General features: G+C 35.2%; 1 long non-coding RNA gene across 2 annotated transcripts; it reads left to right on the forward strand.

Moving 5' to 3' along the window:
• Positions 1–26,328: 26,328 nt before the first annotated feature.
• On the forward strand, positions 26,329–90,118 carry LOC125184185 (uncharacterized). 2 transcript variants are annotated; one of them, XR_007167778.2, is made up of 5 exons: positions 26,329–26,473; positions 42,096–42,156; positions 59,893–59,967; positions 84,525–84,713; positions 85,717–90,118. It is a non-coding gene; the product is annotated as an uncharacterized lncRNA (long non-coding RNA). The 2 variants fall into 2 exon arrangements; XR_010829139.1 differs by lacking the exons at positions 26,329–26,473; positions 42,096–42,156 and adding an exon at positions 42,830–43,105.
• Positions 90,119–144,179: the final 54,061 nt, after the last annotated feature.

A 144,179-nucleotide genomic window follows, 5' to 3' on the forward strand; every position in this document is an offset into this window, starting at 1 on the left:
GGTCCCACTATTGTTGGAGGCAGGGTGGCTTTCAAACTTTGCTATATGGAAAGCTGCCTAGTCCTGGCTGAAATTCACCAAAGCAGTTCTTACATTTGAGATAAGCTGTGGATGCAAATCAAGTGAAATGCCACAACCTTTCCACGTGTCAGGCACCTCCTCTAAAAAACAGCTTTCCCATCTAATGCTACTTCCCAAATTTTGGGGGGCATAGCAATATTGCTCAGTCTTACACCTATATTAGAAGTGTATTATGCTGAAAAGGGATTCATACATGGAAGAGGGTCTGCACATTTTGTACGTATAAAGCAAATTCTTCTCAAGTGCTAAATCCTGTTTCAAATAACTCTCAGGGAAGCTTTAATTTTGGCCCTGTGTTGATGCCAAGAGGGAACTGACTTACTACTCTTCTGAAAGCAAACAAACAAATAAAGAACCCGTAGTGCTGAGTCTATATTGATAAATTATTCTGAAAACAGAAACGGCAGAAAATACTAGTGTAGGTTTTTGTTTTGTTTTGTTTGTTTGCTTGCTTTGGAAGGTGTGGAAGAGGTTTGGTATTTACATCTATTGTTCTTAAGTCTACTTTTGACTTTAACATTTTTTTTTAATGGATTTCTTAGGTTTAAATGAAGGAAGCATCCTTTTGCCTGCATCAGCTGAAATTTAAGCAGGATTTACATCTCCAGCTTTTCAATAGCATCATACTGGGGATCATGTCCTTGCTCTCATGAATGCTTTCAGCCACTGGGTGGAGAACTTGTCTAACAAACTGTCTCGCTATGACAGAGTGAAAATCAATCCAACTATACTTTGCTGGCTGGGCAAATTTGTTTAATACAGGTCATATATTAGGCTTTTCTTTTCCAGTGGTCAACGTGGTTCAATTTCCAGCTAGGACATAATTTGCACAATAACCTGAAGTTGAAATTAATACTAAGAAACAAGCTGTACTGTGCGTAAGAAAAATCCATTAACCCATCTGCATTAGAGGAAGAAGCTGACCAATGGAATTGAAGCACATTTGTTATACTCTAAGAAGAAAGTTTCAGACAAATATCACAGGAACCAGGATGACACTCCAATAAGATAACTTTAGGTTTAATCTTAGCTGCAAATAAGAATATTATTATGATGATTTATTTGTAGTACTATCTTGTCTAAAGGACTCAGATAAAATCAGAGCCACAATGTGCTAAGCACTGTGCAATCATATCCAGCAGAAGTTGTTACCTTCCAAGTGGAGCTTGTTTTTTAAGTAGATAAAGGTAAGGATCCATTTCAAGACAGAAGAACAAAACAGAGCTGTCCAAAGTGATGGAGTTGGTCAATAACAGAGCTAAGGATAGAATCCAAGTTTCTGATACTTGATCATGTCTCCTTGTTACCTGGTAGCCCCCGTGATACTAATGCTTACATGTATCAATCTGGTAAGTGCTATTTCAAAACAGAGCAGGCACGTCAGAATCTGGGGCTCTACTAAATAAAGATTTTGAATGGTGACATAAAATATGGGTAAAAACACTTTAAAGGGATGGCTTCCCAATAGTAGTTTAGTAGGGGGGGGAAGGTGTATTTATTTATTTATTTTTTAAACAGAAGTCAGCTCTACTCAGAAAGAAGAAAATGTTTCTCCTTTATGAAATCAAACTTCCTTTCCTATGTATGTTCTGCAAAAAGTTTAAAATTCAAAGGAAACATTTTCATCAGTGTATTGTGTGGTGTAACATAATGTCTAGTATGAAGCCAAAACTTTTGTGAAACAGAGGAGATGTCTGTTCTTCTAGCAGACCCTGCTAAGAACTAAATAATTTACAAGGTATAGCTTTTGCCTTTTAAAATATGTGTGAGGTGACAGCTCTCTGGATATTACTTATGATGATCTCCTTTATATCAAGTTGGAATATTTCTATCATAAAAAAGTTTATCACAAACAAGTGTCAGACTAAATTAGTAATACAGGATGTTCTTACATATATACTTGTATTTGGTTTAGAAAGATGGAAATTATTCTGGGATGGATTACATCAGCTTTACTCTTATTAAATAGTAACTTCTGCTGCAAGTCATCTCAGTGGTCAGTAAGAGTAAAGTAGTATGGAAAAAAATATGGGTCTAGCAAGATTAGTGACAAAAAACTTTGAATGGAATTTGAAGAGTGGCAAAATCCATCATTTGTTATAGATAATATGAACTGGCCTTCTGTGGGTGCCTCTGCCCTCTGTCTTTGCTTCCTTATATATGTGTATGCTTTAAAGATAGCATTGCCCAATTAATCATTTGCTTGCTATCCATCTAGCTGGAAAAAATATCTTATTGGTAATGGTTGTTGAAACTACAAGTTTGTGTAAGTAGCAAATTGGTTGAATATTCAAATTATTTTTGTGGCTGAACAAATCAACAAAAATCATCATTGGATCAGAACAAATAAAAGTTTGTTTGTTCTTCCTCTTTAGAGTCAGAAACAAAATTAATTCAGGTTGTGCTAACCATGGCATTTGCATTGGGATATGGAAAGAGAAAAACATAGTTACAGATATGCCATGTCACTGGTGCAGATAATTTGCCTAACATTTGCCTAACAGGCAATGCAGGTAATTTTGCTCTTCCTGAGTGAAGTAGATATCCTATGTCTATAGGAAAACTGCTCCATTCATTGACCTATGGAGCAAGTTCAGGAAAATTCATGACATGACATTTAAAGCTTTGTTCTGTGGCAAGAGTATTTAAATCTGGAGTTTCCCTGAGAAAGTGGGGTTTGATGAGGGCTTCCTTGGAGAAGCAAGATAGAGATAAGTTTATTCCAGCTGTCATCCTGATATTCCATAAGACTTTAAGTTATACAGTTTCACAGAGAAAGACAGAAATCTTTTCATCTGCTGAAAGATAGAACAGTCATAAGCTTTCATTACAGAACAATAAAAGAGGATAGGGCAGGAGTCAGCCATAGTTGTGTGACTAAGATTTGTGAGTTACAGCATTCTAGTATATTCTTTTAACAGTACCTCACAAAGAAAACATAAGTAAACTCCCAGATTTACCTTACTGGACTTCAGTTAGCATATCCTGTATGACATGCACAGCCCTATTTTAATACAGCTAGTCCAGATTCCTCCTTCCAGTATTGAAGGAGAACACTGGAGCTCAGGAGGTCATCTATATGTGTCAGTTTATTCTGCATACTGTGAATCATAAAACTTGTCCCAACAAGAGCATAAACATCCCAAGTACAGAGATTATTTTTAAACTCTGTGTTTAGGTAGCTACTTTCTAGATGCACAGGGACCTTTGTTTCAAGTTTCCTGACATAAATTAGTATGCAGTAAGAAAGAGGCTTTTATTGTTGATGTCCTGAAAGGAATTTTGGAGGAATTTACCTTTTTTCTGCTGACTACAAGGAAGAGACTCGAGTTTAGTGTTCAAAGCTGGACAGTAGGAAGGGTACTGTACTCACACATGACTTCAGTGCTCAATTACAGTTAATGACCAGATGCCTTTGGCCCCTTTAAAATCTGTATATGTGTTATTATCTGCACTGGGGACAGAAACTCTCTCTAACTTGTACATTTGGGCTGTGCAGAAGTAAGAAATGTAATCAACTTCTGACTTTCTGTGCATGTTCAAACACACTCCCCCTTATTGCCCCCGATGTATAGTTGTCACAGTGTAAACATTCTGCTAAATGCTTCCTCCACCTGCTTCAAAGAATTAAAGAATCATCTCTTCACAGGAAAAATAAATGTACCAAATGTCACAATGCCTCAGGGGGATCGAAAATGATAAAACAAATGTTGTAACATTCTATTTTTGATCCAAAGGTAAACAAATGAAATGATGTGTGTACGTGTGTATACACATACATTCACTCTTTCGGTCATGTAATCCATCACTGAGGCTATTGGTTAAGGGAGAAATTGCAGTTCCAACGTATTTTCTAAACATTTAAACCTTTCTCATAAAATTATTTTGGGCTGAAAAATGTCTCCTGCTCATTTTCAAGCCAGGTCTCGGAAGTGAATTTTCTTGGAAGGTTTCATAAAAAAAAAAAAAAGTTCAGGATTTTTTTTTCATGTAATAACTTTGAAATACATTAGTTGACATTTTCCAGATGCACTTGCAGTGCTCAGCAGCTCAAAGAAAGCCCTCATTCAGGAGATGGACTAGATGGCAAAAAGCAAAGACAAATGTTCACCTTTAACCTTTCTGATTGCTATATGAGAAAAAAATATCATTTGATACTGGTAGAAACACTCCTGTTTTATGAGACATTAATCTGCTAGTTTTTCTTGTCTGCTTCTGATGGAGCTAGGTTCTTAGAAAAGGTGTACATCTGTAGTTTGCAGTGAAGTTAAATATACACTTTTTTGGGTACGAAATTAGGTCTAGATTTCACATTTCACTGGTGCAACCAATAGAAGGAGGTGGTTCAGAAAAGAAGGAAAGAGAAAGGAAATGCCTCACTGTTTTCCCTTCAAAGTTTCCAGGAAATGATCTTTTGAATTTCAGATGGAAGAAGAGGATTGCAGACAGCTTAGGCTCCAGATCATGTGTGTGGATCTCAAAGGAATGCAGATTAATATTAGAGATTTTGTGATCTCCTGGAGGCCAAGAATGGCTGATTCTTAGGAGTGCCCAGAACTATGCTTATAAAATATATTTATTACTTTACCTTGTTATAGTCAACCCTCTCATTTATATTAGATGCATATGCTCTTTGTAATATTAAGCTGTTAACTGTTTAGAGGGGAGCCTGTATATGTTCTTACTGCTCTTAGTGCCTATTTTTGTGAGTCCAAACTCCACACTTTTAGCTATTCCTGGCACAGAAAGAAATAATCAATAACAAACTCTGTGAAAGTCTGAAGCTAATCACAGCATGAAAGAACTAACAAATCATTTGACCTGGAGGCTGTGGTTTAGTGCTATCTCCAGTGTAATTTTTGTCAGGCAACTTAGGATATACTTGAATTAGCTTTACAAGAGTTAATGCAAGCACTTGAAGCATCTTATGTCCTTCCTTCTCCTAAGGGCATATTGACCTGCACCAAGTTCCATGCTGCTGCAGCTACACTGCTGCTCATGGTGCCAAAGCAGCAGAAGCTAGCTCAGGCGTCTCTGTACTCCACTGCAGTCTGCATCTTAGACATGTGTTGCCTGCTTCTAGAATAAAGGTAGGAAGAACAACAGAGTTTTTTGTGAGGACAAATGTATGGTTGATTATGAGATCCACATTTATGCTGAGCCCCAAGCCTGCTTAGACAGAATAGGAAATTCAGTATCGCATAGCAGTAGTATTCGTGCAGCTGCCTTCTCTTGTGCTGCTGCTTCTAGCTGATAGCATTTAAGCTGCTGACGTTTGAATCAATAACTAGTTATCCTTTTTCAGAATGGAGATCATTCAATAATGGAAATGACAACAAAAGCTAAGGTGGACTCATCTGGCAAAATGAAAGCATTCATGTCAGTGGTATTAGCAGAGATTTTAGAACTCCTTTCTCAGCTGTCAAAATTTCTCCTATTCTCAAAAGGCAGCTAGCCTTTTTACAGGGGCTCTGCTTAAATTCTGACAGGATTTTTAGCTGTTTTGCTTGATTATCTTACTTCTTCAGAGCACTTTATCAATCTGTCTGATTTGAAAAAGATAAATCAAAACCTACTAACGTGGACTTTGCTATCAAATAGAATGTCCCTGATGCCATGTACTGGACTCTGACACCTGATGATTTCAAATCTGTTTGCTTTACGTTGAAAGTAAGGAAAGAAAAAAATTACAACTGGATTAAAAAATGTCTGGCTGAAAGTTCACATTTCCCCAGCACCATTTAGTAAGGTCTCACTGAAATCTGTGGAAAGTCTCCCTCTGGCTTCATGGAACTTGAATAGAGTCCGTATGGATCACATTATCATTCCTGTATTTACAGCTTGAGTTAAAGCTATGGCCATAGTAATTTTCAAAGGGCAGGAAGAGACTGTTGATATTGTAAGCAAGAGTGCAAATATTTGTTGCAACTGAAGGCTTTTTTCCACGGAAGCCAGTTAGAACAGGGAGCAGAACAATGCAGTGAAGTAATCGAAGATTTCATTGTGGACTGCAGTGCATACAGTATCAGGTTGCAGAAGCAGTTAAAATACTTTTGCCAGGTATCATTGGCAGAGCATCAGATTTTTTATACAGAATGCTGAAGAGGATGGAAAAATCTTTCGTATCTTGATGTTTTCAGATGCATTATTACACACTCTTCAGCTTTTTCCTCACAAGTTTGGCTCATTTTTCTGAGGCTTTAAATAGCTAAAAAATGGCTTTCCTAAGTTGTCCTGTTATTCTGTTATATTCTGTTATTTCTTTCTGGCATGTATGATATTGTGGAATGACATCATAGCCATTAAATCTGTCTGTCTTGCTTTAACAAACTTGTTTAAGGTTAACTGAGGCACAGGGGTTCTATTTCATGTATCTGATGCTATTCAAACTGCAGAGCACTAATTCATAATCTCTTTAAAACAATGAAAGAATAATGAGTAAGTGGGTCACTGAAGTTGTTTCAAGGCTTCTGCACTACCAATACTCTAATTCATATGTTATATATGATTGAAGCACTTTTCATTTCCTGAACTCTTCATATTGCCAGGGAATACAATCCATACTTTTTTCTTGCTATTTTAGTAAAGGCTGCTGATTCGGCAGTAAGTAAGTAAATTAGATTTAATATTAATACCCATGTTAACTGCCTGAGTAATGACACCTACAGTACTTCCCATCATTAATCTTTTCTTAAGCAGATTATGAACTAGGGTAAACATTACACATATATATATATGTCTATATATACATACATACACGCACACATATTTACACATAATCCCAAGAGATATAACAGTATGAGAAGACTGATAAAGTGTAATACTGCCGTAAAACTACTGAGTATAACTCATTACATTTCTCTACATATCCATTTGTGTGTGTGAAATAGATTAGCCAAAAATTTGAAAAATACAGCATTGTCCAGCTGAAAGCTCCACAGAGAACAGACTAGCTTTTAAATTACATATTTTATAATAGGCTATTATATGTACTAAAACAAATTTGAAACTGCGATTTAGAGATCATATCTTTTATGAGCTTCAGACAGGTAATTAAACTGTTTATAAGAGACTGAGATGATTCCTTTCCAAATTGTTGTCTAGGATTTGTTGTAGTCAAGTATCAGATGTTATACCCCACTAGCTCAAAACCAGCTGTGTTCCAAATATGATTACTTTGGGCAACCTGATCTAGTGAAAGATGTCCCTGTCCATGGCAGGGGAAGTGAACTAGATGATCTTTTAAGGCTCCTTCCAACCCAAACCATTCCATGATTCTATGATTGTTGTGGTTTCACACAGGTGTGTAGCTAAGTTCCACCATGCTGCCCTTCTCTCTTTCCTCAAAAGAACAGAGGGAGAAAATGTGATGAAAAAAGGCTCATGTGTTGAGGTAAAGGCAGGGCGATCACTCACCGGTTACTATCACGGACAAACTCTTCTACCTTATCCCTTGTTTGAACTTAGCTGAGCCTGCTTTGAGCAGGAGGCTGGATAAGAGGCCTCCAGAGTTCTCCATTTTCCAACAGCCTCAGTTATCCTGTAATCCTAAAGGTATAACTGGATACCTACAGAGATTACTGTGCCGTACTGGAGAATATGTTTGTTACCTTCCAGTGTTGCTTTGTTGTTGTTGTTTTGGGGTAGTTGATTTTTTTTTCTTCTTTCTTCCAGAAACAAGTAAGAAAGTAAATTTCTACCAAAAGTTTACATTATAACTTTTTGAGGGGCTTTGAGCAACCTGATCTAGTGGAAGGTGTCCCTGTCCACGGTGGTTGGAATTAAATAATCTTTAAGGTCCAACTGAAACCATTCTATGATCCTATGGTTAAATAAAAATAATAGCATGTGCAGTAGAAATGATATTGAAATTTAAAATAATTTATATTTAAAAAGCTTTTAAATTTCCCCAAATTCATAGGAAAAAACATAATTTAATGAAAAATGTATGCTTTTTTTTTTTCCTCTAGCTATCTTTTTTCTTCAGAAATGGGTATGAATCATGGTAAGTTTTTTAATAGTAGTAATCAAAAGGCTTTGCAACTGAAACCCGTCAAATTATGGCTTCTAAATGTAGACTTTTTTTTTTTTGTTAAATGTTTAGTATAGTCATTCAGGGAAACATAATGTTGTTTTATGCTAACTAGCACAGATTGAAAGTATTTTTCAGTCTCAATGTTGAGTTCTCTAAGAACCTTTGTTTATATTGTATCCTATTTATGTGAGAAAATGAACTTCATTTTAAAGCTGGTATCTTTGAAATAGAAGATAATTTGCACTGCGTGGATTCTGTCTGCATGGATTCTGTCTGCAATATCAGTAAAGTTTGCAAGGCAAAAGAGTGGTAAAAACAGTAATGTTTTAAGCAGTGATCTCTAATTTCTGTACTGATATAACTCTTTGAATTAGAGGTGTGACAATTTACCTAAATATCATACCAGTGTAAATCTTAATAACTTTTTGTGGAATTATATCAATTAAGAGTTAAATAGCCAAATATTGCATATGTCACTGAGGACTGCTTGCTGGCTTTCCTTTTATGCTAAAAATCAGGGTGCAATCATCACATTCAGGAAATCACTCCTAAAATTCCATTAAAAAATCTTTCTTGGGCCATTTCCAGAGAGACTGAATTCCTGGCAGTCCTAACAAATGGGATTTGCTCTGTTTCTTGAAATGAACCATAGTTTGAAGACAAGATTATGAAGGGATTGGCTGATCCACTATGAAATTTTAGATATTTGAAAGGTACATCACTTTTCCCAAAGAAAACAAAATTTATCAGCCTGGGAATGGCTATGTCATATATAATTGTGGGCTTTTGTGCTTTGGGGTGCAAAACACATGTATCAATATCAGGCTCACATCTAACCATCTACATTGATAACGTCATATAACATTGCTCCATGTCTTTAAAGCAGAACTCATGATTAGAAATGCAGAATCTAAGAGAAGTTTAAAGGTCTTGTACTTCATGGGTACATGGCTACATCACTGATATTTTCTTTATTTTACAGAAAGAATTTATTATCATAGAATCATATCATAGAACAGCTTGGGTTGGAAGGGACTTATTATACTCACAGTGTTCCCTTCACCATACTGTTGAGTATCACACAATAAAAAGTACTCTTTCTTGTATTTCATTCTCAATGGATATAACTACAGTAGTAGATTAAATAGAAAAGAGGTACAAAATTAGAAAATGGCATCTAATTGCCCAGAAAGTTTAACTGTTATTATCATGCTCCTGGGCATAATTTTCAGTTGAATCGTCTAAAACTTTCCCAGGCAACTGTTAAGCATCGTTTGGAAGATAGTTTGGACCAAGGACTGTCACCAGTAAGCATTTTTTATTGACCAGCATAGAATCTGATACCTGTGCCTGAAATCACTTGCTGAAAGTTTATGGCTAGATAAAAACATATACCCAAGCCTTCTAAGTCTTTTGCTAATGTCCTAGCTGCTAGGCCATTATCTCTTTTGCATGTGGTGGCAAACAGGAGCTTAGACAGCATGGTGGCTTAGACAGCAACCATACCTTTCCTTTGGTCTCTGAGTGTCCCTGCATATCCCGTTTTTCTCTGTTTTTAGAGGCCTAAATCTACAGTCATTTACTCCTGAAACTAGCCCTTCAGTCTCTGAATAATCGTATTATATTCACTGCGTATATAAGGTTCTGCTTAGACAGCACTTGGAGGATTTAATGAATAGATTGTGAAGTCTTTGGGACACAGCTTTTCTTATTTTTATGTTTGCAATTTATAGGGTCAATTTTCTTATGATTTCATCTAGTCCCCAAGGATACAGGTGCTCTGTAAGCCTGAAATACATTCCTCACCAGTCGCTCTTATTCTTGAGTACTTCCGATGCAACCAGACTGAAATGTGCCTCTCATATTCTGAGTGGCCTGGCTTCCTAACATTTTTTAAAGGGTCATTCGTTTCAGTGAGAGTTTGCAACTGCATGAAAAATTCACTATGTTTGATTTTAAATTCTTAAATTTTAAAAGGAGAACAATATACAAAATTATCTCTAAGAACTTAAAAATTACCACACCAAGATTGAATTATAGACATGATGAAGAGTTACATCTTACCCATATGAAATATTATTAATATATATTAGTCAATATTAGTATACCAGTATGAGGCCAGGAAGATTTTCAGAAGTCCTTAGCATCTAGATCTGGATGAGATTCAATGCGTAGTTATCGGCAGTCTAACACTGTAACTGAACTAGATTTCCAAATGTTTTTTTTTGTCAGTATCATCCACTTTTAATGGGAGCAGGTGGATGAACACATTTGGAAATCTAATCCACTGCTATACTGGGAGATCAGGTGTTTTCAAACACAGATATATTTGTTAGTGCCCTGAAATTACACAAAGCTGTCTAGTTATTTGTATGTATTTCAAACATTTGTGTAGCAGTAAGATTGTGCTGCTCCCAAAAGGCCAAGTATCAGTCCCAAAACTAAAGGTGAAAAACAGTGATTCTTTTAGCTATCATCAGTTGTCTCATTTGCCACCAATTACTTTTTAACTTCATAAATCTCTGGGGATTTTAAGAGTAAAGCTTCTAAGCTTATGCAGCTTTGAAACTTTTTTTTTTATCTGATTATTCACAGCTTGCTAATTCGTAATTGGACTTTTACAACTCAAAAACCTCCAGATTTCAGAAAAACTAATTTATTTTTTCTTGGTTTAATTGTGGTATTCACACTCAAAACTGTGGAGTGAAATTGCTTCTAGTAGGTTGTATGCAGTGTTCTGGAACTAATAAAATATATTATTGATTGCTTAATGAAAATCACTGCATTCACACAGATTTACTGTGGCTAAGGATGGTTACAACAGCTACTTCTTATTCTGTTTTGAGGATCACCTGCCATTTTACTTGGGTATATTGCTGCATATCAAGTGTGCTTTTAAATTAAGTTATGGTTGCCTACAGGGCACTATGTTGGGTAGTACCATTAAGGTACCCTTATACCTTTCCTTCCATGCAGTGCTACCCACTGCTTTTAATTTAGCTTAAGACCATCAAAATTAATTATGATAGAGTGTATTAAAAATTGAAATAGCAAATCAAAGAGTTTTATTAAGTACTCTTTAGATTTTCTTATGTGTTTAGTGGCTTTAGCTTTTTATTTGTTCATCATTGTCTAATTCATTGTGATTGCTATGACAAGGATTGGTAAAGTAGAATAGAAATGTCTAACTATGGTGGAAGGAACTATGACTCTCTCAGTTCCTACCTGGGCTTGAATCAGTTATATCATCCTCACATAATCTCACTGGATACCCCTTCTGGGAGAACTAAATGCACAACCTTTCCGTCAGTGATGGTGGCCTTTTGTACTTGTTGCCCTTGCCCTGTCAAGGTGTTTGGTCTGTGCACCAAGTAAAGGACTGATTGTACCTCAGGCATATGAACATGCTGCTGGTCCTCCTCCACAGTCCTGATGGCAAAAATTCAAGAGCCTTAAGGCACATCCTGACAACCATCATTGCACTGTGCTGAGTGTTGTAATGGGGGCTGACCTCCCACACTACCTACGGGAGGGACATGGTGTGCCCACTGAACCAAGTGGTTGGAGCTGGATTTATTGGGATCTTTTGTTTCATAGTTGGTAGGGGCTGGTAAAGCCCCATCCAGTGGTCCCCCTGGGTGGCCTGCTTCTGTATTATGTTGGTTGATGTCCAAGGGCACAGACCCTGTGAGGTCCCTCATGCAGAAAATTGTGCTGGGAGTTGGACTGTTAACTGGACCGTTAACCCTGTGGTTCTAGCACATAAACCTTTAACCTCTTGCTAAAACAGAGCAAACTTTTTCACACAGATGCCTGAGCTTGCTCAGCTCTCTGCATCTTCTGCATCTCTATGTCTTGCCACCTGGCTTCTGTGGCTGGAGAGACTCAGGACAGTGGGATGCATCTCCATCTGGAGAATAAGATCTGTCATTCTTTGGTGACATCAGATGTACAAAGCTCCACCCATGAGGCATAGTAACATCCATAGCATTTTGCAAACTATTCACCTAGTGACTTCATGATCAGTATGGTCTTTGGTGGATGGGCTAACTATCAAATCTAACTTGCAAAAGGTGCCACGCATATGGTTCAGCAAGTAACTATTATGCTTTCATCTCATATTGCAAAGTCAGAGATTTGTAAAGGAAAAGACATAATCACCTATAACCACATTCAATCTCCTGCCTATTACAGGACAAAGAACTTAATCCTTTAATTTCTTTAACATGCCACAGTTCTTTTGGCATAAAACATAACCAAAAAGAAAAAACAAAAAACACCCAAACAAATCTTACATAAGTGACATAGTGCTGGATAATAGTCATATCCTTTTTGTTCCAAAGTTAGGTCTCTGCTTCAAATCTTGTCTTTGCTTCTAGTTAAATTTTGTCTAGATTCACTTTGGATCTTGTTGCACTTTTCCCTGCCAGATTAAACCCTTACTTACTATCAGAAATATGTTTTCCATGCAACCAATGTGCAAGTTATCTCCCGGTGATCTGACAGATCAACCAAATTTGTGCTTTTTCCACCTCTCACAGTAAATAACGTTTTGAAGGCTGCATCTTTCCAGAATCACTTCCAATACTTCATTATCCTTTTAGAACGATAAACATTAATTCTGGACACAGAATTCCATTATCAATTCCAATGTCATTAATACCATTTTACCACTTTTATCAAATATTCCCTTGCCTGTAAATCAATTAAAGATCATATAAACTCACTGAAGGAGACCAGTGTCAGCTGGTCATCTACCATGACAATAATTTTTCTTAATCTGGAGACAGAATCATTACTGTCAACAATAGGTTTCCTCATCTTACAAAAGCTTTTTGTTTCTAGATAGATGACTTTGCATTTGGCTGCATTAAAACGTATGTTTGCATCTGAACTGACCTCTCCAAGTGATCCAAGTCATATTCTTACAACTGACCTGTTCTCTGTATTATTTACTATTCCACCAATAGGTCACACCCAGTCCTCTGATTAATTGAAAGTAAAAGGAAATAGATTTTTTTTTTTAATATAAATTAGTTTAATGCATGAGGCCATGACCCAAAGCCCATTAAAGTCACTGAAAGAATTTCTATTGAATTCAGGGAAGTTTAGATTGGTTTCTGAGTAAGTTGCAGTTCTGTTATTTTAGAAATTGTCCTGACTCCAGGGCTGAGCAAAATACATTATAGACTTTCCTTGCAGCTACAAATACATTTTTCATTTTACTTAGTTTGCTCTTTTTTTTTTTTTTTTTTTTCCCTTGCCAGGTACACCTGAAACATCCTGTGTTCAGCAGGACAAAAGCTGTCCTCAGAGAACACATTCAAATTCAAAATAATTTTCAATAGCTTAGCCAACTAATAGACTGTACACACTGTTTCTGGAACTATCTATATCCATGGTCTTTAATGTGTTCTGTATTTTCTTAAAAAGTTAATTTATTTATTCAATTATTTGCCCAAAATCATACTAATGAAAGATATATATAGATATATATAGATATATATAGATATATTGATAATCCTGAGTTGAAATTCACCCAGGTTTTGAATTTTGTGGTAAACTACAAAATTTCAGATTTTCATTCAAATTTGACATGCATTTTTTAAAACACTGGCTAATCTTATAGAACAGCTGTCCTTGTTGTAAGTAACTCTGTATAACTGATAATCCTTAATAGATGGCAAGTCTTTTGATAAAGAATAGAATAAAGATTTTAATTCAAGTTTCCTGAACCTCACATTCCAAAGGGAAGGGGAATGTATTTCATTTGAATCTCTTTTACCTATATGAGTTATGAATTAATTTTTTTCTATGACTATTCCTTAGTGTTTTTATGGGTAACATCTAATGTAGTAAGTCCCCGATCTCAGTTTAGATTAAGACACCAGTATAATAACTAATAATAATTTTTCAATTGAAAATAGGCTGCTACAGAAATAAGGAGGGGTTACTTTAAGGTGAACATTCTTCAGCATTGGCCAAAAGCCATCTTCAACAGTCAACTACATAAAGATTTATTGGTCAGATGACTTTTGTATACAAAGCACAAATTAAAATCCCAATCTTGGAAATTTGTGTAACAATAAACCTCTAGACCGTGACTACATCTAGATTGTTGTAGAGGACATTAAGAATTTTTCCTCAAAATCAAAAGGGAGGGTGGGAGGGCCAAGGACCTTTTCTGTGTTCTTTTCTTAATATTGAAGATAGTACCTACAAGTTTCTCTCTATCAGTAGTTAGAGATAGAAAATCTGCTAATTGTTGCCTATGTGCTTTGGCACACAAGGCTATGTCTTAATATACCAAAATAGTTGAGTAAGCTAATTACACTGATCCTAAAAGATTCAGTGCCTGTAGGCTTTCCTTGGTGCATTGTGTATTTATATCAGAAATTAAGCTTGTCTTGTCTGCTTGCTGTGCTGTGCGTGGGTTCTTAGCCTCCTGCTAAGATCCTAGCTATTGATTTGGGTTGGCTCTCTCTGTAGGTGCCTGGCATGATTCATGATCCTTTATTTCTCAGAAAGCATTAAATACCTGCTTCTGAAAATTGGGACTTTTGCTAGTATTTTAAGATAGATACCAAAATCTTAACCATCTTTGCTAATTATGTAATAGTACTTCCTTAATATAGGGACCTAAAATCTGAACATTGCTGATGGCATGGAGTAACTTGAGCAATGGCAGTGGATGTCCTGCCTGTTGTTGCACTGGATGGATGGCATCCTGGCATGCAGTTGACTAGTTGGTTCTTTTGCAGCTTGTTGTATTTCATTTTTTCCCCTTAAATGCTTCTTAATTTCTGTCAGTAAAAAGATTCACATACCAGGGGATAGCTAAGTTTTGCCTGTATATATAGTTAGAACTGTGTAATCTGTTCTTCCATTGCACTGATAATTTGCAGTTCAGCAGGTGTATTTTTATTTGTTCATTCCCTGAGTCTGTTGTGAAAATGGGAGGGGAGAGAGACTGTACCATTCTCTGTGGTTTGTGGAATTGTTCAAAAGTAACAAAGGGGAAGTTCTGAAAACCTGTAATGACAACACTGGGTGCTGTTCAAAAGCTTCACCGGGCAGTTTCAACAGGTGAAATGTGATGGCAGAGATAGCAAGCTATGCAGTAGAACTGAGGAAGGAAAACCAGGCAGATTGTCAGAAATGTGGTCCTGGCTGAGTGACACAGACCCACTCTAACCAGCGTGCAAATGTTTGTAACTACTTGTGTGAGCAGTGTTGCTGAATTAAGGGAATGTCCAAAAAGGAAAGATATTACTACAAATATATATATATATATGTACACATATATATATATTTCAGGCTTTCAGCCTTCAATCTTTAGAAAAGCTTGGATTTTATTGATCAGCTTTACAAAATACTTTGAAAAGTATTGATAGAGGCAAGTATCTGGGTAATCAAAACAGACTAACATCTCACATTGATATTACTCAGATTCAGAGTATGAAAAGTATGGAAAGCTTTAGTACAAGTAATGCAGAACATATTTGTTTCAGTTTAATAACCAATATGTTTAGGTGGCAAAATATTTACCCATTTCATTCTATATTTTAAGGATAAAAAGTTTCATCTTCCTTCCTCTGCTTAGCAAAGACTGGACAAACAGAAAAACCTGGTCTGCATTTTGTTGTAGGTTGCAAGTAACCACTAGGAGGAGCTGACTGCCTTAAAGAAAAGGTAGTGGATTGATTTACTAACAATTCCAATAAAAAGTGTTAATAAAATGAGTTCAGTACTAAAAGTAGTGCTAAGCTAAGATAAAGTTGAAGTATTTATATATTATTTACAATTGTTACACAATAACTTATGGGATAAACACTGTTTAATACTAATGTACTTCCAGGCAGCAAAGATATTCAAAGGCCTGACTTAAAAGCAAAGCTCAGAACTGTTCTGTCCTGAATGAGAGGATCTGATTCATATCACTTCCTTAGAATATATCCTGTATTTTATTCACCAGTGGGCTACACAGATAAAGTATCTGATTGAATAAAATAAAGAAAATATATGTATATTATTGAATATCAATGTATTAAGCCAGGTGGTTATGTTCACAAGCATAGTTCTTGGACAAAACAGCTTCTGTTGTCCATGATAGTTTTTTTTTTTTTTTCTCCTGCATTATAATCTCTTTATATATTTAATACCATAAATAAAATAGTGGCATAGAAGAGAACTATAAATAAAACATCAGCATAGAGGGGATATGCCAAAAATGATCTCTCAGCTTGTTTCTTAATATCAGTGCTGTAACTAAAAGAAAACTCTGTTCGGTGCCAAGGGATGAGGGAGCAACTGTTGCAAACGATCCCAGACAGACAAACACAAACAGTTACATCAGGAAAGTTACAAATGGGATTGCTTTTACAGATTACTATCAATTGAGGCTTTATTTTTCCCCTCCTTCGGGTAGAACTTATTTGTCATGCAAGGTGCCGGAATGATGATGCTGACCTCTCATTAAGAGGTGCTTTGGAAAACGTTGCATATCTCAACCAGAGGATAAGCACTATGAACAAAGTATGTGGTATTGCTCTTCTCTCCCAAATTTACAACGCTGGGAATGAAGAAGTGTGTTTGGCCCATGGCTGTAATGACTTGTACTACTTGTTCTGGTGAAGTGTACTTCAGGGCAAATGCATCCTGGAAATAATGTCTTTTTTTTTTTTTTTTTTTTTTTTTTTTTTTTTTTTTTAAGGAAGGAGAAAATTTAATTTAGGAAGATAAATGTGAAATATAAACATTTTTATTTTCTTTCCGTAATTTTATGAGAGTCTTGAAATTAGAAATATAGCAGCTGCCAAACCGTAGCCCAAGAAGCTTGGTGAAATAAGGTTAATTTTAGAGATCTGGAGAAAGAAGGAAGGAAGGAAGAGAATGGTAGATTCTCTAAAGGCAAATTTCAGTGCAGATGGAGATGTTTGCTATGAAAAATTGGCCAAGAATATTCTTCTTTGGACAGAGGGTAATGATCAGGATAAAAAGGGACGTGAGCTGACCATCTACATTGAACAGAAAGATATTTTCTTCCATATTCAAAAGTATGTTTTTGTGAGTTAAAATCATTTCTACACAAAAGCAATTAGTATCAGTACAGGAAACATGTTTGTTTATAAGCGAGGAAAAAAACAACAAACAGTAATAACAAAACTAGGGCATGGTTTCAAAGCATCCCTTTGCTCTATGAGAAGGCAAGTCTCTGCCAATCAGCAGAGCAGTGCTTGTAAGCAGGAAAAAGCTCCTGTTCCCTCTCAGTTCATGTAGAAGATGAGCATCTACCTAGTACATGTTGTCCCGTGCCTTCAGTGCTGACTTTGGAGTAGTTTAACCCTGGCAGGCAGCTCAGTACCACACTGCCGCTTGCTCACTCTCCCTAGGTGTGATGGGGGAGAGAATTGGAAAGGTAAAAGTGTGAGATCTCATGGGCTGAGATAAAGACAATTCACTAGGTAAAGCAAAAGCTATGCGCACAAGCAAAGCAAAGCAAGGAATTCATTCACTGCCTCCCATCAGCAGGCAGGTGTTCAGCCACCCCCAGGAAAGCAGGGCTCATCATGTGTAATGTTTTCTTGGGAAGAAAAATGCCATCACTTTGAATGTCCTCCCTTCCTCCTTTACTCCAGCTTTTATTGCTGAACATGACACCATATGGTATGGGATATCCCTTTGGTCAGCCTGGGTCAGCCATCCCCTCTGAGCTCCTTGTGCACCCCCACCCTTCCAGCCTTCTCCCTGGCAGGGCAGCACAAGAAGCAGAAAAGTGCTTGGCTCTGTGTAAGCTCTGTTCAGCAACAACTAAGAACAGAACTAAGAACAGTGATGTGTTATCATCGCTTTTTACATCAGAAAATCAGAAACACAGCATTGTGTGAGCCTCTATGAAGAAAATTAACTCTATCCCAGCCAAAACCATGACAGGAATAGACTGAGGAGAGTTGGAAACTACTACTTTCACACAAAAAAAAATACTTTCACAGAGGCAAGCTCTTGGTTGGGTGTGGGGGCAGAAACAACTCCTGATGTCAGTGAGTTCAGAATATCAGGTGAACAAGGGTCTAGGCTTTGCGAAAAGGAATTCAAAACTTGGTAGGAGCTTCCTTAATGAAGTGTTTTACCTTTTAGATTTAAACAGAAGGGAACTACCAGATCCTGCTTCATTGTCAGTTCAGCTGAGGTGCTGTCTCTCAATGATCTTGCAGTGCCTAGACCTTGCCAAACCCAGGCTGGGTTAATCAAGGAAAGTAGCATTTCAGAAGAGGAAGGGTGGTGATACAGTATACTGTCCCACATCAACTATTTCATATAAAAATGTTTGGAAGAGTTCTTTATACATACACTCCACTGAAAAATAAAAGACTCAATCTAAATATCCTGATTAAACATTTTTGAAATTAAAAAAGGAACAAAATGCTTTTCTAGTGTTGTTTCTCAGAAAGTAGACTATTCAGTCCTGCATGGTGGAGCTGTATACTCACACTAAATTGGTTAAGCTAACAGATACTTTATGGGCAAAAGTAATGGCTGGCCTGGCACCAAAATTATTTCATTATGAGAGCTGAGAAGAGCTGTCCTTGATATAACTTAGTGCATGACAATGTTAACCAGTACACCAAGATTCCCACCCACCCTGTCACCTGACTTAATACAGGGATACAGATTTAAGATACTTAAATGTCGCTGACATTCTCTCTCTCTCTTCTACCAAATCTTGTATTGTATCTGCCATCATCATCGGGAAGCATCAAAACCCCTAGACTGTCTAAAATGGCACTCAGCTTCTGTGGAGTCTCCCATAATTAGAATACCAGTAAGGTGCTCTATTGGACCAACTGGTGAGTTGTTGGCAGGTGAATATGGAAATCATTGAATGGCTTGGGTTGGAAGGGACCTCAAAGAACATCTAGTTCCAACCCCCAAGTCCTTGCATGGAGAGCATCTTTTTATTATTATCCTGAATTTACTGTAATTTAGCCAATTAATAAAGAACAGAAAGTCCCCATTAGAGACCCAAACTTATCCATTTGGGTTTAATTTGCCCAGCTTCTTAATACGTCACCAATGCAGCCTGTAGGCAGCAAAGATAATATATATACTACTTTGGTTATACTAACCAAAAAGCTTGAAGAAAATCAGAGATTTGTAACTGTAACAGCAGTAAGTCATGAAAACTCTATCTTCCTTTTGAGTAAGGTTTAGTGTTTAGAATATGGTTACCCTAATTTTACTTAGAAAATCTCTTATTCTGCTTATCTACGTTTTTATGCAAAAGATTTTCAAAATGAATCCCTCACACTCCAGTACAGGAATTTTTCTTTTCTCTTTCCTTTGCCTTGTGGGAAATTGCCGTGCAACTCAACAGGATCTTATTTTACCAGAGAAAATAAGGTAATTGTGATAAAATCAGGTAATAAAATATGCGAAAGTCCAGTGTTAACTTATGTGACTTCAGTCACTAACTTTTTTTTTTTTTTCTATTATAAAGGTTTGTTTTGCATCTGTTCAGGTTTTTATAGACAAAAACAAAACAAAACAAAAAACTTGCAAACATTCATGAGTTAAAACATTTCTGGCTTATCAACTTTTACTTGAAGAAATAAAACTTTTAAATCAAATGCAACCTTTCTTGCGTGAAGGCTACATTTTATAGTTAATGAAGTGAATTCTAAATTCTTTGTGGGCCTTAGTTAAAGCTTTTTCTGATGTCAGTGAAGCTGAATTACTGGCTCATGAGTATTAGTAATAGCAGTCCTAACCACTGTTTAAGAAACCAATACAAACTCCCTGACAAATTCACCATGTAAGCACATCAAGCTGATGGTTTGATGGATTGGGAAGTGCCAACCTTTTCTGTAAATGATCCTTGGTGCCACAGCCACTATTATATTTGAGAAGAGACCTTTTAAGAAGATGGGTAAACTTGATGCATCCAAAATCATTAAACACCTGATCCATTAATGACATGGAATTTGTCCTGTGTACAATTGTAGCAGCTTCCATCTGGCAGTTCATCTGAGAGAATTGGGCCTAATAAGGAGGGCAGAGGTTCTCAGCTAATGAGCAAGTCAAGGTTCTGATCTATTAGGTTAGATATAAACTACCTGCCTTTGAGACTTAAAATAAGACCGGGTCTTTGGCCTTGTTTTCAAACATTTATTAATCATCAGTGGCTTAATACTGAAGGACTATTCACCTGAAATCAGTGGAACTATTCACATGAGTAAAAACTGCACTACTGGGCCACAGAAGTACAGCACCTTCCCTGTGACTTCATTAAATCTTCTTCAACCTTTCAGCCTCTCTTCCTCAACATGCTGGCTCATCATCCAGAGAGGATGAGTTCAGTCTTCATTCTTTTTCACTGCTCAATCCCCTCTTTAAGCCTGTGAGAAATGTAATAATTGGAAGAGTGATTCCTTATAATCAGAATTCTTGACTAGTAGAAAAGCAAGTGGATTTTTTATTTTTTCACACACCAAAAAGTTCTGTTCTTAATAAAGTGATAGTTCATCATGCTTATTTTTTATTTTCTTTTCCAAAAAGTTAATATGATTGAGATTATAATTTCTATTTCTGGAAAGTATTGATAAAAATGTCTTTTTTTTTTTTTTTTTTTTGTATATTGGAGTTTTCAGTCACCACATAAATGAAAATAGTAGTTAATTATTTGTGAAATAGCAATTAACAGAGTTTGAGTATATTTCTGCAGTGATGTCATCCTGGAGCTGCTTTGGTCAGAGCTATCTTGTCCTCCGTGTCACAACTCATTTTATATTGCAGACGGGCTATGCTAACTATGCTAAAATCTTACAGGGACTTATCTCCACTTGAGTTCTCTGAAACACAGTCCCCAAAAGAATACTGAGCACCAGACTTTTATGCTAATAGTATTTTGAATAAGACTTGGTGATTTATTTTTGTAACCAAGTATTCTGCTAGAGGTGGTTGAAGCACAATATAGTTGAAATGTTGCAATACTTTGAAACCTTGTAGAAGGAAAACTGGAAAGAGGAAAATGAGCTGAAGCTGCTCACCTGAGTGATAGTCCCTAACCAACTTATTGTGGTTGGTAGGCCCACAATAATGAGACTGTTGAACTGAAGATAAAGGCAGTTTGATTAGAAAAGACTCAAAAGATCTTTTAGGAATCAAGTGTGAGAGGCCTGGCGTGACATATAGTGTTTGGTAGGTCATGTGTGATGCTTGCCGTTATTGAACAATGCCTAAACCCCCACCAATTTCACAATTACAATGAGTTCTCCAGCTAAGGGAGTACATTACAGTTTTGCCACAGGTGGCAGATGTTCCCCATAAGAAATTGCAGCAATACGATGCTTTTAAAAATTGGATATAAACAAATATACATATATATATATTTATGTATTTCTCACTAATTCTCATACATCTGCATGTACTAGTGCCCTTAGTATATACAGCCCTGTGCAAAAACTGTTAAACTGCATTGCCTTCCATTGCCAGCAGTGATCTTCAAGGTGTTTTGGGCATCTATCCTTTGCCCTTAATCTAAGACCTAGTTGGTTGGTAGCTATACAGGTTTGGCTGGTAGAATAGTACAGGTATAGTTTGTTAACATCAGTATAATTTCTATCTTCAGAAAACATTTTATCTATATGGTTCATGCTGATGAAATAAGGTATACCACAGACACTATGGCATGTTTTGCCAGTGTAACCATCTAGAGTATTTGCTAGATAAAAACATTATTACAGAATTAACCTTTAAATAACATTAAAAGTTTTGAATGTTGGTCTAGATTGAGAATTGTTTGCTGTTGGTCTGACTTAACATTTATCATCAATAAATACTGTGTTAAGTTAGCCTGTAAGTAGTGGCACCAACTCCTGTATTCCTTGGATGACTCAAGCAGAAGACTAGCCCACCTTACAAATATATACTCAGGCCAAATAAAGACTGCTAATATAGTGGCAAAAGATTGGTTTTATTCTCTATTGCACAGCTTGAATTCTTCCCTGTTCAGTGTGTGACAAAAGAAATCCTATCTTGTGGCTTCTAAATCTACGCAGCACAAATTCTGTTTTCACTTAGTCTATTAAGCAAGTCTGGTCTCACAGTGTAAGACAGCAATACTCCAGATTGTGCTAATATATATAGCTTTGTTGCTACTCTATATAAAGTACTATGTATTTTTCTTCTTTTCGTCTTTAGAAAAGTGTAAGAAATGATTTGAGATCCTGGACCATATAGAGCCTGCTTTAAAAACCTGCTGACTGGTGCTTCTCTGACATCAACGGCAGCTTTGCTAAGGCAAAGTAAATGTCATAAAATGTTTTGTTCTATAGCAGATACTGGCAAATAATTGGCATCTGTTTTCTGTTGTCTAGCTGCTAGTCTGTTTTCTGAAGCAGAAGCTTCAATTCTCATCTAATTCCTTGTTGAATTCAGTCTCATAATGGATTGAAAAAAAATGTTAAGGAAAAAATGTGAAGCATTCTGTTAAAGGAAACATAAAAAGTTTCATAGTGATTTCCATCCAATTAATTGTTCAGACTACTTGGTATTTCTTAAAATAATCCAAATAAATTCTCAAGAAATGTTTATCTTGACAACTGAAAAATTCTTCAGCTAAATATAATTCCTTTTGCTCTTGTCTGAATATTCTTGATAAATTCCAGTGGAATACAGATATTTTTCTCATCAGCTTTACTATTTTACCAAAATGCAACATAAGATTTGTGTGTACAGTAAGTAGATTTTTCAGTTGTATCCAACTATTGGCTAACAGGGTCTAGTATGCTTATCAAAATACGTCTGTATTCAGCTCCTTACTGCTAATGTTTTAAAGCAGAAAAAATAGCACTCTGACTTCAGAAATTCTTTTGGCTAAACATAAGACATTAATACTCATTAACATGCTTTCAAATATATTGCCAGAGTGGTAATAACATCAACACCTTCTAATTTTTATGTTGAAACTAAGCCAAAGTGTATTTGGTCTTGTCACTACATAGCAGTGTGCATGACACTTAAGATATCAGCATAAACACTGAATAAAAACATAATTTCTTTATTAAGTGAAGACATGTTGCAATTTTATCATAAACAGATATTGTTTGACTGCATAAGCAAAATGCATTGTAAAGGACCAAGTGGCAGGCAATAGGATAAGAGATGAGATTAGCTTTTGTTTTCACACCAAAATGTTTTCATAGTTTGTTATGGTTAGATACCAAATAACCAGAAAGCTAATTCTATTTTTTATACTTACTGCTTACCAAGTAGATAAAGCCTCAAATAGTCACTTAAGTTTATGGGCAATATTTGCCTAGAGTAATGCATAGTCAGATACATTTTCCACATTATTTCAGATCAGACCAAGATACATACATTAACTGTGGAATCTGTTCACAGCACTGTTAGTTTCAGTAAAATTCAAATTCTGCATTCTTATAAAACATGCTGGAAATCATTACTGCTGTGAAATGAAGATACAGCTTTAGATAATGTGAACCTCTGCTTATTTACGAGCAGTATCATTAAATAATTTGAAGATATAAATACATAAATGTAGACATACATTTGCTTCAAAAGCCCTGAATCTTCAAGATTATCTTGGATGAGCTACAATTTCTTGTGGGATCATTCTCTTGTCATGTATAGTACATTTGAGACATTTCTGCCTCAATCCTAATAAATGGCCCATGAGAATTATTGTTTTTTGTTTGTTTGTTTTCTGTCTAGTCCCTAGCAGATTTAGAACCCGAATCACCTCAGAACTTTACCAGATAGTTTACTGCAATATCACAACTGTGACCTAGGACTGATAGGCCAATGACACAAAGGATAAAAACACAGTTACTTTCTGAGTCAGAAAGGCTTGGTACTAGCAGAATAATATTGAGAAGATTTGTTTTGTAGAGTCCTTGTATTTGTACCAGTTTTGTGACAAAATTGCAATAATTTCATTTCAGGAACTACAAGTCTGTATCAATGAAATAATGAGGTCTCACTAAAGTAATTATTTCTCCCAAACCATACTGTTTTATTTTTGGTCAAGAACAGTTGGCTGAAACTTCATTTTAGCTTTAGCATTAGTTACCCAGCATCCTGATATTTCTCCTTTTCCATCAGTCTTAGTTACTGTTCCTAGTTTTCTGTATGCTATTCACCTCTCTTCTATTTCGCCTCTTCCTACTTTAAAACTTCCATTACAAAGTCGTTATGATGTGTCAAGTAAATTTTTGGTAAAATGTCTCTATAATGCTTTCAGCTCTCTTAATATCAGAATATGTACTGCAGTTTTGAACTGATTTAGCATTTTCAGAATTTTTCCTACATTTAATTATTCTGGTTCAAGACCGAGAAGACCAAAGACAAAAAAGAACAAAACCTGTGTTATGAAAGAAGAACAAGTGCTTCTTCATTTAAAAAAAAAAGTATTTTTTTTTAGCATATCACACTTTGTTGTTTCTTTTGACACCTGAAGAAGAGGTCCTCAAAGTAGGTCCTCAAAGCTTTTATATATATATATATATACACACACACACAATATATATATATTTCAACTTTACCAGTTTATCTAATACAAACAAGGTCTAAGAATCCTTGCTTTTAGATCCTAATGACAGCAGCAGCACTATCACTGTGTTAAAAGTATTCTCCTTTCTACTGCAATTTACAGAAAATAGTTCTTGAACTCTTATCATAGCATAAACATATTGTTACTATTCTCTGCATCACAGAAATAACTACAACCAGGTATCATACAATAGTTTTCCCTGTAGCAGGAGGAAACACTGTGGTCTATTGAAGTTTGCACATTTTTCTATGACGTGCAAATCATATAAGCAAACAGTTTCTGTCCTGTGACTCAATAACTATTAAGGTGCAGCATACATATAAAGACATATACGCATGCAGTATACACACAGAGATATATAGTATAATTCAATGAAAAGCGAGAAGGCAGAGTAGTTAGGATTTCTCCAGTTTATTGCAGCAGAATTGTCTCTAATTATAAATTTTGAGATGTTGACACCTGAGTTACACTTTATAAACAGTTTTAGCAAAGTTTTTTTCATAATATATATAGAAAGTAGAACTTCTTGCTTCTATTCTGTTGGAATGTTATTCAGATATATATTGCAGTTTTTCTAGAATTCATATTTTTTTTCCCACTGAAAATGTTATAATCCTACATTATCAAATAAATTATTTTATTTCTCCTAAAATTTCCTCTTTTTTTTTTCTTCTTTTTTTTTTTTAAACGATTTCAATAAAACTTTTATATATTGTGGTATATTATATTAGAAGCGTCAGTTTATTTATCCACCTTTACTCCTTTTGGGATAGAGTCCCTGCCATCTAAATCTCTCATAAGGCTTATAGTCTTACTTCTTCCTAACAGAGCTGGAGGTTTGTTCATGGGAATCATATGAATAAAGGAGTTGTAACTCGGCAAAGTGTCTATTGCATTAAACATAATAAGTTCATTACGATCAAGAGACAGGATTTCCACAATAGGTGTTCTGTTATGTACCTAATGTACCTTTAATGTACAAATAATTGAAGGCAAAACATTTTCAGTGATTTTGACCCATCTAAAAATAAACCCAGAAAATTCTCAATATTTTGCTCTGATTTAAAATAGCAGAATGAATTGTTTCTTTGTGAAAAAATGCAGATTTTGAAATTAGAGCTTCTAATCATGATTTCAACCAAGACAGATATTGAAATAATAAGACATTGTCAGTGTGCATTTTGAAACTGACCCTTTTATTAAGATCAGTGGGGCAGAGCTTAATGACGGAAAAAATCTGGGAAAGCAAAGAAATGTTTTATGGCAGAATTGATTTAATGAGAAGTTTCAGTGAAAACATGTTTTTCTGCCAGCTATCTTACTTCACTTCTAGGCTGGCCAGCTTCAATCTTCTAGTATGTTCAGGAATTTTAAAAATCTTTTCCAAAACTGGTATTTTTCCAGTTTCTTTTCATGGAACTAAAAAGGATTCAATATATTCTTCACTTTCACTCCCACAAATTAGAGTGAACTGTTTTATTTTTGAGGCTTATCCACTACATTTTTGTTGTTTTGATTTATTGTTATTGTATTATTTGACATATTATTTCCTGCTACCATCTGAAATGAATGAGTGAAGATGTAACTTCATTTCTGTCCCCAAGTAAATTGCTTCCTTTTCTGATGTCTGCCTTTTTCTTGTAGATCAGAGTTCCAATATGGCCATGCTGTTGAAAGGGAAGCACTGAATACACAGCTCATTTATCAAGGCAAAAGTGTTTAACTATGACCTTAAGCACATGCTGCTGCTTGTTAGTTTAACTGAAGCTACACAAACATGATAAAAGGTAACTGACCTTTATTCTGTGCTCTAGGTGTCTGTTTGATGATGATCTCACTTTGTCCAGAGGTTTAGCAAGTGTTTATTTTTTAACTAACTCTCTGATTACATGATTCTCTTTTCCTGACTGTCTTCCTTCATCATATGATACAGCTTTTTCTTAAGTCTCTGACATTTCAAGTGAGGGTCACTGTATTTATGCAGTGCCAAGAACTAGGAACAGTCTTATGTGCTGAGTGTGCTCTTCTCCATTGTTCTGCAAATTAGTCAACATGAAACCAGATAGCGATAATGTGTTGTTATGATTAAGGTTAATAAGCTACTGATTATCTCCATAGACTACAGTTTCAGACACATTATTTAAATGGATTGTTTTGTTGGAGTAGTTGATAAAAGATCAAATTTTTCCCTTGTTGTGTTAAAAGATGTTATAAATCTGTAGAGGTATAAGGAAACATTACACAACAAGAACAGTTTACTCTGTCCAGTATATTATACATTTATTTTAGGATCAGTACACTATAGCTCCAGGAAATATTGTTGAGTAACAGAAAGATGCTCTTCTATGTCTTAAAGTTTAAACCACCCACCAAAAAGCCTGTCTTAAGTAAACTATTGTTACATTTCTGATGCATGCAAGAAGTTTAAGAAACTATGTCATTCATTTAACCTCAGTTTCTAAACTTGTTCAACTTGCAAGGCTACTAGTTGAATGTAAATTTTTTTTTTCCCTAGGGGAAAAAAAAAAAAGTATTTTCCATCATTTTGTCTCCATTAATAAATTTAAAATGAAAAACAATCAAACAAACAAACTAGAATTTGATTAATATAAGAAAAAAATACAGAACTTTATCTAAAGGAAAAAAAAAAAAAGAAACACCACACAACACCACAACTCTAGCTGAGTCCCTGGCAAAATTACCAGCTTGGAAAAACACTTCATAAACCCTTAAGATTAAATAAAGCTTTAAAGAACAGGTTATGGGGGTAAAACAAACCAACAAAGAAACAAAACCTTACATGTGTTTATACCACAAACATAAACCATATACCAAGAACATAAATCTCAGATCAGAGTTCTTGGGTTGGTAGCATTTTAAAAGTTGGTATTTTGGCCCAATAGGAGTTTCACAACTTATTTTAAATTATTTACCAATGTTGAAAATACCGATAAGAATACCAATTTCTTCTCTAGACCTGCAAGAACATAATTTCCTTTGAAAATCACAGCCAAATCTAGATTTCTTCTAATGGCCATGCCTCATGCTATGTTTTTCAGTAGTCCTGAGGAAAAAGGAAAAAAAAAAAGAAAGGAAAAGAAAAACTTGGAAGAGCTATCTCTCACTTTTTAGCCAAGGGTTCTGAGTACCACCAACTGGGTCATTACTGAGAAGCTTGTGTATTTACACTTTATCACGCTAGTTGTCAGTCACATACCCCAAAGAAAAGGACCTGAATATAGAGTTGAGAAAGGGCGCTTGTTCTGCCAACAAAGCAAGGTGCATTGTGCAAAAGTACTTAGACAATCAATTATTAAGTATACAGAGATGACAACTCATATACATGTATATAAATCGATAACCTTTGGGCACTTAATCCCCAGGGATCACAGCAGACAGTGACGGAAAGTATCAAGGTCAGTTATAATGAAGTCAAAGTGATGAAGAACAGATGCAACCTGCTTTAGCCCTTAGAAAGGACACCTTAAAGACGTTGTGAAAATTTTATTTTTCTTTAGTAAAATTGCAATATAATATCTCACTATGAGTATCTGAAAGTAAAGTTCATATTCAAGAGCTGGTGCTACAAATATTCAATTTTGCATGTGTAAGATGGGCGCTTGAATTAATAGCTTTATATCAACACTGTATGTGTCTCAGCATGTCTCCCTTACTTATGAAATGTATTAAATCTATGTATATCTACCTATATAAGATCATTAGTCCAACAACACACCATGATCAATTAAATGATCACTATTATAGTTAGGATCAAGAAACAGTCTTTCTAAAATACTAATTCAAAATTCATAGGAGAAAATTAGGGCTACAAAATTCATCTGCTGACAAAAATTGTGGAAATTATATACTGTACACAAGATGTATTTTTATTTGCTGTACTTTAAAAAAATGTAGCTCATTACAATTTTGCTAGCTAGATTGGGAGTAAAAACAGGTCCTAAACTGTATCAGATATATGCAAAAAATCTCTTTTTCATTAACATAATTCTCTCTGTCATTTCATCTGAAGATTTCTTTAAAACCTCATATGAAAAGGAGGGAGAGGTTCTGTCTCTTCTGTCATTTAGAAAATACAAAGAAACCATACTGTTTAGAAAGAGTCAATAAGTGGGGTACCACTGTGATGAGGTAAAAGAGAACATCCTGTGTGTGTGTGTGTTCCATGCTGTTGTAGGAATGGGATATTCTATCACTACAGAGAAGTCATGAATACTCTGTATATATACAGTATATCATGAGATATTAAATATATAGACATGAACTGTAAATCAGAAATTATACATTGATGTGGTCTGAGAGAATAATTTGGAGAAATATTTTGTGCTTTTAATGTTTTTACACTTTTTCTAATAGGCCTCATTATTATCCTCTGTCAAAGTTGTGATATTAGGCTCTGTGGGTGCCTCTGAGTTCCTGTTGACTACAGCCTGTTTTCAGGACTGATCTTGTCAGAGGCCTTAGTACAAATGGGAACTAGAGACACCGAGGCACCACGTTTGTTTGCCTTGGCAGATTTTGAGTGTATTTGTGGTGGAAATAGTAGTGGAAAGAAAATGGGAAAAGATGAGCCTACTGCTTGGGCACACCAGGGATATAAACTTTCTCCTAAAGTATTTCAGAGTACTCCCTGGAACAAAAGGGGAGCAGGGAAAGGATGTCTCCTGGGAGTCATAATTCATGTTCCAGTCTGCTTATTGAATGGGGCAGCTACTTGAAAGATTCATAGATTTTAAGGTCATTTATGATTGTCTTGCCTGGCTTGTGTGACACAAGCCATAGAATTTCATCCCTTCAGTGTTGCCTTCCAGCCCATTAGGATTATATATTACCCCAAGTATATATGTACTTAATGATTCTCCAGTACTAAAAGAAATAAAAAATTAATGGCCATAAACACAGCAGCTTGTCTAGTACTGCTGAAGAGCAGAGTGCTCTTGGTGCTGCTTGTCAAGTTTTAAGTCATGTGAGAAGAAAAATAAATACCTAAAAACACGCTGAATGCTCCTGATAGCTTTTCTTTGTGTAAATTGAAGGTGGTGAAGAGAAACAGAGCAATTTGTCCTGTTATATCTCTATTTGGAGGAACAGTATCTATTCCCCTATCTGTGCTGGCAGTGCCCTTTGCTGAGTTAGTGCCACAGATGTAAGCAAAGGGGCACAGAGATGAAGCAAAAGTGGCAGTATTATCATTGTAGAAGATGAATGTAGTGGCACTTCTAATTTATTTAGTATGCAGGATTTTGACTTTAATTAGGATTCTTTTGTCACATCATTCATCAAATACACTTGAAAGAAATGGAAATTAACACCAAAGTTTCTGTTGCCTCAGGCATGCTTTTAGTACTTTTACTCATTTTGGTTTACTGTTGTTCAGTTCAGTGAAATAGTTTACTTGTGATAGTTCACTTGGCTGTAACTGAATTTCAGAAAGTGTAGAATGAATACGTGCTCTTTAAAAGAGCTCTTTTGTGTAACATCTAACATGTCTTTTATTAAAAACAAAACAAAACAAAACAAAAAGCCACCTTTTGTTTTGTTTTAGGATGATTGACTGTGTTGTATAATGTAACATAGTATGCCAGCTTTTGCCCTAAATAGTCATTATCAAACTAGCTAGCAGACAAAGACCTTGTGACTGCTGGAATGCTTGTAAGTCATAGACTATCTATAACTTATAAAGTACACTTGTGTTTAGAGAAAATAACATAAGTTATTTGCTGAAAATATTCCTATTTGAAGTGAAGCTCAGTTTATCTACAATAGCACTGTTTGCACGGGAAAAGTTTCTACATTAATTACCACTCCAGCTCTATTCCTGTTATTGTAAAATTTACATTATCCTGGCATAACAGCAGCTGTGTTAATAAATGATTCTTCTTATATCCAGAGCTTCCATCTCATATAGCAGAGGCCCAGTCAGACGTTTGAATAAAAAGAAAGTGAACCAATATTAGTCTGAGACTATGCACCGTGCCAGCTACTGACTCTCAGCACAAAAATCATTAGTTGGTCTTAAAAATTCATGGTTAGTTTAAAATCAAAAGTTTTATTAAATAATTAGTTCTCAGAGCTCTGTGATTGATGACGCCTGATTTGTGGTGCTTATGGATATGAACTGCAACATCTAAGCAACTGCATGTTCTATCAATTTTTCTGCAGTTTGGAACACTGAAGTTTTCTTCCTCGTGAATTCTCTAGTGTCTGATAATATGTAGTTTTTCCATAAGAAGGATCTCTTTCTCTCTCCCCCCCCAATAGTGAAGTTCAAAGAAACTTTGTCGTTTTTTCAGCCATCTTCTCATATGCAGCTGAAAATGAAATGGAAGAAGAAGAAATATTTCTACAGACATACTCCCATATAGTATTTTCATAGGGAATATTCCTAGTTCCCAAAGGTAATATTTTGGGGGTATTTAAAAATTGCATTCTCATTACTAAAACTTTTTAATAGGTCGGGAATCTCTCTCCAGCTTTTTCTTCAGCTTAGAAGAGCTAGAAATTACACTTCAAAAAGGCAGACATTCTCTTAGAAAACATATGGTGATGGAAGTTGGATGCATACTGAAAAGTAAGGACTATAAAGTCTACAACACTGCCAGTGTTTGAAATTGGAGATAGGCTTCTGCTTTACAAAGTGTTTAGCACATTTTTTGGTGGTGCTATAAGATAATAAATAAGAAACATCTGAGACAACCAGAATTGCCTATAAACTCATCTAGCTCCTGGTGGAATCAATTAAACATTTCAACTAACATAAGTGGGAATGAGACCCAACTCCTCATAGGTTTTAGAGCATTATCAAAAAGATAGGACACCATCAATCAAATACAGGAAACTAATGTTTCAGACCGTTCCTTTGCACTGAGTGACTTCTGCAGTGTATCAGCTCTGAAGTAGAATACAATATTTCTAAGAACTCAAATGAAAAAAAACCACATTATTAGTATAATGCAAATAAAAATCATGGAGTCTATATGTTTTTAAAGTTTGAACAATTTTAGCTAATTATAAAGGATTATTTCAAATAATTGGTATATTGGAACATATGTATATTGGTGAAATTATTATGGAGATCAATTTAGTCTTAAGGACAAACCCTGTCAGCAGATACTGCAGTGGTGGCTATAAGATCTCTTTTAGAATAGGACATCATGAACACAGATATTGTGGGTGCCTAAAGCCAGTTCTGAGTATAAATAAATTGTAGCTCTGAGAATATTATCTATGCCTTGTACTTCAGAGCTGTCAGTCAGTATTTTTGATCATTAGCCATCTGTGATTATTTTAATTTTTGCCAGCAGGAGAAGGAACTCTTTTCCACCAGGGAGCTCTGTTATTACAATATAATTTATATGTAAAGAGCTCATTTCATTAGAGAAAAAAAAAAAAAAAACTTTAACATTTTTCCCCAAAGTTTAAAAGAAACTTGTAGCATGAAATATTTGTTTTGCATTTCCTTTTATATTGATGTACATGGTATGATCTATGTAAAAGTAATATTTTACTGGAAGAGTTAACAATAATTCCATGTCTTTAGCTTAGGTTTCGTTTAACACATCATACTAGAGAACAAGAAAGTGAGGCAGTTGTAGATCTGAAATATTTAACTAGATAAAGTACTATTTTTCAGCTCCACTTGAAATTACTGCATTTTAGACACTACCTATGTCTTTACCACATGCTAGTTAAAATCCTTACAGGGTCATTTTAGATTTACCTCCCGTCAGTCTGTTGAAAGAATGACTTTATAATGACCTTGTTTTTACTAGAAATGACTTGCTGAAATGAAAATGTGGCATCTCCTTGATTTACTGAAATGAAACTCTGCCCAACATTATAGTATAAAGCTATATTTTTATTGACATAGTAAATGCTGACATTATAAACTGAGTTAAATTGGTTCATAAGAACACTAACATAAAATAAATTAGTTTATGAAATTTACTTAGCTAATTCTGTCTTTTTTTCCAAACAATCCTCGTTTGTCAATGATGACAAGTACCTGTTGCCACTATTTTCAGCCTGACTTTGAGGTATTAAACTTTGTAAGTATTTAGGTGAACTTGAAAATAAAATCTGCATCAGTATGGCATGAATTGCTGTCTGCACAAGATGCCTGTGTTTAACTTCCTCAAAAGGGAATGGAGTTCTGTGTATGCCAAGAATAGTTCCTATGCTTTTAAACAAGTACTCTCAAGTCTTCTGTTTCACGTGTCATAACTGTGGTACAGATATTGTCTGTACATTTAGCTCTTCTCTCACAGATCTTCAAGAAGCCAGACATAAAAACAATGAAAATTGACTACTGCAGTTGAATTGCCTTTTAACTAAGCTTTGAAGCTTTAATTATGTTGTTCTTAAAGTAACTTACGCTATGTATTTGACTTTCGAATTTGAATCAATTCAATGATCTACTATATAAGGCCAGATGAATAGTGTCTGTCAGTTTTACACATACTTCAGCATTTACAGAACATTTCTGTTTTACCCCATCGGATTGTCTGGTGTTATGACATACAGATATGTTTCACGTAACAGCTTTTCCAACATCTTTGATCAGAAAGATAACGTGAATTTTAATAAGCAGTGAGACGATTATAAAAGACTATCTAATTAAAAAACAAATAAACAAAGCCTGACATTATAAGGACATTCAATTGTCCTCTATAATCTCTATAATTAAAATATAAAGCAAAGAATAAGAAGAGAGATATATTTAAATAGAAATCTTTGATGTACTAACTAGCTACTTGTACTAACAGTTTTAATTGGACTCAGTGTTCAAATCTTGTACTCCCAGGCTCCTTAGGCTTGCCCAAGGTGTGTATCACCTTGTTATACCTTCTGATAATTCACAAGGAGATCCGTAAGCAAGGGAAAAAATATAAAATGATTTCTGTTCTTTTTTTCTGTCCTCACTCTCCTTTACAATGTCTAGTGAGGGATGTGCTTTTTAACATTTTCAATGCTAGGCAATACAAGGTTCTCTGTTCCTTTCTCAAAAGTATAGTAGCATATGCTATTAGTGCAATTCAGCAAGACTAAATATATAAGGCAAAAGAGCTGTCTTGAGAATATACACTACAAATGATGGAGGGGTGGATACCTCTGATTATTTCAAACCGTGAATTGAAACTTTCTCTGGGATCTCGTCTGTGTCATATTTGCTGAAATCGGCCAGGAGATCTGTTGGTATAAGGATATAAATAGGTCTTGCCCAATTACATCACAAACATATATAAACCATTTTTTTCCTTACTAATAATCTCCAAAATGACAAAAAGTTTAATGAAGATAACATTCTATAAGCTTGTCTGAATGTATGATAAGTTTTGGATTAAAAAAAAAAAAAAGCTTGGAAAATTGTAAAAACTTACAATTTGTATAGTAAACAATGTAATGGAAGAATCAACCAGTAAAGATTTTCTGTATTTTTAACAAAACTGCCTTCATATACTATCCTGGTTCTGTTAAACAAAAATATCCTTGGGACAACCTGAAAGTAATTCACTTTTTACCTCGGTATTGCTAAATTTGAGTTGATTTGATTGAATCTATATTTATCCTCATGTGGCTCCCAGAGCACTCACGAACTTTCATAATTCCAGTCTATCAGGACAAATCTGCAAGTAAAAAAACTCACTTTTACCAGCAGGTATTCAATGAATGGCAGGTGGCAAATAAAGCACTTAGTGAATTGTTTTAATTGCATTTCTCTTGTATCTCTCAGAACTTGAAAAAGTTTCAGAAAGCAGAAGAGGAGCAGGAAGGATATATTTGCTGCTTTCATTTTGTTCCAACACTGCTTGCTTTCAGAAAAGACATGCTGATATAATTTCACTGCCTTTCTGCCTTTCATGTATGGATGATATTTAAACAGATACAACAAAGGGTATATTGTAGTGCAGTAGAGAAGTACATCCTAACAAATATGAAAGCAAAGAACTAAATTTACTGCACCTACTCAAGAATATAGTTTTTAACCTAAAAGTTAAAAACTTAAAAACTAAAAACCTAAAAACTTTAACCCAAAGTTTTTAACCTAAGCCTGCTGACATGGAGTGCAGAACGAAATCCTTTTTTTTTCTTAGGAATTAAATAGAACTGAAGGTTAGCAGGTTTAGCTGTAGTTACAATTTCTGTCACTGGTTCATTTCATAGAATTGCTTATGTAATTTCAGGTACAGCCCACTGAAGTTAATATAGTGGTACAAAAAACATTTACTGGAAAGCTCAGACTGCCAGTGTTCAGATCAAAAGTTTTCACTTATATAATACTTTTAAAAACTATTTTCCCTTACTTCAAGCAACAAAGAGAGCACAGAGTATAATGCATATGCTGTATTAATGAGGATTTCAGGTTGGGCTGGAGATTCTTAAACACAGCTCAGTCAATGAAGCTGTTGAAGGTCCTTACATATAATCTTTGTCTATGGATGGAGTGATTAAACAAACAAACAAAAAGAACTTACCACAACTTAATTTCACAATGATCATGTTTAATTTCTTTATTTTCAAGGCTTTTTATTGGGATCCATCTAGGACTGTTAAATTTAGCCTTTGAAATATTAACTGTATGCACTGGAAAAATGTGAAGGAATCTTTTGGCATATAAATATGGCAAGAAGCTTTATCCTGTAATAATTCATATTGCTGAAGTAGCTCCATAAAATCATGGAGAGTTAGTGTAGTCTGGAGATATAAGCAGACTGAGGATCAAGGGATGGTAATTATGATCCATTTTTCTTTGATCTTCTCAGCAAAGTAAGATGAGTGATACCTGCTTGTTCCTAAGAAAACTATGTGAAACCTTAGGCAGTAAGATTAATTGTGATAAAAGATAATTAAAGGAAAATATAGGAATAAAGGGATCAATTAAAACAAGACAAAACTATAACTTGACTTCTTTTTGTTGTTCAGAATTAGCATGGATTCAGCGCATCTGAGGGCTGTTTCATTTTTTGAGTTTCAGTTGTCCAATATTTCATGGCATGAACTTCTGCAACTTGCAGTTGCATCTAGATGGCATTTGAGAGAGCTTAAATGGGTAATTAAGTGCCACCTGCGAAACGCACAGTCCTATAATATATATTTTAAAAAAAATTGAGTTGAGAATGTTCTTTTTCTAAAATCAGGGCTGAAACAATGTTTCAGGACCAAGTCAACAAACAGTTTGGGGTAGTTGCCTCAGCTTGGAGATTTTCTGTGAAGTATGGTGTCAGTTCTACTTTTTTTCCTTTCCCTGCCCCACCTTTGCAGTTTTTCTCCATGTCTTGTATTATATTGAATATGCAGTCACACTGCTTTCTATCAGGGACAAGTACCACATCTGAGTTTTTATGAACTGATGATAATGCTTTATTCAATTGTCTGAGATCTGTTACATTTTCTAGCTTTTAGAATTTAAAATGAAATAAAAATGCTTGGAAAAAAACTTCAGTACAACTTAGTTTATCCACTCAATGTTCTTTTGCTTCACAGATCTGTGTTAACTGTCAGGTACCTAGAGACACCTAGAATTCCACAGCCTGTAGCAAAGTCACAAGAGAGAATTTCTCTTGTAGAAGTCCTCTTGCGTAGATTCTGAGAGAGGTGGATGGTGTGTGAAAAGTCAAGGATTAATCTTTTCCTTTCCATTTATGATTAAATGTGTAACTTACTGATGTTGGTGGCATGCTACTCCTATGATTCAAGTGCTAACGTAGGACTCGGAATATGAGAATTCAGTATCCTACTTTGCTACAGACTCATTAAACAAGCAATCTAGTGTTTTATTTTCCGATCTCTAAAAAAGGCATCTATTCACCTATACTCTAGGGATCTTATTCAGGTAATTAGGCATTATTATTCTTATGAGGATTACATTTAACATATACATAGAATCACAGAATCTCAGAATTCTTTGGATTGGAAGGGACCTTAAAGATCCTCTTGTTATAAATAAATAAGGATTTGTCAAGATGTTTCTACAGCTTAATTCCTTTAGCTGGAGACTGTAGTCTATATTCAAATCTGAATTTATACTGTTGACTATATTAGGAATTTTGCTTGAGTAACAATGAAAATATGTTTTATTACTCTGAAAGTTAACAAGACAGTTTTATTCCACCTTTATAGTAAAGTGGGAAGTTTAGTTGCAAGGCCAGTAGCAACCAAATACAGTCTGCTAGGCATTCATTTGCTTAAAAGAGTTCTTTGTTTTCACAGTTCTGGAGAAAAAAAAAATCCTTATAAAACATTCAGTTAATACTTTAAAGATTACAACATTCCTGCTCACTGAAGAGAGGCACCAGAGTGATTACTCAAAGAAAAACTGAAACAAGCAATAGTAAGAGTTAGTGGGGAAAATTCCAGCCATTGTGGTTCAAGAGGACAGACAATTACCTTCAAAAGATAATTAAGAACGTTATGGGGTTGAAATCAACTTCAAGAGACACCCTGGGACATTCAGTTTCTGATTTTTTGTATCTCAGTTTAGTATTTAAAGTTAGATGGTTAAGAGTCTGTCCATTGTTTTATTCTACTACTTCAAAAAATTATCCAGACTGCAGTAATTTCATTAGCCAGGATTTTCCTTTATCCCATAAAAGTCATCATGTTTTCTTCCTCCATATTTGTTATTGATAGTTTCACTGATGAGTTGCTGTGAAATCTTATCATTCTGAAATGCTCAGGGTACTCAAGAACAGGAGAATATGTTTCATGGCATTGTGGGAAATTTTTAAATGTTTTAAAATTATTTCTGAATTTTGTCTTTTCATTATCCTAATGAGTAAAACAAAACAAAACAAACAAACAAAAAACCACACACACACGCGCAAACAAAAACACAAAACTTCAACAACAAAAACACCAAGCAAAGCAAAACAAACAACAACAACAAAACACCTCCCCACCTCTTTCCCCCATTCCGCTTTCCCCCTTTCAGTGTTTCCTCAGCAAGACTACAATTCTCTGGAGTCAGTTTTCCTCATAGAGTCCTCCCTGACTATATTGGACAAATGTCATGTCCCTTGGCTCTCTCCATCTTGTAATGAAAATAGACCTATTGCCAGCTACACCTTGCTGATTGCTTCCTACCTGCTGCTAAGGATAATTTGTGCATTGTAAATGAAGACTTCAGCAGTTGCTGAACGAAAAAAAGGTACAAGAAGGGACTGTTGTTTAGCATTTACGTAAGTCAGCCCACGATGAAACAGCTCTATTTAGATGAAAATATTTAAAGTGTATAAAAAATCCTTAAGTTTTCACAATCGTAATTATAATAGACATCATAAATAACTTTTTCACCTGAAAAATGAATTACACATGCTTTCAGCTTTTCATTTCCTTAATCCCATACCAAGGATTTGTGTGTATTTGTTTCCTTATTTATTCTGGCAAACTCATATTACTCAATGTGATTGCTTTTGATCATTTGAAAGTAAGCAATGAAGAAATTTCTAGTTGTTACTCTGCAGAAGATTGTGCCCATCCAGAATGTTAGTGTTCATATTTGTTAATTGTTCCCAAATATTCTTTCAGGTAACTTCTTGTCCCTGAAAGGAAAAAGGAGACAATGGTGTTACAATGGGGAGGTACAGTGAGGAGGTGAATAGGAATGTGACACTGAAATACCAGCAGTTCCAGACAGCAAACCTCTCTGCTTTGTATGGTCTGGCTTGCCCCGTCCCTGCTATGTAACAGGTCATACTGCCTCTGTTTGTCCTGTGCTATGAGAACAATCGACACATGTGGGAGCAGGAGCATTTACTTTTCCTCATTCACCATGTTTAGAGAAAGGGAAGCGTATTATTTCTAGCTATTGAAGGACTGCTGTTGCATTTTACATCCATTTTCTTGGCACAGCCTAGAATTTAATTGGGAGTTACTGGGAGTAGAGGTGGAAACAGGCAAATCTACCTCTAAGAAAGTGCATTATCTTTGTACTGAAGAGCCAGCTGACAAATGCTAGATGAGACATTCAGTACATTCTCTAGAGTAGCAATTCAGATTTGTTTGGATAATTATCTAACCTTTTACATGCTGACTCTACATACAACTTTCACCTCTGTCTTCTATAAGGAGACAGAAGAACTGCATCAATAATCAGCATATTTTATATACCTTACCACTCTCTCTTTCTTACTCTCATGGGCTAGGGTCCTATCTACACATATACACACACACACTTTTCCTATTTTTTTTGTTCTAAGTAATGTTTGAGGCATCGGCTAACAGTAGATTGAAATACTTTCTGCAATTTGACAGCTTGTATCTCATCTTGATCCTTTCTGCTTATCCTTCCAAATTTGTGTCTCTTTTCGCACTTTTTATCAGCCTCCTCAAAAAATTGTTTAGACATTATAAAGTTCTGATCCTGATTCCTAGTGATACTGTTTTTTCAACATGCCTAGACACTCTTTTCTTCAATTGCTTTATCTCTTTTCACCTCTAAAGACACAGTAATCTAATTCACAGTGCTTTTTCTGAGACTCAAAAGCAAAAGAACAACATCAAAAAAAAAAACACAACAACCACCTTTTACATATACTACAGATCCAACTGGAAACATCTGATTTACCTGAGTGCTTGGACAGCAACAGCAGATCACTAAAATGAATAGTAGATTTACACACTGGTCTGAAGTGCCTAAAGCCTTAAAACACACAACCTGCAGTCTGCAGTAAGAAAAATGAAACAAGTAGTTTGGCTTATAACCACTGAAGATTATACTGAACTCCCAGAGGACCTGAAAGATCTTGAAAGACCTCAGCCTTCATTGGGAATTGGTGGACTTCCTCTCTTTTCAGGCTTCAGCCCATTCAGATGATAGGACTGACAGACTTGAAAGACAATAAGACTCTCAGCTGCATCTGTTATCCACACTGCAGTGAGTCGTTGGGTTTTAGGGGTTTACCAGTTAAATATTGACTTTTCTACACACCAGAATTCATCACAAGTTACTGAAGGATTTTGTTTTATAAAAATAGGGCCAATTTCTACATTTGTTTTTCAGTGTTTGCTAAGTTCTGGAACTTAGAACTCAGAACATTTTGATTTGTTTAATTTTTCTTCGAATGAGCAGTGCCTGTGAAGGATTTCACTTCCAATCAGAGCTACTGGTAGCATCATTCCTTCCCTGAATATTGGAGCTGGTTTACCACTGTTTCTGAAAATCTTTTGAGGTTCCCATGGGCCAAAAGGCTTGAGGTGTCATTTGAGTGCATTGGATGTCATTTCTGTTCAGCCGTAATGACATTTCAGGGTAGCTCTGGACCCCAGAAGAGAGGAATTATGCTCTTGTCCAAAGTCATCTTTTCCAATAACCAGATCATTGATCTGCTGGTGGTGGGTGGTAGACTGAAACAAACTCCAACACTACAAAACATTTACTGTTTTTCTTTTGGTTTTTATCTATCTCTTGAAGATGATGTTAGATGACACCCCCCGCCCCTTTTTTTTTTCCCACTTTTAATAATAACAATAATGCCGAAACCAAATCAGTGAGTTTTGCATGCATTGAGAGAAAAAGGACAGCAGCTGTCACTACTAAGAATAATTTATACATTGTCTGATTTACCCTTCTGAGGTTACAAATGTTGACAAGTTAACATCAGGGCAAAGGTAGATCAGTCTGTCAAGTTTCTGTTTTCTGCTTCTTGCTCTTCCACAAAGTGCTGCAGTGATTGATTGATTTGATTTTAAGGAGTTCAGTTACATCATGATGACACACTCCTCAATATGAATTTAAAGAGTAAAATTGTTTGTTTAACTTGTTTTCATGTTGACAGGATCTTTGCACTCCAGGCAATCACTTTGTTTTTCTTACAGCTTTGCTCTTTAGCCACCCAAATGTTGAATGTCACTCAACCTTGTCATATGTTTTTCTTGATGTTCTCTATTAGTCCCAACCACACTTTTCAGGGCTCTAACAAATGTGGATACCCTTTTGCCAGTCAGTAGTCTGATTGTTTGCCATTTTAGGCTTTCTGTCCCTTTGCTATACTAAGGGAATTTCTTAATGAACATCATTTCCCTCTGTAAGATTTCAGCTAAGCATTTGAGAGAGAAGTTACCGCAGGTATGATCATTTAATTAAATCAGTATAAATGTCCAGAATGAAAATTACACTTTTGAACTGTCACCCACAGTTTAATTTTGACTCACCTCCAAACATCACAAGGGAATAAAGAAGTGATAATTCCATTAAGTGTCTCACTGTATTTGAGGTCTTTCTGAAAATGAGATTTAAATTTCTTCAAAATAAAACTTAGGTAATCCAAAATTCTGACCATTTTTTACAAAAAGGACTGTCCCATTGAACCTTATCCATCTCATATCTTGTACATACACTTTTAATTTGTCTTACTCCATCTTATGAACTCATTTTAGTATGACATTCTAATTCACATATGCATCACTGTTATTTTTATACATATAGAGAACTGAGATGAAATTATCAAAAGGAATACACGAGTAAAAGAATATGAGGCATATTATGTATAATACAGGGGGGAAAAAGAAAAAAGAAAAAGCAACCAACCAACCAAAAACAAAACAAAACAACAACAACAAAAAAAACACGCACTCTTGATCTTAATGGTTCTTCATATGTAAAAGTTTGAAAATGGACTGTGAAGTCATCACAACGAAAAAGAAAAACAACAAACAACTGTTGTTTATGTATGAGCCCTTATTTGTGATATCATTTACAAGTGTTTAAATCCCAATGATCTGAGTGGGGTTTAGCATCCACTTAAGTGTTAAAAAAACATGGGCTGGTAAGTAGTAGAAATACAGAGTTCATTGTTATCTTTTTTTTTTTTTTTTTTTTTCCCTCAAAAATGAGAACTTAAATGTGGGGTTCTTTCAAAACCACAGAGTTGGAAAGAAATTTTCATCCTAGCAAGCTTCTGCTCTTTGCAGCTGCAGTTTTGCTGATTCTCTGAAGTCAGAGTTAATTGATAGACAATTTGGCCTGTGGACTTTAAATAACATACTGAAAATCTCTGTTTTGGGGAGAGGCGGGTTTAAAGTTGATTATTCCCCAAAATGACTTTTTCAAACTGAGTACTAGAGCTGGCAAAAAAATATTACTGTTGAATAAGACTTCATTTCTGTAGATTTTTTTTTGTCTGTCATCTAAGACACAAAGTTAGAACTCTTTTCCTGAGATAGGATAAAGTTGTTGAGCACAATGAAATACATTTGTCTACCTGAGCTTCTCCACTTCACTTTTGAAAGACAGATTAGAAACCTGAGTTAAGTAGGCACAACTCCTAAATAGTAATAGCTAATTGTATGTTTCCAGTTTTGATCCCAGACTTTCTGGGCTCTTTATTTCTGAACTAATCTTTTATCCTTGAAAGCAAACAGGATTTTTTTATTTTTTTTTTTATCCTTCAGGTATGAGACTCTCCTTTCCTGACTTTAAACAAAGCTCTTCCCGCTCTTCCTGACCTTGAAGGTAGGTTTCACTGAACATTTTAGAACCTTCGCTCTTGTTGTGGAGGGTTGTGTTTACTTAGCGTTCTTCTAATGGCTTTTCCCCACAGTGTCAGCATTTATCTCTGACAGCTTGTTTTACTGCCCATTTATATTGTTTATATTGTTTATATTTTTTCTTTAAAAAAATCAGTAATATCATGAACCAGATTAGAATCTATTTTCTTCATGCATTTGCCTCTTATGGTAAATAGTTTCCATATTTCTCAGTAACAGCTGCTTAGTGCTTCAAGGCAAGATTCAGTTTCTATGGCAAATACCATGGCTTCCTGGAATGTTTGGGGCTTTTTTTTTTTTTTTTTTTTTCTCCTTTCTTTCATTGAGCTTAAATTGAAAATCCAAATCAGTTATTAGACATGCCCTGAAAATATATCTCTGTAGCTTTTCTTCCAGTTTATCTAAGGTTCTTGTTTTTACTTCTTGACTATCTGTTCAGCAGAGAATAAATTCTGGAACACTCATAGAGATATGCCTTTTCTGCATTGGCTAAAATGCTAGTTTCTTTGAGGTTTTGCCATTTATTTTCTCTATGAAGTTATACTGGTGATCCATTTGTTTTAAAATTAAGAGGCAATTTACAAATAGATGTAAATAGATGTTTCATATAACTGTATTAAATGAAGGGCAGTGGTTAAGCCTACATGTGTCAAGATGTTTTAACATGAGTTAAATATTAATTATCTAGTCTCTAATTTAGTTTGGTAATGATATAGCTCTAAATTTAAAAGATGCACCCAATGAAATATGCATGGACCTACTGAAATGTTTATCATTATAGCATAAAATGGGAACAATTAATTAAATAATTCACATCAGAAGTTTAAGGGTAACAGTTGTCTACAATACTTTACTTATCTATCATAATTTTGTTCTAATCGGAATGACAAATAATGTTATCTCTTGCAGAAAAGGTATGTTATTATTTTCTGTTCCTTTTATGTTATTGTTGTCTTTAGATAGACAGATACTTTATACATTAGAAAACATGTATATTCATTTTTGGCCACTGACTGACTGGTTGCATTAAATTACAGCTTTTCAAAAGGGAGTACTTGTCATAAAATGACCAACTGTTTGCTTTTACTTATATTCATAGGAAACAAACAAAGAAAACCACACTCAGTAGCATTATCAATAGTTTCCAAAGATGTCGTCATTATTTCTTTCAAATTCAATAATCCATATTTCCTTTGTGCACTCATATCTGAAAATATGGGGAAAGTCCTACGTACTTGCCCAGAGGAGTTTGGATTTTAATATTTAGAAACTGAGAATATGTTTGGAGTGTGTTTATCAATGGAATTCATGGAAACAAGGAGTTCAATATTTCATATTTGGACATCCTCAAATTTTTATAGCTTTTGAGCCAGTATAGATAACATGAAGCCTGACCTGTGAGCCCCCATTTCTTAGTGAGTTAGAGTTTTCCATATCAGGTCTGTGTTTGGTAGAAAAACACACATTTCGTTGTTCTTGTTTGCATTCATTTGCATTATATTTACAATTTGTAATTAATTTTGTAGTCTATTTTTTCCTGAAGTACTTCTCAGTTTATTATTATTATTATTATTTAATATAGCCTGTGGAACACTGAGCACTGATTAAGTGTTGTATGCTTTCTGTTATCTCTGAAGCATAACCGATGAAGTATTGTGAATTTGGCACTGTGTAATGTAGCATTTTGCTTGCTGTGCAGCACTAACAAACAACACATCAGTAGTCATGCCTGTCTCTCATTTAAATGCAACCTCAGAGTTGCGCTGCATGTTACAAATATCTGGGAGCTGTGTGATTAGTTAACATCTTGTGCATAACCCTTAAAATTATAGCAAGTTCTCAGGAGATAATTAGCTTTCTGGATACCTCTAGTGAAATGAACTATGGCTTAGCAAGCGTATTTACTACGTGTGCTAAGACTTCAAGGAATGGTGGCATGAAAATGCCTTTAAAGCATAGCTTAAGTGTCTTAAAGAGAGAGAGAAACAGACAGAAAGAAGTCCTTACTTATTTATTCCATGTTATCAAGATTACATTTGTTTTCCATCTTTTAATTTTATGTTCTTTCATCTATCAGCAGTTCTTGTAGTGTAAATATAGGTTGTTCACCAGGCACCAGCCTCCCTCAATGTAGTCAGCTTACCTTTGCCCTAGAGTCCATGTCTCATATGCTATGTGTGAGTAAATAGACAAAATACATCACAACTAAATAATCAGGACACTATGATACAGTGTTTTTCCTTAGCAAATGCTTGAGACTTCAGTTCTTTGTATAGATCTAGCAAAAACAATTTTTTCCATACTTTGTTTCATGAAAGAATTTCCCAGCTATATCCATGTGCAAAATGGATTTTAAAGCTTTTAATCTTAATTTGAAAAGACTATTCTAAGCTTTCAGTGTTCACAATATTCTATTCTAGAACTGGAATTTTCTGTATAACAACTTCACAATTAAAATGTTTTGGAAGCTTCTAAATATAAGTTATAGCTGCAGCTGTCAGGAAACAGCATTTTGACAAAATTGAACTTTTTAAAGGAAAGTATCAATTTGATTAAATTTGCTTGAAAGGTGTTTTTAACTTGACACAGCATTTCAATGTTCTCACAGCATTCTCTACATTTATTAGAGTATGATGTTGCCATTTGTTTCAAAATTACTTTTCATTATGAGGTGCATTGAATAATGTGATATATAATCAAGAGTTGAAGTATTTTTGAAACATTTCTATATTATTAAAATAAAAGTTTTATTGATCATTAAATGATTTTTCCCTCCTCAAATATTTGTTTTATAATAAACTTCAAATTTTATTTTCATTTTATTTGGTCAAAAATCTATTTTAAATGGCCAAAATTTCTTATGAAATTCCACATTTAATCAATTTTTGTTATATTTTCCCCACTGAAACAAAACCAATTGGTCTGGTTGAACTGATTGTGCAAAGATATAAGCCTGCATATATCTGTAACCATATTGATCAAATTGAAGTGCTCAAAATAATTCAGTGGGTTTTCATCACTAGATCTTTTCCAATGGTCATATTGCCCATGTAATTTGGTCATCAAATTTTAGCTTTATTATTCATCACCTGTTGAAATGAAGGCTTGGTGTGCTTTTCTGAGAGTGTTAGTGATGAAAAACGTAGCTGTACAGACAAGACTGAAGAGCATCAAAGGCTCAAGATACATCATGGAAGGAGGCCTGAAGTCAGCCTGTGAGTAACGATGGGAAAGGAGAAATTATGTATAATCAATTTCTTACCTAGAGAGGGGGAGTCATAAGCCATAGTCCAATGGGTGTTCTACAATTTTTTAAAAAAAAAAAACAAAACAAAAAAAACAGGAAGGTGTTAAGGAGTTGCTGTTTAATATCCAGATGTTTCACTGAGGATCCCACTGGCATTCCAAGGATCACTCTGTTGATGCAGCCATTTTTCTCATGGAATTCATTCTTTCAACGTCTCTTCCTCTCTATAAATAACTATAAAGCAGGCAACTAAAATTTCTTAGGAAGCAAAAGAGTGAGGATTTCGTCTAGTATTGGCTTTGTAACATACTGATGACATCTAGTATGGCATGAAGCCAAATATGCTTGCTGGCCCTTGCCTTCCAGATGGAAGAATCCCTGGTTAGGCAATGAGGCTCCTTCCCCAGGGTACTATCAGAGTTAGGCACATTTCTTGAAAATCGAAATAAAATCTAAGATGTGTGAGGCTAACTGTACAGCTCCAGACTTAACAAATGCATAGGACAAGTCTCCAAGCTGTACAAAGCTTCAGGACAACACATCTGTTGTGTTCTTCTGAGGCTTAAAATTCGCTCTTACAGACAAGGTAAGGCCTATTTTGATGTTCCTGATACGTGCTTGCTTATACCTGTTCAAATGTAACAAGGGGGAAAGGTCAGTATTTCCTTCTGTTTATGTAATTCTCAAGAGCATAGTTAATTGCATTGTGAGTAGAAACAGAGTGTCCAAGATCATCTCACCAGATCCTAGATTGATACTCCAGTCTCTGTCTTCTTCAAAGCACTTCAAATGCTCCTCATAAAGTTCAAATACCATTCAGAAGACCATTGAAGATTTGCTGAGCCGTATGGAAAGGGAAGAAGAGGGAGGCTTAACTCTGTAGCTGAGCACTAGCTCATAAAGAGAAAGATGTGGTTTCAAGACTTCCCTCAAGACAGTTTCTGTGTTGTTCTGTAGGAAAGTGAGATAGTTTTGTTAACAGGAACTGAAATCCTAGTCTTTCCTCTGTCATTACCACTCCCTTTCTGCTTTTCTTTCTTGTATCCACAGGACACAAATTATGTGTTCATCTATATATAAGAAATCCTTGCTGTTTACCCATACTTTGAATTAGATTGAACCAGCTGGCATGCATTAGACTTGTTAAATCATTACCTATAGCACCTAGGAACTGCAAACAAGCAGTAAGACAGGTGGAGACAGAATAGTTTGATGCTCTTCTTCAGGATTGTATGGGAGTTTCCAGCTTAATAATTTTTCACTGAAGTAGATAAATTCTACGTAGATCTTATTTTTTAATGTTTAACTCTACTGGATCTGAACCTGAAGGTCAGACATCTAAAGTTTCCTGATTCCCATCAAAATCACTAGGTTGGGTATTTTTCCCTTTTAGAAATGCAATTATTTGTCTCTTCTGCCTTACCTCCTTGTGTATAAAGTGGGAATAAAGGACTATCTTTTCCTTTTTAGAGAGCTGGAATTTGTTAACTGTGGTAACAGAAAGTACCTAAAATCACTTTACTCAAATTCTTCACAGAGGTCAATAGACAAGTGCTATGTGGCAAAATAATTCTCTGCTCTCCAACCTGGAGCTTAATTGCTAAACTGAAGGACACGCACTCTACTCCATTACCCAATCCTCCATATTTTACATTTTTGTCAATAAAAAATAAGGTACAGATAGAGTGTGAAATTTTATTCTGTATGGAGGGCCAACAAAAGGCCCATGCCTCACCAGCCTTCCAGAAGAGAATGACACTTCAGCAGGCCAGTCAGTGTTAATGGTTAAAAAATGAGACATTCAGAGCTTATATGTCAAATATTTGGGGGCAAATTCTTGACCCTCACTACCTGGATGAAAAGGGCACATGGGACAGAAAGCTGCCTTTGGCTGAAGTAGGTGATCATAAATTGACTTGAGAGAAAGGGCAGATTTTCTTTTTCCTTTCTTTCCTTTCTTTCCTTTCTTGATATCTTCCTTTGTATGTACAGCATGCTTTCACATTCTCTTTAATAGAAGTTAAGGCATTCAGTGTCTTGACCATAAAATAGGTCCCAGTGTCTCACTATATAAATCAGACACACACAAGACTGGTTTGCATTCCATGGAATGCTCCATGACACGTTTACAAGGACAAATTATTTTTTTCAAACAGTTGCCTAATTTATAAGAAAGAGGATTGCAAAATAGTGTAGTTCTTCATTTTTCCCTCTTCATTATTTAAGGTCACGTTTTTAACCCTTTTTGGTAAAATGGAAACAGAAAAATTCTTACACTGAGGAGATAGCACTAATATAGGACAATTCAGCCTGACATTGGAGAAGTAAAGGCTATTCATACAATTTCTTCCACCCTTTTTCTTAAGATGCAAGAGAAAAAAAATAATCAGTAAAAATAGATGTTCTACCTTAATACTCGGAGTCCCCTAACATTCCCTCAGGCAGCTGTTACAGTTTAGTTTCCTTGTTACTTGAACTGGATTTGGGCTTGGAAAATAGAGTTAGCCAGTAGTTAAGTTTCATGGTTTTGCCTTTGTGAGTTGACATGTAAGTAAGTTTTCTCAGCAATATTAAAATAGCTGTTCCTTCTTCATCTTAAGTTTGTTTAAATTCTGTAGCTGGTATTAACAGGCAGTATTTATATCTGGATGAGTCAGGTCTTTAACTGAAGGGAAAAGGGAAAGGAAAAGAAGAGAGTGAGTAGTATATTCAAAGTTTAGCAATACTGTGCTTTAACCTGGAGTTGACTGCAACAGGGTGTTTTGTCTTGCTGCAAAAATAGTAGCGTCCCATGTATTCTAACATGGTCACCAACTGCTCTTCCTGAATAGCACTTCTGCTATTGCAATGAAGATGTTGTTTTGGCCACTTGTGGAGGAGATGATTCACTGCAAAACGCCATTTGTGGCTAATGATCACCTGCAGTGTTACAGGGTTTCAAGAAAGGTAAAGCAAAGAGGAAAGAGCCACTGTTGAATTAAAATCACACAAATTTTTACTATAAAATCTGTATTTCTACTGTTTGTTTGTTTGTTTTGAAATGATCTGTCAGTTCAAAAAAGTCACACAGAATAAAAAGAACTGTAATAATTGACACAGTTCAGCATGCTGAGGGAGCTTTTTAATGGAACATTTTGGGTTTTATAACTAATCTTCCCCTTGCAGACCTCAGCTGTTTGAGAATTGAGTTCTTAGTTGTCTTTTCACAATGATTTTGTTTTTGTAAATTAATGATCTAAGTGATTTGTTATTCAGTTCTTCCACTGCTGCTTTATTTCTGTTGATCTTTGTTTTTCTGCTTAATTTCTATAAATTACTGTACAGTTTCCCATAAGGTATAATTAAGCAGAATTGCTAAAGTTTTAATTATTGTGTATTATAGATGTTGAAAGCAACATTAGCACTTAGCTTTTAAAAATGTGATAGTATATTTATAAGAGAGCATTTATAAACACATTTACATATAGTTAAGATGAAAAAGGTATTTGAATTGTAGTCATTAGCATTTCTTCAAACATATGGCATACCAGCAGAGGCCATGGGCCATGCCTTCATTAACTGAACACTGTTTCATCAGTATCTCAGCTTCCTGCTGTGCCACCCTGTGGCGTACCCTTCTGTCCCTGAGGTTTCAGTGACAAGGGACAATATGTCCCCAAGGTGAAAATCTGGGAAATAACGCAGATTAGCCCTTAGAGGAGTTCTTATGATTATTTAATCATGCTTAGGAAAGAAATACGCAGTACCACTAAATAAAAGCATTAAAAATCCTACTGGCCTACTATTTCCATTGTTGCAGGGTATGATGGTCTCTTCAGTGAACCATCAACGTAACTACACGGGAACATGACAGTTTTATGCTGCCCATTATAATGCTGGCCTGTTTCAAATTTGCTTGTATAATGGGCAAAACCTACACTGGTACTAATAGGTATCATGGGTCACTTATCATTCATTGGTTATAATGTTCAGGTGATGGATCAAGATTTGACTTCTCTTAACCATGGAACATGCAACCATTTAATTTTATTTCCTAATAAAAACTGGAAAAGGAATAAAAATACTCATATAAATGTCACGGTCATATTTTATTTATGCATTTCTCAGGTATATAAAGATAGGTCAATATGACAGGCATAGCCATTTATCTTAAGTCATTAAGTTCTCTCATGCTTTACCTGTCATAATCATATTATATTCTTTGTTAAATGTATATATAATATGCACATATATTTTTTGAAAAGCTCTTAGTAGGAATTTAAAAACAACTTACACAGTTTATTTAACAATATGACTCTGAAAATAAGGTTAGTTAGTTTGCTTATTTTGTTATTATTTTTTTTTGTAAGATGTGTCTTTCCAGTATCTCCCAGCCTAACTTTTTCTTCTCATTGTGATAACTGAGAGTAGGAAATAACATTGAAGTGGGAAATCAATATCAAAATTGTTTATTCAGTTTGCTATGGATATGGGTCTTCTCTCTTGCATTTATATCTATTTTCTTTAAGAAGAGTTAGAGAATCATAGAATACCCGGAGTTGGAAGGGACCTACAAGTGTCCAGTTCCTGGCTTCACATAGGACCATTCAAAAATCAAGCCGTATGTCTGAGAACATTAGAGCTTTATGGATGTCAGTGAATGCACCCCCTCTTTGGAATCCAGACAGTAAAACCTGTTCTTGGATTAAGGGGTGGCAAATATCAACTAGCATTGATATATTTAAACTATAATTGTAAAATCAGCTATTGCAAAAACTTTTTCTATTATTAAAACACATATTATGGTATAATACTCCTATCCTTGCACCTATAAAAAAAGCTATTTTTGAATATTCATTTAAGTAAAGGAATATAAAGTCTATTACAAGTTAGCCTAGTGTAGATAAAGTATGGATTTGTAAAGCAAGATTTACTTCAAATCATTACAATTATCTGATGTAATTTATATATTTTTAAATATTTTCCCACAGGCTTGGTCAGGCCTGGATGTAGTGATGACTGAAGATTTAGGAACATTTTGGTAGCTAATCAGAGTATTTAAACTGGCATCAGTCCATTTTTACCTTCATTCTTTTTACAAAAGAGGAATCTGAAAATCTCTTGCTACAGTATCCACCATTAATCAGTGGTGCAATGGAAAGCTCTCATTAACTTTAACCCTCCGACCCTGACATTAGTCTACTCATCACTGCAATCATTAGCAAAATGAAAAACAATCAGGCAGGGTATCTACATTTTAATAATATTAATGCTTTCACTCTATTACACACAAATGTCAAATGTGACAAAAATCACTGAACTTCAAATATATACATAACAGATTTTGATATATATAAAGCAGCAGTTTTTGTTATTCTCACTCAACAGCAAAATTAAAGATACAGTGCCAAGGGGGCCCATACCATTTGCAATCTGTAGCATTTCCAATGTATTTTCAACAATATTGTAAATATTTATGGAGTTTTATAAAGACTCTATGCTTCCTTCTGTTTGTGATGCATCAACAAGACTCAGTAGGATATCATAGGCAGATATTTACTTCTGGGAATTCCCTTTTGGACTCTTTTTGGTTGAAAACCGCTTCATGACTTACAGTACAGCAAATCCCCAGAAATGTACCATGCTATTATTGCCAGCTGAGTTCTTCCAAGTAAAGATGACATCAGCCATCTGTCATGTTATACTAATCCTAGGAAAGAAAGCCAAGTGAAGAGAAAATAAATACCTTTCATATCTATTAGCCAAATATTTGTATTAAAAAAATGAAATGATTAAAATCTTGCTAGTGAAGCTAATTCTTGTAAGTGAACAATCCTTTCTGAGTAAACTACATACCTAAAATGTATTTGTCTTTTTACCTACTTAAAGCAAATTATGCCATGAACATATGTTTGAAATGCTGGTCTCCTGCTACATATTGGTAGATAAGGAAATGCACCACCAAGCAGTGATTTTCCTCTGGTCCTTCTTGCTAAGTCCTGCCAAGTACCGTGTAGCTGTATGACTGTTCTGTACTATTCTGCTGAGGTAAATGGAAGTTTCCCAGGATCTAGCAGAGAATAAATTACTTTCCCCATCACGAACAATGCTGCCAATCAATAAGGAGTGTGTCTAAATTAGCAGTAACATCGTAATGAAATGTTTTAAAAGCCTGAACGGTGTCAGGTACCTGCTTCCCCAGAGAGCGGGGGAGGTGTCAGTAAGGAAAACTTTTGGATAAGCTGTATGACTAATTTATACAGAGACTAATTCTGTGAGCTTTTGCCTTGTTTCTCTGTCATGGACAGTTACTCAAAAACATACTTCCAGTAGTTCAAATATTAATAGTAGTGTCTAAAAGAACTGTTTGTGAGAAGTCATCACAATATAATTAGGGCTAGAACAATAAATGTCAAGAAATAAAAAACTAAACAGCCAGCTAGGCTATTCCCTGATAACAGTGTAGTATGGTATTGCAATAGAAAGGGATCCTAAAGCACATTTATGCTTAGTTAGCAGTATGGATGTTAACACTTTTAGCACTGTAAAGGTTATTTTCTCTCATTTAGAGCTGTAGAAGCAGAAGCACAGAACTAAGCATTGACACACATAACTACAAAAATGATTAAATGTATACTATACCATCTCCCCACACTCCCCACCCTCTTTCTTTGTGCTGTATTTTCCACCTAAGGCTTGAAGGAACAGGCTTTCTTTCTAATCCAAAAAAAAACATTTTGGGATGTAGATTCATTACAAAATGGAAAATGGTGACAATGGAAGTTTCATAACTACAGTTATGTTTCTTGGATTGTATACTCGTTTGACTGATTTCTGATAATATAGAGCAATGAGGTAGATGGAATGAAATCTTTTGTTAGCTAATTCATTTCTACAGAGGTAAGAATCAGTAAACAGAGGATTTCCTTACAAGTTCTTCCTGAGCTACTCAGCTGGTCTTCTAATGGTTCCAGTAGGTTTCTAATACTTCTGTTTGAGGGCCTTGAAAACTGATGGGGAAATATGAATCCTTTGTCATCATCACTCATTTGATTTTTGGTTTGGAAAATTCTTTTGATGTAATTCCTTCAACCACAGATTTACCTCTAGTCATGCATATATGATTCTTAGAATTTGTAAAGGATAATCAAGCCTAGTAGAAATACTCCCTTTTATGTATATACTACTTGCTCTCACAACTTAAAACATCTTATCCATTCTGGAAGCTGATAGTGTATTTAAGTAACTATTATTGCTTTTACACATGCTCAAAAATATTCATAGAAAACTGTTTATGCTAAGCTAGACAGCTTTAAACATTACAAACTATGCAAACCCATCATCAACTCAGAATTAAAATTGACTGAGACACTTCTGATGAAGAATCTTTCTTCAACTAGTATTTATTTGTTGAAATCAATACTTTTAATTGAGTGTAGTAATATGCTGGAGAAGGCTGTTCAGTGTCAAGATAACATTTTTAATGGAGAGTAGGAGAATCATAAAAAGTCATACACAGTAGTTTGGCAGCTAATGTCATCTCTCAGAAATCTGTGTTCAAAATTGCTTTTCTCATATTGCCAAAACAATCCTGGACCACAAGTGTCCAGACTAATTTGAATAATACTTTTTTTTTTTTTTTGAGAAAGTTTAATATTTCAAAGAAGAGGACAGTCTGGATCACTTAGTCTGGGAAACCTTAGTCATCAGTTAACCTTTTCTTCACCTGTTTTAATACCCTTTTTTTCATGTGCATAGCATATTGCTTCCCTCTCACACAAATAAAACAAAAAAATCCAAGTGCACTTATGATATGTGTAAATAACATACAGCCAAATTTACAAAACAGAGCTTGTTCTCACTGTGGAGCTAAGGTTGCATGCAGCCACCTGAAGCAATTATGCACCATAGCATAATTGATAGTTTCATAGTAAGAGAAACCTTGAAGCTGGATGAGAGAGAAAAATTTTAGGTGTGCTTGATAATGTGAGTTAATGACTCCAGAATCCCAGTCAGGAATTATTTCCTCAAGTTCTCTAAAGATGTGATTACCTGAAAGCTTTTTTTCAAGAAACAGTAGTTTGGAGTGGATACTGAGAAGTTTTTATATGTGAAAATAAGTAGTTGTTTCAGGGTGTTTTTTTGTTGTTGTTTTGTTTTGTTTGTTTGTTGAACTATGCAAAATGAAGGTTTCCTCAAGAGAGATGTAACTTGCAAACTTCTTTTTCCTATGCTTCCTATGTATAACTTAGATAGAAAAGCTAGAGATCTAAGTCAGAACTCCAAGATAGAGAAATATCTTGAATCAGAATCTACTTTTACCAACTCCTAATTACTCCAGATTATTCCATGTCTTGCTTATTTATTTTTATGATTTATACTTCAAGAAGCTTTAGGTTTGTCTTGATACAAAAACTGAAATTTTTGAATCTGTGGCTGCATATATAAAATTGATGCAGTTAAATTTTGCTTTCCACCAGTAAATAAATTCTAAAATTCCAATTACCCAATCAGATATTTAAACACTTCTATGTCTCTAGAAGAACTTAGATTTCTACTTTTCAACAAATTCTAGTACCATTTCTAATACTGTCAGACAGCACTTTCTTCAAAGAGCAATTAGCACTATAAAGTTCAATTTAATGTGTTCTGACTATGTATCTCTAACAAAAGATTCTCTCATGTTTGTGTGCCTGTAATACCAGTGCTGAGAGAACAAATGATACTAATATAAAATATTGAAACTCTAGATTTATCATCCTTTTGTAGCAAGTGAGCCCTTTCTTGGGCAGGGTTCCAAATACATTTCTCCTGAATGGGGTGCCTGAAAACTGTTATGTAATAATATGTGGTTGAGATTTTGTAGCTCTATGGATTTTGTCCCATGAGGGTTTCTCTCCCTCTGTTCATCTTGAAACTAAGCCTAAAATAATTTCCATTTGCTTCTACGACTATAGAAAACCTCACCTTCCCGTAGTTTTTAATAAAAAGGACTTCTGAGAGTATCAAAGTGTGATTTTTCTGCTCACCTTATTTGGAGGAAGGGAGGGGAGGCTAGGGGAAAATACTCACTAAGACATGCATTCTGAAGGCACCTGATTGAATTTGAATGCCCATTTTTTTTTCTAGTTTGCACTTTTTTATGTCTTAGTTAAAAAAAAAAAAAAACAAACTATTGTTATTGAAAATAATTTCTAGAAAAACATGACTCGGTGTCAGTCTGCAGCAAAACATGCATGGCCATATGGCTTTGCAGAAGCAATCAGAGATGCTTACTGTCTCATGAAACCCTAACATGATTGCTGATGATACGTCTGCAAAATACACATGCAGATTCTGTAGGACTGAAGATAAAAATTATAGTGAGCCATACCCAGTCCGTTCTTCCAATGAAATACATATTATCTGCAGGAGGAGTGTGGAAGTACACACCTGCTGACAATGCAATTTGATTTTCCCCCAGAAGCAGGAAATGTGTAGAAATGGAAACTAACTGCACTGCCACCTCTTTCCCCTTCATCTTCTGTTCCAAGAGTATGCAGGAGAAGTATATATACAGAGCCTCTGATTACATTAAGGGATGAATTTCTTGCCTTTCCCAGGTTAAATTTTTACTTAATAAACAATAACAGCATGACTGCATTTTGATTTCTTTATTCTTTCTAAAATATTGGACTGGAAGAAGCAGAGGCAGGAACTGACTGGAGTTACTTTGTTCTGAATAGTTACTTAAGATCTTAAAATCAGAAAAAATATCATCTGAACTTGAAAGGCAAGAGGTGTTTCAGAAAAAAAAAAAAAGAATACACATATTGCATATACGCCATTCTGTATGTCAGTCATAGTAAAAAAAAATTACGCTTATTTATTTTGGAGTGATTTCTTCAACTCATCTTTGTCAACCTGTATTGTTACCATTCTTTCACCATTGAAAATCCTATTGAAAAACAAGATGTGATTTTTAAGATATCATTTTTGTGCCTTCAGCTTATTTACAGAGTTAGGAACTCTGAATTTATTAGCCATCACCTATCTCAATAAGAATATACCTATTTGCTTTGCAACCCCATAAGAGCTGGAAAAAAAAAAAAAGTTTTATCATCTTGCACGGTAAGACTTTATTCACAATATGCCATTTCTGAACCCAGAAAAACTTTAAAATTATCACCTGCAATATAATATCTCTTTATTGAGTACAGAAGCTGAGGAAGAAATTTGAACTCTTATTAAAGATAAATCAGAAGAAATAATATTTTTAAACCTTTGTTTTGCAAACAAAATTAATTCGATATTTTAAGTAATAGATTTCATATTAAAAGAAATTATATTTTGTTTAAATTTTTATTTCAGTTGTCTCTATTTACTAAAGAAGAAAAATATAAAAGTTGGAGATTTCATGCCTCCCTTTTTCATTCTGAGATATTAAAAAAAAATAAAAAATAAAAGGATTGGCTTAGAATTTAAGCAGAGTTAAAAAAAATCTGAAACAAAAAAGAGAAAATAGATTTATTTTTTTTTTCATTCAAATTTCAATCAAATTAAACCTTGATATAAAAATGCCAGGTCACTAGTTGTACAGTGATCCATCTCCATTTTGAAGTACTTCCAGCTCTGTCTATGGTACTTGTGTATATTTTTGTATTGGGTATATTTGTGCTTCTTCAAGAACATGAAATTACCTCTGAAGACTATGTTGGATGAATTATTCCAGTCATTTAAAAAAACCAACCAAACAAAAACAAACAAACAAACAAACAAGCCACTGTACTGGAACACTGTAAGGCTTGGGTTGCTCCTTTTTAAATCATCACGGTGAGGTCTCAAGTAACTTTAGGAGGCTGCATCCTGAGAATTGTTGCCCCAGCCTTGCACCCTGTGAAAACCCCTACTTTCATCTGGTGCAAACACTTCTCATGGAATAAGTCGGTACCTCTCTGAGATTAATGTCTGGGTGAAGACAGCTGCTGAACTTTGTCTTGAAAAAGATAAATTGAGATATGCATGGAAAGACTGACATATTTTGATCTTTTTTTTCTTTTTTTTTTTTCTTTAAATGTTTTCTCCCCTTAGTTCCATGCAGTGATTTAGGCCCTGAGTCTGCCTGGATTCTATGCTACTGCTGCTACATGTTCAAATGGATATGAGAAATGAATTAGCTAATGGTCTTCTATGACTGACTAGAAGACTGGTGTCAGACTGTTCATATAACCCATTCAGCGAACATGGGAATGTTCTTTACCTTTCTAAATTCCAGTTGGACTGTTAAATTTTCATCTATTTCAGTAGAAAAATGAAGAAATCTTGTTAATGTAGAGAGCAAAAAACTATTCCAAGAAGCCTATTGGAATAGGAAATTTAACCCATCATAGATAAGACTGTTGTCAAAAGGGAAGAAAAAGTTCATTTCTGATTTATTTTTTACAGTTGTCTATAAAGTATCTAAAATTAAGAATGAAGCGATAAGAAGCTTAAGTGATTCAGAGGGTTGAGAAGAAGAGTCAATGGGTTGTGTAGGTTAAATCAACTGAGAGAAAGTAGAAGGAAAAATATACCACCACCGTAGTGGGATTTTGGCTATTTACTCATTAGGAGGCACTCATACTCTAAAAAGTCTCACTGGACAGATAAATAGCAATGTGCAAATATATACTGCTGCATACATTTAAGAGGAAAAAAAGACATTACTGAAACCTGAATTTCTTTATTGAATAATTTACTTTGTCATCATAAATGTAATGCTATATTGCCTTGCAGTAAAACTACTGGAGAGATGTGTTGGTAAAGCCCAGTCCCAAGAGGGATAGCAGAAGAATGATCAAAAGCTTGGATTAAACTTATTTATTTATTTATGTATTTATTTTTGCTTAGGTTGTTATTATCATTTTGTTTTGGTTCCCTGGATTTCTTATTAATTTTGCAAGGACTGTCATAGACTGGTTTGGGGACTTCCTGTTCATTTAGTTTAATGGATGAATATTTTTTTTCCACAAAAATTATAATCATAGGAAAAGTTTGTAAGATCATAAGCAGCAGACTGAGAAGAAAAAAAAAAAAAAAAAAGGAAAGAAAAGAAAAAGAAGATATTTATTCCTGTAATGGGTCAGTGATTAATTTTGATATCTGTGGGTCTTTGAATGCAGAAGTCATCTGACACTCTTATTTTGTACTGAGAGTGTTTAATGTATGTAGCTCTTGACTACAAGGGCTTTGATGGTGTTGAACTTCTGTGCACTTATTTACAAAAGTATGCAAAGTTGGTGAAAAGGAGTCTGGGGGAAGAACTGTCTCCTTCTTCGTGTTCAAATTTGATGAGCTTCCAAAACAGTGTTGCACATGGCCAGCTCTTCCTGCTTGCTGTGTCATTATTCAGTTCATAAAAACCCAGAAATTTTGTTTACTGTCTTTCCTAAGTGGTAAGACTTCAGTGCTGACTGTGGTCTACTTCTAGTTTAAGAAAAATGAATAAGACCATCCTCATTTCCCACACTCCAGAGAAAAAAAAGTATAAGAATGCTAGAATGTTCTTGGTAACTAATCTGTGTTTCAGCAAACTGAGGATGACCTTTATTTAGTAATGTGGTGATGGCACATGCCTCATGTTGCAAACATATAATATGAAAGGATCAAGTTAAAAAAGCTGTAACTTTGGTCCAAAGTTTTCCCACAATTATCCTGGTATAAATTGATCATAATTGAGGTCAGGCTAAAGCACATATTACGAACAAGTTTTGGAGTATTTTGTCTCAATTTGGCTGAAATGAAGATGGCTGGCTCACAGAAAATCTGGGATTTAAGCCTAAATATACTTCCTAGCCCTAATCTGAATACCAGTCCCTTTGCTAACATGGGTAATTGAATAACCACATGATCTCTCTTTTGTTTGCCAATGTGAATGGATTATTTTATAGTCCCATGTTAGTATATACAAATAAAATAAAAACATTGTCTCTGAGTTTCAGAAAGAATAAATTTCTCTCCAAATAGAAATGACAGTCTACTAAAACTTGCCAAAACACAAGCACAATGTGCCCCATTTGTGCAAACTGGTTGTGTAGATGATCTGCAAGAAACTAATAGGGATTTAGGATTTTTTGCGTTAGTAAGAAATCACATTGTGATTCCTTTTCCTGTCTTTTTGATGCCAGTTACTACTTTCTTGTGTGTGTGGATTGATTTGCAGATATCTAGTATTTCATCATATATGAAAGTAGAATCTGATCAAATACCTCACATTTCTGGGATGTTTGGATGAAAACTGCAGGGCTATCTTGTTTGAGTTGACAGACAAGATTTAATTTCATTCTCAGAGTACTTTCCTTGGTTGCAAACAAAGCACTATACTTCCTCTAAGTATGAAAGGAGCCATTTTTCAAAACCTTCCCCAAAAGCTGGCACCCATTGATTTCCCTCAGTTGAAATCGTGTTAGATATAATAATATTGCACAGCTAGCTGTAAAGTATATGTTTTAATTTTCCCAAATGAAAGAAAAAGTGGCGAGGATTACTTTTGATAAATGCAGCATATATATATATATTATAAAATGGAATACACTTCTTTGTATGTATTCATGTAACAGTGTATATTAAAAAGTGTATTTCTTGAGAACAGAGAAAAAAATTAAATTTATCTGCGCATTTTGATAAAGAGAGTTGTTCCATTTTCTTTCAGCATCTGAGGGATCTACCTTCATGAAGGTCATTCTGCTGTATGAATTAAAAACAAACAACAACAACAAAAAACCTATCCTTTTACATTTTGCATACATGAACAGCAGGATTTAAATATTTAATTCAGTTTTAAGGTAGGGAATCACATGGGTGGATTTGTAATTGGGTGCTGTAGGACAGCACAACTGTTACAGATAACATTTCAAAAGTGTTTTCATTCTAACCTTCAGGTGTCACTCCTAATTTTCTTTATTTTTTTTGGGGGGGATGTTTTTAGATGCAATCTCCCTACATCCTTGCTGTTTACTTTCTCCTTAGAATTTCATTTTAATTTTGCTATTGTATATGTTAAATTTAACTAATTTTTGGTATGGAGAGGTAGGGGGAAAAAATCACTGTCTTTAAAGCTAGAAAATAATCATGTAGCTTTGTTTTTTCTAAACATTGAAAACTGCAAGTGATACAAATTGAGATGTGCTTTGTTATTGCAAAGAGAAACACTTTGGAGTGGTCTGATGAGAACCGATGTTGATTTGACAGAGTTATCAGCCATTCAAAGCTGCCTTCCTCATCTGAACACCGTGCTTTTATACAAGAGTGTTCAGCTTTGTTCATACTTTCTTTGCAATGGAAATTTAATTGCTGCTATTTCAGTAGAAATAACACTGGGTTAGTAGTGAGCATTTTGGAAAGAATTGCATGATGAGAGGAGGTTATAGAGATACATACTGCATGGGTGCCTGGTGTTATTAGCAAGCAGTGCCTTTTGGTTGTTAATGATGTGCCTTTCCTTTGTGTTCATGCCAGGAGATGTTGATTCTGTGAAAAATGGATTTCTGCTCCAAGATCCAGGTGAATACTTTCATGGCTGACTTATCATAGGTAAGATTGCTTGAGAGAGAGCAAACTGAAAGCGTTTATATTTGATAGGTATTCCCAATGAATGTGGTAGAGTAAAAATAAGCTGACCAGGAGCATTGCAATAGAGGTTGTAATTAAGACTAACCTTTCCATAGAATTAGACTCTTCAACTTGGTGGGAAAATAGAGAGAAGACAGAACTTAACTCAAGGACTAAAATTGTAAGCATTTTAGCAAAAGGATCCGAGGAAGAGTCTAGCGCCATTTTATGTTACTTTGGTTATATAACGGGATATACTAACTAAATTGTTGGTGAGGCTTCTCATGGTTCTCCCTTTCATGCTTATGGAACCATCAAACCCTGCTAAGAATCTGAGTCAGGCAGTGCAAAATTAGTAAGCAGACTTTTAGGATCTCTTGCCCACTCCCAGTTGGTTTGCTCTCTAGAGACTGGAAGGCAGAGCAACCAAAAATCCTGTTCCTTTTATTTGCTTGTGTATAAGCAGTTTTAAACAAAAACTGTCAGAACTGAGAAGTGTGGTATGAAAAATTGGCAAGCATTTTGCTTGGAACATTCTCTATATCCTGTTTCTGAAGAAAATCACATCTTTGTACATATCTCTTGTAAGCAGATTATCAACAGAAGGACATTGATTCAAAGCAACAATGTAGTGTCAATTATTTTTAAAAATAAAAAAAGCTAGGCTTTTATTTCTACATATCTTTCTTTGTAAAAAACAGTTGCATACACTACGTAAAATTGTGTTGCAGTTTTAAGTATGATCATTGATCATGACATTTTTGCTACAGCTTACCAGATACTTCAAGTAATTATATATCTAACACAGACAAGTTACACTGATAAACGGGTGATCCTATCTCTCTTTGACTCTAAAGGGCAGTCAGACATTGGTTGATAGATCAGAGCTGAATTAAAAAAAAATAATAATAATAAAAAAGACAACTGTCCTGTGTAATTTATAAACCAGGACATTTAGGATTAATCTGCCTTCTGCAGAATGTACCAATCCTAACATTTGGGAAGAAGTCCACATTAAACAGAGACATATCTGTGGGAGCCACAATACAGTTACAGCCAAGTTGGGTTCAAGTCCAAATGCTAAAATGTTCTTTATCCAGCTAAAAGGGGGACTTTTAAATAAATTCTGGAACATTTTCCTGTAATAATCTCCACATGTACTTTTTATAAATGTAAACATTAGCTGTTGCTATGCCCCGATTTTATTTTAACCTGAACTGTATTTACTATACCTAAGGATAATTCACATGGAGCAAAGAACCCTAATATTTGTATTTTAGAATAAATATTAAGAATATCTCTCTCAGGGGAAGAAAATGTTTAGATAACCTGCCTTTCACACAGAAAAGCTGGCTGCTGAACCTTCAAGCCAGCAGTTCTTCCTTGTCTTTCCCACTGAAAGACAGTACTACATATGAAAATACAGTGCCTCCTGGCCATACTTAAGAAACCCTATTTCTTTGTGATAGGAGAACGTATGGAAGCTGTAAATAAATTATGATTGCCAAAGATCAGAGGAATTTTTGCACAGGACCAAAGCAACTTAAACTCATTCTTTGATACAAAACTTTAATAATTTAACACAGTGGTAATTTTGGTATTGCTAGAATTCCTAACAATTGCACTGGTCTCCAGGTTGTTAGTGGATGATTAACAATTGTTCTAAGTAATTAGCAGCTGATCTCTGCAAAAGTCATAATTTGCAATGTTTCATTTAAGCAATTGGCATGCTTTCCTTTCTAAGAGGCCTTGGAAATCTCTGCGAAAACACCACAATGTTCATTTGATGAGGACATACTATTTATTTCTTTAATAAGTATTTTGTACTCAGATGTCAAAGGTAAGCACTCTGAAATGCTCTTACTCAAGTTATTCTGAAACATGAATTAAAAAATGATGCCTTAATGTAGTAGCATGGTGGCTATCAGAGAGAAGAATCAGCAAATCTTCTGCCTCCTATCTTTTCCAACAAGAATAACTAGAGTAAGTATACACACTGAGGAAGGCTCATCCACTTTATAAGCACTAAAATTTTACTCATATGTTAGTAGAGACTCACACCGAGTCCCTCTTCAAACAAATATAGGTTATAGAACTGGGACACTCCTATGCAGGAAGATATTTTTTTTCTTTTACTCCAATCAGTCAAGTCCCAGGCATTGAGTTTGATGTGTTGGAGAGGATCTTTCTTGTGCTGGCATGCCTGCACCTCACACATGTGCAGGGCAGCACCCTACAGCCCAGTACTACCTATGCCAGCGCACAGAGCATAGCTGACCCCCTGCACTGAAGCAGGAGGGAGCACACAGAATTTCACAAAACCAGTATTGACTGCTTCCTAATGAGGTGCACAGACCAGGCAGCATTCTTCATCCCACCCTTCTGCTCTCAGTGTTTTAACACCCCATTGCTTTCCTCTGTGATGGGACTCAGATAAACCTCAACACTCTTTTTAAAGTCAATCAAACTGCCATGTGTCCTTTTCTTCAGACCAGTCAAGGGGTGACTTGCACATTCAGAAGCCAAAAACTCTGACAGGCCCATTTATTGAGGAGGCTAAACAATTTGAAGTGATCAAGCTTTCACACAGGAATATAACAACAATAGTCAATTCAGAGTATTATTAAGGCAAAATATTAAACCAGGCAACACAGCAAAACTATGATCAATTCCACTTAGCAATCTGATCTTGCTTAGATACAGTTATTTTAGTTTGTTTTTGTTGTTGTTGGCTGGTTGGTTGCTGATTTTTTTATTTATTTTTTTTCCTCGGTTGATGTTAACACTGTAATTCTATTGGAGCCAGTAGAGAAACCTGACTGGCATTGGCTGAAGTTCTGGACCTACATTTATAAGCTCACTTCTCTTCTAAAACACCTTTTTGTTTTTCTTTTATTTACCTAATGATAATAACAGTCTGTATTTTTTTAATAACTAGCATGTAGACAGGTGCACTTTTAATAACAGATGAAAGATTCAAATTCTAATTGAATTTGAAAAAGAGAAAAAGAAATAAAGAAAGAGAGAGAGAAGGAAAGGAAGAAAGAAAGCATAAACAGTAGCGAGCTGGCAAAACAGTGAACTTCCAGATGTGCATTAGTTTATTATCAGGCAGGGTCAGTTAGCATATTTCTGTTCTGGCATGTGCATTCATCTTCAGAACAGGGTGGAAATTCAACATAATGAGCACCTGATCATCCATTACTAATGAGCCAGATATGCCCTGTTATTTAATTTGCTCTTTCATAATTTCATACACTATATATTGTGCTTAACACTATACCAGTCAGTCTAATGGAGAAAGCTTGTCTTCATCCCTTTCTCTGTCCCTGCTAGTAAATGGATTTAGAAAAAGAAATGCAGTCTATTATTCAAAGATGGTTTCTAAGATGGTTCACAACAGGTTAATGAATGATATCTCATATTAGACCAATCATATTAATAACAGAGAAGAGTACATGAGGGTCATAGTGCTAATTGCATAGGAGGTCCAGCCAGAAAGCATCTTTATCTTAAGATTCAAGACGCACCAAGTTTGACTAATCACCCACAGTGTGTTTGCAATTAAAATAACACTGTATTAACCCTGCCAATATGAGGTATCAATATTTTATGTGTGGCTTGACAGTTCTAAGCTGAACATTTGTGGTGCTTGTTATCATGCTCATATAGAAAGCATGCAGCTCTTGCTCTGCTTTAGACTGCAACTGAGGAAGTTACAAAGGGGGAAATTTAAGGGAGATTTTTTTTTTTTTTCCCAGAAATGTAATTTGCTTCTATTATTTTCAAGGAAGGTATTAACATCTTCAAAAAGAAAGATTTTTGCAACTTAGTTTGCTTTATCCACCACAACACAAAATTCAGGTGGTTTTGAATGTGTTGAATGAAATCGTATTGAAATCAATGGTAAGACTTCTCTGACTTAAATAGTCTTTAGCTCCACTCTGAATTGAGGGAGAGTAATATTTTTATTTACTATGACCCGAACTGTCGGACAAACATTTTCAAGGTAGGCATAAGATGTGTTGAATTTACAATAGCTCCTTGTGTGACACAGATCTTCACCCAGTTTAAATTGGTTTGGGGCTCATGGCATATATATTCTGTCGATCACGTAAACCTCTGGTTTGCACAAGTAAAATCTATGAAGCAGTTTAACTTGCAGACTGAACTCCATTTCCCAAATCTGGTTTTCAAAGAGGAAAACATTGGCTGTTCCTCCTTAGCCCACATCCCAAACACTCTGCTCAACTGTCTTCTTGTAGGTCTGGTTTCTATTGGCTCCACTGCTGTTATATTTGTGATAGCTCATCAGTAGCAAACACAGCCACCATTGTCTGAAAACCCACTCAACCTTCATCGTTTATGACTTAAGAAAATAAACACACACACACACACCCTTCTTCCCCAAATTTTGATGAGTGTTGAGGGTACTCCAGATGCCCAGAATCATTGCATAACTTTTTATATTTTCTTTAAAAGAAGCATTATATCTGAGAACCAGGTGCTTTTTTTGAATTCCACTAAGCTTGTTACCCAACAAAATAAAAACTGCAAGACTCTTGAAAACGTCTGTTCACAATGAACCAGCTCTTGCTTCTTTGTTAGTTCTCATATGTTTTATATGTTTTTGTGTCAATAGATTTTTTTTTTTTTATTATTTCATTCTTGTTGGTAGTCTGAACACTTTCAAATGTTTGTCAATTGATGGTCTATACATAACGGGTACAATCTATATCTGGGTCAGACCTTCTAGTTCAGATACAATAGCTTCACTCCCTAGAGCAGTGATTTTTTTATTTTTTATTTTTCATGTAATAGATTTGTAAAGAACTGAAATGATGCCAAGTAGACTTAAATGCTTTTCCTCAACTTTTGCAAATGGTTGTGCTTCTGCTTGTGCTTGGATCTTCTGCAGACAAAATTATATAAAATTATTTCAAGTTTTAAAGAGAGGCCTGTGAGATATAAAACTAGTAATAGATTTTCTTGTTATGCCCCTGTGTCATTGTATCTGTATCTATCTTATTCAGAAATGCCTGATTTCTGCTCATATAAATGTAATCTAGGTTTTTAAACCACAGACAACAAACCATAATGTAAAATTTGTAGTAAGTTTAATAAGAAAAAAATTATTTCATTTTTTCATGGACATTTTGAAAACCACATTTTTTTCCTGCCCCAACTACAAACCCTTCCAAAATGAAAGTTGGAACTATGAATCTTCAGCTTTCAAAGGACTATGACAGTATGTGTTTTTTTAATTCAGACATCTGCGACTGATTAGAGAATTTCATTCCTTAGATTTGAGGGTAACTTTCAACAAAGATACCAATTAAATCTTCATGCCCCCACAAGAGATTCAGATAGTGAAAGACAGGCTTTGCTCAATGAGCAGAAAAAACGTGCTGGCCACATTGGGCACCCAGACCCCAAACTAGTCTCAGTGTAATTTCTGAGAGTGCAGTGAGCATCTGTGCTCATGTTATCCATCTTCAGAAACCTAACTTAGAGAAGCACCATACCAGTGGGATCTGGTTCTCTGTCACACTGGTCTGTGTGTGTGTGCTTTAGCAATCTAGAAACTCTAGAAATTATTATAGTAGCAGAAGGGCGTTAAGGAAATTTCATACAGAAAGATTTATATAGCTCATATATGTACATATGTGTGCATATATGTATGTATATACACACACGCTATAATCTTATATAAGCAGAGAGTTTCAAAACTCCATGTCCATCTGAGGAGAAGCACTTCCATCTCAGATCCCCTCTTGCATCAGGAGAGGGGCAGTAAGCTGATATCCATGTTAAACAGCCAAAGTATGAACACCAGAGGTGGTGAAAGAAGTGTGTATCCTAAAGTTCCTCCTCCAAAGGGTTGCTGCCCTGCTATGCTTGGCAATAAAGCAACAAAGCAATACAAACAACCACAACAGCAACAAAAGGATATATATTAATCTACTCAGGTGTATGAGCATCTCAAGAAAAGCTGAAAATCCAGTACTGTATGCAATTCATACAGGTAAATTCAGACAGACATTGCCTTGTGAGGATTGGTGAGTTTTGTTTGTTTGCTTTTGCTTTTGGGGAGTAGGAGGGCAGGGTTATTATTTTATAAGATTTGGTCTAGGTTTATTTTCTTTATTGTTTTGATAGATGTTTTGCTGAATTCCAAAAGCTAAAGGTAAATGCAAAGTTTCTTATTGTATTTCAAAGAGGCATTGGAGAGTCTACAGGTCACACAACTAGGATAGTTTTTGTTTCTGTTTGTAGGCAGGCATTGTTTTTTCTGCTAACCAGATTAGCTTCCTAATAGTTTCACAGATTACCCATTTGTACCTTAATGTCCTTCCCCCCCCCCCCCCCCCCCCCCCCCCCCCCCCCCCGAATGATTTCTGAAGTTTGCTAATCATGACAGGAAAGACACTGAGTTAAGAAATGGAATGTTAAAGTCTCCAAAATTCCATGTGAAGACTCAAGGGCTGCTACAGTAACATGCAAGATCTATAGTCAGTAATAGAAGAAAATCTGATGTCAAATTCATTCTCTTATTGTGGGTATGTGTGCGTGTGTATCTGCATTTTGGTGGTACCTTCAGCCTGATGCTGTGGTTGAGAGTCTCTTGCGAAAGAGTCTCAGAAAGTTAGATCATAACAGAGCAAACTGACAGGTACTGGGTAGCAACAGGAACACAGCAGACAAGAGGGAGAGCACATATGTAATCACAATGGTAGAGTACTAAAAACACTTTTCCAAGAACCAAGAAAGCATTCAGGAAACATCTCTACCTCAAATGCATTGAAACATGTATGCTAGGACAGGTTATTGTCTCAATATGCCTGCTTATCAGGGCACTGAACTATTTAAATTCTCTCTCTCTCTCTCTCTCTCTCTCTCTCTCTCTCCCTCTTTCTTTCTTGTTCTTTTATATTATCAGGGGACAAAAAGTCCCTCAGGAAGCAGGGGAAAAAAGAGTACATCGGGCAGTAGGGCAGTGAGCTAAAGTGTTGTTAACATTTCATTTATCAATATGTACTTGGTCTACTCAGTCTCTCTAACCACAGTTGTGCACAGAAAAGAGAGCATACGCCAGCCTTGAGCTAAAAAATTCAGTGTGTGGCTGTTGATGAGTTGATCGCCCTCTAAAGTGCCTGATGAATTAGGCATAAAGATCCGTATGATGAGGAGGGTTCATTAGCATGAGCTCTCTCTCACCATTGTAAATCATACATCCCCAGACTGCAGGATGACTAAGGGGAGAGGGAGGGCAGCCAGCCAATTCCTTGCCAAATCAATGGCAAAGGCAGGGAGCAGAGTTGTGCTCCCACTGTGACCTTTCACAGGGTGGCAGGCGGTTCGAGCCTTTTGTCATTAACCCTACAAGGGACTGAGTACGGTAATTATATAAAGAAAATCACAGAAATTGTTTATCATTAAAAGTTCACTTTTTTTTGCTTCAAAGTATTTTTTTTTTGAAAGCTTATTTAAAATTTTGTGGTCTGGAAACACATCCATATGTGAATTTGGTTATTTCCTGGTTTCTTCCAGGAAAGAAATCATGCAAGGCTTTGGCCTTGATTCACCCTTATAAATATTGGGCCTATGTTCTCTGCACCAGCACTAGAGGACCCTGCAGGACCTCATCCTCTGTGATCTCCACCAGTGGTCTTATGTGGAAGTGACTCATGATAAGGGCATCCCCGGTCATACTGGCTAAACACACTTTCTGTTACTGCGATACAGCCTCAGCCCTCCTGGAAAAAGGATACTGCTGGGGGTCTTGCATCTGAGGATAAAGTAGAAGCAAGCCCTGTATTGCTTACATCGTACTACTAACTAATAACATGTTTCCTATAAGAGATACGTTACAATCTTGTTAGCAGTGTATATACTATAGTGTTTAATTACAATTAAATTTTATTCCCAGTCTTTAGTAAAAAAAAAATTTAAAACCATCAGGCAAATTATAACAAAGTAACCTGTATCTGAGCTTCATCTATGGTATATGAAAGAGAATTTGGGATTTAAATTTAGGCAGAGCAGAGATGCTGAAACAGCAGATACTTCAAATGCACATATTTTCTTCAGGGAATGAAGAAAATTATAACCATTTATTTTATTAAGAAAACTTCATAAAGTTTAGTTAGCTTTTTAGAACTGAGCTGTTATTGATTGAAAGCAGTTTGAAATACTATATTCTATGCAAAGGACCTTAGACTGAAGTTATATTGGAAAACAGATCATTCTTTTGCCCTGGTGAGCTTGCAGATTCAAGTGGGAAGGGGGCAGGAGTCAAAGTGTTGTTTGAGGTTAAATAAAGCATTTTGTTTTGATATGTCTATGTGTTGTTTTTTGTTGTTTGTTTTTGTTTGGTTTTGTTTTGTTTATTTAGTTTTTTTCTTTAAAAAGGCATTTAAAATAGTATGGAAGGAACTAAAATTTAGGTCAATTTTAAATGAAAATTAATATGTTTATTTTGAAAATGGTGAGGAGAAATATTTCATTTGCTTTATGAGAAGAGAGATGTCTTGTAAGGCAATGATAAAACTGAGTATTGTCGTTTCTTGCAGAATAAGGTAAAAATCAAAAGGAAAAAATGTTGAACTGCTACTGTTGTTTTAAGAAAGATTATAAAGATCAGTTTTAAAAGGTATCACACTTGAAAATGGAAATAGGCATTTTGGAGAAATTTTCACTCTACCTCAGAATTGAAGATAGACACACAAACAGTTTGGAATTTCTCATTAGGTACCTATCCACATTTTAGATCCTTCTTATTCCCCTCCCCTTTTTATGTGACTTAGAAATCATGTTACCTGTGAATTTTAGCAAATGCCTAAATCAACATTGAGAATCTTGATTTCTAAGGATTAAATTCAACATATGTATGTAACAGTGTCCACATTGTCTTGAATACCTAGAAAGCTTCAAAAATATCTAATATACATTTAATATGCATGCAACCTAATTAGGATACCTAATACATACTTAATAGCACCTCTGAAAAACTAGCTAGTTCCAAGAATCATAGGAAAATTTGAGCTCCAAAAGTAAGCAGTCACCAGCAATGTGCAACTATTTCTTTGTTTTCTTCAACTGTAGAAGTACCTTGGAAGGTCATAGCACTCCTACCTTCCTTCATGCATGTCCCTAAAAACTAAGTGAAAAATAACCCTGCAAAATCTTTTGCATTTTGCTTAGTTCCAGCACAGGAAAAATACAACAAAATATATGGCCATGGGGTAGTGTGAAGTTGTGAATAGCCTTTTTGGCAGAAGAACAATCTTAAATTGTCTTACATAGGTTACAAAACCACATTTAGATACCATCAGTTGAATTCTGCCTCTCCCTTTTTATAGGCTTTCGGAATCTTCCCAGGGTAGCTAAGAAAGCTCTTAAAATATCATCTCAGGTGTTCACTTCTGGATTAAGACATCTAACTGTTGTGGCTTTGAAAAGAGTTCCCTTTTATTTTAGCCTAAACTTAAAACAGACTCAGTAGAAAACTCCAGAATCCAGGGGTGCTTTTTGTCATGATGACACAGTTTATAAGTCCTGTATGAGACTCAAGTTTCCAAGAGTGATTAGAATGGTCTGAGTTATATCAATCTGTGTTTACAGTTGGATATTTTTGTTCATGTATTTATTTTAATATTGTACTCTGCAAAACATAATTGGCCTTTTTCCACCCAATTTAAATTCGTTGGATGAATATGTAAACTTAGCAACCAAGGTTTTTTAAAGCTATCTTTTGGATTTTGACCCCATGGGGAATATTTGTGCAATCTAATGTAGTTGTTCTGAATATCATCCTATTTAGGAGCCTAAAGTAGGATAACGTTAGGCATCTACACTAAGCAGAAGGACATAGGCATTTCACACAGAGGGTGGTGAGGCACTGGAACAGGTTGCCCAGAGAGGTTGTGGATGCCCCATCCCTGGAGGCATTCAAGGCCAGGCTGGATGTGGCTCTGGGCAGCCTGCTCTAGTGGTTGGCAACCCTGCCCAGAGCAGGAGGTTTGAAACCAGATGATCTTTAAGGTCCTTTTCAACCCAGACCATTCTGTGATTCTATGATTTCTGGAATATTATTCCAACAAACTAAGTTAGATTCCTGAAAATAGACAGCATAAATATTTCCTCATAATTTGGCATTTCTGTTCACTTTGAAAGTTCACATTTCTAAGTAAGTAAATTTGGCCAAAAACATCGCAAAATGTTGTTTCATTTCTCAGGTTCAGAGGAGCTGCAGTGTAAGTCTACCTTACATTTCCCAATCACTGTGCTTTTACCTAGGGAAGATATTGTATCTAGCAGGAATTTACATGTGTTTTACTGTGCCCCTGGAATTCAGTCCACTGTGTAAGAACACTATGTTGCTGAAATGGCTTGCTTATATAACACTCTGGCTCTGCTATAGCCAAATGCAGTGGTAGTTTTAGCATCAGGGTATTGGTTGCTCCACTATCTGGAGAAAATTTGTGGCTGTTAGAGATGCTGAATTGAAAGAGGAAGGGTCCTTTCCAGAGTAATGATTGCTTTCTCTTTTGCCTTTGGGCCACAAAAAGTGCATTTGATGAACCCATAGGACAGATATAGGTTATAAACTATGTCCTGCTCTGTTCTCCAGCCACATGAAAAGCATGTCAAAACCTATTCAAGGAAGCCTTACAGTCCTTACCAACCAAAACCCAACCCCCTTATTTCGTTTTGCTAATTATTTGTATTACTACTTAAGAATCACATAGCAAGCCTTTGGATGGAAACAAAATGAACACAATAATGAATTCTGAACTGAAGGCAAAGTAACATTACTTTTCAGATCCTTTATCCCTCAAAAAGTCTGTAAGTCATTGTTTCAAACAGTGATTTTTTTAATAAAGATTTACAGTACTTGCCTTCTAAGAAGCAACATTAAGAGGTACTTGAATGGTTAATGCTGTTTCAATGAAATCCTAAAATCTCATAAATCTATATTCATATTTTTACTGACAAAATATACAGTGTTTTAATTGCCTGGATGAGATTTTTGCATTCTTCTCAAAAGAGACATGCTTACAGGATTGTAAAGGTGAGTCTTTGTGGCAGTAGAACATCTTAAGCTTATTTTTAAGATAACAAAAATATCATACATGAGGATCTAGAAATAGAAAAGTAAGTGAAAATTAGCAGTTTTCCTTTAAAAGCTAAAACAGTTCAATAGTTAAATTATTTATCTTTCAGGTGAGATGAAGGAAGGAGGAGTAATAATGCCACTTTTTATTTGTATAGAAACAAGACTCTGGACCCAGTTTTTGGAAGGGAATATTTCAAGATAGTTCTCTCTCAGTCTCTTGTATTGAAATAGTTTTATGAAGGATTCAAATATTCCTGGATATAGGAGCTAGAATTTAAGTTTACACTTCTAGGGGACTGCCCAGAGTGCTGAGACAGAGTCACTCTACCTCTTTTTCTTTGTTTGAGCTGAAACAAATTATCTGTTTCACTACAAAAGCTTTTTTTTTTTTTTTTTTAATTTTTTAGGTCTGATAATCAAAATGAAAATGCAATTACTTACGCTGTCCCAATCAACCTAAAAAAGAAAAATCTGTCACACCATAACTGTATTAAAACAGTAGAATTTATATGCTGCTTCATAATATGTGTATAAAAATAAAGAACTCTTCAACTCTTCCAAAAATAAGTGGAAATATTACCACAAATTCTTTTTTATGTGTAAAGATTTTACATTAGTCTGTATCTGAAAAATAAGAAAGGGAATAGGAAACTCTGATTACAGAAGATATCTCAACTAGTATATTAAATCGTGCAAAGAATGTTTCATTTTTATTGTGTCTAACACTCATCTGAGAGAAAGAGCATGATACCTTTATTAAACTAACGTAAAGCAGAGCTCATCCATAATTCTGAGCTTAATACAATGATTTCAAAGTGCCACAAAGAGTATCGTAAGTATTATTTTCAGCTGTCTTCTAAAGCACAATGTTAGAGTAATGTTTCTGACTCCATCATCTTAACAAGAGTAGCTGCCTGCTATGATATCTGATAACTCTGCACTGTCAAAACACCCTCAGCAGGCACTTCTTCCCAACACAACTCACAACACATTATTATCACAGCATTTCTTCCTAGTATTTTCTCTTTCTGTCCTTTTTGAAAAATAAAGTAGGACAATATTTTTCTTCAGTTGTCCAGTACAAAAAATAAATAAATAATGATAATAAACATATATATATAGTTGGTACCAGTACAATGGTGATTCAGTAACCTTCTTAACAGCTGTTGTTGAACAGAAACAGTTGGGAATTTTCTTATGAAATATTCCTTTGGAATATGCAGTTTGCTGAAAGTGAAACTTTTAAACTTTTTTCCAAGATCATATGTACCTATTACAATAAGGCAAGAATTTCTGATCAGGGAGAAGACAAGTGCACTGGAGTAAGACCCATTATTCACCTGGCTCATTTAGAATATTTAAATCTGTGAACTGAGTAAATTTGAACTGAGTAAATTTGAAGTGTCTTTATGTCACTAAATATTATAGAACCACTTCAACAGGTAATTCAGGGGTTGTTGCACAAAGAGGCCACGACTGCGTGTCTACATGTAGAATGGAGAATTATATTGCTAGCCTACAGAGTAGGCATGGACTAACCAAAATCTGGAAGCAGTATGGTTGTGTCAGCCAGTCTTCTGCTGGACCTACACAATTTGCCTGTGCTAAGGATTTCAGTATACTAGTTCAAAATCATGCTGTTTTCTTTTTTCTGCCTATTTGTGGTAGTGTGGTAGGTTTCTGGTAGTATCACTGTACCTTGTGCCACATTGATTAAGTCAGCTGTAGCTCAGGGTCTCTTCACTAGTATTAATATATATATATATATATATACACACTGTTGTGGAATGTGCTTTACTCTTCTGAATTTCTTTTCCTACTCCCCATCCCACCTTTTTTCCCCTTTGTTTCCTTTTTATTTGATTTGTTTTTGTTGTTCTCCTGGTTCAAAAGAAGAAAATTTACAGAATCTTGTAAAAACTTCCATTGATTGAGAAAACAGCTTCCCAGCCAGTTCTAAACACTGCAGTATCTGGACAGAGAGTAGGGAGGAGGTGGAAAGTAAGGAGGCTGCAATGTATATTTATAGCTCTGTCTGTTAACCATAGCTAGAAGTTTGAATGAAAGCATGGTTTAAGCACGAAAACTGCAGAGTGAAATCCTTAAAGTAATATATTCTTGTCTTCTATATGCTGATGTAAATATATGGTTCCTATAAACATTACTGCTTTTGCATCTGAAGTATACAGTAGTTACTAAGGACAGAAAATACCAATTGATAACAAGTAGTGAGTGGTATATTTTGTCTGTCCTCTACAGAACCCAAAAGCTAACAGAAAGTCTTAACACCTAAGCTTTAGGCTGATGCTGAGATGTCGTTTGCTTCTGAGACTATGTTTCCTTTACTAGACTGCAGTCCAGTGGCATCTTCCTTTGAAGAAATACATGACAAATGCTTAAACTAAGCCCCAGGGTAAAAAGGTGTAAAATACAATGAAACTGCTAATACCCCAAATGTACTGTCAACTCTTCCAAGCATTAAAAATAAAATAAAATAAAATAAAATAAAATAAAATAAAATAAAATAAAATAAAATAAAATAAAATAAAATATTTGGTTCCTTCTATCCTCTCTGGCAGGGCCAAAACCTCTGTTGCTTTCACTTTAAGTTTTAAAGCAACTTTTAAACAGAATATTTCCTAATTATGATCAACTTTGTATATACTGCTGTTTTTAAAGAATTACTGTTTTATTAATTTGTTAGATGAAACATATGCAAGCTATGTGCTTTGTTTAAGGACATATAATATATTTGTAACACAACTAGAAAGGCAATCTGAATCACTTGATTCTCAGAATTAATCTCTAAGCAAGAAATAAATTCTTAACATCTAAGTTATAATCCAAAGTTTCATGCTTTTGTCCCCGGGTATTTTCAAGTGATACTATATATTGTTAAATTTTCTCTAACTTGATTGCTGGCTGTCCTTTTTAGGCAGGCCACAAGCAGTATTATTTCTGTCTTGCAACTAAGTTTAAACCTAAAGAATACTTGTCAGGATTATTATTTTTTTCACTTGTCACATCCCTGTATCTAATAGCAGAATAGTGTTCTATTTATAGGACTGTTGGTTTTTAGTTCTGAGCTATCCTATCATTAGTATTTGTCTATTTCTCCATACCTTGCTAGAGGGTCAAGTCCCAAGAACATCCTTGGATCACTGCTTGACTGTTTTTCTCTTTTGTAAAATCTGGCCTTCTTATGCCAAGATAAAACTCTCTTCACAGGCATTCACAGACTTCAAATTTTCCCCTTTTTCTCAAAAACATGCTCTTTTCTGAAACTTACATGTGTCTGCCAAAGAGGCAAGCTCTTTAAAATGAGATGAGGAGGCGGGGGAACCCACCACCAACAAAACACTGACTTGTTTTCTCCAGCTTTTAGCTACAAGTTGAGACCCTTGCTTTGTTTTCCTCTAATCGGATGCTTTGGCATGAAGCATCCAAAATGTAGATTGTTGGACTTGTTCATGGTATTTCAAAGAGAGCATCATTTGGGACATATATTAGCAAGCAGGCGAATAATTAATAACAACACACGTGGAAGCAAATGAATGTTTTGCTTGTTGAAAGAGAATGAGAAAGTCAGACAAAGGCCTAGGCTCTATGTCCTTGCCCTCCACAGCAGCAGAAGAAATAATGTTATGAATAGCATTTAACTTGAATTTGTAGCAAACTGCTGCTTTTATCATAAACAATTGCCAGATGGTATACATTATCTTCCTTTTTTCTCCTTTCACAAAAGCAGCATTAATTGCAGAGCAGCCCAGGGCTCCACTCAGCTCATCAGTGTGATAACACTTCATGACCCTGATTAGCCGTCAGTCTACTCAATTAAAAAGATCATTTAGACATTCACCCAATCATTTGCCTATCGAGCCACCTGGGCCTCAACCAGGGGCTCCATTTTTAACATTCTCCTGCCCTCTCTCATCTTGCCTAGCTTTTTTACATATCTCCAAAAGACGTAATTGAATTAAATAAAGCGTCTCAGGGGCAGCTGCAACATCTGCTGTTTGTGGTATGTCAAGCCTTCAGCATTAAAAACAGTTACATATGCTCCAAATTAGCAGGTCGCAGAGATGAAACAGTCGATGATAGTGTTTTTGTGCCAGCGTGAGAAGCAGCTCACAGCTGTGTGCAATTTACAATTAAAGGCTTTATCAGAGCTCAATTGTACTAGTGAATCAAGTGGTGAGAGGTCAGTTAGTGAATTAGACCAATTAGAGCTTGTACAGTTAAATTATCTGTCTTATTACCTACTGATAAACAGCCTTGTCATATCTTTACTCAGACGATGAAGCTTGGAAGTATTTTATGAGGTGATATTGTACTTTTGTGCATGTGTAATGGAACTCAGTACATCAGCAAAGTTAGTCTAATGCAACAAGCATAGAGCAAACAACTTTTTAAAATGTAGAGAGAAAAAAAAAACACCAAACATCTGCAGTTAGAACTTTTAAGCAAAATTGTTAGAACGGGAGTTAAGATTATAAATATTGGCTGTATTTCAAGATATATTTTTCTGCTTGGTAAAGTATAAATTCATAAAGTTAACTGAAGGAAATGCTATGCTTCTGATTTTTAGGATTTATTTAATTACTCTCTTGCTCTTTCTCATTCCCACTCTGAAGGAGGGATGGGAGGCAAAGGAGAGAATTCTCATAAAGTCAGGCTGTAAAGTAATACAGTAATAATAGACAAAGACAGAAATTGCTGCTTCTTAGTCTCAGGATTTACAAAGTTCTAAGAAGCTTCACTTGTAAGTCTGGACAGAGATGACTAAAAACGGGTTAATTGAACTCAAGTGAGCCACTAAAGCCTTTTCAGAAGTGTTATGGATACAAGTGTGTCTGCTTATAGCTGGGTGGTATTAAGGATCTCTTATTGTCATGCCATCCTACTGTGTGAATGAGACACAAACTGCACCAGATGCTGTAGCATCAATCTTATGAGCAGCTCGCCCTCAGAATGAGGGACTTGCTATTAGGGCCCCTGAAAAATTTGGGGGAGTAGGAGGTGGAGGTCATTAAGATTAACCAAAATTTTGGCAAATGACATATCCTTTCACTAGGTTAGCTTATATAGAATCTCTGGTGACAGTGTTGCATTGCAAATTCTGTTTTTCTTCAGTATTTAGAGGACCAGAAGTTTCAGAAACCTTTCCTACCTTTGCTTTGTACTTGAAAATGAGGTAAGGGGGGTATCCCAGTTCATTTCTCCCAGTGAATAATGCTCACTCATTTTCTTCAAGTTTGGGACTTCCATTTAAAGAAACTCTAATCAGCATGGAATAGGCCCTCTTTGAAACATCAGATTTAACATTTTAGTGTCTTTCTTCAGTGCATTGACCACATTGCTAAGCTTCAAAGGTTTTAAAAAAAGCAGTTGAAAGAAAGAGAATTTTTTGAACTTGTGGATGAAAAAGAAAGATAAAAATATTTTTTGGTGTTTAAATGAATGTATTTTTCAACCATCTTGTTCTTCCAAGTAGTAAAGCATAGAATCATAGAATATTGTGAGTTGGAAGGGACCCACAAGGATCATTGAGCCCAACTCCTGGCTGTGCACAGGACTACCCAAAAATCAGACCATAAGTCTGAGAGCATTGTACAAATGCTTCTTGCACTCTATCAGGCTTGCTGCTTGCCTCAGTGAAGAAACCTTTCCTTACACCCAATCTGAACCTCCCCTGTTGTAGCTCCATGCCACTCCCTCATTCCCTTGGTTCCTGTTGCTGTTACCAGAGAGAAAAGATCAGCGCCTACCCCTCTGCCCACCTTGTGAGGAAGCTGTAGGCCCCTGTGAGGTTTCCCCTCAGTCTCCTCTTCTCCAGGCTGAACAAAGCAAGTGATTTCAGCTGCTCCTCAAGCATCTTCCTCTCTAGACTCTTCACCATCTTTGTAGCCCACTTTTGGACACTCACTAACAGTTTTATGTGTGTCTTAAATTGTGGATCCCAAAACCTGCACACAGTACTCAAGGTGAGGCAGCACCAGAGCAGGACAATCCCTTGCCTCAGACATCTAGCAATACCATCCCTGATGCACCTTAGGATACGGTTGGCACTTTTGGCTGCTAGGGCACACTGTCGACTCATATTCAACTTAGCATTGACTCCCAGATTCCTTTCTGTGGCTGGTCCCCCAGTCTGTATGTATATCCAGGGTAATCCCCTCTCAGGTGCAGAATGCGGCACTTGCTCTCTTTGGTGATTCCCCAGCCCTCTAATTTATCAAGATTTCTCTGCAAGTCCTCTCTACCCTTGGGGGAGTCAACAACTCCTCCCAATTTAGTTCTGTCTGCAAACATACCTAGTATAACTTCAAGTCCTGCATTCAAGTCATTTATGAGGACAATAAAGAGGACTGTCCCTAAAATGGAGCCCCATGTAACCCCACTAGTGACTGGCTGCTAGTCTGATATAACCCCAATTACTATAACCCGTTGAGCCTGATCTTTCAACTGATTGTTCACCCATCATGTTATGTATTTATCTAGCTGTATGCCAAACATTTTGTCCAGAAGGATATTGTGAGAAAGAGTGTTGAAAGCTTAGCTAAAATAAAATTAGAAAAAAAAAAAATACATCAACTGGCTTCCCGTGGTCAACTAGCTGGGTGACCTTGTTATAAAATGAAATTAAGTTCATTGAAGAGGACTTTTCTCTTGTAAACTCCTGAAATGAATGCTATTAGGCCCCATAGGCTTATATGCATTAAAATATATATATTTAAACAAATAATAACATTGCCCTCAAATGGACAAGGCACCACTGCCATAAAATGTCCTTTCTTCATGGCTGGTCACTTCAGAATTCTCTTTAGTATCCCACCTGCAACACAACTTAGTCCCTAAATTTGCGAATGTCATTGACTAGTCTGTAGTAGGGATAAGCTTCATTCGCATGTGTACTGTTGTGGTTGCATCAGCAGGACTGTATCATTATGACACTCTTGGTGAAGGTTTCTCTGTCATCACAGTAGAACTTGATCTTGACAGTCCTGGTCTTCTGGGAAGTACAGCACCTGTCATGCATGCAGGAGCTGCAGTACTTGGGATGGTACTTTGCAATGGAACATCCAACATAAGTAAACTTTAGTGGGGATGAGGACTTCTTAGTCTTGGTACATTTTTCTTCCCTTTAGGGAGGCATAGCTAAACTGGCCACATGGCCTCACTTCACATATCCTAGTCTCTTTGATGAGCTTGCAGTCAGGATTATCATTGGTAATGAACTTGTGGATGAAAACTTAAACCTACCCTCTTTCAGTTTAAAGCTATTACCCCTTGTCCTATCAGGGGAAACATAATCACCATTTATAAAAAGGGAAAAAAGTAAGACCCAGGGAGCTACAGGCCAGTCAGTCTCACCTCTGTGCCTGGCAAGATCATGGAGCAGGTGCTCCTAGAGACTATGTTAAGGCACGTGGAAAATAAGGAGGTGGCTATTGTCAGCCAACATGGCTTCACTAAGGGCAAATTGTGCTTGACAAATTTGGTGGCCTTCTATGACAGAGTTACAGCATTGGTAGATAAGGGAAGAGCAACTGATGTTATCTACCTAGACGTGTGCAAAACATTTGACACTATCCCACAATACATCCTTGTCTCTAAATTGGAGATGGATGGATCACTCAGTGGATAAGGATTTTGCTGGGTGGTCACACTCAGAGTTGTGATAAATGGCTTGATATCCAAGTGGGGACCAGTGACGAGTGGCATTCCTCAGGGGTCAGTATTGGGACCAGCACTGTTTACATCTTTGTCAGCAACATGAATAGTGGGATCAAGTGAATCCTCAGCAAGTTTGCCAATAGCACCAAGCTGTGTGGTGTGGTTGACATGCTGGAGGGAAGGGATGCCATCCAGAGGGACCTCAACAAGCTTAAGCCCATGTGAAACTCATGAAGTTCTATAAGGTTGAGAGCAAGGTTGCTACACCTGGGTCAGGGCAATCCAAAGTAAAGGCTGGATGGAGAATGGATTGAAAACAGCTTTGGGGAGAAGGACTTGAGTGTAGTGGTTAATGAGAAGCTCAACATGAACCAACAGTGTTCACTTGCAGTCCAGAAAGCCAACTGTACCCTGGGCTACATCAAAAGAAGCGTGGCAGGCAGGTTGTGGGAGGTGGTTCACCCTTTCTACCCTGTTCTTGTGAGATCCTATGTAGAGTACTGTGTTCAGCTCTGTTCTTCCAACACCTGAAGACCTGGACTTGTTGCAGTGAGTACAGAGGACTGTGAAGATGATCAGAATAGGGGTGGTTCAATCTGGAGAAGAGAAGGCTGTGAGAAGACTTTATTCCAGCCTTCCACTACCTAAAGGGGGGATACAAGAAACAGAATAATATGGTACTGTTTATCTAGTTTCAGTGGAAATTATGGGATGAAATGAAGCTATCTATCTACAGGTATCCACAAATAATTCTATGTAGAGTATAGTATCTCGGTATCACGCTTTACATTTTCATGATGTAGCATCTTTCTTCTATAACTTAACCCACTGTAAGAATCACACTGTTTCCTTGCATATCACTGCAGTATAGATGGATGCATCCTGATGTCATTGCAAATAATAAAAAAATAAATAAAAATCCACCCTATCAATGTCAGGTACTGCTAGTCTTCCACATTCCAAAAATCTCTGTTCTTTACAAGCCTGCAAACCAGAGCACATGCTGTGTACATGAAAGTCAATAGCAGTGCTTGCTTTTTCCTGTCTGATTCAATTTTGTTGGCATCTGCCATTCTAGCACAGCCTTCCTTGCCTGTCATGTAACACAGTGTCAGTACTAAAATAGATCTGAATTGCTCATGAGTTGCAGCTTGGCTCCCTGGCTGGGCATCTCTGAAGGAGCAACCCAGCCACAGTTGTCTTCAAGAGTGCATTACAGAAAATTGTCTGGGACTGTTAAACATTTAAGAACTAGCATATGATGATAAATATATCTGTTTAAATCATGACTAAGAATGTTTGAAGAGGTGAAGCACAGATGGTGTAGAAGTATTTGTATCATTGGAACAAACAGATCACCCAGGGAGAGGTGCTTATATGCTCACAATAGTCTTAATTTTTACAAATAGTTTGAGTTTCTTTTTAAGATCCTTTCTTACCTATTTCCTAAACAGCACTGCCACAAAGATATTAGGAATATTTGATAATATAAATTTCAGTAAAATACAGTAAGACAGTGGAGTAATTTGGCATATATGTCTCTGGAATGGTAAACTCTGATTTATGACTTGTTTTTCAGATCTCTTCTTCCTTTGCAGTCTTCCAAAACTAACTTAACTAAAGTGCAACGACAGGCTTTTTTTTTTTTTTTTAATCCCCCCCATGTCATTACTTTCCCCTGGCATAAAACTCTCTTGCTTTGCATAGCAAATCTGAGCTGTCTGAGATGTGAGGGCAAAGTCTTCATCTCTACCATTTATGACTCTGAATAACTTTCCTTTTTAGATAGCCATAGTAGTTCCTTTATTTGTTTGTCTACGCACACTACCTTCAGAGCTTCCAGACTTGTCTTGGCTATTAATATAGAGCAGATAAATCTCCACAGTTTATAGTTCAGCTCATTCGGTCAAATTAAGGATTTCAGTGTTTTCTTTAACACACAAACTGCAATCTCTGATGTTTCCCTGTCTGCTAGATGAACAGGTTACCTGTCCTTGCACTGGGTGAACAGATAGAGACAAGTGCTGCACAGTTGTCCTAATGTAATTGTTTCCAGTGATAGATCAGAGACCTTCATTTCAATCTCCAAATCTTCTTCCTTTTGCTTTTTCCTTAAAAATCTTGAAGTACAGGTAAATCTGATATATGTTGTGTCTGTGTCATCTTCAAGTGTTTGTTTTCCCATGTTTGTACTACTACTTCTTACTCATATGTTGTCTGAATATTTTTAGTAACATACAGTTGTGTCAAGGATGAATAAATTTAAAAATTAATGTGGAGAAGATCCATGCAGGATTTCTTGGTAAGCTTTTGGAAATAGTTGGCAGGGGATGACTATATCAGAGGTCTGGCAGAGACGGTGAATTTCCATTGGAACGATATGTAGTGGAATGGCAGGAGATCAAAAAGACACTGGAAGCAATAACAGATGTATTTTTAATTAAGTATACATAGAACAGTATTTCTAAGTTTCATCATTGATATGTCAAACTGAGTAGACACCAAGTGATTCCTCTGTAACAGGGAAGCTTTACCTACTTCTGTGGAAGCATCTGAGAGTTTTGGTCTTGACAAGGCAGGTGGAAGTACAGCTCTGAGCTTCTAAACTTGCTTTATGGTTTCTTCTTTGTTATCCATGTCCCTCTACTTTCTCTATGAAAAAATGCAAAATAAGTCATCTGCATATACTAAATCAGTTCCACCAAAGCAATCTCTATTAGGTGAAATGGGTTCACAAGACATGAGAGTGTGGTAACAGTTTAAAAATGTGGCTTTATTGCCTTTCTGATTTGTAACCCTCTAAGTAACTTTCAACATTTACACTTCTTTCCTCTTCCTTGGTCATTACAAAATATGGAATGTGCATCAGAGAGTGATACAGTTTATCAGAGTATTAGAGTTTATTAGTAGTTCCCAGGGTAATCATTATCAACAGGGTAACTTCTCTGACTACTTGACAACCCCTAGTCAATTCAAGGAATAACTTGCCCATACAATTGTAAATTCTTTTTTAGATATAGTAAATAAACTGTGGTCTTACTGCCAGTCTTCAATTTCTAATCCAACTTATGGTCCTGTCCATCTATCAAAAATAAAAGATAAATGGGAGAATGAATCAAAGGAGAACTTTGGGCTTACGTCACAATTCTGAGATCTAATAACTCCTTTCTCAGAATGTATCAATTAAATTAATGTAAAAATCAAAACTATGAACACAATTTACAATATTTGCTCTCGCAGTGAGAGATATCTATTAAATAGTTAGATATTAATGTCTAACTCTGTTAATTTAGATAAATGCAGGTTTTTTTTTTTTTTTTTTTTTTTTTTGTACCACACCAAACCTTCATATTGCTCATGAAAGATTAATTCTTGTTCCATTATTATTTTTACTCTGTGTTAATAATGTATTAGATGTGCTTATTGCATATCTGTAGATGTATAGATGGGTACACTTTGGTTAGACCAGTCAGAAGTGTTGAGATCACTCTCACTCCAAAAGGATTCTAATGCTTACTGGTTTCATGTTTTAAGAGAAATGAGTCACTGCATGAAGGAATTTTATTCTAGATGTACTTATTAGATGTGTTGCCTTAGTGAAGATTATACTTTCTGTATTGATCAAACCACTCTCCCCTGGTGTACAGATGATTAATTCCCTATTAACTCCTAAGATATGACTAACCCAAAGAGTATATTTTAATAAGTGGCACTGCTTCCTGCAAAGTGCACACGGAAACACTACATTAAAATTAAGTCCCCTAAAGCCTTGTGTGTTCATTTTTTACCTGTTTACCTTGATGTGTTGTTTCTCTTTATATAACACTTTCCCCTGATTTTGCTGAATAACTTCTCTTTACTTTGATACTTCTGGTATCAAATATAATTCTGGTATCTTTACTTTGAAAGATACCAGGTATATGCTCTGTGCATTTATGTATCTTTATGAGGATACAAAATGTGATAGTGATATGTTTAGAGCTGTTTTTAAAAGTTAGATGATTTTTTAGTTGAAAAAAATATTACAACTCTGCAAAATTTTCTGATGCTGGAAGTTTCTGCCTTTCTGCCCCAGATTAACCAGATGTTCCACAGAGAAAAATATATATATAAAGTCCATAAATCCTTGCTCCAACCAAGTGAGAGAAACTTGTGAACCAAACACCTGAACCTGTGTTTGTGATTCTTGAAACAAAGTATTTGGATTGCTGGTTATTGTGAGTGATACTCTTCCAGTTTCACCTGTTGGTTTTGTTATGTACTGAAGTTTATGTATATGAAGTTTGTATATGTAGTTTTTATTATGCATAGGGAGTTTTATTATGTATACAAAGCTGGACGAATAACTGTTCTGAGGCCTAATGATTTAACATTTCATATAATCTGTGAAAGACCTAGGTTGGTCCAAGTACCAGCACTAATGAAAACTTTGTCACTGAAATCTCTAACAGAAGACTGAGGGGGCCTTAATTCAAGTAATCTATTACTCAGTGATCTTGGCTTGCTTAGACAGTGCGAAATGGCAAAGCTGGAACTGAAGCCTTTATGAATGAGTCTTTATATATGTATGAGAAATTTCAGAAAGGTCATGATTTCATCCTTCGGCAGAATAGGAAGAAAATAAATAAACCTAACGATAACATCAAATATGAAAACTATGCTCTCAGCTACAGAGAAAAAAAATATCCAATTTTTTCATAATTGCCAAACAATAATACAAGGCACAAACTCAAGGGTAGAGTGATAGGCTTTCGGGTCTATCAAGGGTAGGCCTTGAAAAGGTTTTAATCAGAAATGGCTTTTTTGATAGCAAACTCAGAAAAAAATAGCAAGCTTTTTTGATAGCAAGATCAGAAACTTTTTATCTGATCAAAAGACAAGGAGTGAGAAGTGTAGTCGCTCCAATTTTTCCTGGCAGATAGCATTTTCGCTCTGATATGATAACTTGGTTACTTTGTGTGTTATCTTACTACACATGGATGGGATGGGCTAGGCTAGTAACACAGAGGAAAAACTTTGTCCGTTGTCCATAGTGACCATATGAGAATCTAGAACTTGAGAATAAGATATGCCCTACCAATTCTTGTTGATCTGATGAGAATCCACACAAAGACTATTTAAGCATTCCTTATAAATTGAGCCCTTGGTGATTGAAACTCCTTAAAGACATACATTTTTTCAAACGCTTTCCAGGTTTTGGTAAGAGGCCCTCAGAATTGTTTGCAGTATTTCTTGATTTTTTTTTCCTCTTTACAAAATCAAATGAGACAGTACCTTGTTTTCTGTGACACTCTACATACACACAACTGAAATTGTTATTTTATAAAATTTTATTTTATAAATTTATTTATTTATCTCTTATATGATCTCTCTTGCTGTTATAACTCAGCTTTCAGAAGAAATTAGTAGTGTCTTTTGTTTTTGCAGCTCTGTTAATATGGTTGCTTTACCTAAATTTCACATTAGCTGCTGTTTGTAAAGCTGTTCCTGCAAAATGTATGTGTAGGAGAAAACTTGATCATATGAGCAAATCTCTAACACAATATACAACTTGATAAGTGCTATGATTTTGTGTTTTTGTGTGTGTGTGTGCCTTTCTCTGTAAAATGTAGTTTTTAGTTGTCTAACATCTCTAAAGTGGATCTAAACTTGACATCATCTCTGTTGCTGGCTGTGACAATGTCTTCACAGATAACAGTAATCTCTGATTTTTATGACTGTGTAGCTTTGTCTTTTCTTACAGATCATGAATGAAGCTGTTAGTCTGAATCTACTACTGGTCAGTTTGTCATCTCACGAAATGCTAACGTATTAAACATCAGGCTGATTGTCAAGCTTTTTCCTGTGAACAGATCTGTGTAAGGGCTCTAGCAAGGCTCACAAAGTTATTTGAGGGCTTCAGAGGATTGGTGAATGCTGCAACATGGATTAAGTAAGTACAAATCAAGATAGACTTTCAGTGGCATTATGAACAAATGAAGGAATGCTTTTTTTTTTTTTTTGAAATTTTGCAGTATCCCACCTTTTTTTCCTGACAACTGTTTATTCATATCTTATGATTTTATAATGTTGGTGCTAAATAATATTGGAAGCTTCAAATAATATACATTGTGAGTTGCTTTAAAAAATCACAACCATCTTTGGTGTGGAATATCTTTTGTTGTGAATTAAAACGAAACAAGTCCTATATTTAACTACAAGCATTTTGAACGGTGTCATTTTCCTCTATTCAGAACTGTTTCAACACAAGTATTTTAGAATGAATTTCATAATCCATAACAAATTAATCAGGAAATAAAATGACAACATTGGCTATTTTGTCTGTCTTCTGAATATGGTTCACTGTTTTTAGCCAGAATTTAAATAATGAGACTGTGGATTGTTTTAAAAGACTTTAAATTAATTTTAAACATTTAGATTACCCTGACTAGACAATACTCCTGTTTTTTGTTTGTTTTTTAATACTCTGCATATAACCTCTATGAGCAGGATTCTGTAGGGGGAAAAAAAAAAGTGAATTTCAAATAAACTTTATTGAAACTCTCCAAAATGCCTGCTTAAAATGTCATAGCTTGACAAGCATATTTTAACCTACTGTGAAAACAGAAATGGAAAATGAACATGAAAGGTCAAAATAACAGCAAAAAAAAAGAGGAATAGTTTAGGTTTTTTTTTTTTTCATAATTTTCTTTTTGTATTCAGTGCTCATCATTCAGTATTCATCTAATACTGAGTATTAGATGAATTAGATCATTTGGAGTTTAAATAGTAGGAAATACCCCAAAACATCTTTTAAAAGCATGCTGAAGCATGGCTTAAATTTATCTTTACTGAATGCCCTGAAGTAAATATATGATTTTTTAAAATTATTTTCTATATATTTATATATATTCTTTTGAACAGGAAGCACAAATATTTCTATAAATCTCTTCTAGAATCAAAAAGACTCTTCATGGCAGTAAGATATCCCCTGCTTTATCAATACAAAACAAACTTCCTTTGATGAGAACTGATCCATAAGTCCATCTTGTTCACTGTTCAGCACTGGAATAGCAGAAGCCCATAAACCTGCTCACCAACTGGGTATGCTCTCCAACATCCACAATCAATGGATGAGGGATAATACAGTATCTGTGCGCACTTATTTCCTCTGATATCTACTTTTTAAACTGTTTGTCCATTTATTTATTTTCTTCTTGAACGTAGTATTTGCTCCAACAATATGTTTGACCCCATTACAGAAGCATTATCTTTTCTATAGAGAAGTACTTTGCTCTGTCTTATATCCAAGCTGACATCCAATTTCAGCAATTAACTCTAGTTCTGGCTAGTGTTGTGAGATTTGTTGAACAGTGGTTTTGCCACTTTTATTGCTAGGATCTTTCCTGTCACCTTTATCATAGCCTTTCTCATACTATATCCTTGCTCACTTTAGCTCTCCAATTGAAAAGTCCTAACACTTGCGAGACTGTCTTGCCGCTCTGTCAAGACAGCTTCACCATGTCCTTAAATACGTTATTTGCTCTTCTCTGTCCCTCTCCTAACTCCACTACATCCTTGACATGGAGACCACTAATGCACACAGTTCTGTAGTGACAATATAATGTACTCTATCCTTTCTCAAAGGAAATGATGGTGCACAGCACTTTATTTTTTGTTTGTTGTTTCAGTTTTTTGATTTTTTTTCTTGTTTGTTTGTTTGTTTTTTGCCTCTGTTGGACTTTGAGCCAGTGGATTTGCAGAGCTGTCCATGACGTCCCTGGCTTCTTTTTTCTGAGTATTAACTCTCATTCACAAGTTTTTCATGTGCCTAAGACATTGCAGAGGGCTCACAGAAAATAAAACAATTTCATAAGGAAAGTCTAGTGACTGCAAGGCAGATTTCAACTTTTTTTTTTTTTTGAGTGGGTTTACAAAGGAAGTAAAGTTGTACATTCTGTAATACTTTCTTCCTTCTACGAAAGGGTACTGTTTAGATGGTTAATATATCAGAGCATCTGTATGTGGAAAGCTGTTCCCTAACAAACCTGCACACAAATATTTGCCATATGTCCTATCAATTTTTCAAAATATTAATACAGAAGTATTAATATTGTATTTGCTTTCTGAACAGGATGAATAACTTGATGTGGCCACATCATCATAATGTAACATTTGATCACTGATCTGTATTACAAAACTGTAGGATCAATTCAATATAAATATCACATACTAATTGTTTAACCTATCTTCCCACCTTGTTCAGAGCACTTCGGTGTTAAGTATAAAATGTGCCAGGGTTACGATTTCTGGCAAATCAATAAAACTGAAGACGGATTTGGGACCAAAGCGTTACTTGTCTTAACAAGAACATGTATGCCTCTCAAACTAATGAATCATCAAGTGTTATTGGATTTTTTCTCCCCTTAAAGTTTTTGAATATGCTAGACTTTTTAAATAGGAGAGTAAATGTTAACAGCTTTGCAAATTAGCTGTGATTCTGTACTTTGGACTATGACACTCATTACTATACTTTTGTTCTGTCATTTCCATTCTTTGATAAATGTGTCTGGATCAAATGTTTCTGCATTTTTGTTTTGTTTATTTTATCTCTTCAGTGTGTACAATAGAAGAGTTTAAGTCAATGTTACTAATTACATCCACCATATAGATGAGCAGATCTCCCCTTATATTTTTCATTTAGGGCAGTATTGTATGGGGACACTTACTTACTCAATAATGAGTTTACTCAGACAAAGTTTAAGGTCTCTGAGCTTGGGTAAACAGAACTGTGTCTAGGACTCTTGTGAGAGCATCTATGTTGTGTGGAAGCTGCTCCTCTAGAAAGGATGCTTTCTTCCTCAGAAAAACATATTCACACCCATGCAAGTATTATAAAAGGGTTGGTAGTGATCCTTCTGCTTACTGCTGAGCTGTTGTGGAAGTTGAAGGAGTATGAGAGGAAGGAGAGAATTTGCGACAAGTAAAGAATGCAGATGATCTTTCCAAAGCTGTTAATGAAGTGTTCCTTCTACATGGAATTTTCATTTACAGCTTTTATTTTCCTGGGCCCAATTAAAGACCACAACTGTACATTTATTTTTCTTTAAGTAAATGCTTAAATCTCTTTTAGTAGGATTTTTCATATGTGTCAGGAGTAAAATCATTGGCTTATGTGCTTTGATAAGTGAGTATAGACTGCCAGACCAGGGCCTTAATGTGTACTCTTGCCTTTAGGAAGCCTTCTCTTTTTAAACCTACTGAAAAAATGTTACTTTTAACTGATTTCTAGTTGAACTGGATCTAGCATAATATCAAAGTGTGTGCTAGAGGCCTTCAGCAAAGTACTATGATTCTATATTTAAGTCCATGAGTACTTACACCTCTAGGGAAACCACATCAGACTTAAAGTCATGAAATGCTCTATATAGGGAGAGGCAAGATTTAGGTGTCATTGCCCTAATGGACTTAGAAGCAGTGAACAGAACAAACATAGCAGCAATATGATCAGCTTATTTAGTATTACCTAGAAGGTTAGTTTGCTTTCAAAATTGCTGAAGAAAATGCAGAACACCTCTATGAAGCATAGCATAGAGGATGTAGTAATAATACCTGCATGCGAAAAAATGCCTAGGTAAAAACCTTAACACTAGTGTTAGCTGAACAGCCTATCCCTACAGGCAATAATTTTGAAGTGGCTTTAAGAAAGATATGATCCACCAGTCTTACAAAAATTATCTCTATGGAAATATGTGTTTCTAGGACATCCATGTAGATTTTTGTTTGTTTTAGATTTTTCTTCTTATATCACATCTCTGTGAAAATGCAAATGTGAGAAGCTATTCATATTTACCTAAGCAGACACGTAACCTTCAGCTTGTAGATCTGCTCAATTTTTATTGATGCTAGGCTAGTATCATTTTTCTGTGGTGTTGAAAGAACAATCCTGGTCTAATACACTAGAAAGTAAGTTTGTCTTATCTTTACTGACATGAATTATGTTATTAATTTAATTGAGGGTTTTTGTCCCAGGAAGTATTATTTCTCAAGTTATGGTGTAAGTTTAAACAGCAGCAAAAATCCCAGATGAAACTTCAAATGCAGTTAACACTAAACATAGACTGAAAAACTAATGACATCTATGCAGAAGTTTATGTATTTATCAACTGTAGAAACTCAAAGTTTATAAAGGTCTCATCCAGTCATAAACTGTTCATGCTTGATTCTTTTCAGTATCTACAAGACAGAACTCATGCATACGTACACTCCCAGGCAGGTGATACATAATTGAGCAGATTTCTTATCAGATCATAAAAAACTTAATGGTAAGACCTCATCTTAGAACTCATAGTACAGTGATATGATCTGGAGATGGCAAAGACAGAATAATTCATTATTGGTTTGATTCTGCAGGACAGTTGAAAATGTGAATGCTGAATATAGCTGAAGAATTTTATTTTATTTTATTTATTTATTTATTTATTTTAAGTCCAGCACAGTTTCTTATTATTTACTGGAGAATATTGCAGAGAGGGAGTCTGCAAGTTTGCAAATTATTTACAGGAGTTAAAAAAAATATATATAAAGGACTACGCTAAAATACCATTGCTAGAGTAAGGAAGGACATAACCTCCTAATCATAAATAAACCATGAAGGTCACGGTCAACACACAGATGACAGAATGCAACTGAAGGACCACTTCAGTCAACTGAGCCTCAGGCACTGGAGAAAAATTGTACATAAGTGTACTGATATGTCAGAAGGCTATAAAGAACCAGAAATACCATCAACTTCAGGATGACATTCGCAGAAACCTGAACTCTAACAGCATTGATCTTACGTGTAAAGGCAGGCAGAAAATGATTGAAGTTGACAGAAATTGTGAATTTAAAAGACAAATCTTAATCCTAAATCAGAAGTAATGAAACTAATAGTGTTTGTGAGCAATGTACTGTACATACATATAACATAGTAGAACACGCAACACCAGTGCAATAAAGAGTTTAAAAATAAACTGAAAATAATCTGATGGCAAAGTTTACTAAACAATTTGCTATGAATTATGTACCTTCAAAAGGAAAAGTAAAATATTTTAAGAGAATATCTTGAACTACTGAATGGCATCCAGATTGTCGTGCATCTGGAAGAGTCATTGCTAGTACCGCTAAAACAATCTTTTAAAAGGGTTTAAAAGTTATCTTTCATTTTTAATCTATAATTAGGTATACTATGGATGTAAATGATAGTTTTAAAATATATAATTATCTGGGAACACCTTTATATTTTCATCCAGTGAAAACTGGCATTTTCTTGTTCTGAGTCAACTGACTTGCAGGGACATATAACAGCTAAGCCTATGGCACTTTTTTTTACCACTCCTATCTTCAAACTATTTCCACTGAGAATTTCAGGTATAGGAATGCAGAAGCAGTCTTTCAAAACAAATTTCTAATATTTAAATGGCACTATGAGTTTTCTGTAAGAGGTTTTGTAGAAACCTCTTGTATTGTTCATATATTAATCCCAGTGAAAAGCTAAAATATCACCTACTTTGGTAGTGAGCCTGAACTTCCACTCCCACAATACTTAAAGTAAGATAGTGTGTCCTCATCTCTGAAGCAAAGACACTTGCTGGTCCCTTATACAATAACCAGAGTATATATCTCCCAGTCTATTTTCTTATATTTCTTGTAATTAGATATATACAACCTTTTATTTGACAACAAAAATTAAATGAGCATTTAGGAAAATTTAGAAGCCAGCAAACACGGCCCAGTATTTGTTAAAAAGACTGCATTTAAATGTTGTATCATACTACATCAGATACTGATGGTTAAATAGGCTTTAGGATCTACCTCTTTTCAGCTCTAATTTTTATGAGTCCATATAGATGATATTCTTGTTTTAATTTCATACAATTAAAAATTAGTTTCTGTAAAAGTGGAGAAAAGTGAGAAGTCTAACTGTTGTATATGTTTTCTTAGTTACATATGAACCAGTAAGATTTTTTTTTTTATAGATTGCTCTTGTGTTCTCTACAACATTTTAAAGTATATCATAGTATCAGTAGCTGAATTCTAATTTCCTATATACTTATGCTTTAAGTGCACACCACACCAAAAGTATTCAGAGCTTGCAAAGATAAGTGACTCTTACTGGTTTATTACTGGAGATTTGACAGATTTGTGAATATAGCGTCTTAAATTAAATTTTACCAAATTTAATTTATTGATGTTTTATACTGTTTTGTATAGGTTATTTATTATTTTTATTTTTGCAAATAACTAAGCTTAAAAAAAGAAAACTCCACAAGTGAAGTATTTAATAAAAAGTGTTTGTAGGAGCAAAAGGAAAAGGAACTACAGAAAATTCACTCAACATCAAAATTGGTCTACATTCTATTCTACAAGATAATGGATTAAAAGCTATGACTCCTACACTACGCTTCATCAGGTGTTTCTCATAACAAAGAAACATACTGCTTGGTTTGAGCTGTGGGGAATAATTGCAGAACCATTGTCTTTTACTGAAAGCTAATCAACACAGTTCAGTCAATAATCACTAGATGGAAGGAAAGCTGAGTCCTGTAATTATGCAATCATCTTATATATTGAAAGAACCACTGCCCTACATAGAAACAGAAAATTGCCAGTACATTTGCAGTGGATGAAGACAGCTGGTTCCTAATTTTAAAAATATAGTATCTGTCCAAAGTTCTATTTTTCCTCATGTAGGTCTCTTACCAAGTTCATTGTCTCTTAGTATGCAAGTCTAATATCATGGGGAAAACATTATCAGAAATATTAATGATTTGTTTCTGAAAACAGAGGGATGTGACAAAATAATTTCAGCTCAAGTTGGTGATGCTAAACATGAAGTAACTGACCTATGAAGTTGCCTTAGCTATCAATACCTCTAAACTGATAACATTAGCAAATTTAGTGTTGTGTTAGCTTTAAAAAGTCTGGTCATTACCTGGAGTTAAAGGAATTCCTTTAATCTTGAGCATCTAAAAAATCTGGAAGATAAGAGTTGCATTGTAGATGATATGACAGCTAGAAATATAACAAAATAAATATGTTCACTTCGCTTATTTATTTATTTATTTTCCCCAGGATCAACTGTCTAAACTGAGTTTTGTTTAACTTTGATGTTTAAACAGGATTTGTTTGCTGATAGTCACTAGAGGACTAATAATCACCTTTTATGCTTTGGTAAACCAGTTGGCTACAAAAACAGAATATTTGTCCATTGCCCATGCCAAAGTAAATGTTTTGAAACCCTATCAGAATCTAATTCTGGTTGAAACTGAAAGAATGCGAGAGAAACTAATGTGCTGATAGGCCTCTCCTCACTTGCAAGTTCACATTAAGCTTCACAAGGCCTTAATGAAACTCATTTGTTTTCTGAAGTTTTCCCCTATCCAAATACCTTTAACAAATCAAGGTCAAATCCAATTCAGTGACTGCTGTGACAGGAGCGAAGAGTCCATTGAAAGTCAATACCTTTCTTGTCTTTGGCTCATCATGGAGGATCTTTAAGAATCACCAAGGTAACCCCTAAGCAGAAAATGAATCTAGGAAACTAAATAGCTCATCTGAGTTGATATTATTAAAAAAACAAAAACAAAAAACAAAAACAAGCTTCTCCTCAACTTCCCTCCTCCCCTGTCCAAATTTATCTCTTCTATCATCTCAAATATTTGAGAACTAATTTTAAACTGAAATTATTTTTGGACTTTGATTCAGGTGGAATTAGATCTAGTTTGAAAGAAAAAAGAAACTCTCCAGTTTTATTTATATCCACAACTATAACATTAATGTCTAAGGTATTCTAAAGTCATAGGCACATATTTTGACTCTTGCAAACTAGTTCACTTCATAACAACTAAAGAGAACTAAAAAGAATATGATTTTATCTTTAAAAACAAGCAATTGTTTAAAGGTTTTCATAAGAAAATTACATAAATGTTAAATTGATCTGAAAAGTGAGTAATTGCTCAAGTTATTGACCTATAAGAAGAAAAACAAAAACAAACAAACAAAAAAGAAAATGGAGTGCTAAATTTATATAATGTTGATTTATTGCTAACATTAACTAAAGCTTTAAAAGTGTTCTCCATAAAATATAGCTAGAAAATATTTTTCAACTTCAATATTATTTCACTGCTCCCATTACCAAAACTGAAATTAATCCCCTTTCAAATGTTTTCTCTTATTCCTTGCTTTAGCTCTTTCTTGATATGAGAGGACTTGGGTTTGCCAACAGAGGGCAATAGTCAAGCTGGGAAAGACTGCATCCATCATTTTTGTAACTTCTAATGAGTCAGAAGGACACATAGAATCCTCATCTGCTTTTATGGATATTGCTGTGTAATTGCAGTGTAATTATGGCGCACAACAGCTTCAGAAAATTATCCTTGAAGAAAACAGCTGGTTCTCTTTAACAAACAGAGATGAAATCTTGTCAATTAAAAAAAAAAAAATCCAAAGGAAAAATACTAAAAATATATGCCAATAATAAACAGGCAACGACAACAACAAAAAAAGAAATAACATAAAAAAATTGAAATGGATAAATGAGATAAACTACTATGAAAAATAAGACTAAAGTATAAAACATTAGAAAATTACAATGATGTGAATGAGCTTTCATTATAACGCTTTATGTTACTAAGCAAACAGGCTCACTGAAAAGATTTCCATTTTCCTTTTCCACTCTTATGTAGTACGTAAGACCCCAGTCTTGAAAGTCCTTGTACATGCTTTACACACAGTAGAAGAAATCCCCTTGGTTTCAGTGGTGTTTCACAGCGTGATAAGGCCAGCCCTGAGCCCCATGCTATAGTTCCAAAGTCATGAAGCTTCCCAAGCTTTCATCTGCCAAATGAATACCAACAGGCTCTGCAGGTGAGTTGGGGGGGGAGGGTGGGGTAGGTCAAGGGTAGGGTGCTGATGTCTGGGGCCAGGCCTAGGTGGGCAGATGAAGGAGGAGGAGAAACTGTGTGAAGAGCTGAGCATGGGTGCGGTGGTTCTTGGGTATGGGGAGCAGAGCTTGCAAAGAGCAGGTTTTAGCCAGTTTGGGAACAAGACTAAGCCAACTCCACCACAGGCCTGGAAGTATACCAACTGACATTATCTATAGACATGGCTGTTTGGTGTAGTTCTATAATGTGGAAACAACAAAAAAGGAAAAGGAAATGTTAGAAAACACTTTCTGGTATCTACAACAAGTGTTTCCAAGATTTTTGAAATCTATATTGATATATAAATACAATTATTATTATGTAATTAAACTTTATTAAAAACTACTCTAAAACAACAACAATACATGTGGAAACATGCCATAAAGCAATTGTCTGTAAGCCCTAGGGTGAGCAATCGTTCAGCACTGAAGATCTTTATTTCCATATGGTAAAGTGGTGAATTGAGGGAATAGCCTTATCTCCCATGTATTAATTTGCATACCTGTTATGTGGCTCTTCTGTAGGTAATAGGTAAACAGATAAGAGGAAAAAAATGTACATGTACATCATACCAGCTGTACATTTCACAGATTTATGAAGTAAGTTGGACTATCTTCAAATTAACTAAATTAAACTTGAAAGTATTTAGCCAAGGTTACACAGAGGAATTTTGTTTGAAATACAATATGATCTGTGAAACTTTGAAAAAGATTACATATTTTTGTTTATCAAAACCATATTAGCATTTTATAATTTACAAATGTTTAGAAATTTTATGAACATTTGAAATATACATTAATTCTGTAGTCTATGTCTGTACTACATTATTGAAGTATCACTTGTGGTTCCTCATTTAAGGATGTGTTTTGCACTTGAAATAGGGTTATTAAGGTAGAATGATACATTTTCAGTCAATTTAACAGCATAACTAATACTAAATTAAACCCACAGCATATGTTATGTGAAGAAATTAGCATTTCTGAAAAAACTATTTAGCTTACTTAATGGTGCATGACTTTTTAGCTTCTTGCATTCCATTTTCCTATTTGTTTAATTTTGGTGTAAACTGATTAGGCTGAAGAAAAACTCAAATCATAGAGAGAGTTCATGCTTGTATATGTGTATTCTTCTCTGTATCTGATGCATCGTGAGACTTGCCCAAATATTTGTACAGGTTAGTCTCTAAAAGTTGATCCACTCTGTGAACAACGTTATTGCTCCATTGAATTGAAGTTTTCATTTAGTTCAAGGGCTTTGAACAATATTGGGAGTATTAGAAGTATGAACAACTAGAAATATAGATACAGTTAATTGGGTAGGGACCCATGTATTTGTATCAGTGGCCTAAATTCTACCTGCCATTTTCAAATGTGCGTTCTGGATTGGCAAAGTGGCAATATGCTTAAAGAATATGAAGAATACGTGTACAAGCAACATTGCTACTAAAAACTAGCTAACTTCAGAGAGAAAAAAAAAAAAAGTTTGATAATATTCTAGCTACTACAATGCAAAGTACCTTTTGCACTGTTATCTGTTACACAATATGGGGAACAAATAATCTTAAACTAAAAAACGTTTGGTTGATGTTGCCATTTATCCTGGTCAGTGAAAGGCTGGGGAAAGTCACCATTAGGGATATTTCTTGCCAAGAAGACAAAAAGATAAATGAGAAAGAAAGGCTTCATGAAAAGGCAGCTGGAATGTGTTACTGTCATTGGAGGAATATCGCTAAATAGTGCAACTGAACAAAACATTGAATAGACTTGGACCTGTGTTTTGACATGTTCAAGCCACGGTTCCATTTTATTGATATTTATCATAATTAAAACAATAACAGTGATAAATTTCATGTAGAAAATAACACCTATTCTCCTGTAAATTCCACTGATTACTGAAAGAAATACTTAGGTATTAAAATTCACTATGGACATTCACTTCAAGAAATGACAGCTCTGTTTTTAAATCAAAGTGCTTCATTAACAATAACAGTTTTACCATACAGATATTTATATTTCTCTTTAAAAATATGATTATGAAAAAAAATATATTCCTATTTGTGCTAACACTATAAATGGCAGCCAGTTTTTGTATATTCAGAGAAGGAGGTACCCCATAAGTTGTTAATAATTTAAGGACAGACACAAAGATGGACACTGGAAGGAAGAAACAAATTTGTTGGTACACCAAGGACAAAGAATTTTTTTATCAGCAGGCATTATGTATACTATGGTTTAGTGAATGATACTACCATAATGTAGTAGTATTGATGTGAAGAACAATTGGCTCATATAAATGTCAATGTTTATTCCTTGATCTGTTTCTAGAAAAATTTCAAAGTTGAAAACACCGAGGGTGAAACTGACCGTGCGTGCCAGATCTACTCTGTAAGCAGCACCTCTAAGTGCAAAGGGATTTCAAAGTAAGGAAGAAACAGTTTTTCAGATTGCAACTTTTTGGCTTGGTAATTTGGTTGTTGTCGTAGCACAACAGGATTCTTTGGGTATCAAGCTATACAGTGGTAACAGACCACATGATATGTTTGATGGATTTTGTTATAACTACACACACTGATTACCAGTATAATTAAGCCTGAGCAGAATGTATGCAATCTAAGCATACAAAGGGAAAGGGGAAAAACACATGACATGTAGGCAATGCACAATACTGATAATGATTAATCTTATCCAGTGATGAACCAAAGTAGGGAAAGTTGTCAGCCTCTTATATTCTCTGTCATGACATCAGATGTGTCTTTCTCCAGCGAGCACCCCTGGGTGAGCCAGCAACTACCTTGAGTTGGTGTTGGCGTATTCTTTTTACAGGATCAAGACTCCATACCAATTGCATGATTGACAGGATGACGTGAGATATGTCTTTTACATAAGGACCTGAGAACAAAATCTAGGTAGCTGGTGATGTGTAAATCTGATGGTCATTTGATGTCCCTAAGGAGGACATTGTTTAGACTGTGATTCAATTTCTCACAGGTTCCTTTGTATAAGCTGGTTATGCAAGCATGCTATGCAAACATTCTCATTGACCCATACCATAGCTGAGTTAAGGAGTGCTTCACCACAGTTGTGAAACTTCGTTATGGTTGAAAAAAAAAAAAGACTAGAAATCTCTACTTGTCTAGGTGATTAGTCATATTAGTGACATAACTGTATTTAAATTCAGGTGTTTAGGTGCAAATGCAAAGTTACTGTACATGCTCAAAAAGTGTTGTTGTTTTTTTGTTTGTTTGTTTTTGTTTGTTTGTTTGTTTTTCCAGTCCTGTGACCTAGTTGCAGGTTTATGTGTCCCAGATAAGTAGAAGTAGCAAGCACCTACTTGTTTGCTACTTCTACCAGTGTTGGTTGGGTGTGAGGGCTCTCACAATGGCCAATGTGTTTTGATTCCTAGTTTTTATCCTCTTGTTTTCATACAAAATGGTTGTGACTCAGTTGCTTTTCATACAGGAACTTAGGATTTGTGGCCTTTTTTGTGAGATGGTTTTCACCTCTGTGTTGCCAATTATGACACTGAGAGAAGCAATGGAAACACTTCTGTTGGAAGAACATAACTCATATGAGCAGAGTTTTTGTGGGGAGTAGTATTTCAAGGCCATGTCTCAGATTTATTTTTCATCACGCAGAAAGGCGTAGTTGAGTAGATGTAACTGTCTCAGTGATGATGGGAATGTCAAGATTTTCAGTCTTGTTTGGAGCTCTACTTATAATAGTTTTCTGAACTTCTCCTGCTAGTTTAGGTGGTGTAGTAACAATGGAAGCTTTTTAAAGTCCTCTATATTATTTCTACTTGTAGTGAGATGTCAGTTTTAGAAAATGCTTTCTTAACGCTTGTTTATTTCAAGGTCAGATAAAAGAAAGACTGTGTTCGCATCAACTCAGAAAATTAAGCAAAATGTGTATTTATCTGAAGTTCAGACATATATGAGTATTTGAGGTAAAATTCATAAAAAACTCATTTAAGAGTGGTGAGATTTTCACATCCACATAAATACCTTAAAATATAGCTTCAAAAAGATATTTAAGATAAGACATGTCTGTAATCATGTCTTGTATCTCAATAGCTTTGTTTTAGGTGAGATTATTCCATAAATCTTAATGACTATATACTTTACTTTTTATTCCTTTGAAAATGTATATGGAATTTAGTTCCGTTTGTTAATGAAGTTTGGTAAGTCATCCCAAATCTCATTCCAAATTTATATTAAATTTAGAAGACTTCAGAAGGCAATCACTATCCCACATTGTTTCAATTTAGTTTGTACTATCAAGAATTTTTTGCTGTGAGGTATCTTCAAATAGTATTTCCCTCAGCCATCCTGAATCCGCTACCTGTTAGTAGAATCTCTCAGAGAAAATGGAAGGGAAGGGAAAGGAGGGGAAGGGAAGGGGTAGATTATGTCTTTCTCTTAGCACCAGTTTTGCAGCTGAACATCACTTTTTAACTGTTAGGTGAAAAACACTTGTTCTCATTTTCTGTTAATCCCCTTACCCAAATCTACCCAATTCTAAAATGCAGGTAGTCAGAAACTCCATGAATACAGCTTAGCTTCTCAAGGAAACCAACAGTCTCAATCAATAATTTATTTTGATTTTTGCTTCTAATTTTTGAAGTCAGGCTAGAATGACATCACTGCATAGAAAAACGTGTTGTCTTCCTAAAGAATTCCGACCAGTGCTATGGCCTGTTCTGAAAAGAACCACAAAGCTACATGCCACCTAAAAAATCACTATATTCACTCAAAACATTGCAAATGATTTAAAATTTTTCCAGCTAGAAAATCTCCTATTTCAAAAGAAGATTTATTTTTAAATTATCCTTAGTTGTGAAGGGGAACACAGAACATATGTGAGCATTTCCAATGTATTTCCTGCCACCGAGACCTCCATTTTCCATCTAGTCAATTGCAAGTACCCAAAGTTGGCCATGAGCCTGTTTCTGAGAGACCTTCTTCACCAACATATGGCTGTGCTCAGAATGATTGCTCTGGCCTTCAGTCTGTTCATTTACGTCTAATGAGGTCCACAGAGGTGACTGTATGACTCATACAATGAAGTCATTTTTTCAATTAGCATTCTGACAAATGCATTATAAGTAGAGCTTCAATAGGTCTCCACAGCTGGGGGAGAGATCAAATATCACAAAATACTCAGTTACTTTCTTCTGATCTGATCAGAGAAATTTCATTCACTCTTGAGTATGACTGTTCATACAACAGATGAATATTGCATGTCTGAGGAGTGTGACCCATTCCTAAATCAAATTCTTTCTGTATCTGCAAGCCAAAGTGCTCATGCAAGGCACAAAATTAACCTTAGACTTCAGTAGGTAGTCACAATGTTCATTCTAAAAAGCCTTCCTTTTATTAGGAAGTCTTTTATTCATTATTGTGGGATATAATGTTTAGAAATGTAAGCAGCTGACACCTAATGGAAGAGTTTTAAGTAACTAATTGAATAGACATTCTTCCTGTGTGCCTTTTTCTTTTCATTTTTTTTATTTGTGAACATTCACCAATACCGATTTTGTTGCATGAATATGTGAAGAACAAGGGAATCAGAAATCACCTAAAGAGTATGCAATATTTTTAATTTGTTATTGGGTAAGAATTATTTATTTTCATGTTTAAAAATATTTGTCTATTTAGAAACCAAAATCAAAACCAAATGATTTAGATAGCAGTTATGATCTACAAATTGTGAATAGTCAAAGTAAATTGTCAGCAAATCACCACAAGTACTGAAGTTCAATACATAAACTGTTTGCAGATCTAATGAAAACAATGAATAATTTTATAGAAACTTAAATTCTTTACTAAACAATCTGGAACAGAATAATATAATATATTATTTTAGACAATTTATGCATTATGAACAATTCGGCTATCCCTAATTGAGAATTTTCTATGTTAAAATAAATAATTTGACCCCACTTGATAAAAGATTGAAATTTCTATGAACAGTTTATTTTTCAAAAGTCTATTCAATTCAGGTATATTTTCAGCACCACTACCAAGTTAAAGCTACAAAGAATTGTGCAGAAGCTGTTTCAGAGAGGAAAAATAAGTCTCTGACTTGCCTCCACAAAGCAACAAAGAACTCAACCTATGTCTTCCTTCCTTTAAAAACTAGTCTGTTTCAACAATGTTATGGTGCATTCCTAACTTTTTTGTTTCATTTTTGTCTATATTTCATTTTAAATTTGAGGGTATGTTGCATCATGGAAACAGGTAGGGAACAGGACGCATATAACCAGTTTATCCCTATGCAAAGAAACATCATTTAGCCATGGTTCTTTAAATTAATTAATTAATTAATAATCCCTTCTATGTGATATATCTTTCACATTTCAATAAGTAGATCATCTTCAACTATGTAGGAGTACAAGTATTAGAGGTAACATGAAGTGATATTTAGTTTTAATGTGCACACACTCAAGCAAGGAAACCCTCTCAAAGTAGTGATCTTGCCACAGTACTCTGGCATACTTGAGGTATGATTTGGAAAGTGTGATAGCATCTGTTATTAGACCAGCTGCCACAGTTGGGAAAAATTACCAGGTTTTTGAATGTATAAGAACTGCATATTTGAAGTAGATGAAGAGAACTCCGTAGCTAAAAGCACTTCATGTGTTGCTTTCAACACATGCATAAACACCTGGAAAGTTAATATGACTCAGTACAAAGCCACAATAAGCAGTTTTACCTAGACAGAGAACAATGCTAAAAGGACTGCAGTGACCAAATAAAGTATTTCTGGATGCAGTCTTTTAAGCAAGTTTTACTAACTCATGGATAGGTAGCACAGCTAACTGATCCTGAATTTTAGCAAGCCTTTGAGTGATTCAAATACCCTTGTCCCACTGATTTTCAGTTATACAAATTGCCTTTGGGAACAGAAGTCTCCTTACCTGTTATGAGATTCAGTTCACTTACCTGTAGGTTAGCACAGAATAAATATCTACACCTAAGGCTGTTCCCACTGTGGAAGTGAAATAGAATAAACTTGAACAGAGTTCATCTGACCCACCTTAGGTAGCAAATTACTTCAACAGCAGGTGACTTGCTTATCAAACAAGGGGCAAGAGAAGTCCTCTCTGTTAACAGAGTGCTCTCTAGAATTAGAAGTAAGGGGTATAATCCATATAATTTTTTTTTGTTTGATTTTGTTTTTGCAGATCAGGAAACTTTGTTGCTTCCCTTTTACTCCCTGCAGTAAAATAGTTTTCTAATGGTCTCAGTTAATGTAATCTGCTGCTAGCATTACTCTTTACAAGCACGATAGTGTAATCTTCAGAGATCCAATAAGTGTATACCTTCCAGTGACTTAAAATTAATCTGCTAGAATATTATTTGTGTATCTTTTTCTCATATGTACAGTCTAAAAACAACGTTCCCCCTTAAAAAAAAAAAAAGAAAAAAACATTAAAAAAAATAGTCTGACAGAAAAAATCAGACTAGAAATGGTAGGCTAGAAAAAAAAAAAAAGTAAAAAAAAGATAAAGAGAGAGCAAGGTAGTAGCTTTCTATGATTCCTGAGGAGACAATATATTTGATGATCTCATCATGAAGGTTACTAAATAAATGAAAGTAAATGGCTGGTTGATTCCCTTTAATTCAACATGTGGTGTAGACACTTCCTTCCCATTCCCTCACTACAGTACATTGGATCACATTAGGCTTGACAATAAGGATTGACTTAGTGGTTTTCAGTTCTGTGTAGTGATTTTGATTCTTTTTCAGAATGATTTACTGGTTGCTGTAATGTGCTTTCTAACTCCTCATTTTGTTGGTGCTGTTTATGTTAACTCTATTTTTGAAGTTGTTACTAGAACTTCACTGACATGTTAGAAAATTTCAAAATTTCCTAATTAACTGCATATATAGTATTTTTGTTATTAAATCATGGGCCTTTTAGTTCTCTATTTTTTTGTTTGTTTGTTTGTTATGGTGGCAATTTTTATTTCAATTATTTATTTATTTATTTTGCACTAGGCCTTAGGTAGATGGACATAGTTGTCAAAGATAATAATAGGCAACCAAAGTTACTATTGTATTAACACAAGTATGAATTTTAAAGTGTGCTTGACTTGAAGCAGGAATCAGTACAAATGCAAATATTCCCTGGTGTAAAATAAAGCAAATGAAAGGAAATGAACAAAGTACTGATTCAATGGTTCATAATCAATGCTAGTAAGGATGTTGGAATGGATGGTTTAGAATTTCTGAAGATGGTTACACAATATTAATCCACTATCTTGAGTTATTTAATATGTCCTTGATAGATGCTAGGCATTGGTGAGGCTTTGCATACATCCTGGAATTAGTGTCATTTAAAGAATTATCAGTTTTTATCACCTCTCTTGCCAGTCAGTACATGTTAACTTATTAGACTGTAAGAGACAGAGAATGATGGAGACTGCACATTCTTTTCTTTTTTTTTTTCTTTTCCAGATTTCTCATAATCATCCTTTCATGTGACTTTCATCCTTATTGCTTAACGACTATGATCTTTCTCCATTTTATTAATGGTAAAACTTTTGCTTTTAAAAATTGGTTGACCCAAGCAAGTCTTACAAATGTCTTCAGATATTTTCACGTACCCAGTTTAATTAATATGTTACTTACAGACTTTAACAAAAGTCATTAGATATGGGCTTTTTCACTATTAAATAATCTAATGGCTAAATCAATTTCTGGTTTATATTATTAGTATTGATTTACTTTCATTTTCCAAAAATACCTATCTGATAGTGCAGTGCAATGGTGCTGCTACTTCATTAGGTTTAAAGTCAGCTTTTCGAAGAGATTTTGGTCTTAGTCAGGAGTGTTTCAGCTGAAGTAGAATGATAATCAATAGAGGAAAAATAATGTTGCTGTCCTTTTGGGACAGAAAAATTTGAATTTAAATCTATATTTTAAGTAGCTAAAGCAAGAAACTTCTTCCTAACTTTTTTTTTTTTTTTTTTCATTCATTATAAAAATAGGAGTGTAGCCAGGCCTCTTAGGTTATTTGGTTAACCTTAAACAGGCCACCTTTTTTATTTTTGCACATTTTCACTTCTGGAGCACCCATCTTTTTACAACGCTTTCTGCTGTCTCTGCTCATGTAATCGATTTACCTCTTCTTCAGCAGTTCTGTAATCTGGTCAGAATGTCTTTGAAGAAAGAAGTTATTTATTGTGGGTAAAGACTACAGAAGGTGGGGCTTAAAGATCATATAGGCAATCAAACCTGTCCCTGCATCTTTCAGTGAAGAGTAACTGGAAGCACAAGCAAGTTCTATTGATACTAGCAAGTATTGACCTTAATATGATAGTTGGATGTGTAAAAAATGTTCACAATGAAACCAAACTCCTCTGAAGGTTCACATTTGTCTAAAAGTCTCCCATGCTAAATCTGGGGTAAACCTACTCTTGAATTGAGTTGGATTTTGATATTAAATTTGGCTCAGAACTTCATCCTTGCTCAAAACCTATTGAGAGGTTTATTACCCTACTTCTGACTGCACCTAAGCATGTCCAGACATTCAGAGCCATGACTGGGTCTCCAGAACTAGTATCTAGAACTATGCAATGTTTAAAATGTCATTCCACATTCTGGGCCTTAAGTTATCTTTAAAAAGAAAGAGAAGGAGGGAGGGAGGGAGGGAGGGAGGGAGGGAGGGAGGGAGGGAGGGAGGGAGGGAAGAAAAATGCCTCTATGCCTGCACTCCTGCTGGGCCAGTTTTGTACTTACATAATTGTGAATATATGTATAACACACATTTAAATGCATTTCTGTGAATGACTGCATCATGAAGCCAGTGAAACTCAAGAAACTATAAAGTATTGCCTATTTTACAGTCATATCTGTTTATGGTGGATGTGATGAAGTATGGACGGTAAAATGACTGTAGTATGGAATATGTGAATGTGACTCTCTTTGCCCTTGGTAGGTGAGGGCATCACCAAGCATATGTTTTCCCCCTCAGATATGTACCTTACCATTGGACCAGAGTCAATGTGCACTGGAATGTGGGATTTGTGTATTTGTAACAGAGGGCGGGGGCCTGTACTAGACATGGGATCTTTGATGCAGTAAATATTCTCAATTATGAAGTCTAAAGGGAAAGGAGAAGGTAGGAAGGCCAGATTGTGACTGTCTAAGGAGGTGAAAGGAACAAAGACTGTTTCTTCCCTTGTACTCACCTAGCAGTGACCTGTGGACCATTTCTGCCAGCGCCATTCTGACCTGTTGTAAGGTTACACATAAGAGAACAAAAAGCAGAAAGTTGCCTCTGTCAGCTGTTGTATAGATGCACAAGGGCCAGGGAAAAGCTGGTCTGATCTAATAAAAAATTCTGATTTTTCTATGCATATTTCAGAAGGTAATTAGAGCTCATAATCCTAAATAAAAGTTTGTGTCTCTTCTGATTTTGCTTTACTGAATATTTGAAAAAATATATATTTAAATAGAATTTAACTCTCAAACAATGAATGAATTTCATTTTCCTCTCTTTTTCATTTGTGGAAAATCACATCACTTGCAACTTAACAAAAGCCTTCAAAATAGGACTCTGACTCTTCATTAAAAAAAAAAAAAATAAAAAAAATGAGTGAGATATTTACTCCAGCACACTGTAAAGGTCTTATCAAAAGATTAGCAAAACATATCACCTGCTTGGACCTGAAAGCTGTGATTTCCACTATATGAACTGAAAAGCCCAATGTAGAAATGCCTATGACTCAGCTGTAAGACATTTCACTACATGAGAGCCTCCATGTGCCATTTAAAATGTATAAGTGTCATCATAAACCTCCCACTCTCCTAAGAATAGAGCTATCACCGGACCCTGTTATCTCACAACCCCAAGGTACAATATGGTAATGATACTGCATAACATCAGTGTGTAGAGAGAAAAAAACACTGAAGATGCCACAAGCATCTCAACTATAAAGAAAATCAAATTAAAATATTAATTTACTGATTAATATAACATTAGATGACCCATTTCTCCAGCTTGTTAAACAACAAAGACTTGCAAAACTAAATAAGAGCCTAAGAGATAAGTGTTTTTAAGAATTCCCATAGAGATGTTTAGCTCCTTTTTAAGCATCATTAAAGATGTACTTTGCATATAACAGGCAGTTCTTTTTTTTTTTTTTTTTTTTTCCTTTTTCTTCTGCACTGACAAGTCCTGCTTGTGTTTATTAGTTTACTCTTTCAGAAAAGGTTATAAAGTGGGGGTTTGGTCATAGAGACTGAACCAGATCACACTGTAGAGTGATAGAACGAGACAATGAATTCAAGACAGTCTTGTGAGGAAGAAAGAGAATATCTTGCATGTTAATCATGAGACAGAGGATCCAGTTTGGTGTTTAAATAAGCTACAAAATTTAACCATTTGTACCCTCTGTGCTTCTAATATCTGGCTGTAAAATGAGGATGAAAAAAGTTCCTTTCCTGATTTTTTTCTATTTAAAATGCCTGCTGTTCAGTATAATGGGAAATGCAAGACATGTTTTGTATAAAGGAAATGACAACCTAATTAAAAGTAACTTACTTTAAAAAAATAAATAAATAAAAAATTGTGAAAGCCAAAAACAATTATTGTAAAATATCAGTAACATTGAGCAAGGTTTTTAGAAAATGTACCTGTCCCTAAGCCAAACCCTAATAGCATTAGAATTGTCATTGCATTCCTATGAGCCAACCTATGGCTTATTAGGGCAAGAAACTGTGCATCTTCTGTTCCTATGGATAAATGCCTCTATTGTTTCCTTAGTGATCTACAAAGTACCAGCCTGTGAGCACAGATGTTCACCTTGTATTTCTTAATGTTTCTTAAATTTATCTTTCTGCAGAGTTTTACAATTCTAACCTTGGCCACCTCTTAAGTATCTGATTACATAAACTAAGAATAGGGTGAATCAGGCTTCTTAAAACATTGGAGATGGAGTAAGTCCCATATACATACAGCACTTATCTCTCTTTTTTTGTTTTTGTCCCCGAGTTGCTGCCTCCAGAGTACCAGCTATCCTTATCACTGCTCCCATGGCAACAAGTCTTTGCTCCAGCGGTAATGGCTCTGTCTCTTCATCTTCTCCCTCTGCAGCTATGTTCTACAACATGGAAGTAGCTTGATTTTCTTGCACTACTTTCTTTCCTTTATTTATCAGGCCATCTGTGCCTGTTCCCAAACTTCCACTGTGAATATACAGATTTTCTGTGTGGCTCAACTTTAGCAAAAAAATGGCTGTGTGAATTCAGGCCTTTCTTCTTTCTTCTCCTGACATACTCTGAACTCTTTTCTTCTATGCTTGTATGTCTGAAAGAGGAAAGAATTATTATTTTAAACATTGTCCTCCCACATTTCCATGGCAGGATCAGCATGAATTGAATTGGAAACACAAATATTTTAAAACTTAAATTAGATTAAGAAAGGTTAGAGTTGTATGTGCTTTAAAAACACTCCAGCTGGCACCAGATTTTTTTTTTTTTTAGACAGTGTGTGTACAGAAAAGAAGTTTTGAATTTTTAAAATAATTTGCTAGCATTAAACGGTGAAAAGATTTTAGAATCGGCATTCTTTTTCATTTTTTGGTTGGCTCCTTAATATTCTGGAAGGCATTTCATAACACAAAATATTCATGTGGGACCATGATTTAATTGTGCAAACAATCCAGTAACAGCCAGCAGTTCCAGAATCAATATGCAGCCATTTAGGAATGCCGAAAATACATGGACCAAAAATGACGACAACAACAACAACAAGAAGAGAGGATCACAATTTAATGGTAGGAAATAGAAAGAGCCAGTTATATGGGGGAGTTAAAATTGCCAGGAACATAGTAACAGAATCATATTATAGGTAACAGTAAATATGTAATTTTTAAATCAAGTTGTTGACTTGCAATTTTTTGGAAGAAACGATGTCACTGTTAATGAATACTTCACTATACATTACAATGACTAGCACAATATTCACTTTTATATTACACTGTCCTTTTTGTTTTCTATAAATCTTTTTTGTTCTGTTTTTGTTGTCCTTCCTTCCTTCCTTCCTTCCTTGCTTCCTTGCTTTTCTTGCTTTTTAATATCTAATGAGTTTGGGATATGAATGTTCCCTTAATCTTAATGGGAAATGTAAGATATTTAGTAGATGTCAGGCTGCAGTCTCATGTTAACATGGCATTGAATAGATTCGTTCCCCTGAGATATAACTAACTGTATCTTAGACCACCCTTTGTTGTGTTGTTTTCAGGGGAAGTGATGTTTTTAAATCTATACAAGCTGGAAGCCAACTGACTAGAAGCAGCTAGAGCTATAGAGAAGGACACTGGGATCCTTGTGGATTGCAAATTGAACACGAGTCAACAGTGTGCACACCAAAAGACAAAAGAAATTAAACTCCATACTGTACTGCATTAGCAAATGCACAGCAAGCAGCTCACAGAAAGTGTTTATTGCTCTGTGAGCTTGTGTGAGTGCTCACATCTGGAGTGTCATGTTCAGTTTTGGGCGGTACCAGCAAAGAGAGGTACCAACAAATTGGAACAAGGCCAGAAAATGGCAACCTAGATAGGCAGGGGCTGGAGAACATGACATGCTGAGAGAGGGACTGAAGGAAAAAAAGGAAGGCTAAAATGTGATTTTAATATTTATTTATTTGTTTATTTAATTGGATATTATAGAGATATCTTTTTAGATAAGAGTCTAAACTTTTTAGAGTAAGTCACTTAAACTTCTGTAACCTTGGGCAAACAATAGAGCATCTCCATGTTCCAATTTTCCTCCAGTAAAAATGGAATGAATAATATTTCTTTACATTCTTCCTAAGAGTAATTCACTTTTATGCATTAGGGTTTTTTTTTACAGACTAAACCAAATCAACTAGTGGTCATATATTCTATGGTTTTATAGCAATTATAGATCTGGCTAATGTAGGTATTAGTTCATAAACACCTGTATAGAATCCGTGGATAAAAGGGGTAAATAAATGGTCCCATAGACCTTCTTACTAGGTATAGAAAACTATTTTGGGTATGTCTGCAACCCAAATAACTCTTATATGTCTCATAAACACTTTGATTAAGATATAAACACAAGGAAACAAATGTCTTTTTTTTTTTTTTTTTTTTTTGTCTCAGCCTTATAACTGGTATTCAGGAATTGTATCAATTTTCCGTAAAAGTATGCTATGTATCCATGTATCCATTTTCCATATATTGATGCTTCAATACCTTCTCTGCCGTAAAAGAAAACACCATCTCCAAGTCCTTGCTTCATGTTCCTTCCTGCTATTCCTGGTGGAGTGCTCTATTTCTTGATTGTATAGTGAGACACTGTAGGTGGTAAGTCAGTACTTTGTAAATGTTTTGTGGTTAAAAACCAAAGGTGTGATTTGTGTTTATAAGCTTTAAATTGCCTTCCTGACAAAATATGCACAAGCTGAAAGCTTCTGCTCATGTAAAATTATGATGGGTTGCGTTTTATTGGAACTTATGAATAGCTGTTTGATTTGAAACAGTTAACCATTTTAATGCCTTTAGAAATTACGGTGGGATAAAGGTATCTGTATCTCTCCATCAACACTGTCAGAGTGTGACAATAAAAGACCATTTTTAAGAAACCACACATTCAGAGGCATATATATGTATGTACTCAGGTATACACATGATCAAACATTCAAATTTACAGAAAATGGCAAATTAAGTTGACTTTTTCTTTCAGAAATAGGCTCAGCACTAAATATTCAGAATACATAGAATATGTATATATATGTCTATATCAGAATACAGACACTGTATTTAGATATATACATGTACAAAATATAGATAAGGAACTTAAAACATTATATATTCAAAGAACTAGAACTTCTCTGAAAACTACTTTATGTTTTTCACCTATAGCTAGTTTAGTTAATATATTATAAGAGGAAACAGAGATAAATATATTTTTCCCAGGACTTTGATGTGTGTGAATATATAGATTTATTCATGCAAATATACCTTCAATATTCTCTTCGTATTTCTTTACATCTAAAAATTTATTGTCATAATTTAAACTTTTATTCTATGCAAGGTTTACTTGGTTTGGCATCCCCAAGTTAAAGTTAAGGGAGCATGAAGTCAAGGGAGTATAAAATCAAGAGTACATTCTTTCTTCTCAGTGGAGTCCTTCAAAACAGGAAAAATTGTTTCATATGTATGCATGTTTGTCAGGAAAAGAAGGAGAAAAAACAGAGTTAAAACTGTGAAAGCTTGTTTTTGTTTTTGTTTTCTGGCTAAGAAGCTTTTAGCAGCAATAGTTAAATGTCAGGTATGATTAGACAAAACTGCTGTTTAAAACTGCAAATAAAGTGGAACATATTTGTGAAGACTGTCTATCAGAAATTTAAAAAGTAGTGGTGCATAATTTATCAGCATTAATAGCCTTGGGTGCATTTCTGAGGGAATTAACCTAAACAGTCAAACTATTTATCACATCACAATACATAAAATGTACTTTTAATTAATAAATGGACATTCTATTGTCTTTACAGCTACAACAAATCAATCCTCCTTTACCTTTTGTCTACGGTTTGGGTTCCTTTAATGGGTTTTAATGGGTTTTACATTCTATGCTCACATAGCAAAGCTTATTTATTTGCTTCCTGGAAGACTTTCTGTACTTTGTGGCATAATCTGAGTGTCTTTAGTATGCTTCCACCAAAATATCACTATGGACATAAATAATAACTCTGCCTGTTACCCTAAAGCGTCATTCATTACTCCAGAGCTGACATGTTTGATTCAAGCCTACCTTGGAAGTAATGAGGTTACTGTAATGTATTGTAGTTCTCGTTAATAGATTAAGTCTGTGAAGTCCTTCAGTTAAAACTTTTTTTTATTATTTTATTATTTTATTTTATTTTATTTTATTTTATTTTATTTTATTTTATTTTATTTTATTTTATTTTATTTTATTTTTTATTATTTTATTTTATTTTATTTTATTTTATTTTATTTTATTTTATTTTATTTTATTTTATTTTTATTTTATTTTTATTTTATTTTATTTTTATTTTATTTTATTTTATTTTATTTTATTATTTTATTTATTTTATTTTATTTTCAGGGAAGTAACATGTTTTCAGTTGCTCTGAATGACTAAGGAAATACTTTGATTGCATAGTGTCAAGTCAGTTGTCAAAGGGGATCTATTCCACTGTTTTACACAGAAGGAAACCAGGTTGATCCAGATAGACCAGATGAACCAGATAGACAATAATTTTGTTGGTACAGTGACATATTCTGAGATAACAATTCAAGATCTGAGGGTTGTAGTGCTTTTTGTTTGTTTGTTTGTTTGCTTGTTTTTGTTGTTGTTGTTGTTTGGTTGATTTTTTGCCTAAAAAGTTTGGTCATAACTGCTTCTGTGATAATATTATGATACCAGACAGTATTTTAATAGCCAGGCTTTAATACATGGAGCATGCAGTTAGCTAAAAGAAACCTGCAGAAAGTGTAGCAAAGATATAAAGGCATAGGCTTGGGGAACATAGTGGAAATTCTTAGTCCTTCTGAATTCTGAAAAAAAAAAAAATAAATTCAAATACCTGAGTATGGTCAGAATTCAAATAGAAGACATGAAAATGCATCTTCCATTTCGCTTGAGTTTAATGTCTGTTGAATGTAAGTAGAAAGAAAATAAAGACTTCAGTGATGTTATAAGACTACTGCAATTTGTGATTTATATGCCTGTATTGTTTTGCCAAGGTATACATGTAAACTACAAAATAGACAAAACAAAACTAAACAAAACAAATGAAAAAAAAAACAGTATGTAAATTGAATTATATTGTCATTGAAAGATTTCCCAAACAAGTCTCTCATGAGCCATGTTTTCTGTTTTAATCCTTGAGATAGTTTTTCATAGGTGGCACTGCTAAGAGAAATCTTAAGACTGTCCTATGGAGTATTCCAGGAAAAGAAAATGACTCTTTTGTATCCCTTATACTGCTATAATGGTGTTAAATTTATTAGATGCTGCAAAACATTATGAAGATTTTTCCCCTTGTTAAGGGTCTCTGTTCTGCCTCCATAGGAATGAATTAGAGTATAATTTAGCAGAGAACAAAAAATACCTGAATAATCTGACCTCAGATAGTATGTATGCATACATTCATTTAGGCATAGATAAATCATCTTTGGAAGAGTTTCAAGCTTAAATAAATTAAGATTATAAGTTTATGTTTTTATATCAAAATAATATAACTGAAAACACAGGAATGTCATGAAAATGTAAAACTGGTATCTTTTTATTGCTAAAACTGTGCTGTAATCCCTAAACAGCTTACCATAAAACAAAGGATGGTACAATACTGCTATTAACATGACAGGGGTGGATACACAGAAACATACAGAGACAGTTGTTCATAAAGCAATAAAATGAAGCCTAAAATACTAACAAAACAACCAAAAAAAAAAGTCATTTTTCCCTTTCTGTCGTTTCTTCATCATTTTCATGCCTAAAACCAGATACATATCTCAGGTAATTAGGCCCTGCTGCTCTTTCTTACTTCTCACAACTTCCCTTCCACTCTATTTTAAAGCAAAGTGTCTGTGGCTCTTTAGTATTTATGGAGACACATCTCTACTTCGTCTTTTATAGAGCTCACCCACTGAACCAAAACCGCAAACCAAATTGACACCACCTGTGACCCATATCAAAAAATGTATTCCAAGAACCTACAAATACCATTTTAGAATTTAGCCCACCATACTCAGACCTAAACTGCCAATATGACAAACCCTATATGTCATCTTAAAAAGATACAGAGCCAAACATCAAAGAACATAGTATGTCAATACAGCTTATATGAATAGAAGCCTGACTCAGAGAGCAACTTCCAGTTGCTGTTTCTCTTTTTCAGTTTTTCTTTATGTTTTGCACACATAATCATCAAAAGTAAAAGAGTTTAGACAAAGTTATTAGAAAATAATAACTTAGACCTCATTGGTTTCTCTCTAAGAGTACAGCCCCAGTAATCATAGAATCATAGAATATCTGAATTGGAAGGGACCCACAAGGATCATAGAGTCCAACTCCTGGGTCCCTAAAGGACCACTCAAAAAACAAAATAAAAAATCAGACCATGTGTCTGAGAGTGTTCTCCAAACACTTCTTGAAATCTTGCAGGCTCAGTGCCGTGACAGCTTCCTTGGTGAGCCTGTCCCAGTGCCTGACTACCCTCTTGGTGAAAAACCTTTTCCTGATATCCATCCATCCTGAGCCTCCCCTGTTGCAGCTTCAAGCTGTTACCTCAGGTTCTATTGCTGGTCAACAGAGGGAAGAGATCAGTGCCTGCCCCTCCGCTCCCCCTCGTGAGGAAGTTGTAGACCATGATGAGTTCTCCTCCAGGCTGAACAATCTAAGTGACTTCAGCCGCTCTTCATAAATCTTTCCCTCCAAACTCTTTACCATCTTTGTTGCCCTCCTTGGGATGCTAACAGTTTTATATCTTATACTGTGGTGCCCAAAACTGAACACAGTACTCGAGGTGAGGCCATACCAGTGCAGAGTAGAGTCGGACAATCACTTCCCTTGACCGACTAGCAGTGCAATGCTTGATGCACCCCTAGATATGGTAGGCCCTCCTAGACACCAGAGCACACTGCTGGTTCATGTTCAGCTTTCTGTCGATCAAAACCCCCAGATCCCTTTATGTGGGACTACTCTCCAGCATCTCATCCCCAAGTCTGTACAAATAACCAGGGTTGCCCCTTCCCAGGTGCATGATCTGGCACTAGCTCTTGTTAAACTTAGTATTGTTGATTATTGACCAGCTCTCTAATTTGTCCAGATCTCTCTGTAAGACCTCATCATCCTTGACAGAGTCAACAGCTCCATCCAATTTGGTATTGTCTGCAAACTTGCTCAAAAAGCCTTCAAGTCCTTCATACAAGTTGTTTATAAAAACATTGAAGAGGACTGTTCCTAAAATGGAGCCTATGATGAAGACGGAGGCAAGTTTGTATGCTTTTCTGTCTGTCTGTTTCCGTCTGTTTCTTTGTTTGGGATGACTTTTTGTGTGTGTGTGTGTGTGAGTGTGTGTCATTTCCAAGTAATACTAAAAAGCAAAGTATATTGAAAGGTTGTGAGTCCAGTACAGTAAGAGTTGTCATTGTGCATTGTGAGAAGAGGTTCAAATGTAGCTCTAACTTTTGTGATTGTAAGTATGAAGTAGTTCAGCTGGCAATGGCTATAAAATTTCACCTTTGAAGGTTTATTTGCTTTTAGGGCATTGCATATTTTGAATCTCTGTATGTAAAATTAGCTGGGACTAAAGTTCTGGTCACAAAGAATGGAGACTAAATTTTGCTCATGTTAGACTCTGTATACCCATGGTAGCATTTACACAGTAGTCAACTTTTTTTTGTTGTTGTTTTTTTCATGATTTAAATTCCATCCATCTTTGTATCTCTGCAGAGATATATGTATAATCTTCAAATCTTAAAGATCTGTAATGGAACTGAACAATATTTGGTGTGATTTCTTCACATTTCTTTGACTTGCTTTTTGTCATAACTAAAATATGTAGCTGTATAGATTGCTACCTCTATTAGCAATGTGTGTTTTATATTTTGAAAAATGTGTTTTCCCTTCATATCATCACAGATACTTCATAGACTTTCATCAAGGTGTTGATGCAAAGCCTATTGTGTGACATATTTTTGTTAATAAACCATATAAACTTTGAAGAATAAATTAGATTATCGTCAGACTAACACCATCTACAAAACACTGTAAAAAGGTTAAACTCTCTTATATGGGGTTTCTGGCTTTTTATATGGAGTTACAAATGTTCCTGTTAGAAGGTTATCCTTGTACCCATAGATTAAGGCCACTGCATGAACACTCTTTTTCAAATCAATATTAATTAAAAATTATTATGATCAGAGAACAAAACAAAGGGCCTATGCTACTAAAGAAAGGGTATGCCCCAGTGACAGATCACTGTTAAAACCTCTCATGCCATTGGGTGATATTTGCCATATGTCCAATGATTGATAGTAAGATTTAATGAGTTCTTACAAGCAATTAAATAATCAAGGGTTCCTGCTGTTACATGGCATAGCTTGATAGAACAGTGACAAATGAGAGAATATCTGCAACCTAATCAAAGGGACATACTTCCTTGGGAACAAAATAATATTATCCACCAGTGCAATCAAAGGACAAAAGAACACAGAGAGGACGCAACAGAATGAGATAAATTTTGTGCTCTTTTCATTATTCTGGCCATACAGTTTCCATTTATTGGATCCTATTAAATCAGAAAGAAAATTAGGCTACTTAAATATGTTTCATTTGTCATACACTGTTAGCTACTGGGTACATATCCATATCCAGTCACCTCAGTTCTCCTTTCCCCAAAACACAATTTTAGGTCATTCTTATTTGATATTTATTTTTATTGTGATGATTGAAGTCTTGTTGTGGTTTTGTTTTTATATTTACTTTGACTAATGGGGTAAAAGTCACTGCACTATACCAAATAGTATATTTTGATTAATGAATTATTTTTAATGTCTGTATTTATGTTCTCTTAGAAGAGCTGGAAACTAATAACTCATCATAAAAAATGGAAAGGTCACTGAATTCATTTTGGAATTGCCTAGATTCTGATTATATATACATTTTAATTTGCAAATTAACAGTATGGACCTTAATAAATTTACAGGCCCCTATACAATTTGCAGAAGAAATGAATAGTTTTATACTGAACTGTATCCTAATGTGACAACACACTTTATTTTTTTGGTTGCTTTTTGTAAGGAAGAAAGCTTTAGGATGACCATTAGAGGATATTCAGACAACTCAGTATTTCACAGGCTATGGACAGTAAATTAGTAGACAGATTTCTTTCCTTATTTTTAAGTTAAAATTGATTGCATATAATGGGTATAGATACATATAGATAGCAGAATATAGATCCACTTAAAAAAATAAATACCCTTGTGATTAGAGAGAGATCTACCTGAGTACTGATTAATTACGCTTTTTTTTTTTTTTTTTTTTTAAACTACAAACAAACAAGCTGTCCCATTAAAATCAAAACATAAACTTCTGGCCCAAAAGATGTCAGTAATAAAACTGCCTTTGATTACAAGTAAAGCCCATGGTTAAGTGTTCTTTCAACTTTGAGTTAATTTTATGTTAGCATTAGCTCCACTCCTGATGTAGAATAGCACAATATTTTAGGAACATTTTTTTGTTTCAATATAAACTGAAAGTTTTCTTTATTATTTCTGTCAAACAGAAATAAAAATGTTCCAATACTGCAAGCTGCTTTAGAACTATAATTTTCACGAGCAAATTTAAACATCAGACTAGAGCACTTCTCTACTATATTTCAGTTAGCTAATGTGTAGGCAAAATTTTAAAGAAATGTAGTGGAAAATTAATAATACAAGGTACCCCAACTAATCAGTAAATATATTCATATATTTTTTTAAATGTAATCCACCTTTAGACTGCATAACACACGACCTTTCTAAATAAATACTGAGGCCTGAGCTCCGTCTGTGTTGTTGCCATGTGGAAAGAGAAGTGAGATCCTCTGGAGAAGACTGACCCCAGGAGAGGATGTTTCAATTCTACCACAAATTCAACCAGCTCATTTCTCAGACTGGAATTTAAAAAGTATCAAATTGATGGAATGACATATGTATACTTAACAGCAAGAACTCTGTTGTCTTTGGTAACTAATATATGGAATTTTCATCTATGTATCTTACTTCCAAAGGAAGGATCAAAACCATCTTTCCCATAAAATCTTGAATAAGGTGAAATGGGATTTATTTTATTTTATTTTATATTTTGTTTTGTTTTGTTTTTATTTATTTTTCCAATTCAGGATGAAAACAAGTGGTAAAACCTTGACATTTTCACAAAACAGAATACTTGTTTTCCAGCCAGCCCTATTCAACAGTGAGGAATGTATCTCACTGATTCTATTTTTTCCATTTACCAGTAGATTTGTTTTGTTTTTTTTCATACACAAAGCAAAACTTTTTCCATAGTATGTAGTATATTTTAGAGATTAGTCATAATTGTTTAACACTGTAGTGGAACACATCCAGATATTACAAAAAAAAAAAGTGAATTCAAATAAATACATCAAAAAACTCTAAGATAAACCCAAATTAATGGAATCAACAAACAATCAAAAAGTTTCTTAACTTTTTAGTGATTTGAATTTATTTAGCTACAGATTCTCTTCTATATGTAAATGTAAAGGCTTCCTAAGCTAATGTCAATTTTTTATAAAATATGACTATGAGAAAGTTGCAGTTCAAAAAGTACTGTAATTTTATGTTGGATTTCAACTGTGAAATATTCTACTGAAGTCAGCAATGATTCGTCATGAAAGTGGGATAAAAATGCTTAAACTAAGATACGTTTTTAGATTAGAAAGGTCTATTGAGTTTCTGTGTGTCTTAAACATAAATTGTCTGCCAAAAAAATTTGCTTTGATGTTTTAGTCAACTACAAATATGTAGGGTCAAGAACTGCATAGAATCTCACTGTGGTTACCTGGGGACTTAGGGGATCATGACACACACTGCTGCTTGGCCACACATGTACAGCATGACTTTAATGAGCCTACCAAATGATACATCAGTATGGTTTTACACTGGACATTTTACATTCTCCTGCTCAGCCGGATCACTGATGCATTGGGTCACCTCAGATCTGAGCTTAATTAGGTCTGAGATTAATATGATCTAGTGGAGACCATCGAAACGAGTTCCATAGATAGTGGCAAGAGTCAACATCTCTTACTAAAACAGTAACGTCAATTCAGAAAGCAAACAACCCCTCAGAAAATCAGGAAGAAATACTAAGATTTGGCACCATTAAATTCCTAAGGACTACTCTCAATCAATAAATTCACAAAAAGTACACACCTCATTGGATTCTACACAGATTGCAAAACTAGCTATAATGTAAAAACAGGCAGACAGTCTGTCTCAATATTATTACAGGAAGGCTTGGTTAAATTAATAGCTTCTCATTGATTAAAAAATCTTGCATTTTACATGTTCTTAAGTTGGTTCCCACCATTACCTTTCAATAACAGAATATGAGTCTTTGGAGAAATGTGGTTATATTGAACTACTGTATTGAAGTACAAAGGTAGGCAAAATAAGTTGTTTACATTAGCCTATCATTGTTTCCTGTCATAAAGTTCTGTCCACCTGAAAGAGAAGAATGATACCATCAACATGTTCTAAGCATCTGCTTTTTTTTTTTTTTTTTTTTTTTCTTCTTTTTTAATATTCCTGGGCTGCTAGGAATAGGGTTATTTTAGAATGGTCACTGAGCATGACTTTACCAAATTCTTTCGTATCTCCAAGTGAGAAATCTTTGTGTCCATGCAGCATTTGCTATTGCATATGATTCTTATATTTTACTCATTCTTAATTACCTTATTAAATCCAGCTAACAACAAAACAAAGGTTGTGATCCACCAAAGTACTTTCCAAAACATCCTATGGACCCATGGTTTAAGAGTTTGATTGCACAGAGCTCTTTTCTGGTTTTTAATGGCAGTCATATTATGAATACTCCATCAAAGAGTGTTCTGACACTTCCTACTCAGAAGTATTCAAGTGTGTTTCATTGGCATGTAATGTTGAAAGACTTTTCTCAACTCCACAGGAGCATCTAAGCTGAATTGCAGTACAAGCCCACGGCATATATATATGAAAAAATGTAAGGTGTCATGATTAATTCTGCCTTGTTCTTTTGTGCTTGTGCAAACTCAGTCTGCACCACAATTATTCTTATGGGTCAAGTGTCTGCCAGCCAAACAACAGAGGGATCAAATCTCCAAGTATGTCAATATGCTAAGACCCATATTTCAAGAACAATTTTGTTTCCTTTTTTTTAGTGCAACATGCATGTTGTCTTCTCTTTTCCCAGCAGAAGCTATGGCTCAAGCAGTATGTTGTTTGCTACATGGCAAACAAATGGAAGCTTCTTTAACTCCTGTGGTGTGGCTGAGGTTTTGGGCTGTGGAATGGAAGAGACAAGGAGGTTGATTTTATGGAGCAGGACAGATGAATGATTTTCATGTATCTAAGACAATGGAACATGATTTACAGTAATGCTTTCAAACAAATCCTGATTTCGGATGCTTTGGTTTTGAGGCCATTTTATTACTGTAGCAGATGAACTGGCTATCTGTGGTTTTGGTATTACCTCTGAAAAGAGACAGTAAGGTAGTAAACAAACTCAGAACCACTTCTGCTCCTCAGATTCCTTACCTGTGAGGTTTATGCAACTAGTCTTTGAAAATATAATCATCAACATCATCTAGAGATGGTCTGTTCTTTTGCCAGTGGAGCCTTGACTATAACAACTTCCAGTAGATGAATTTTCCATTGCAAGAAGTGTCCATGTGTTAATTGAGTCCATTTTGTTGTCTTACAACTGTGCTTTTGATACTTCATGTAATTTTGTACAAGTCTTCAGGGAAATACTGGATCCTTATATTGAGTTGCTATCTTATTTTCATTTGTTGACCGCAGTGGTGTGTAGACAGTGTTGAAATGAGATTTTCCTCTCCCATGAGGTTGAGCCCCTTCTACATTACAGGGCTTAAGTTGCGTGTCCTCTTCTGGCTATTCCCCTTGTTGGCAGGATGTTTGCAGACACCTCTCTTTTCCTTCCTCTGTTTTTAATTCATCAGAGCCCCTGCAGTGCAATGAAAAGATGTTGCTTGGTTGTCAATGAATTCTGTGGAAGTACCAAAGGGAAAGAATAAGCATCTATATTTGGAATAAATACAAACTATTATTAGACAGAGTTTTTGGAAGTAGTTGTAATTTATCTGCTATCAGGAGCAATAGAAAACCATATGGATGATAAAAAACATAACCAGGGAAAGGTCCTTCCTGTGTCTGTTGACAACTAATATGCACCAGGAGGGCAGTGCCATATGTTTGCATGTACGTTACCCCAGGGGGCAGTGACATATGTTCACACGTATGTCATCCCTCTGGCCTGCTGTTATAAGGCTGTTTCCCAAGGGGCATGCTCCCTTGAAAAACAGAAACCAAACCCACAAATGTGAGTTGCCTACATTTTCTTTGTCAGCAGATTCTCTCAGACCAACGCTGCATTGGACAGCAGTCAGAACAGCTGCCCCAAAACAACAAAGGTTTCTGTAGCCCTCTCTGGTATGCTTTGAAATCAGTGAATGGCAAAGAAGGAAAATACAGTCCCTTTGCTACAACAGTCATACCTATTGAAATACTAGAACAGCCCCAAACCCTCAGGATGGTAAAGACCTGCTCTTCCCAAAATATTTTGTTGGCAATCCTCTTCAGTTCCTTATGGACTGGACCCAGTTTCATATAACATAGTAAGTACTTCTTAGTAAGATAAAAAAGTTTGACTATAGAGGAGTGCCAAAGTGAGAGCAAAACAAAAAGTGTTGTTCATGATAATTTCTTCTGTAGTTTTTGTGGGTTAGAGATGAACAATGCTATTAGATTATCTTGACCATTCCCCTGTCAGTGCAAAATTATTTCTTGCAATGTAATTTCTAGTGTTTTGTTCATTCCATTTAGTACTAATCCAAGCAGATAGCCTTTCTGTTGTATCTCTTGGGAGACCATTTATCCTTCAATCCACTTATTCCACTATTAGGTAGATTTTCTGAAATTTGCAGTGTATTTTTCTTTGCTTAATTTCCTTCCTCTCTTTAATTATCCCTTTTGGTGCAAATGTGGCTCATCTTTATATATTTGTCCTCTCAGAGGTCATCGAGTCTAGTGCACAGAGAAGGAATGCAAACTGCAGTGTGAAATTTGCTTCTAGAAAAGGGTAACCAATGTGACATATTGTGTGCTCTCATATGACTTGTGACTACCGAACATTTTGGATGGCATTATGGGTGTGTATCTGTTTAACTAAGTCTTATTTGGTCTAGGTCTGTTACATTATTTAGACTTGACTGCTAGCAACCTTTCCAAGGGCTCTCTGTGAAAGTTCTAATAGGAGCATACAAAGCTGCCTCCCAGTTTTACAAGGCAAATCTCTAAGTGGGGAAAAATGGTGAGAATCTTGTTTACTTGAGAGCAGCTCTGGGTTAGCTGAACAAAAGTTGTCCCCTTTTTCTGAACAGATGCCAAGTCCAGTACTTCAACATCCGACAGACTTTATTTTCCATGATGCATAGCTGATGAAGCTATGCTTACCCTGAATTTTTGTAAAGATTTAGGTATTCACTAGTGTCTTGTATGAAAGGGCTCTGATTTTGGCTTGTCTCCTGCCATTTCTATTCCTTTTCTACCTTGTCACTGTCTTAGTGTTCTGAAAGCAGAATTACTCTTTTCCTGCACGGTAATTTCACCTCCTCCAGTGTCTGGAAGCTTCTCTGTGCTTTAAGCAGCTGTGTTTATAGCTCCAGAACCTCTCAGACAAACTCAGCAGGAAGCTCAGAAAAAGGCAGACAGCTCAGGCAGATCCAGGGCATCATCAGAAGTTGTTCTCTGGGAAAAGAAAAGCAAACTGAGTGGGAGTAAGTCATGGAGAGGAAAGAGAAACCATGATGGGTTAGGTGGAGAGATTCCCTCTTTCTGAAGGAATAACAGGGTCTGCTCAGGATAGAAACTTCTGGTTTAGAGGATATGGAAGACAAGAGAGAGTCACAAAGTAGAGATGGGGCTCTGTGTCTTGAGGAGAGAGTTAGAGACTGCTGTGAGAAGCAATGATGAAACAGCTCTGGCATCAGAGATGGCAGAAACAATAAGTTCCCAAGGATCAAAGGCTACTATGCAGTTTGCTGCTAATCAAAAACCCACCAAGTAGACTAAAATCAGAATGAAAAGGACTCTCCATGCGGGAACAAAGTAATCAGGAAGAGATTTTGTCAGGGATTTCTTTATAAAGCTTTTTCTATTTCTGTCTTTCCTAGTCAGCCTGAGTTTTTCACTACTTTTTTTTTTCTTTTTTTAAAAAAAAAAAGTATTCTCACTTATATTAACAGAAAAATCCAGATTTTTGAAGTTGCACGTTTTTAGTTTTCCATGAGAATGTCACTTTACAAGAAAGATCTTGAGCTCCAAATCTAAAGAGTTCTAATGCTAGCACCAACAAAACAGCCCTGTTCAGTGGTGTTTTTTTTTTTTTTTTTTTTTTTTAGTTTTGTTCAGTGTCATATGGTAAAAGTGAAATTGGTACTTGGATTTTATAATCGTCATGTAGTTATGATCACATTATCTATCCTAACAAAGTAATATATAACTTTCATGAAGCATAATTCTTCCTCTTGCAAAGGATGAGCAATGTAAATTGGTCATTAGCTTAAATGCAGCACCATTTTACACCAGCTAGTTACTACCCTGCCAGGATACTTTTGGTTCTCACTCTTGTATTTGTAAAAGTTCACCCAGTTGTCTGGCTGTAAGTCATCCACATAAGATTTAACTCAAAATACTGACAAAGTTCTTGGGGTTAAAAATTTTCAAACAAATTTAAGGAATAATTTCAAAAAAAAAAATAGACAAAGCTGTAATTAGATCATGGATATTCTACAACAGGAAGAAAACTCTGAACTTGGATTAATTATTTATTCAAAGCAGTTTGCTTTATGAAATAAAGTAGGTCAGAAGTAAGGATACAAAATAGGAAAAAGTAGATACTGGATATGGAGATAAACCCAAAGAAAGATAGGAAGCACACCATTGTTCATGGAAATGGTCATGAGGGAGTACAAATTGGACAGGAATAAACAACTAGATGTTTAAGGTTTTCAGTGCTGTGACCAAAGACAATAATCTAAAAAGCCACAAAAAGATTTTTTTGTTGTTGTTGTTTAAAGAGAAGTTCAAAAGTTCTGAGGAAAAATAAGAGAAAGTCTAAGATAACTCTGAAGAAGATGACAGTCATATTAGCAGTCATGCAAAACAATTACGATAACTGTGTCAATCTGCCCAGTAGTATTCTGAGATATTAAACATATACAGAGTTTAACTAACATACCTTTCTGCCAGTGATGGATCGCACCTTCTTTTATGCTGACCAGAGAATTGGTTATGAATGTCATAATCAAGTTACTCTCTGAGGTATTCCCCTTGTTATCCATGTTATTACAATTTTCAGAGACTTGGATTTTAAATATATATTGCCCTTTTAGATTCTCATTTGGGTGTATATGTTCCAAACAAATGGTAAATACTGATATTCCAAAGTACTTTTTTTTTGTGAATGTGTGCTATGAACAGAGTATTGGAATTTATTAATGTTACAGACTAGTCACTAGAATATCATTTCAGCTTCCACTGTGCTTGCACTTCGTAGAATCATAGAATGGCTTGGGTTGAAGGGACTTTAAAGATCATCTAGTCCCAACCACTGTTCCATGGGCAGGGATGCCACCCACTAGACCAGATTGCTCAGGGCCTCATCTAACCTGGTCTTGAACACCTCCAGAGATGGAGCATCAACAACCTATGTGGGCGACCTGTTCCAGCCTCACCACCCTTTGAGTGAAGAATTTCCCCCTAACATCTAATCTAAATCTCCCCTCTTTCGGTTTAAAACTATTCCTTCTTGTCTTATAATTGTCTGAGCAAAAAGTTGCTCTCCATCTTTTTTATAAGCCCCCTTTAAGTATTGAAATTCTACAAGGAGTTCTCCCCAGAGCCTTCTCTTCTTCAGACTGAACTTTGACTGCTCTCTCAGTCTTTCTTCATAGGAGAGGTAACTCCAACCCTCTGATCGTCTTTGTGACTCTCCTCTGGACTTTCTCCAACAGATCCTTCTTGAGCTGGGGGGACCCAGACCTGGATTCAGTACGTTAAGTGGGGCCTCATGAGGGCAGAGCAGAGGGGGACAATCACCTCCCTCGGCCTGCTAACTACTCATCTGTTGACGCAGCCCAGGATGCAGTTGGCCTTCTGGACTGCAAGCATGCACAGTTGGCTCATGTCAAGCTTTTTGTACACCAGAACCTCCAAGTCCTTCTCTGCAGGGCTGCTTTCAACAAATTCTTCACCCAGTCTGTACTCATTTGGGATTGTTCCAACCTAGGTGCAGCACCTTGCACTTGGACTTGTGGAACCTCATCAGGCATTAGGTTCACATGGACCACTCTTTTCTATCTTGTCCAGGTCCCTTTGAATGGCATTCCTTCCTTCTGTTGTATTGACTGCACCACTTCCTTCTTTTGCTCCTGTAGATTTAAACTATGATGGGCAGAAGGCAAAAATGCACCCCTTAGAACAAATAATATCCTAAAGCTTTGTTGTTTACATCAAATTCTAAGTTGAGCTTCTTGGATATCTTCATTGGTTTTGTTTGTTTGTTTGTTTGTTCATTTGTTTTGTGTTTTGTTGACGTTGTTGTTTTGATTTTGTTTGTTTTTGTTTTGTTTTTGTCTCAACTCTGAATCACAGTACCAGACCACCCTGGCTTCATAAACCAGAGAGAATTAAATCCCATTCATCTCTGCAATTCACATAATCCATGCTTCAGTAAGTTCATGCTTACTAAAAGCGAGCTAGGTTAGTTCTGACTTTGGCCAGCTTAGAAAGAGACTGTCCTTGTGATATCATGACTATGTTATCAAGTATTTGAATGTCAGTTTCATTTATGAATCTTGGGACCTTTCAGATTTGCTGAGAAAGTAGATTTTCCATGGCACCCTTGTGTTGCGAAATCCAGACTAAGATACAACCTGGGAATGCAGAAGTGATGCATTGCAGTAGTATAAACGGAATGGTATTTTGTTGTCCCATGGGGCAGTAGTAGTTATCTGGAGCAGGAGAGGAGACAGGGTAGAGATTTGTAGTGAAGAGAAGCAGCCTGAACCCCTGGGTTTGCTTCTTCTCCTGGGGCTGAGAAGAGGCAACAGGAGCTCTTGTAAGGGCTGGTTCCCTTTCCAGACAGCAGTCACTGACGAGATGTCTTTTTTTCTGTTCCTCTTGGATATCATTTAACCTCTATCTGCATTGAACTTTTTCATTTATTTCTCCCACTGTCACTTTTTGCCATAATGTCCTTCCTCAGTTCTTCACATGCTTTTGTACGTATTAACAATATGCTTGCATTATCAATATATGTGGTCAACTCACCATGATTTGGGTATATTTAGGAAATGGCAAGAACTCTGCAAGCATACTGTCATTTAGAAAAAGGTTCTAGAGATATCACAAAGCACCTGGACTTGATCAGATTTCCACAGCATTTTACTGACTGTGCTCTATCTAGATGTATTTTTCTTGCTTCTATTGTCACAAAAGCAATAATCCTGTGTGAGCCTTGTATTTGTTCTTCACAAACTCTCTCTTAATTTGACAAAAAAAAAAAAAAAGTATTTTACTGTACTTTGTTTCACGCACACAATTATCTCCTGATACTATCTCCATGGAGATCTTAGTTCAACACATAATCTGAATATTTGTTTGCAAATATTCCTGCAGTTCTCCAGAACACTGGGTTATCCAGAATCCTGTATATTTTCATATCATAGTTTGTTTTTTTTTTTTTTTAATCTGAGTTCTGACTCCGTGCAACAAAGTTGGTGTCTTGAATGAATGTTCTTCTCTAAATTGTAAACTGTGACCTCTTTGACATTTCTCCAGAGTTTACATCATCCTTTGAATAAAATGGCAGGCTCAGAGCCCTAGGACATACCCATAGTCCCTGCTGTTTTTTGTATTTTTGTATTTATTGGGCTTTTTTAAAATAATTTGGTGGAATTGGTAGCTCTCTTATTTTTCTGAGAGTGTAAGATTGTTTTATCTTGCTACTCTTTGCATCAAGGGAGCATGGTTTATAGTTATAATGATGGAAGTGGCAATTAGTGCTGCTGAGCTGTAGTGTCAGGTTTTGGACAGAGCAGCTGAACTTAATAAATTATGGTCACAGGGAGACAGGAGCAGTAGAGGGGGGAAGGAAGGCCTCAGAATCTGCCTAAGCAGCACATGAACTGGTAGTGTAGTGCATTACATCTCTATTCAATAAATGTCCATTTCAGTCTCTTTTTGCAGTCAAGTGTGAAGAAGAAACATCATCTGTAATTAATAACAGTAAAAAAAATCCATATGAATACAGGCCAGCACAAGGAATGAAGCAGTTGCAAATAAAAAGAGCTGGAAAAGAGAATAAAAAGTACTTCAAAATAGTGAAGGAGACTCAGACAACCAGCCTGTGAGGTGGACAGAAGCCTCCAACACAAAGCTTTGGGAGAAAACATCTGATCTAAAAGTCTTTTTAAGACCAAGTCATATTTAATGAAGGTTAAAATATATCATCACACAGTTTATTCTATGTCTACAGTGTGTCTGCAAGGTAAGGTGCAAATCACCTCCTCCATGCATTTGTGCATTTCTGCAGCCAGGATTGTCAATATGTGAGCATGTGTGGCTGAAAAAATACAGAAACTTGTCCTTGTGTGTGTTCACAGGAGCATGTCTTAGTTGTAGTTGTTTATATTCCAGTTGTATACAATGTGTGGCAAACGCTGTGCAAGTAATTAGCAAGAAGAGGCTTTGGAACACAAAGACTACTGTCTCCATAAGCAATAATCACAAATGAAAAAAAAAAAAAAGCACAACCACCAAAAAAAAACCACCACCCACAACCACCAAACCAGTCAAAATATGGACCAATCCCTTGCCATTGATTACATTTCTTCTTGTTTTAGAGTTGTAACTATTCCTAGTGTTTTCTTAGTCTTAACTGGTTATGTTGATATATATTTGGCCTAAATTTCAGAATTAGGCTTTGCATCAACATATGAACTCCTGCTGTTGTGTTCAAAGCAGTAAATATTATCTCAGTTCCAAATACTACTAAATACTAGTTTCTTAACAAAAAATATTAGCTCAATTTGAGAGGACACCTATTAAAGATGGACTTTCTGGAAAAAGGACAGTAAAATATGGCCTTAAAAGACAGCTCACCAGAAAACTGAGAAAAGTGATGCATGAGTCAAAAGGGAATATATCTAAGACTAAAACTACCTAAGACTTTAGGGATCTGCATGTGCTCTTCTCCATTCTTTGTGCCTGCTTATCTTTTCTAAGTTTAATGTACTAACAAATTAAACAAAGCCAGAGTACAAGCTCAACTCTGACACTTTATTTATCACATTGCTTAATAATTAGCACACTTATTGGCATGATATTGGCACAATACTGCTTTTAGAATTAGAGTTCCCAACCAAGGACTCAGGTCTCAACAGATGGGCTGAGTGTAGCGTCTCTCCTCCAAGGAGCATGGAACAAAGCTGGGTGGGCATCAGTCATGCCATGCCACATGGTCTCTGGGCCAGGGAAAATAGGCTTTGTCCCAATGTATTTATTAGTACAGATGTAATCTTTATAGCCTCCGTCCTTGTGATATCTTACAGACTAAAACTGTTTATCCTTTCTGTAGTCCTTCAGGGAATAAGGGGAAATGCATTGTCCTCACACTAGCAGCTGGGGAGGAAACACAGAGCTACTATCTGGTAAAAAAAAAATAAAAATGCAGAAACAGTGGTGAAGCTCCAAAAGGCAAGATTTTTCATAAGGCTATGCCAAAATAGTATTTTCTGCCTCTATTATTAATGCTGGCAAGTAAATTAGAATTCAGTTTCGGAAAAATATTGGGTTTGTTAGTTTAGTAAAAAAAACAAAAATCAGCTAGAACTCTTTCACACACAGAAAGGGTAACAGACTTACTCAGCTTCTGAATGAACTGTAACCCATGATCATGATATAGCATGTTTATAGGAAACCCAGGTTCAATTTCTCTTCTGACCAAAAATTCAATAACTCAGTTACAAAGTGGGCCTCTGAGGTGCGTTAAGGATGGCTGAGAGGGGGATTTAAATTTGCTGCTGATCAGTCTCCACCATCCAAGATTTTATCCAAATATTACAATTGTCTGTTAAATATTCCAGCTTTTGAAAAATCATTACTTTCTGATGGGGGGGGGGGGGGGGGGAGGGTGTGAGTGTGAAGTCTTTGTTCAGTTTTGTTCATTACAACAAGACTGATTTAAGTTTTATGATTTGTACTGAATGCAAGAGTGTGCTAAATCAGCTCACTGAATCAAAACTTGAGTGAGCCAGCAAAAGAGAAGTACTTTGATCTGGCTTGAAAAGTGCTTTTCTCGTACACAGGGTGTCTAGCAAAAGTGATCTGTTTTGAATGTCTACTTTGATGAATTGCTGTCTAAAGTGTATCCCAAGAAGTTGCAGTCATTTTGCTTCTATTCCCTTGTTCAATATTTTAAGACACGCACATAGACTTCCACAGTGCAGGATGAATATTGCTCCCTTTACACGACTGACATGGTCTTAATATATTTGCTGTAGGGACTTTTTGCATGACTTCACTAGTAACACATTATTTCAGGTTTCATTCTATCAGCTAGCTCAGCAAGAATGTCAGTGACTTTCACGTTGTTACAGTTCCCTGTAAACATAATAATTATCAAAATTATATTGTCTTTTAATCACTTAACAAACAGTACTTTTGAAAAGAAATAGTCTGACATAAGAAAGCATAAATGCTAGCAGACTGAGTCATGAGTCTCCCATGCTTTCATATGCGGCTTCTGGCACTTTAAAACCAGAGAGTGAGAAAACTGGAACGAGGAAGAAATGTCTCAGTGTATATGATCTAGCTTGAACTTTCCGTATAAATGTTCTATTGTCATTACTCTGCACATAGTTTCGCCTGTGGGTAGTAGCAATACATACATGCAAAGCACTGATATTGTTATCTATCTGTCTAACGCTGTAGAAGCCTACTACACAGTTTGGTTGCCAGTGGCCCATTTTACTTACACAGTTACTCCACAGTGTTTCCTGTCAAGTAAATATTTGCATTTTTATGTGCTTTCTATGGAAAATTATGTCATCACATTCTTCTCTTTTATTTTGTTTAGGTCTTGGTCTTGCACTCACATTAGCACTTCATGTTGTCCAACACACAACTAAAGGATTTCAGCTCCTTCCTAATGTGTAACTTAGTTCTTTTTAGGTAAAGTTAGCAGGCACTCTTCTTCTGATTCAAAAAGACTTGAGCAGTGACTATCTAATCTACTGTATTTATTTATTTTATTTATTTTTTTAAAGCCACTTTAAAGAAACTCCAGACAAGTATGAGACGATGGAAGGGAAGTTCTCTAATTCTAAACTAATTCTAAAGCATTTTTTTTTTATTTGTTAGGAAATATTTCATCTTGCTTTAATAAAATATTAAATATTGTTATTATTTTTAAGGGCTGTTCAAAATTTAGGAGGTAGTAATTTAGTGAGTTAGACTGTTAAAATCTGGGGAGCAGACACTGTCTTTCTTTATATCTTCAAGCCCCTAAAAGTTACCATATGCAGATTTCCTATTTCCCTCTATTTGAGCATATATTAGCAATTCCTAACATAATCTATTGGATTTATTCAGACAGTTCACAGAGAGTTGTTTTTATAATGAAAAATGCTATGATCTTTTAATGTCTTCACCGTTATAATATGTACTAAATTAACAGAACCCTGATGCTCTGATCATTTACACCACAATGTGCTATTTAAAACTGGAAGCCCAGCAGGAGATTTTATTTTTATTAATTTAGTATAATTTTAAACATTACAAAAATAGCTGTCTTACAGCTTCCCTGCTGAGCCCTAGATTGTTGCACAGCCTCTGTAATACTTTATCAGGAGAGTAACATCACTATAAATACTGCATAGTTTATTCTGGTTTTAACACAGAATACGAAAGGATATGAAAGGCTGAAGAAGAAACAAATAAGAGACAAGGGTTGTTCTGTTTTGCATTTTATTTATATTTCTGTTTGTTAGTTTTGAAAGGTTCTCTCCTCTCAGAATATTGTCCAGACATTCTCTAACAGAAGGTGGGAATATGTAGTCAAAGACTAAATGTTGAGGTTTCACCTCATAGCTAACTTCAGACATATCACGCAATACTACTGTAGGAAAACTTTTCACTATGACTCCCTTGTCTGTCGTATCTTCTCCCTGCCATTCTCCTATGGTCTAAATGCTACTGTGCTGTTATTTTTTGAGGCTAATGTGCAGTATATGAGAAATCTCACATGAATTGCAACTTCACAGTTTTAAGTAGAGAATTGGTTTCCATCTGCTCACCTTTGTGTGTATTTACAGAGTTTACATCTGCCTGAAAAAAAAGAGAAAACAGACTGATCCCATCTCTTGTACAGCTGAGACTGGACATGATAACTGAGTCAGGCACATATGATAGCATTTGGCCTTTTTATAACATTTTTCACTTTTTGGAATCAGCTGAATTGAGCAGAAACTCTTCCCAGGAATGTCCCTCTCCAATGGAACCTGAGAACCCCCAGTAACAGAGAGGTCTTGGCAATGAAGCAATCTTTGTTATGCAACAGGTGTGTTTTGGGGTACTATGGTCCTTGATGAAAAGTTGGGATGGACTGCTGGGGGGGGAATAAGAGACTATGGCTGAAGCTTATTTAAAGTAAAAAAGATGAGAGTTACTAGACTTAAGCTTATTGTAAAACTCTTCATTGTTTGTATTTTTTTAAACTCATTGATTGTTCAATATTATATTTTATATTAAAACAAGTTTTAGAGCTATCTAAAGTATTAATTTTATTATATATTTTTTTAACTGATTAGTGGTGTTGATTCTTTCCAGGTACGATTCTTAAAATAAAATCTGAAAACTGAATGAAACCCAATTCCAAGTCCTTAGGAGTTATCCTGTGACTACATAAGGAAACGCATATTTTACTGACAGGCCACTCATTCTCTTGTAAAACCCTTGTAGCTTTCATTAAAAATTATTGATTTGGTAGATCCATGGTGCAAAAGTGATTGGCACATATGCCCTCTTTTTGCATTTGAGAAAGGGGACCTTACATCCAAAATACCTTGACACTTTGATGTTAAATGTCATATAGATGTTGACTGAGTGACACACCAACAGTATCTCAGACAGTGGCTGCATGTTGGCCTATCTGGGGCATAGAAGGCAGGCAACCTTCCTCCTTGATTACCCATCAATTAACCCTAATTAAATCAATAGATTGTTGTTGTTGTTTTGAAGCAGATCAATACTGACTAAAATTCAGCCATGAGCTCTCAGTCCATACAAGTGGGCTAACCAAGTGCCTGTTAATCAGCTAAGGTAATGATGTTCATCAACAAAATGTTTGTTGCTGGAAAATATTGCTACATCTCTGTTGCTGTGATGTTTGCGCCTGTGTATCCACATATGGGAAATATCAATTCATTTGCAATTCTCTCCTTTTTCTATAGCTGCCAGGAGAATGTGAGTGAGGTAAGTCATTCCAAGGACACTGGAAGAAATGTGGCTTGAAATAAAAGTTTTCATGCACTCTTTGCTGATCCTCAGAAATGTAAGGCAACTCAATGGATTAAAGAGAAACATCCAGTCATTGAGTAAGGCATGAAGACAATGAGGGGTGAATCATATGTGTGACACACTCTCCTGAACAGATGACAACGCCAGTGTCCTCAGAGCTATCTCTCTGAACACATGCACATGATACTTATATAATGCCTCACATGCTATTTTTTTTCTTGGCAATACCAGGGGCATAAAATCTAGATTTTGCAAGATTTAGGATTTTTTTTCCTTTTCCATTCTTCTGTCCATCTATCTTTCCTTAATATTTCTTGAACTGAGTATGTGCAGTGATAGTGTCACAAATAATTAAGTATTGGGCAATTTTCTGTTTATAATATATTTTTTTAATACTAATGAAATTTATCAAGTGGATCAATCTCAGCAGTGTTCCATCTGTTTCATGAACAAAAGCTAAAGGACTCTGAAAAGCATTGTGGTGTGTATGAGACATCTTCCTGTAGAAACAAAGTAGGATTTTGCCATTTAATATTGGAATTTTCTCTTCATCTGAAGTAAATACCTTATATATTCTTCACTCTTATCAAAAGTAGTTGTGCTGTTGTCTCAGTAGGCTCATGTGATGAAGTGACTTCAAAAATATTACCACAGATTCTTAGTGGAATAGGTTTGGAAGATGTAGGCTTGGAAGATTTGGGGTTCTAGCTCTGCGAATATTATTCTTCTTCTATATGATAATAACTGCCCTGAAAGGAAGATTGACATGTTTATGTCTTTGTTTTGTTAGACTGCAACAGGAAATGTATTAGTGCAATATTGATTTGACCAGAATGATTAAACTCAGTTTTAATATTATCTTCCCATCCAACCAGAAATCCTCTTCTTACTTATCCAAATAGCAAAAATCCCACAGATTTCAAACTAGAGTAAGTTCTAACATTGTAAAGCTATTCCAAGATAATAGAAAATACGTATTTTTCAAGTTTTATTTCATACATAGTTTATAATACTACTACAGAACCATAAAAGAGAAGATGTCTGATTGGAGGTTCCTGGTGTGCCACTTTCTTGTATATAAAAAGGCATACTTAAATTTCATAGTTTGCCCCTTTTTTGAAATGTGGAATTCTACAAGAGTATAGGTCTGGATAACAGGCTATGAATTCTGCTAAAAACACTACACAAGTCTATCAGTTCTGGAATATTATGGTTTTTTGTTTGTTTGTTTGTTTAGTTTAGTTTAGTTTTAAGTTGAAATTAATTGTGTTGTCTGTGAAAAACACCACATTACAACTCTCTGAGTAGTTGTAAACAATCTGTGATATTGTCCTAAAGAGAGTTCATATAAGTTAGCTTTAAATAATCATTGTCATATATCATATTTTCAATTATGGATACAAAAATGGTAGATTAGATTAAAAGTACATAGATTTTAATCATTTTTTTTTTTGAATTGGAATTTGCTTAGGCCCTCAGATATTGTAAAAATATTCTAGATATACTAAAAAACTACTTGAATCTTTCTCATTGTTTCTTAGCAAGGCACATACAGCTTTTGATTAAATTATTTTCCAAATGTTATTTTGTAAAGAAATTTAATAAAATTTACTACTCTGCAATCCATTGAGCACTTCCTAATTTAATTTTCATATTCTGCATTTCCTGGGATTTACAATTAAAATTGTGATGAGCCAGACATTCAAACTCTTACATGTGTGAGATTTTTTTTTTAACTGAACAATATCAAAAGGATTTTGTTTTTATAAAATATTTTTTGAACAAAATAGTGCAAGCAAATGAGATCTTTTTCTATATAGATTGTGAAGTTTTTACTAAGTTTGGCAAACATTTTCTTCTATTTTTCTCACTTTACCCACTCAACCCTTTGGCAATGTTGACTGTTTATGCCAGTGCCAGATACAGTTAATAGAAAATAATAGTTCTGACTTTTTATACTCTCCAACATTGATCAAATAAAAAAAAAAAAACCACAACTATTCTCTAGAACAGACGCTGTCATTAAAATTCTTGCAGATTTATTTACATAAAACTCAGCATGTGTGTAACCAAGAATGATCCATAGTTTTCAACAGTTAGTTCACATTACTATTATTTTATTATGCGGAGTTCATGGAGATCACTAAAGATAAATATATTAGATAAATATCTTTTTTCTCTTGTAGTAATAGATATTTAATTTCATTTTTTTTAGAATCTTCTTGAGCTTTACAATATATTACAAACTTTGCATTACTTATTTAACCCTTCTTCTTCTAAAAAAAAAAAAAAAGGATACTGTAGTGCCACTAGCTGAGAAAAAGAAGCACTCCAAACAAACCCTAGGGATACTAGATCACTTGCATGTTCTTCTGATCATGCTAGATGCAGTCATTTTTCCTAACCTGAGATGGTTAAGAATCTTTGAGTAGTCCCTTTGCTGAGTTTTTATGCTCTAAAAGCAGTAAATGCAAAAATACCGAAGTTTGTTCAATAAGCTAATCAAACTCTATCCTTCAGTCCTTCTAGAAGGTCCTTTCAATCTATTCAAGCCCCCATCATTTTCATATACATATGATTCTTCTCAAAATTTAGCATTTTAAATTGAGATTACGCTGTGTGGTTAGAAACTAACTTCTCTTTAGACTTTTATCAAAGCAAATAGCAAGCCTAAATTATAGGAGAACACAACCTGAATCGTTTGAGGATTGAGAGTCTTCCTAAAACATCCACCGTGCGGCAAAAAAGGTGGACAAGTTTTGCCTTTGTCACTAGGAAAGCATCATAAATAATTGCCTCCAAATATGTAAAAGCACTCACAGACTAGTGCAGTGCCAGAGAACATGCAAGCTTAGAAGGCTTTGTATTTTGTCTGCTGTGATGAAATAACTTTTGTTAATATTTCAAAAACTCAGGTGTATTACTTTTCAGAGGCATTAGTCTGCTTCATCTCTTCACTCGGCATCAAAGGCTGATACTCTGTCCCTGGCTTTCTATTTGTAGCGTGTTGTTCCCCACTCTATTTAACTGGGAAGGAGTGAGAGGTAAGTCCCACACCTCCTGAGAACTGGGGTGAGGGGTGTCTTGGCACAAGCAGCTACAGCTGGTCCCACTTGATGCAGGACTCTGCTAACAGCAGGCTGGGTTTGGCTGTATAACTGGAAAGAGTATCATAGTTAATCACGTACATGTGTATATAATGTTGTCTCCATTGTACTGTTTCTAGACCTTCCAGTCCTACTTTAAGATCTATTATGACAGACATACTTGCTGAATTAATAATAATAATAACAACAACAACAATTACAATATGTCTGAGGCTATAAACGTTAACTAGGGCTAATAAAGCAAGTTGCAATTTCAGCTGCAATTCTCAGCAATGTGATTAAAAACAAGATGAGAATGCTTTATACCGTTTTTCTGGTTAAGGCTTATCTCTGAATAGGTTCTAAACTTTACCTAAAATTCAGTGTTGACTGCAACATAAAGGTGTGGCAGGTAGTTTGCAAAGAAGACAAGAAGACAAGAAACTATAACATATTTGCGCTAGATTTCATTACTGAGTAGCTTTCTGTTCTGCCAGTTTTCCCTCCAGGATTTTCCAAAAGACGTGTATATAACACCTACCAGGAGACAATATTTTATGATAAAGTAGATGAGACAGGTGAACAAAATGTTCAAGTATAAATGTTCAAATGAACAAAATGAAGCAAGTGCTTCATGTTACAAGAAGCTAAAACTTTTCATTTAGGTCTAATTGCTGTCTCAGGCACAATAACATAAAAGGAGAATAGAGGAAAGCTGCTGAATATATGTATAAAATACTTTCTGAGTTTTTTGGGACCTTTTATTTTATTTTTCTTAAAAAAAATAAAATAAAATCAAGTCTGAATAACAACAGCATTGTCTGTTAGAAAAGTAACAATCTTTGACCTGTCTCAATCAACTTTCCATAAGCTTGCTCATATATTATCAAGGCATTATAAAGGCATGCAATTAAAATGAAATACTAATTGGTACCAGAAAAAAAATAAATTAATACTGTGCCTGTAGAATATAACCGAGTTCTAATATATTTCACAATATATTTATTCAGTGTCAGAAAACATTCCTCTAGCCTGGAAAGTAAATTTTCTGATCTCCAAATGGACATTTTTATCCTCTTCTTCCATCATGAATTCTTCATCCATCATGAATTCTACAGACAGCTTTGTTAATCAGCAGAGTACTCTAGAAGAGATCTTTATTGCTTAAAAGTAAAGTTACTATTTCCCTTTAAATTTCCATGTTCCAAGCTCACAAAACATCCCGTTGGATCTAACACTTGAACTGTGTTATGTTTATGGGATGCAAGAAACTAAGATGGGTTAAATTATTTCAGCTAATACTGAGGTTAGTTCAGACTACAACTTATGTAGTCTGAACTATATATACTTTTAAAATGTTATATATGTCATTCTTTTTTTTTTTCAATCTCAATGTTCTTGTGCCTTTGCTCTCACATTCCTAAGCTTTTGCTAAAATTGCCACTAATGTTGCTACAGATTAATAGAAATGTAAATTATAGTCCATGTGCCAGTGATCTGCAAAACAACAAATATTTTGAAATATGCATTTCCACAAAACTGATGAATTTATCCCTTTCTCCTCCCCTCCCTTTCTTTTTCTGTGATTTAATGATGAATGCTGGCATTTATTCTGGTTTTCTGCTATTAGCTTGATAAACAAATTCACATTAAGATATTCTAAGATAAACTTTCCACCTTAGAATAAGAAAAAATGTTCTTATCAGAGAGCATCATAACAGAATAGTTATACATGCTCACATAAAGCGAAGCTTTATGTTTGTTCCACTGCTGAAAATTTCAGTACTGTCAGTTGTCACTGAGGGTAAGAATGATATCATGTCAGTGGTCTATAGAACGAAAGTAACCTCAAATATTTTGTAAGCCATCAGTCATATCTGTGTCAAACATCAAAACAAAAAGTTAAAGAGTTAACATATGTGGTTAGGTTTGTCTTCAAAAGAAAGGAAAAAAAAAAGAAACAGATAAGAGTCTAGGAATCACTTTTTGGTTAGACTGGGAACCTGTTCTAAGTTAAAATCTAGATATCCATCGATGAAAGCTTGTCAGCTAACTTATTTTTCATCTTTTATTACTTTTTATGTCTTTATTTTTCATATTTTGGATGGAAGGTAAGGAAATATCAAAAATTTTGTCTGCAAAAACATTATGCTTATTTTCAAAACCTCCTAACTGTCTTTCTTTGTTTACATGTTAAACAATATTCTTGTTCTTTTGTCAACATTACTGGGTTTATTTCCACCAATATATCATAACTATGTGCTAAAAAGCATAAACAGTATATTGAAGTCTATACATTATGTAGACACCAGCAATATTTATTTTGCAGGGTTGTTTTTCGTTGTTGTCTTTTTTTTTTTCTTTTTTCTTTTTTTTTTTTTCTGTGAGACTAGAATAAAAAATGAACAATTTAGTTTACAATCTAATTTTGAGGGAAATGAGAAGTGATGAAATATCATGAAAAGAAAAAAAAATAACTGAAATAAAGCAGAACTATTTCACCACACATAAAATATCTCCATCTCTGTAGCTCATAAACAACAATAATGTCCATTGCCTATTATTCACTTATTTGCAAATAACTGGCATTATGCCTGTGCTAAAAAAGTCAAGCATGTCACTAGTACAGTAGTGTGGGCACCTGTTGCTCCTTTGCCAGTAATTCCTGCATTATGCAGCCTATGAAGTAAAAGGGATTCTGATTCTTTTGTCCGCCTCAGATCAGCACAACACTGATACAAGCTGGGAAAGGAGTTTGCTGGGCAGAAGCATCAAGGGCCAGACAGTTCATGCTGAAAAATAAGCGTACAACTGTCAAAAGAGAAGGGACTAGAGCTGGCCAATGTCCCCTGCCCTGCAATATTTTCCTGCAGCACAGCTAGTGCCATTCCCAGGCAGTGGGGTGGAAAGGGCAGCCTGAGTTCAAGTGTACTCAAAAGAAAAATGCAAATATTGCCAGTGTGGAGGGAAACTCTGCTGAAGCTGACACTTCTGCAGGCATATTCCTCAGCCCTGTCAAGAGTCAGCTGAAAAATATGAGACAAAACCCTGTAACGTCTCTCTGCATCACATAGGCAGATATCTGTAACTATATTAATTACATTATGAAAATTACCATTATGAAAAATGTCATCAAGCAGCAATTTCCAAGTCGTCACAAACACAGATTTCAATGTCTGTTTTATACTATTACAATTTTATGTAAAATATATAACAACAACAACAAAAAAGTAGAAATGTATATTTTTATATATTTGTAAATCATAGGTGTGTATGAATTAATTTTCTTCTGGTTACGCATATTTCCAAAGTGTAAAAGTCAGCCTTGGAAATTGTAATCCTTAGTAATGTGCTTTTGAAGCAAGGCTTGTTAGCTAACATCTTGGCTTTGAAAAATCTCCTAAATATACTTGTACCATCTCTTCATTGTCATCTGCTTTGGCATCTAAAAATGTAAACATAATTTATTCCACAGATAATTATTCCAAAGTTCTGTTCTTTTCAATCAATAGTATTATTTCTATTTACTACTTTAAAGTGATAGCATTAACCCCCCCCAAAAAATAATCATTTTACATTTCTCCAACTCAGTTTGTGGAAAGACTTTCTAAGATTTATTTATTTTTTTTTTACCCCCAAATTGTTTATACAATGGTTTTGTATTAAGCATACTTTCATAAATACAAGAAAATTTATATCTGCATTATTCAGTAATACAGAACCCATTTTTGTCTATTGAAAATTGTGGCATTGCCGTACAAGATATACAAGACTTTAATATCTGTGTTATCTCTTTGCATAAGTCTTTGCGTATTTTTAAAACACACAAAAAATAGAGCACTATCTAACAGATGACTTGTAAATATTTGTGTCTTTTGGTAGTTATCAATTTTGTTTGTGGTGTTTTTTTGAGGGAGGAGGATGCATCACAAATTTTCTTTTAATACATTATTAGTGGAAATCAGAAAAATTGGCCTTTTTTGTGTATGTCATAACTTGTCTTCATAATTGCCTTTTAACAAGTATATGTAACTCAAGATTCACCTTTACTTTGATATTTATTTTGTGGAGTAAAATTTTATATAGTATTTAGTTATAAAGCAAATTTCTGTCAATAAGACTTTTGCTTAAAAATAGTAAAAACTGTACCCTGGTGTCTCAGTCAAATTGATTTTTCTGATGGGAACCTAGAAGGAAGTTATTGTTTTTATTATTATTTTTTTTTATCCATCAGGCAGTCTCTGCATGAGAATAAACCATTCAATGATATGATTTTAGTTTATTTTTATGTCTCTTCTTCATGACACTACAGTTTGTTCATTCCCCACCAAAGAGCAACCAGTCGATCAAAATTTATTAGCTTATGTTGACCTATCTGGATCTAGTTAAAAACTGTGGTATCCTATGTTAACCATTTAGTGAAATTTTCTATGTAGCTGATCAGAAACACTGTTATGTTTGAGAATTTGCATCTACTTTAGTGTTCCCCTAAATTTAAGGGCTTAAGAATTAATTTTGGACTTCCTATTGTGCTATTAAAGGAAAATGAGGGTCTTGTTTAATTTATTAAAGAAAATGTACCTGCTTTATTATTAGACCAGTAGTATTTTATATAAAAGCCTAGGAAGGATGTTCATTTATAAAGGCAACTTTTCCCAGAATTTAAATTGGTGGTAACAGATAATGGATAGTTAAAATGTGGTGTCATCACTTAACATCATGAGCTATGGCTGAAGAGGATGAACACCTCTGAGTGCACTATTAAGATGAGCATTTGAGTAGATGATGGAAGAAACACATTCTGATCAGACTCTAGAGAAAGCAAGATATATTTAAGTTTTCAATTTAGTTTAAAATAATAACACTATCCCACGGGTATATATGCTTAACAAATAATTAGGTTTGACTCCAGGTTTTACAAATGACAAATAGGAGAAACTGAGAACTGTTTGGTCTACCCATCAGGGAACTGAAAAGTCTTTGTATTATCCTGGACCCCTAATGACTGTTTTAGAATAACTTAAAATCTGCAGTTTTTGGACTAAACTCTGTTTTGTTCTTAGAAATAACTAACATGTAAATAGCACTTCACAAGGAGCCTAAATAGATATACTGTATTAATTCTAGGTACTAGGTAAGTAATCTCATAATTAGAGATATTCCTAGCTGAAAACACAGTTAAACATTGCTACTAATTAAAACATTCTGTCTATGAATCTGTTAATGTCTATAACTGGCTCTCCCATCCATCTAAAGGTAACAAAAATGCTTACCAGAAGATGCAAAATTTAGATGGTTTGTTCAATAGTTCAATGAGGCCCTTAAAATGGGATTAAGTGGATCAAAAAAAACATGATTAGCTGTGCTCCTCCAGCCTCTTTAATTAGTCAACTAACATTAAGATTGGAGAGTGAGACGGTGTTTGCAACTCTTATTGTCCAAATCAACAGTGTGAAAGTCATTATGCTTTGGCAAATTTGTTACTAGAACTTCCTGGCCAGCCTTTTCATTAAAGCCCAGTGAAAACGCTAGAGGGTTCCTGAGAACCATGTTTCCAAAAGCACCTTTAAATGGCTCATTGAACACAATTCCCTCCACTTTTCTAAAAGGCAGAATTGTCATGTCCTATTGACAGCACAAATATTTCTGATTTTTTCTATTTTCAGGTACTGAAATGACCCTAATTTTTAGAAATAAATTATCTAACTTGCTCCTAATCTAATGTTTGATTTATTAAATACATTGTTGGGTAAATCTGTAGCTTAGTGTAAAACCATGTGCCTTATATAAACTGCCTTTTGTGGTCTTGCGCTGCTGCTTTTGCTTTCTTAAAAACGTGAACAAAAAGGTATCATGAAAGTCAAGTCCTGAAATATATTTCTAGGAATAATTATGACTTTGGCTGTTCTTTACACACAAACAGGACAGTTCTCAGCTCACAGTGACCTTCCAATCAGATACCTTAGTTCAGTAGTGACTTAATTTACATCCTCAACAAATAATTATATTAAAAATTATCTATTGGAATTAAGTAAGAATAGAAAATGTAAAAATATAATTATTTTCATTCTAAAGTAGCCCCTCCAATGACCAGAGGCACATTGATTATTCTGCCAAAAATTTGCTAAAAGCATAGTACTTTGCAGTTTTGCCTGCCATAAGTCTCTACTGTTCTGCATTTGAATTTCTATGCTCCCAAGGCTTGCATCTTTCCTTTATTATTAACGATTTTCGGTTCAATTAGTTTTCAGAATAAAGGAGGTTAGGACAATTTTCCATTGATCTGTCTTGAACCTCTAACTTCCTTTTGTTCTTTCTGTCCGTTTCTCACTCATATGCACAGGTAGAGTCCTTGTAATATATCAACTGCTAAATCTGACACGATAATTCTCTTTACCTATCAAAAATGTTTCTTAAAAAAAAAATAACAACAAATCTGTATATAAAGTTAATCCTCATACAAATGAATGAGATTCATCTAAGAAGCCTGCTTCTGTTAACATCATTAAAAAGAAAAATCTCTTTCCTTGTAGGTAGATTTCCAGTATACATACTGTAAATATGTAATATTATACAATACACTTCTAAGTGCAAAGAAGAACTAGTGAATGTACGTCTTTGTAGGTATGTGCAAGCTAAGATGCAGTTTATCCTGAACGTAAGCAAAATGAAGATACTCACATCATGCAACAGGTGCATACACTGATGTACATTCATATTGCCATTTCATGGCCCAATGTGATCACTTTGAATGCCACCAGTGACTTCTGTTTTAGTGTCATAGTAGATACCTTTTCTGTCATGAAATAGCAGAGAAACATTGGTCTCTCAGGAAAGATTAGCAGCAATCCCTCCATTCTCTGCTCCTATTGGAGGTTTTCACACAGGAGCTCAGATGGAGCAGGCCACAAATTATGTCTAGCACCCGCCTGCCATTTTGCAAATTGAATATTCCTACAGGGATGCAAGGCCCAGGGACTCTGTACCCACATAATCTAAGCGTCCAGAAAAATATCACAATAAATAAACATAGCTATTACCTGAACTCTTTTTTGGAACAAAGTTTCAAAAAAAAAAAAAAAAAGTGTTGTCGTTTGTGTGAAATTTTCAAATTTATTACATTTTTGTCCCTGATAATATATCTTATGATATCTTTTCAGTATAAGGTATCATATTTGACAAGATATATATTTATCCAAGACTTCAGGCTTATGCCTGCACCAGAGAGACCAAGCAAAGTCAGAATTTTAGCTATTTTATGATTTCCATCCAAATGAGCTTTTTGAACTTCATTCTTAAAGACTGGCTAAAGAAAATCTAGGGAGAGGAAGAAAGATGATTAAAAGTTAGCAGGACACCTAAAAATGTGTTTTTTTGTTTCTGAAAGCCAGCAGGACTGATCATTTTCACACAATGAGTCCTCAGTTCCAAGTACAGTCATACTTTTATAAAGCCAAGATTCGATGTTTGTGGGTGAAACATGCCATGTTCGGCCCACTTCTGACCCAGCTGCAGCTGTGAATGGAGTTACTGTTAGAGGACCTACAGCCTGTTTTCCATCTTGTTATTTGTTGATGAATATCCTAAAACACTTCTAAAGCTGTTGATTCTTCGTTGATGTTTTTTTTTTTGTTGTTTGTTTGTTTGTTTCCTTTTCTTTTTTCTTCTTTTTCACTCTATTATAAGTATTTTCGCTATTAGTATGACTCTCACTCTTTTGTAGCCTACAAAACTTCTGGCCTCAGCCACATCTCATGGCAGTAAGGTCCAAGGCAATTATGGACTAAGAATATAACAACCCTTCTTAATGATTTCAAAAAGTGTTGCACTGCAACATAATCCCACCTAACTCTTGCAATAAGAGAGTAAATACCAGAATCAAATGTACAATCTGAATGCCACATAATATTTTATATACTTCTCCTGTGGCTGTCCTTATATATCGTCTCTTAAGTAAATAGAGCCAGTAATCCTTTAATTGATGTGAAAATTACTATTTTTTACAAAATTGTGGGACCTTGTTATGCAAGGATAAATATGAATCTGTAAAGCAAATAAGTTATAGATAATATAGCAGCCCAATCTCAAAATCCACTGATGCTAAATGTTTTATACCAGTAATGAAACTTTCTTGGGTCAAGATAATAAATAGAGTGAAAGAATATATATTTCTATTCTCTCACCAATCCAGTCGCCAATAATTACATTAGAGAAGACAGACAGACAGAAAGAGAGAAAGAGAGAGAGAGAGAGAGAGGAAGGAAGGAAGGAAGGAAGGAAGGAAGGAAAAAGAGAAAGAAAGAGAAAGAGAGAAAGAGAAAGAGAAAGAGAAAGAGAAAGAGAAAGAGAAAGAGAAAGAGAAAGAGAAAGAAAGAGAAAGAGAAAGAGAAAGAGAAAGAGAAAGAGAAAGAGAAAGAAAGAAAGAAAGGGAGGGAGGAGAGGAGAGAGAGGGAGGGACGGAGAGAGGAATGAAGGAAGGGAGGGAGGGAGGAAGGAAGGAAGGAAGGAAGGAAGGAAGGAAGGAAGTTAGTTTTGTTTTGTGGAAAATTACTGAAACTTTTAAAATCTCCTGAAACAACCATGAAATAATATTTCAAAGTTCTTCTGGCAGTGGCTCAGAAATGTGAAACTATTTGCATCTTGACATTTACCTCTGATAAACATGATATGCACATTAAATCAAAATCAGCATAAAAGTGTGCCATGTGATGGAGTAATATTTGCCATTGGGCTGACCTGTAATGAAAAAGTTAATCTTCTTCTTCCTTCCCCGCTCCCCCCCCTCCTGCACCTCCCCCCCAATGTAACAAACAAACAAACAAACTGCAATAATATTGGTAAAAAGCTCAATAAAATGTCAGAATTGATTTCTAGTAACATATAATGCCTGGCAATTTAAATCTTTATTTCGCCAACTGTTTAATCTGTACTACGAGTAAAAATGTTCCATATGCATAACTTCTCACTTCAGTGATGATCCTGTTTAAAGATTTGTTCCAGCAGCATTTATTTAATGACCTTTATAAATAATTTTCTCATTCTTCTGTGGGTTATATTTAAACTAGGGAATAATAAAAATAAAGTGCACAATGGGAGAAAAAACCTGCCTTCCCCACTACCTCTTTTTTTTTTTTAAATATAATTATTTCTTAGGTAGCATTAATGAGGAAGTCTGGGAATATAGGCATTACAGTGTTAGAAACAATAATAAGCCAATGGCCATTATTTGCATCCTTATAATGTCAAATTGTATGGTATATTTTTTTTCCGCATAATACCTGTATCACACACACTGTGATTGCCACAGATATGGCTCCCTTATTCTATTGATTTAAATATCCTTTTGCTTCTCCCTCCTCAACAGGAAGTATGAGGTCATTGTTATAGCTCAAACACGTCTTGATAGAGCACTATTCAAACCAGATATGCACCATACTTTATATCATATTTTGAATTATTTATCTATCATGGGAAATAACAGGAGAGGAAGGAGTTAGCTGGGTGCTTGAAATGAATGTGGCAAAAGCATTAACATGCGGGTCCAGCTGCACAAAATCAGATGTCGAGTCCTGGTACAAAGGGTCAGAGTCAGCAATGGCAGTAGAGCTCTTGGTAATACCAGGAGAGCAAAGAGGCTCGTAAATCCAGCAAAAGGCTATCACATCCTATAAACTAGAAATAGGTGAAACAGAGTACTAATTTCCAATGGGCCAGGGAGGACAGCTGCCTGAAACATATGTTTAAAATTGACATGTGCACGCAACCCTGCCATTCAAAAACTTCCATATGTAGTACAGAGGAAAAGGTTAATCAACAGTGCTGTACAACTTAAGGAAATGCATAGGGTGGCTGACTGATTTGATTCATATGTCCCAGTGACAAAATTCTTTCCTGGAGATCCATAATATCTGGGTTCTTAATTATCTGGTCTTTTGGAGTGTGTGTGTATATTTAAAAAATGGTGAATAAAATGTCAGCCAAGAAACACACTGTTCATTCCTTTCAGGTTTATTTTAAACCTATTGCACTTAGGCTCCAGCTAAATCAATTTTTCATGAATATCTACCCTAGTAGATTACACCTCAAGCCAGTTCAGATCTCCAGAGAATTTGAAAAAAAAAAAAAAAAGAAAAAAAAAGAAAGATTTATCAAGTAACAAGTAACACCTCAGGAAAAAGAAACAGGGTTTTTAATTGCTTTGTGCGCTCCATAATTGAAGGCAAGCACCTTCTTGAGGCACTCACTGCCAGGAGGAGTGTGACTCCACTTGGCCCTGTCTAATTAATCCTGTGATACAAACCTTCTGGCTTCAATTTTCACATTTCTGTCTCTTTTTAGAGGTGATAATAAAACTAAAAATTTATGTTGGTTACTGTATGACTATAACAGTGCCAGCAGAACACAAATAAAGCCATATGGATGAAAGAGACCTCGTCTTCCCATCCCTGGCTTCTCTGTTTTGTGAGGTGTTCAGGGGTACACTTTGTGCTAACAAGAAAAGGTAGAGAAAGATTCAGTAGCAGGAAGGAAGTGCAGGTCATCTGATTCTTGTGATAGTTTGCTCTGCTAAGATGACTCACAGAAGCATATGTCTTATTTGTTTATTGACAAGATCTCAAAATAGAAGTACACACTCTGGAAGCTCAACTGAGCTGGCTACAAATCACAAAACTGCACAACAGCTCTTAATGAAAGACAAATTGTGCAGCTTAGCCTTTAAAAAGCAGTTGAGGCTGTTTGTGCAGATGCCTTCAATCTTAATAGCTTACTACAGTGACCTGTGCACAATGCCTTCCAGAGCCTACTGGAAGTAATAGACCATCTTTATTTTCCATGGAATGTAAAGATCTTCCTATTATTGTTGTTGCTGTCATTGAGAGGCAAAGATTTAATTTTTGAGCACCGAGAAATTATACGTACACATATATGTACACATATGTGTACACATACACACGTGTGGCAGTTATAAGGTATAGCAGTAGAAATGCTTCC

Source organism: Anser cygnoides, chromosome 2, assembly GCF_040182565.1.
Source record: "Anser cygnoides isolate HZ-2024a breed goose chromosome 2, Taihu_goose_T2T_genome, whole genome shotgun sequence".
Taxonomy (NCBI): Eukaryota; Metazoa; Chordata; class Aves; order Anseriformes; family Anatidae; genus Anser; species Anser cygnoides.